Raw genomic sequence first — 144,179 nt, 5'->3', positions numbered from 1 at the left:
TAACTTATCTCTACTCCTACAAGACATGAAATGAAATCTTTTTGCTTGATTTTTGTCTTTTTCTACTTCTACTTGCAAAACTGAAATAAATTGAACTGCAACTAACTATCTCGCTAAAAGGAACATGCGGAATTGAAATGAAAGCAGGAAAAGACTAATCTATTTTGCTCAAATGAAATTGCAGGAATGAAATGCTAGTCTACGCTTGCGGAATTGAAATTGTGGAATTGAAATGCTAATCTAGGAAAGCGGGAAATGCTAATCTATGAAAGAAGGAAATGCTAATCTATGAAAGCAGGAAATGCTAATCTATGAAAGCAGGAAATGTCTATGCTACTTTTACAGAATGGAAATGAAATAAACTACTTAGCAGAAGGTTGTAGTAGAAAATAGAAGAATAACAACAATCACCAATACTCTACCGCTTCCCCGGCAACGGCGCCAAAAAGATGGTGGGCTCCAGTATTGTAGCAATAATGCTACAACTCCTGGAGCTTCCTATCTCTAATTTTATCAACCCGGTAGTTCGTACAAACTTGGAAGCGACGATGCTGTATGCACAAGTACTAGCTCTTGTCGCAGCTGTCACTTGGTCAGCTGGCACAAGTCCGCTAGGGCTCAAGCCAACTTCTATAGGCTCACAGAAGAAGCTTTATGAATGATGGACGAAAGCTAACTCAAAGGAGACTAGTCTATTTGCAAAAAGAAACTGAAAGCCAACAAAGCATGAAAACCCTAGTAAACCCTAATTTGACTAGCTAGACCCTAACTATGCAAAACTGTGAATGAAACTACTACCACTAATGCCATTACTTGCAGTGAACTGAAATACATGTACCTAGGCTACTTGTATCTGAAAAGACATGTTTTTGTATTTTTTCATTAAGTGGTTGGTTTTATTGTGATGATGCTTTTGATTAGGGTTTGGTTGTGCAGGAGCAGTTTGAATGGAAGGAAAGAATGGGCAAGGTCAGGATGGCTAACGGATGTCCCAGAGGGTCTCCAGCATCAGTCCACAGAAGCCTACCACGTTCGGATGCTCAGCAACCAAGTTTGCAGGTTTCTACAGGAAGTCTGCAGGGGATCCTACAGGAAACTCAGGGATTTCTACAGGATGTTCTGAAAAGAGGATTTTGGACCATGGATGGAGGGACAAAGATGGTGGAATGAGTATGGGGGTGAAATAGGGGTGTGAAGAGGTCTAGAACTTGGAGGATGGAGTTGAGGAGAAGGTGTGGATGGCTGGACTTATTCCGAGAAGACTGGAGTAATGTTGCACAAAAAGATGAGACAAATCATCCAAGTCCTGCAAGTAAAAGTTATTAACTTATGCCAACTGCTTATTAAACCAATGAACAACAATAAATTCGTGAAGGGAACTGATATATGGTACTGAAGCAATGAAGCATTCCAAGAAATTGACACTCATGGACACTTCTATCCATCACCAAGGCTGCGTTCAAGAGAGCATTAACATGTAAGCAAACGTTTTTGAATGAGCATCACAGTCTGCGATCCCTGCCTCTAGAAAGAGGTGGATCATGAGCATACAGTCAGCCTGTTCTTTTTTAACTATTATTCACTCTAATCTACTCAGCCTACTTCCAAACAACTACAGCAATTCTAACTGATAAAACCAATCTGTTTAACTTCTACAGGAAATCCAAATCAGCAACTGTTTAACCACTATAGGAAATCTAAATCAACAGCTATACTCGAATGCATGTAAAGGAAAATGTAAATGAAATGCTAAAGGAACAATATGGATCCAAAGGAAGGAGGCTTGAGCTCTCAGGTTGGGCCCAACCCCGAGAGCTTTAGGCTCCTTTAAAAACTCAGAATTTGATCCAAAACTGCTTGCTTTTATTCATAATCAAAAGTCTAATGTCATGCCAAAACTGGCTTACAAAGAGCAAAAACCAAATTGACTAACTAACTGCTACGAAATGACTAACTACTAGCTACAAAAATGACTACCAACTAGCTAATCCCAAAAATGACTAACTACTAGCTACAAAAATGACTACCAACTAGCTCCCCAAAATGACTAACTGAAATGAGGTCTTAAGCCCTCTTATTTATACAATTTGAGGACCCAACAGTCCTAAAATTTAGGGACTTGGCTGCCCAAGACTTGGAGTTAACAGCAGTCCTACTTGACTTGCTTGGCTGCCCTTGTGCTGATTGATTCGGTGGCCCTTGAACTCCGAGCTGATGGTGGAGAATTCGAGGTAAGGGCCCATAAATGAAGGGGACACCTTCCTACAAATCCTCTAACTTGTTCTCCCACGAATTTGGCTGCCAAGTGCTCATTAAGACCTTCAATTTTGTCCCCAAGTTGACCAAAAAGGATACACAAAGCACCCATTAGACTTGTTGGCATAATGACTAACCAAATTCACTCTATTAACATAAAAATAATAAAAAACATGCAATAAACAAATGAGAATCATGGACTAAGCCACATTAGGAGGTTGAATGAGCCCAAATAATTATCCATTTTTGGGGTTCATCATCTTGGTCATCTGGGTGTACTAGAATCTGATTGAATCCTGAAAAACCATCTAACAATGAGATCCTAGAGGCTCCCACTACCCTTTGCAGGATATGATCCTTTTTTGGTAAGGGGTAATGGTCTTTGAGAGAGACTTTGTTTAAATTTCTTAGGTCAACACACAGTCTGATTTCTCCTGTCTTTTTCCTAGTAGGTGCTAGGTTTGAAATCCATTCTGAGAATCTGATTGGAGCAATAATTCTTGCTTGATACATACGTTTCACCTCCTTTTCAATGAGAGGAAGGAGCACAGGGTTCACTCTTCTGAGTTTTTGTTTAAAAGGCTTTTGATTTTCTTTCAAAGGTATAGTGTGCTAGATGACTGATGTATCATAAGACTTGAGGATGTTAGGCCCCTATACTACTAGTGTAACCCCTTATTGTTATTAGTATAACCCACTTATTATATTGATGTACCCATGTAGTGCCCATATTGTTACTATTATGCCACATAGAAGCCCACCATTGTTACTGTTGTGCCCTACAATATTATTGTTATGTAGGCTTTGATTGTATTGGGACCACTTAGACTCCTATATATAGAAAGGAGGTATTTTCATTTGTATCATCCAAGAATTGTTCATTTATGTAATGTAAAGGAGGTTGCCCCCTCGAAGAGGCTGAATTGTAAGGCGTGGATCTCTCTTTTCTATCTTTTTGTGAGCTGGTTTCATAACATCCTCATAGCTCCAGGCAAAGACATCTTGGAACTCTTTAAATAACTCAATGTATTTCAGTTTCTGCTCAGGTGGTAATGCTTTCGATAACTTTACCATTTTGGGATATTCTAGAGTCCCAATGTTACAATCTTCTATTTCAGCATTCAATGGTTGCATTTTTGGTTTTCTTGAGGTATCATTTGAATCAAACAGATCCTCCAAAAGGGTTAAACCTGTGGGCAAAAAATTATCTTTCAACTCAATTACCTCTGTTTCTGTTTCAGCCAGTTCATCTTCATCTATCTGACCCAACTTTTGTATACTTTCATTATTGAAGGTGGTAGGGTGCAAAACCAGATTAACTGTTTCAGCTGATATTTTCTATGTATTGATGTGTGCTTGTGGTTGATCATCTCCATTGATTGAGTCAATGTTAATGCCAGAGAATTCCTCTTTTAGAGTGAGGAAATTATTTATCTGAGTATCACTCTCAAAGACTTGCGAGTTTTTGATGTTGTCTGGAACTGCTGGTCTGTGTTTGATTTCAGCACTGAAAGTATGATTGGGTTTAAAAGGCAGCTTACAAGTGCTGGCGAAGGTTTCCAAGCTATGAGCGTGTAGATTGAGTTCTCTGGAAATTTTAGTGAGCTGTGATTGTGAAAAGGTGTCAAGTACCTGAATAGCTACTGCCTTATATGCTCTCAACCTTAAAACATTTGTAGTAAAGTTTCCTTTAATTTGTTGTATGATTAGATCTGAATCTCCTAAGATTGAAACTTTGGTTGCACCCAAATTTTTTATGAGTTTGAGACCTTGCAGAAGGGCCTCATACTCAGCCATGTTGTTTGTACATCGGAAGTTTAACCTGTATGCATGACCCTCAGCCTGGTCTTGTGCATATTATGGATCCAGATTCTTGCCCCAGCTCCTAACTTGTTTATAGAGCCATCAAATTCTAAGTACCATAAGGTTTCGTGTTCAAGACTTGGATTTAGATTTTTAGAGAGTTGAATCATAGGCAGATTTATTTCCTACAGATTGGTTGATACATTGTGTTCTGTTGTTGCCTCAGCTATTCCTACAGTCCTTTGGTCTTGTGGAGCATATTGTTCATTTGATTTCTCTGCCTCTGCTGCTATTAATAGTTTAGAATAAGCCCTGCTACAGATGTCAGCATTGTAGAGAATAAATGAATCCATGTCAGAGTGTATAGAATAGATTGGGAAGTTTTGGGGTTTGTTTTGACTGCTTACCACATATTTCATCAAATTTTCACGGTATAATCTCTTTGGCTGCCTAAAGACTGAGATGGTTGCATAGGACATATCTAATTGCAAAGATCCTTGGAGTTTGGCCCCCCAGGATCTGGACAAGAGCATACCATACTTAGGGGGTATGTCAGCTACCACCACATCCATCAAGATTGTTTTGGTTGGGTATTGGACCAGGGAGACACATAAATCTTTAATCAATCCTAAGCACCTGACCTGGCTTGAATCAAATGAGAATAGATCTTTATAAGGTCTTGTGATGTCTAGGTCGAGTTTTTCCATTACAGATTTTGGCATTAAGTTGTGTGAGGCCCCGGAATCAAACATTGCATTATGCAGAACCTTATCATGGATGTTTAAAATGACATAAAAGGGTGGAACCCCTCCATTTTCTGTTTTTCCATTAACCTCGGGTCCGAACAGCAACTTTGGTTGGTCATCTAAGACATTCACAGCATCTTTATTGTCTGATACTTGGAGTGACTTGTTAATCTGCTGTCTGTATATTTCATGTTTGGCTAATTCCAAAAGAGGAATTGATATCTTGAGCTTACTTATTTCTGTCTCCAAGTTAAAGGGCTTTTCAATTTGCATCTTGGCATTAAGTGCAGCAGGTTTTTCTTTTTCAGCTGGGTTATCACTGATCTTTTGTTCATGGTTGGTATGATCCTGAGTAAAATTGGTAGCATGTTTATTTCTAGGGGTGTTATCTAACTTTATTTTTGTGGGGGGAGTGGGACTGGCTGTTTTTCAGATGCCTGTTGTTCTAAAATATCCTCCACAGTGACTTCTAAGGAATGTGGGTTCGAATTGCCAGTTGATTGTGGGAAAGTACTCTTATCATTGATCTTTTTTGGCTGCTTATTGTCCTTTGGTTTAAGAGGCTCAGGTACATCTATTGTTCTAGTCCTTAGTTTATATTTTTTGTGTACCTCATACATATTTGCATCATAACCTTCTTTGAAATCAAATGATTCTCCTGACTTAGTGTGGTATTGATGGTCATTGTAAACCTCTTAATCTTCTTGTGTTAAGAATACTTGATGTTCATTGTCCAAACCCATTAGGTTGATGTGAGGGTCCTCATTTGGTTCACTAGATGTTGAAGCCTCAGCATAATTTTCTTGGAAAGGAGGTCTGACATGCTGGTCAGGATCAGTCCTTCCAACATTGGGATTTTGATTCTTTCTAAAGTTTGGGTTTCTAATATTGCTTGTTTGCCCTTCCCATGATGACTTTCTTTCTATGGTTTCCACTCTATCCCCAAGTCTATCCATACCTTTGATGATTGCATCTAGCTTTTGCTCAAATGATGAGGGTTCTTCCTTAAAAGTAGTTCTTCTTTCAGTTCTTGCCCGGTTTCTCTTAGCAATCAGATTTGCCTCTACACTTACAGCTATGTTTTGCATGTCTGCCAGGGTTGCAGGGGCTCTTTCTCTTAGTTGATATGCCATATCAGCATCAAACCCATCAGGGAACTTAATCAATGCCAAATCAGGTGGAGGCCTAAGATTTTGAGGAATGGCATTGTAGATAGTATTAAATCTAGTGCAATAGTCCAAGACAGTTTCTTGAGGGCCTCTCCTTATGGTGTCATATTCAGATAGAATGTGTAGAGGATCCTTTTTCTTTTCCCATCTGTTTAGAAAGGACTGGTAAAGAGCACCTGAATCAGGTATTGAATTTGCAGCAAGTGCTCTAAGCCAAGTTCTTATTTCACCTGTCAGACTTTGTACAAAAATTTTCATTCTCACATCATCATCATCTATCTCATAGTTTTCAAAGTAATCTTGCATTTTCTTGGTATGCTATAAGGCAGTGTATGTACTGGTTCCATCAAAATTAGTAATCTTGCTTTGGTAGTCCTGAGGCATAGCCCCTGGATTACCAGGTAACTGAAGGGGAGCATAACGATTATCCATATTTGGAGGAATAAGTGGGACAACAGGTACAAGGGGAACAACTGGAACAAGAGGGACAGCAATGGCAGTTTGTGTATTGGGTGTAGATAATATGTTTTGTGAAGTGGATGAGGAAGATGGGGAAGAGTGGGTTATATGAAGGTGAACTGATGGTTTAGCAGGGGTTGGAATAAAACTTTGCTGAACTACCTCAGGGCTGGATTCAGGAGATTGTTCTGGTTCCTTTTGGTTCCTGAGAGTCTTAGGGATCAAATTAGGATTATCAAAAACAGGTGGAGGATTTGGGTCAGGATTTGACCTTGTATGCCTAGTTCTCTTTTTAGGAGCCAACTTCTGAACTTGTTTTTGGTAATTTTTGAGAATATTTTCAGAATGGTCAAGGGAATGCTTAAATTTTGGAACCACTATCTAGAGCAGACAGCAATTGACACATTAGTATGTCCCCAATGGAGTCACCAGTTATGTTATCACTCAGGTTGTTCCCTTTGACTCCTAAGGGAATACGGCCGAGGTAACCACAGACCAATCTTTGGATCACAGGTCCTAACCTACCTGTAATCAGAGAGGGCTCTCTCTTTAGGATTTAGCTTTGTTTTTTTAATGTTTTAAGCTCGTTATGATATACTGAATTTTGTTTTAAAGTTTTGGTTGAATGATGTCTTCTATCAGCTGAGATGAGATCTTCAGAAGCTTCAGTCCATTGGGCAATGGAGTCTGTGATTATGTGTTGTTTGAGGTATTGAGTAAGAGTGATGAAACTGCAGGGCCATATAGATATATCATGAAACAAACTTCAAATTGTAAATATGGAATATGTCCAGCCAGTGAAAGGCAACTAAGAATCTTTCACTAAGTTGGTGATGGGGGAAAAGGAAATATCACTCAGGAGCAGATTAGAATTCCTGAATAGTATTTACTATGAAAGATTTAGTATGAAGGTGAGCAACTAAGAATTACACATTCATAACTAATTCTGAAGAAAACATTCATAACAGCATAGATTGAGTTTAGGGTGTTCAATGAACAAATCCTGAACTATTCTTTTTCTATGCTATTAAACTTGTGAAATATAGAACATGAGTGGATTATGAAAGAATGAAATACATAACAAAATGGTTCAGAAAACTTATTGTGACATGAAATAGAATAGGAATCCTGTAGCAGCAAGCAATCACACCACAACACATCAAAACGACTCAAAACTTCAGAAATTCCATTAGCTTCCTGTATTAAAAGTCTGAAATTACAACATAGCTTCTCAAGAAGAAAAATCAACAACCCCAGCAAGTTCACGCATGGGGATATATATACAATCATTTTACAAAATATCTTAACGCTAAGTCATTTGTGCAATAACCGCGTTTACCAACTTTCAAAAAATATCAGAGACAATAGTTATTGCTACTTTAACTGGGAAATGAATGCCTTTTCAGCTCTGTCAGAAATTCTTTGACTTTTGGAGGCAACTGGATCGGTTGGGTACTTTGTATTGATTCTGAGTGATACGCTCTTTATTGATCTGTCGAGGTGCAGCTATCTCAGCCCCGTCATCTGCATCTGTAGTCATCTGCTTTTGCTGGTCAAGCTGGATTTCTGAGTTGGCCTTTTTAATTGCTTTCCCCAGTCATAGCAAACACATATTAACTTTCTGAAACCGCTGACTTTGTGATAAAAATACAAAAATATGGTGAACAACCTGTTTTTTACAGCAGTGTTTGTATCATGCCTGTCCACCATTCCTGAGTAGGCAATTGGTGCCTTAAGATTATGCCTAGAGTTTCATCTGCCTCAGTATATTTTTAGTAGTTTGGAGGCACTTCAAAAGGATGTCTGATCTCATTCATATTAAAAAACAAATTCTCTAGTTTGTCATAGAGATCCTGCCCAGATGGGGGCCCTGTTCCCTCTGAGGTACTTGCTGCTGCAGTGATTTGATTTGTGGCATATGTGTCTACCCTCTTGGCATAGTTTTCATGAGATAGTAACTTTCCTGCACTGGTTACTAAGTTGGGAAGGCCTCTGTTATGCAATGTTGTAACCTTCTCAATGAATCTGTTCACTTTTGTCTTCATCTCCTGACACTTTCTGTCCAATGTTTGCACATGATTTCTCAGAGTGCGCACTCTCTTCACTAGTAAAATGGTATCAGTTCTGTTAGTGATACCCATTGCTGCCAACTGAGGGCCAATGCGGTTTTTCAGGACATTGATCATCCTATTGGCTATTTCAGGCATATTTCCAAGAGATGCTCTTGCTCTCTGACTTTCTTTTTGGGTCCTACCTATTAGATCCATATGCTCATGGATAGTTTCTATTTATTGCCACTGGTCTGTAATAGATTGACCAATGTTGGTCCACATGATCTTCTTAATTTCAACCACAATTTTATCAAGAGAGAGTTCCTTTTCTAATTCCTTTATTCTCTTCTCAAGCGCTCTTACCTCTCTTGTTTTTTCAGCTACACTTTGCTTGGACTTATCATATTTCTCCTCAATGGCAGCCAACTTATCCTTGGTTCCTTGCAGCTCAGTCATTTGCGCTTCTAAAGCTTCCAGCTCCTTCATCATGTTCTGCATACTCAGGCTGGGCCCCTGATCTAGTGTTGATGTTGAAGGACCAACCTCTGATGTATGTCCTATGGGAGGAGCTGCTGTAGTAGTAGAAAGTGTCACACCTTCAGTGGATACAGATATCTGTGTTGGCTGCATTGGTGCCTCACCTTGTCTTGATTTTAGTGCCACCTCTAGTGCACTCTTTGTTTCCATTAACCTCTTGTATAAACTCAGGAGTAGGGCCACTACATCCTGATCCTTCTTCTGCTTTGCCACTTCTCCATTTTGAGGGTGAAGACCAGCTGGTAGCTTGATATGCTTTCTCATAGGTGCTATGTCTTCATCCCTTTTCTTCAATAATGCTTGCACACCCTTAGGGTCTTTTGGATCATGACCCAACTCTATGACGATTTCTTCCAAGGACTTGATTCTGTTGTCCTTGGTCTGAGATGATGCCTTCTCCAATTCCAGTTGATCTGCAATGTTGTGTAGAGAATTTTGTAGTTGGTGTGCCAACAAGGTCTTATCAGCTAATGTAGAATATATCATTTCCCCTGTTTTTCTGTGTAGCTCAATTTGATCCAAGGGGTGGATATCTCTGGCAAAAATTTCCAGATTAGTTCTAATGTAATCTACAACTGTTTGAGGTTGCTGCATGGTAGGCCTGAAATTACTAAGAGTCATTTTTTGTTCTTGAATGTCATAGGCAGACATTAATCTCTGCTGATTTGTTGGCGCCATTTTCAGGAGATGGTTGTAGATTTGGTGCTTGAGGGGCTCATTCCTTTTCTTTATGTCAATAAACTGCTGCTTGATGCTGGAGTCTGCCTTTGATTTCTGCCTAGAAGAGATGACCTATGTCCCATGTGGAATGTCCTGCCCTTGCTGTAAAGAACTGGTTGATGTTTCGATACTAGGAGGGGGCATGTTGTCAATTGGCCTCTCTGGCAATTCCTCCTCAGAAAAAGGGTTTAACCTTTGTCTCTTTTCTCCTTGCTGGTCCATAGAGGTAGTGAGGGGAGTGTCCTCTTGCCTATCCCTCTTCCTTGTCCTGTCCTCATTAACAGGTGTTTGTAGTACAGAGGAGTCAACTGTTACCTCCTGCCTTGGAGGAATTTGTTCATGTGTTTGTTGTTCTGTGTGGGCAGGTTGTTTGGCTCTGCTTTCCTGCTGCTCTGCATTTGGAGGTGTTTCTTCTTGCTGCACTATTTTACCTTTAGTCATGTCTGCTGCTGGATTAGCTGTTTTGGTAGGTTGCTGAGGAACGGTGGACGAAGAGGCAGCTTCTCCATGATGTTGAGTGCTTGAAGACCAAACCTGTCCAAAATACTCCAAGTCAACTGCCTTTTCTAAAGTTTTAATAGCTCTCTCTGCTATTTCTTCTTCAGTATAGTCTTCCACTAATGTGCCTTTTTTCCAATCTATTTGATTAACATATTTTTCAACATTTGGAATGCTAATGTGATCATATGTGGCAAGCCTATGCTTGATTCTTCTGAGGCTTATGAAGTGGTTAGGATCATAAGGTGCCCAGTAGAAGCTTGTCTTGAGTTGGAGGACTTTTAGCATTTGGTCTGCCTCATCCCAAGCTTCTTCTCTCTTATTAAAGATGAATGGACCCAATTGATGCTTAATTTTCAGTTGTGCCTTCTTGCTTTTGCTATGGAAGTGAATCATATCTACATTGCCAAACTGCCTAAAGTATTCTAGAGAAAAGAGTCTCATTGGGACATATTTTGGTAGCCTGTATGGCGCTAACTCACAGCCATATATCCTGATCACTATATGGTCTTGGTAAAAGTACCAATCCCCTATGTTATAGTTCTTGGACAGCTGAAGGATTTTCTGCATATCATCAGTGAGTCTAGGGGGAGGGGAACTCTGTAGCAGTGACAAAGCTGGATGGATGAATAGGTCAATAAATTCACAGTAGTTGTATGGTGAATAATGAATGTGATGACATACTGATGTCCAAAATATTATAGATCTTTTGTCTCCCTTTGCATCCAATTTCTTGAGGGAAACAGGGAAGCTGTCAGGTTGATTATGTAAAAGCAGATGATATATGTAAGAGGTGTACTTGAATACCCTCTCCCTCTCCAAATTCATGAACTGTTCATGAATTTTGTTGGCTATAAATGAGGCATAGTCATACTGGACAGCAGGGGGCTGTCCTGGAGTAAAAATAGATAGAACCACCAGTGTTGTCTCATCTACAAACTCACTGGTCTTGAAGCCTAGGATGGAAGATATAATGTCCACCAGCAGTCTCCCTATGTCATTAAACCAGTCATGCAGATAAGGGGGAGGCTGTAGAGGCTGGTACTCTGGGCGCATGAATAATTGACCAATTCTTGTGATTTGTGAGTTGGAGAGCTTGGCACCCTGCTCTAACAAAAACTGCATGGAAAGAGGAACGAGTGGTCTTGTAGGTTTGAACTGCAGCATTTGGTTTATGGCTTCAGGAGTAATATGGAACAAAACAGAGCTTGAAGGACTCAAAACAGCTCTTTGATTAGGGTCATAGTTTGTGCAACATTGGTGAATCAAGTCAGGGAATTCATTGACCTGAGGGAGATAGTAAATTGGCAAGCTGGATTTCCATATTCCCAGGAGGTTTGTAAATCTCTATGCTTCTTTCTCAACTCACAAACTATTTCTATGTGATATGTGTTGGTCCTCTCTACAGTTTCTCTCATCTGAAAGTCTCTATCAGCAAGGGCTAACCACTCCAAGTTCTTGTGTGGGGCATTTAATGGGGCAATGTTCAATGCCACTGGAGTCTCCATGGTCAACTGAATTTGGAATTATATTTGAAGTTTTTCTTGGGCACAACAATGCAGAGCAGTGGATTTTGAATGAGCAGGGTAATGTGTAGAGGAGAAGAGGCAAATTGGGGTGGAAGATGAGTCAAAATTCTCCTGAGGGAAACTCAATAGGCGAATGCTGGGACCGGAGAATGCTTGTATAGAGAGCTCGCTTGGCAATGGTTCAGATTTGCGAATGCACAAATAGACTGTGAATTTATGGTAATTTGGCACAAAGGGGACTTCTGTGAGTGAACTTGGGCTTACAATGTGGAAAAGGACCACTGGTTTGTGAGGATTTATGGAAATTACTGTTTTTTCCTCTTTTCTTAGTTTGTTTGGTGAATTATGCAAAAACCAGGCGCGGAGGGGGAAAACTGATAAATACCTGGTATAATCGGACAATGGTGGAAAAGCAGGTGAATTCAGGGTGCCAGCAGCAAGGGAGCAGTCTTCAAAGCTGGTAGGTAAACGACGTAGCAGCTCATGCAGAGGTACAGTGAGAAATATTGCAAATAACGCGAAAAACGAGTTTTTTGGGTAAAATAGGGAAAATTTAGCTTTTGGCGCCTTTTTGTCAGATGACATCAACATGATGTCATGGGTGGGGTCAGGTACAGAACAATGACATGGCGGCCGGTGAGCGACCCCACGTGGGTAGGTGACATGACGGACAGCTCGGAGCAAGGGCAGATTGGGCGGCAACGTAATGCTGAGGCGGCAGTGACGTAAGGGTGACATGGAGGTGACGTATGGCAGAGATAGAAAGGCGGTAAGCGGTAATTTCGGACCGCTTATAGTACAGGAGTGGTTTTGGCAGGAGGCCGCCCGATACAACCTGGGAAAGACGCGCGTCTGAGCCCTGACGTCATGCTCTGACATATTTCGGGCGCTATCGTTCGATATCGGAGGTGGTCCGATATTTCCGTGGGCCGTCGGATGGGAGGGCCCAGATCCGACAGTCGTCGGGACGCAGATCTGATCGTACTATAAGGCGGGGCTTGAGGCATATAAAAATCAATATTTCTGGGAATGCGCGCCAAGGTGGAACTTTGGGAATAGGCGGATTTTGGGTTTTTTGTATTGTTTTGCAGACACAACAGGTTTTCTATTTCTTGGAATAAATGCACTATTAGGGTTGTTAAACCAAGCAAATCTTGATTTAATCCCGAGATGTGCTTAGCGCTTATCTACCTCAATGCGCTCTATTTTCTTTGCGCACGACCTTTTGAAGCTATAAGGCTATATTGCCTAGGGAATGGGGAATATATATTTTGGGGTTTTTTATATACAATGGTGATATAATAATAGGGAAAGGGGGAACATAGGGAATTAAGTAATAATATGGTCAGTAGTTAATATGGGAAGGAGATATAGACGAGAGGTAGTAGACACTAAGTTTTTAGGGGACAAACTTAGTTTTTTAAGAGTAGATCAAAATGAAAAAGATTTTTGCCAAAAATGTGGTTCTACTCTATAACAAAAGTGATATTGGGATGTTAGTAAGGAGTTTAATAGGGAATGTTTGGGAAGTTAGACATGCTTCACTTTGATACCACCAAAATGCTGAATAAGAGAATCTGCTTTGACCACCATGGGTTTCCTTTGCTAGGCCAGCGATATGAGAGAAGACATGCTTCTGCAACCCCACTACCTACCCATCTTAGAACCTAGAATTTTTTGTTTCTTCAGGGAGGGTGCACTTAGACTTGCAAAACCTCATATGCTCTTTTCTTTTTGCTGTCCTCCTATCTAAATCTACCCTTATATCTTCCAAGGGCCCAGATTAAGCTAGTGGGCTCCTTTCTTTCTCTATCCAGCTAGTCATCTGTCAAGCTTAAACTGTTTGAACAGGTACTCATTACCTACTCTAAAACAAGCAATTTTAAACATGGCATGGCCCAGATTGAATTGTTGAGCCATACATCAAGATAGCAGTGGCATTTTGATTGGCCACTTTCCTGGTCTTTCTTTGGGGTTCATTTCAATTCTTTTTTCTTTTGACCAATTCATTTTCTTGCCCCTTGATTATTCTTTTAAGGGATACCCTCTTTACATTTTTTAACCTTTTTCTTTGTTCACAAAAATGGAACCTTTGTTTCATCAAAGATGATAATTTTTAGCATTTCCACTGTCAATCATGAAATATGAAACCCTATTGGTATAGGAGGCTAACATCGGGGTTGCGACAGTGGAATTCCATTGTAATCTACCAGCTCATATACTCGTTTAACAATGTAGGGGCCCATCAATAAGGGTTTGAACTTACCTACTCCTAATTTGTTGGAGTCCTGATCATAAAGCAAGACTAGGTCACCTTCTAAGAAGACTCGAGGCTTGACATTCTTATCAAACTGCACTTTGAAACGTTTCTTATGTGCTTCATTAGCCAGTGCGACATCACAACGGGTTTCATCCAAGTGGATTAGTTCGAAGAAACAAGCCTCTTCTTCCGAAGTTTCAGGAAGTAGATCGATTGCGAGCTTGAGAGATGAAATTTCACACTAAATCGATAAGACATCTTCCAGGCCATACACCAACTGAAAGGGTGTGAATATTGTCGCATTTCTTATCGATGTCCTATATGCCCATAGAGCTGAGTACAGGATTACATGCCAATTCTGTTTTTGGACTCCAATCATTGACTTCAGCATGCACCTTAGGACTTTGTTGATGGCCTCAACTTGTCTGTTAACTTGTGAATAATATGGAGTAGAACTATCATGGGACAGTCCTAATTTGGCAGCTAATTCAACCATCATGTGATTGTGAAAATGCGATCCATGATTTGTAACTATAGCTTGTGGAACACCAAATCTAGAGACTACATGATTGAAAAAGAAAAGAGCAGTCGTTTCGCCATTGTTGTTTAATGTAGGCATCGCCTCAGCCCATTTTGTAAAATAGTTGACAGCGACTATGATATACCCATGCCCCCTGGCCAAGGTGGGGTTACATGTCATGAAATCTATGCCCCATTTGGTGAATGGCCCAATAGCTACTACTGGATGCAGTAGTGCAGGTGGTAATATGGTTTTGTGATAAAAAATCTGACAAGCATGGCAACTTCTGACTGCAATTATGCAATATTTGAAGATAGTAGGCTAGAAGTAACCAACTCGTAAGATCTTTTGTGCAGTAGCGTAACCAGATAGATGCCCCCAACATGCGCCTGAATGACAATCATTCAGGACTTTTTTGCCCTCCTCATGCATGAGGCACCTTCGTAGAATTGTATCAACACCACGATGGTAAAGTGTATCACTGATGATCATGTAGTCTTTTGCTTGGTATCGAGTACGTCGTTGTTCTGAGTGAGAGGTGTTAGGCCTAAATGTTTGGGTTTGGAGATAGATCAGTATATCTCCATACCATGGGTCGCTTGATGATATCAGAAATAGAGTTTCATCCACGATTGATGCTTTAGATGTTAAATCGTTGGACGGTGATGGGAGATCACAAAGTAACTCCGTGAAGACTAGAGATTTCTTGATTTGGATTTGGTGAATTCCAGATCAAACTCTTGCAAAATGGCTATCCATTTTGAATATTTTCCCCCTGGCAATTGATGCGACAAAATGTAGGTCATAGGGTTGCAATCTGAAAAAATGGTAGTTTTCCGAAAAAGTATATAGTGTCAAAATCTCTGTATTGCTTGAATAGCTGCTAAAGCCAACTTTTCAACATAGGAGTACTTGCTTTATGTATCATTTAAGTTGCGGCTTAAATAATACATAGGATGTTCTATTCCATTGTCTTCTTGTACTAAAACCATCTCGATGGTTGTATCTATAGCAGTGAGATACAGGTTAAAGTCTTTTTTATAGTCAGGAGCATACATTAATGATGCTTTTACTAAAGAACCTTTTAAAGCATCAAAGGAAGCTTGCGCATCCTGATCCCAGTTGAAGGGTACTTCTTTTTTCAAAAGACATGTATAACCTTTAGCAAGTTCAACGTTATTTGGAATGAACCTCCTTAGAAAGTTTGCTTTCCCTTAGAGTTTTTGAATCTAAAGCAAATTTGAAGGTGGAGGCATGTCAAGGATTGCCTGAACCTTACTTGGGTCGAGTCAAATTCCATCTTTAGAAACTACAAAACCAAGTAATCGACCAAAACCAACACAAAACACACACTTGTGTGGATTGAGTCGTATCTTGTAGTGTCGTCAACGTAGAAATATGGCCCTCAATGTTGCGGATGATCAGTTTGCTTTCGTGAATGAGCTGGTAGATCATCGAGATACGGTTGAATGATGTGCTTGATGTCATGGAAGGTGTAGTTCATTGCCCTCTGAAATGTTGCCCCTACATTTTTCAAACCGAAAGGTAGTTTGCGGTACACGAATGTGCCCCATGAACATATAAATGCAGTCTTTGACTAGTCCTATGGGCGAATATTGATTTGATTGTATCTGGAAAATCCATCTATAAATGAAAAGAGTTCGCTTCCGGCACACTCATCAATTATCTGGTCAATGAAGGGTGTAGGGTAGTGGTCCTGTGGACAAGCTTGATTTACATCCCTATAATCGATGCACACTCTAATCGTTCCTTTCTTTTTCATCACAGGAATAATATTCGATACCCAATCAGTGAGAGGAACAAGGTAAATGAAACCAGCATGTAAAAGTTTCTCAACTTATGCCTTAGTGGCAACGGCTTTCTTTGGGTGAACCGGTCGAAGCCGTTGTCGTACTGGTTTGACATATGGATACATCTTGATTTCATGTTCAATGATGCTCGAGTCAATTCCTATCATTTCTTCATATGACCATGCAAAGACATCTCTAAATTCGCGAAAGAGAGTGCAGTATATTTCCAGTTCTAAAGGAGAAAAATATTTGCCAACATGAATATTCTCTACAACATTAGGTTTGGTCGAGATATTAATGGCTATAGTTTCTTCAATATTGGATAGATTTCACTCGGAATCCACCGTATTTACAGTGTTTGATAGAAAATCAAAAATTGAAGGATGATTAAGGTCGCTGGAATAATCTTTGTTGTTATATTGAAGATGGGAATAATGGTGGTAATCTTCCCATGGTGCCTCATTTATCATCATTGACTGAATGATTCTTCGTCCGTAGAATGTATACGAGACCAAGGATCGGAAGAGGTGCCATACTCTAGAGACCTGTCTATCCAAACACTCGCTGAGTATTGATTTGGGTTTGCCACCCATGCCTAGAATATTGATTTCTACAATAATTCTATAGGGCTTGGGGGAAACACTTGGCGATGATCCATACTAATAAAATGTTTGGAATTCTTCTTAATATTTGATGATGTAGAAGATATCATATGACAGGTTTCCACTGTGGCCACTTCCGCTAGATTTCTTGGAGGTGGGAGGGAAAAAGTACCCATTAAGGCAGGGTCTTTCAGGAGACCTACTCCAACATTTTGAAGCGATTGAGAGATTTCATGGATCAACAGAATGCTTCCAGTAGATTGTGAACTGTTGGGGAAAAAGGTTAGTTGGTCAACGATTGTAATTCCTCCTTGGAAAGGAAATGCAATTTTTCTAAAATACGTTGACACAATGGTGGCCATAGCATAAATCCAAGGCATACCCAGTAGGATATTGTAGTCAAGGTTTCCATCAATGATTTCAACTTCAATTTCTACTGTCTTGCCCCCCAGTTCAACTTGCAAGTTACTTAATATCCCATATGGCATGTATGTCCTTCCATCCAATGCTTTTAATGTCGTTGATGACCGTGACAAGGATGGTGAGCCTAAAGTTTTCGAGCAACTAATTGACATAATGCAGGTAGATGCCCCCTCATCAAAGATTGTTAGATGAACAATTTTTTTGAGGGCTTTTACCTGTATAAGGAAAATGAGCTGGGTTGGTAACTAAGGTTCATATCCTTTATGATTAAAAGCCACCAGATTGGAATCCATTGGATCAACCCCACCTATCGTTGTTAACAAAGCCTATTTTTGGGAGGGACAATTCTACAGTACTTCAAGTGTCGACATAGCGGATGGCGATTGGGCCAGATCCTCTACTATATTATAATTTTTTGCTGCTCAGGCATGAGGATTAAATTTCGATTTATGTACTACTCCCTTTGGTGGTTTTATAGTTAATTCAAGAAAGATGGGTGGAACAACTTCTGGCGAAGTTGTTGTCGAACTATTGGGTTGATCTGTAGCTTTGTTGTTCAACGACTGTGGATTCCCATAATATTTATTCCTTGTCGATATCAAAGCATCACTTTGCTATTTTGAGATGGATAACATAAGCACTTGGGATGGGGAAGCATGATTGATAGCAACTAGATTAGTTTCTGGGTTTGGAAACGGATCAGTCAATACTGCTGAGGTACTTGAAGTTTTTAAGAATTTCGTGACCTTAGCTCGATGTGGACATTTTTTCATATAATGTTCCTCATTACATATGAAACATGGATGATTAGGTTTCTTTCACCCAGTAGGGTTTCCAGAAGATTTTTCAGGAGTCGAATCTTCTTGTTTCTTCTTTTTGTTTTTCTCTTTCTTCTTGCCCCCTAGTTGCTTTGGTTCTTTTCCCTTGTCAAATGACACAACATTGACCTCTGAGGCAAGAAGTTCTTCATTTGCTTTTTGACTAGAGACTGCAAGGGCTTTTTTGGATGGAGCCTTTGCGGTTTTCATGCTTGTGGTACCGATCACGCCATCGCCAACATGAGAGTCCCTGTTTGATTTAGGAGGGGGAGGAACAGAAAATTCTGGCCTAGGAGCGTCATGAATTTTGTCGTAAAGCGTGCCAGACTGAGTATAGATCAAGTCCAAATATTGTGCACGAGAAATGACTTGCTCTTCAGTGAAAACTCCTTCCTTAGCCACATCCTCTGTAATATAGGGCAATAATGACTTTATAAACCATTCAGCTAAAAGCTGATCAGGAACATATGTCTTTACCATTCGATGACAATGCCGCCACTCATGAATATGATCAGATATGTGAGTGGTTGTTGTCTGTTTAAAATTAGTAAGGAGTTTTGTCCCTGTCTCGTACCTTATGGGTAACTGAAAATGGGTTAAAAAGGTAGTGGCAAGGGTGCTGAAGTTATCAAACAAGGCTCTAGGTAATTCAATATACCATTTTGCTGCCAGACTAGTTAGCATTTGTTGAAAAATTCGAAGCCTAATCGAATCATCATTGAGGGTGTTTGATGAGAACCACAAATGAAAGGTCATTACGTGATTTGATGGATCTTCACCTGGATTTCCATTGAATTTAGGAATATCAAAGGGAAGTTTATGAGGAATCACTGGCCACCAAGGGGCGTAAGCAATTGGATCATTTGTCAGTTGGTTCAGATCTGGTAATTCTAGAGTCACCACAAAAGGAAACTATTGATTCAGATTTGGCGAAGCATACCCAGGATAAGATGAGATTTCCTAAGCAGTAGGTCTTTGCATACCAGCATAATGTATCTTATGCTGATAACTTTGATAAGGTTGATGGGCATAACCATTATAGTATGGTTGTTGATAACCATTTCAAAAATGCGGTTGTCCACTACCTACAAAGCCTTGTTGCTCAGGTCCTTGGTAAGCTTGCTGGAATTGCGGTTGTTGATATTGTACTAGCCATGGTTGTTGGACCATTTGTTGTTGCTCAATACTGGATGATTGACCAAGATGCGGGGTGATAGTACCCATTTGAGCCTGAGTCGTTCCAGGTAAGGAGACACTAACGTGAGATTGTGATTGAGCCGTAGAGACAAGAGGCTGTTGTATTGCAACCTAAGAGACTTGAGGTTAGCATACAATAAGCAGTGCTTGTACTTGCGACACAGTCACAATAGCGGGTGTGGTGGGAATATTCGACACAGGTTGATTTGTTTGCATTGAATATACAACTCTTGGTTGTTGAGGTAGTATCGGTATCCAACCACTGGATATAATTCCAGTTTGACCTGAATTTTGTTGTCAACTCTCATATGGTTTTTCTCAAGGTGGCAACAATGAAAAAGCATACATCCCCTCATATGGCGGCAATCCAGTGCTCAAAGGATAGATCGTCCATTGAAGACTGGATTGCCCAAACTAAAACTGGCATGCCGGATCAATTTGCTGAGTTTGAACATAAGAAATGCCAGACAAGATTCTGGATGAACAAGTAGGAACAGACCATGTCGTCGAAACAGTCCCTGGGTGGACTCAATATTGTAATTGATGATTAGTTGGGACAGATGGTATACCAGCAAACATCGTCGGAATGGCAGCAGGAAGTTCTGTTGTGGCTGTATCAGATGACACAGTCCTAGAAGTTGATGGTTGTAGATACATATTTAGCCTATCCAAAATATTTCCTAGCGATTCGACAGGAACTTGCGACGAAGGATGATTAAAAGAAATAACTTTAGTAGTAGAAGGATATAAGTGGATCCCAGTTCCAAAATGCAATGGGGAACTGGATGGAAGATCCTATACAATCTCTTCTATGGCAATCAGTCCAGGTGGAAGAGGTAGACCGTCAGGTCTGTAAAATATTTCTGGAGCAGAAGAAGGTATAGCTTTTGTAGTAACGATACTAGAGGGGTGGCACCTTATAAATTCTGGAATTCAACTTCCAGATGTTCAGGTAAGTGAACTTTAGTCCCTGGTTCAACTTTAGATTGAGTTGTCTCAGGTATAAAAGTACCTACCATTACACTAGGATTAGCCCTAATGTCCTCTTGTAACTGTGGAGCTTCTTCTGTAAAGGCAGATGTACCAGAAATGATCAGAGTAACTATAGTCTCTAACGATGTTGAAACACAAGTTTCAAATAAATCAAGTGAATTGGACTCTGTTAAACGAGACCATTTTGCTCGGAATGGTTTCGTCTCCGGAGTCAAAGACGGTTGACTCGCTAGTCTCCGTGAATGACGGGATTTTGATTGACTTTCTTCCACGATTGCAGATTACTTAATCAACTCAAAATTAAGGGAAAAATATGTTCCATATTTAAATAAATTTTAATGATGCTTTGACACAACTTTGCTTTTTCAATTTTTAAGAGTCAAGAAAAAGCTAAAGGTGACTCTAGTCACCTTCGATTTTTAATGAGTCTAAAGTGACAAGTGCTCAGATGGACCTTTTCTTTTAAGGAGTCAAAAATGAACGAAATTGACTACTATGGAAATCTAGACAGAGGGATTACCAAACCAATCGCAAAACTACAATATACACCTTGGTGGTAAATTAAAGAGAGATTACCAAGGAATTTATGTATGGTAGTAAATCTTCCCGAATGTTGTGTTCAATGCATTACGATCGATAGGGTGACAGACACGAATTCCTAAGGATAAAGGATATCAGCCCATTGTGGTCTCCCAATATATACTCGACAGTACAGGGAGCACAAGTCTGTACTAGCACTTGTCATATCAAAGAGGAGGAATCACCCAACCTTCGATGAAAATGATAGTTACCAGGTTTTACGACGCTGGAACACGTCTCTAGCCTAGACTTCTAGATGTGTTGCGTTAGGTTCCAAAGCGTTTTTATGTTCATTCAGATTTATTTTAGATTTGATCTTGATTAGAAGTTTGTCTTTCAAGGTTCACCACGTGATGTAGATGTAAAATTCCTAAATATGCAATCTAAAATGATAAACAGTCATTTATTTTCTTTTAGCAATGAAAATCCTAGATACTAAGGAAAGAAGAGTACGATTATTTCAATAGAGAGTAAAGAGTACACACTAAATGCACGTTTCCTAAATCATCTTTCGCACACAATCTAAATGCAAATGCAAATGCATGTATTTGTTTTTCGTTTCCTTAATGTGAGAATGCCAAAAAGGAAAACTAAGTATAGATCTGAACTATTTTCTTCAAAGTGACATTTCAACAATTTCTTTTCAAAATGAAAGGAAGACTAAAACGACACTTCCAATTTCAAATGGAAAAATACTTTTGACATTTCAAATATTAACAATTCAAATAAAATACAATGACAAAAGTACAATCGACTATCTAGAGGAGGAAGACTTTCTGACACTCTTCTTTTTTGACTCAAAATGATAGTTACGACACTTTTTGCATCAAAATGACAATTCGATTAAGCTACTTTCGACAAAGGACAGTAAATGATAGACAAATACATAAAAACATTTACAAATCCTAATCAATGGAGGTTGAATAATGTAAAGGAAGGAGGCTTTAGTAATGAGATACTGATCATAAGCAGGAAAACTACTGAATAGAGCTGAAAACAAGGAGAAAAAACCAAATCCCAAAGAGAGAAACAATATCACTTAATCATCGCACTTGTACTTCAGGGAAATAGGGATGCATCTCACCTACTACACACGTGAGGTGCGATGAATACTAGTTTCCACTCACAAAAAGTGCGATGGGTCAGGGAGCGAAACTAAGGTGGTTTTTTTCTCAAAATTTGTAGCTAAGTTCAGTGGTGTAGGTTGAGCTATGATGGACAGTAAAACAAAGTATAGGGGTATGATCTCAAGAGGTTATTGAGCTACCACAAGGGCGCTTAGAATGCTTTTAAGTCAGATGTTCAGTTCATAAACCAACCTGGAGATTGACTGAAGCAGCATTCATTTACTTCACAATTGCATAGCAAAGGCAGTTCGAAGGCTATCTGGATAACTTCAGGCTCCATCTGTAGTTTATAAAGCAAACAGCAATGACAAAAAATCCAAACTATTCGATCCCCAACGGAGTTGCCATTTTGTTTCCTGGAAAACTAGTGTCTTTTCGATCTGCTAGTCCCACTAAGATGGGTAGCTATCTTAGAAACAAACAATTAAAGCAATTTGCGATTTCCTTTATATATGATAGATAAGAGAGAAGCAAAGGGGACCAACCTAGATCTTTCGCTTAGCTCCTTGCTTAATTTCTTTCTCCCTTGATAGAGCTTGCCACTCCTCTCCTACTTTTCTTGCTTCAAAGAATACCTGTAGAGTCAAAGTAACAAAGCACCATCAAAGCATCTTGATCTATAATATAATAAACAATGCAGAATCAGAAATACATTGACCATACAATTTCATTCACAAATAACAATATTCACAAATACACGATTATATGGAGGAAAACTCAAAGAAATTTATTAATAGTAGAAGAGAGGATTACAACCCAGTTGTTTGATCCAGCATCATCCTCCCAGTATCAAAGCCCTCTTCACCTCATGAAAAGTAAGATCTCCCAACAATACAATGTTCCTTCTCAAAGAGAAACTAACAACACTTCCTTACAAATTACAAAATTCCAGCCTCCAGATCTCTTAGATGAGGGATCCATTTATATATGTCTTGCAAGGGTGTGAGTCAGCTCTGGGTTTCTGATTAGTGTCATTCCACTGATAGCTTTTGGTTCCACTTTGAGATTTCATTGATCTCTTACTCATCCCTGGGCGAATTCAGTGAGGCAAGTGTCATATGAGAAGTTTCTGGAAGATTCCATGTCATCCACTTAGCAAACTGTCTCTGCCATTTGTCTATTCTCGCTCATCACACCCCACAGAAAGCTCTTTCAATATGCAGTGCACCTGAACAATGTAAACTTTGAAAAGGGAATTGATACTGTTACCCATTTCGTAGAGATAGCAAAAAAGTGACTTGATTTTGAAAAGGGGTGATGCAGAACACACATGTTTTCTTTAGAGCATATTTTTTGGCACTTTAATTTTTTTTATGTACATTATGTTTTAGAATGGTAGTGATTTTCATACTGATTTTAAAAAGTGAGTATTCTGCATCAGACCTTTTTTTTAAAAGACCTATTTTTTTACTTTAAATTTTCCAATGTATGAAATGTAAATAATTATTTTGTAAATTTAATAATTTTTGAAGTGGTCATTTTCTTCATATTTTCTTGTTTTTTATTTTAATTTTATTTTTTTTGCAGTGAGGTTTTTATTGTTTTGCATTTTTAAATTAGAAGGTCGATATTTTGAATTTTTGATATTCTACATATTTATACATCCTTAATTAATTTTTCAATCCACATGAAATAATTGTTTCTAAAAAACAATATTTTTTAACAATGGACATAAAAATAACCATTTTTAACATAAATATAACTAAAAAAACTACACGTTTTGATAATTTTTTGCTATAATTGACATGTCAAAATCACAATTTTTATACGAAAATTTTAACTAAAAATGGTTAAATAATTATTATTTTTTATGAATTTCATGTCAAAAAATAATAATAATCACTTTTTTTTCAAAAAGTATTGATTAACTTAAAAATTAATGCGAAATCACATATTACAAATATTGAACTCATAAAAACCTTAATTCAGTGTTTATTCTTCTCATAAAATGTCAAAGTCAAAACATTGAAAAGCTTGATTTCCAAGCATAACTTAAATTTAGTCAACAATGTCACGTAATTCGAACTCTTCGTCCTCTAGAGTTTCATCATTGTCTTCTTCCACAAAATTTTCTACTTCCTTTTGCTCATTTTCCTTTTCTAATGGATCTTTGATGTCTGCGAATCTCCTAATGTATGTCTTTGCAATCATTCCATGTAATGGTGGTTGGGGTTCCTTTGCCTTTTTTGCCACATGTGATTCACTAAAGTCCCCTTTCTTCAACCCAATTTCTTGCATTGCATCTGGAAGAAATTGAAGAGCATTAATTCTTTGCTGAATGAAATTGCACTGTATTGGATCTTTTTCAATTGCAATGCAATTTCTTCCTTTTTGAAGGCAACATGCTAGTGTTGTACCTAATTATCAAGCACAAAAGAAATAACGAATTAAATTAGTACAATGACATATAAATTAATAAATAACATATTGAAATTCAATTCCATATAATAAAACTTACCTGAGCTGGAAAATAAATCCAAAACCCAATCTCCTTCATTTGACTTCCACAAAGACATGGCTAAATTGAGCTCCTAAATAACATTGGGTTACATTGTTTAAGTGCTCAAACGGCTCGATTGAGTGCTTAAAAAGGGCTCAATTGAGTAATCATTTTTTCCACCCAAATGTGCCATCTCTCGCCAAAAAGTGTAACCTAGCTCCATCCTTTCACCCTTATAGATTATGAATTTCTAACAATCTATATCTTAATTATTATTATTATTCAATTTTAAGGTCATAGCCAAGCCAGACACCAAATTGGTGTATGAAACCCCCTTGTTTGTGGGACAAGAGACCCACCTCCACGCAACAATTTGATTATTATCTACGAAGGCATACCTACTCTAACCCCTTCTGGTTTTTGAACCTATGACCTCTTAGGAGGAAACACATGCTTTTAACCATTAGGCACTTGACCTGAGATGCCTCATGTTTAACTCTAATGTTATAGGAGCATTTTCTCAAGTACTCTATCCAATAATTGGACCTCACACACTCTATTGACCTCTAATTTCAGTTCTATGGCATTTCAAAGTTTACCCTCCAAAACTCATTTAAGGCCATAAATCACACTTAATATTGGTTTACTAAATTTGTGAAATTTATAATTCTTTATAACTAATCATTTAGTTTAGGTTGTTGTTTCTAAAAGGGTATGGCCCAAAGCTTAATTATGTCCAATGTCACTTCATAATCTAGTGATGTGTAAAAAAGATCTCTTCCACTTGAATTAATAAAACACTAGAAACCTCACATACTCAAAACAAACCTATTGAAAACCAATTTGATTCAATAGACCTAATTAAAACAAACATACAAGAGAATGTAAAATGAACATTTTATCATGAAAGGCTGAAATGTTTAGAAATTTTCTTGAATAAATATTTCAAATACCATTTAAGAAAAGATGGTAATGCAAGCACATAGAACCAATAAATAAGATTTCAAAGATGCAAGAGAATGTTATTTCCTAGGGGACAAATCTCTAGTCTCTCTACAAACAAGCTACACCAAAACCATAAAAAAAAACTAAGAAAGTTATTAAACCTTCCTAATTTTAGTTTATTAAGCATAGGTCACTATGTGTTAAATATCATAGTTTAAAAATAAAATAAGTAACTTGCACCTCAAACTTACATTGAAAAGAAACATTAATACAAATGATCCAATTTCAATTGAGAACAATAGTTTATTATAAGGAAAACAAAAATAACAAACCCTTCTAATTCTAATTGAAACAAAGAGAAAGTTTCAATCTAAAAAACTCAACACCCATATCTCGATACATTATCACTGAATCTCTTTGACTACATATCAAGCACTAGAGAAAATTTTTAATGTAAAAACCTGAGCACCCATATATAGATACATCAACACCCCATATTTTTGAGTAAAAATCAAGCACTCCTCTTTGTACACTAAAATGGAGGGATGAATCAATCTATCTTGGTTTATGAGAAGCAATGAAAGGAATTTTTTTTATAATCTTCTAGTTTAGATCGACTAAATAAAAAGGTCTAATAATTAATCATTTAGTTTGGGTTGTTGTTTCTAAAAGGGTATGGCCCAAAGCTTAATTATGTCCAATGTCACTTCATAATCTAATGATATGTAAGAAAGATCTCTTCCACTTGAATTAATAAGACACTAGAAACCTCACATACTCAAAACAAACCTATTGAAAACCAATTTGATTCAATAGACCTACTCAAAAAAAAAATACAAGAGAATGTAAAAATGAACATTTTATCATGAAAGGCTAAAATGTTTATAAATTTTCTTGAATAACTATTTCAAATACCATTTTAAGAAAAGATTTTCATTGATGCTGCTTTGTGCAAACGATTGACGGAATATTAAACTATTTTTTGTCGTTTCTACTGTAGCAATAGCTTTAATGTCTTTGGGCGAAGAGGTAGGAGGTCAAGGCTCGTACTAAATCAAATGGGGAAAATTGAGAATAGCAGAGTTCCCTTTCAGAGAAAAATCTACATGTAATCAACAATTCAGTATTATATAACGGGGAGATATGTTGTTTTGCTTCATATTTTCAACATTTGTCTCGCAATGTGATGTGAACTGTGTTTAGTGGGTTCACTTAAAGAAGCCGTACACAATATCATTACATTTTCATGGTGACACTTTATGTTGATCATTTAATCAATATTGGGAGTAGTGTTGAACTTTCTGTCTTACATTTCTTTTGAGTAGTGTTAACCTTTCTCTATTACATTTCATAGATGGATGCAAAATCTTTCTCCCTCGAATTAAATATGATTTGTCCCACATCATATTCATTAACAGTGAAGTTGACTTAAAAATTAGATGTTTTAGAAGTTAGAGTTATTTTCAAAATTCCATAGAAGGTCATTCAGGAGTGAAAGGATTAAAATTTAATGTTATTTCCTAAAGGAAATTCATGTGCAGTCTCATTTATTTGATTCGTAATCAAATTAAAAAAATCTTTATTATAGGATTTGAAAGAAATCCATTTAAAAACTGTATAGATAATGGTGCATTCTTTAGAAGACTCCTTCCCTATCAACCACTTAAGATGAATATATAGCACGTAGTTCCACAATAAGTTGGAATTGCACTCGACTGGAGTTCATTTAAGCTTGACATCAATAATAGGGTATGCATGGAATCGCAGAGGGAGAGTTATACTCCAAATATCAGGCAGCAGAGGGAGAGTTAAGTGGGGTGCTGAATCAACTGCAACTATGAAATATTGCAATAAAAAGAGCGTCAATTGGATTTCCAATTCCAGTAAGCAAGCAAAAGTCGGATGGGTGGTAACTTGTAGAGAATTTTTGTTTTCCCTAAATCTGAAGCCTCATGATGGACAACTGCAATCTGCGGCTGATGACATCCCCAGCATTTCTTCGCTCATTATTCCAATGAATAAACAAATGATGAGGATGTTGTCATGCCAGAGATATGCAAGTTGAAAAGTATGTATGACAACTCTTCGCAAACAAGAACTGTGGCTAAATTGCAAACAGTTGTTACCATGCACGGGTGACAACTCTTTGCTTTGGGTAAGTATGAGAGGAATAAAAGTTCTGGATCTTAGAATTGTTAATAAGCAAAGATAAAATTGGGGAAAGAGGAAAACCACTTTCCTAATTTTTCAACCAAGTATTTTATTATGTTTTATTATAAGAAGATAGCCAAATTTATAATTAATAAAAAAAACTTAAATTTAAATATTTCTATCAAGTATTTTAACCAAAAACCTCTCTAGTGGATTCTAATCATAGATAATTTGATGGTGAATTCCAACAATCCGTTATGCACAAGTGTAGTTATACTCACAACAACGTGTTTGTTTTTAGTTGCATAAGGAGTGGTCTGCCCAGGAGACTAATTTTCCCAAGAATTGTTTTCCAATGACAATGAAACAAAAAAGATTTCCACAGGCTACGACGCCATCGATCAACGATTCCAGTTACTATGTTCTCTGTTGACGATGACATTATTTCATCGTTTCCACTTTGCCGTTAGTGTTGCGTTTACCCTTTAGGTGGAGATTCAAATTCCAATACCGATGTGCCCATTTTAAATTATTCAAAAACTTCCATTACTGCGCATTTGATTTTGATTTTGAATCTCTATTCTGTTTGTGCCCAAAATATACATGAACCAGAAAGATGCAGCGATGGGAATGTCATGAGCCAGAGTTTGCAACAGTCAGGAAAGAATCATTTCGAAATGGCAGATTAATTGTACTGCTGCTACTGTGTTCATTGGGACCAATAGTGTTCCTTCACGACAACAGTGCGCACACCCATAATGTAGAGAAGAAACCTCTAGAAGGATTGAGAAAGAGAGCGTCATGTGGCCCTAGAGATGAGGTGGGGATCAAGGTCAAAACTGGTGCAGAGGAGGTGAAGTACCACCATGTGAGACGCAAGAATGGGAGGCTGCGCGCCGTTGTGCAAAGAGCATTGTCAATTCTGAGAATCGCCCCACCACTCGGCGATTCTTAGAATCACCCCATTTGCTACAAATCACCCCAAACAATGCTTACTAAGCATCCAATATGATATTAAGCGAAGAAATCCTAGAACAGGAGTTCCTCTTCCTCCTCAGAGACTAATACCGGTATATCGAACTGTGTATATAGATCAAATTCTATATTCATAAGCAAACTGGTAATTAAAATTTTGCATGCTCATGCAACATGCAATTATTTTCACGAGTCAACCATCGTGTTTTGAAAATTTCAGTGCATTATTGATTTTCAGTGGACATGTTATAGACATATTTGGGCACTATAACCCCAATCACATATGTCCATATACCAAGGGCTTCTAAACCCCTAAAAGTGTTGTTTCATACCCTAAAGGAACAAGGTCAGCTGATTACATCATCTCCCAAAAGTTCTCCATTAAAAACTACTTAGAACTGGTCAAAATTGGACCATACAGACTGCTCCATGCATAGGCTGCGATGCATCTCACCTATTGCACACGGGGGGTTCGATGCATACTGGAAAGCCCTTCTGTAGGGTGTGATGAGCGAGAGCATACAAATGGAAAAAGTAGTGTGCTAGGTGGAAACCCAGAGAATCTTCTAGAAATTGTTCATATGATACTTGCCTCTCTAAGTTCGCCCAGGGATGAGTAAGGTATCTAAAATCTTCAAGTGGAACCAAGAACTATCAGTGAAATGACACTAATCAAAATCCCAGAAGCTGACTCACTCTCATGAAAACATCTATATATGGATCCCTCATCCAAGAGATCCAGAGGCTGGAATTTTGTAATTTGCAAGGAAGTGTTGTTGGTTTCTCTTTGAAAACATTGTTGGATGATCTTGCTTTGTATGAGGTGAAGAGGGCTTTCATGCTGGGAGGATGATACTGGATCAGACAGCCTGGTTGTAACCCTCTCTTCTACTACTTCTATCAATAAATTTATTTGAGTTTTCCTCCATATGCTTCTATATCTCTTAATCTTGTTTGTATATGCATCTATATGGTTAATGTACATCTGATCCTACATTATTTATGGTTATAGATCTCTATGCTTTGATGGTATTTTGTTGCCTTGACTCTACAAGTGTTCTTTGAAGTGAGACAAGTGAGAAAGGAGTGGCGAAAAATTCATCAAAGGAGAGAGGAAACAAGCAAGGAAACTAGCAAAAGACTGAGGTTGGTACTCTCTGCTTCTCTCTCATATATCTCTCATAAAGGAAAACACAAGTAACTTTAATCTATTTGTTTCTAAGATAGCTACCCATCTTAGTGGGACTAGCATCTCTAAATGGACACTAGTTTTCCCGATAACAAAATGGTGACTCCTCTGGGGATCGAATAGTTTGCTTGTTTTGTTACTGTTATTTGCTTTATAAACCATAGACAGAGCCTGAAGTCAAGTCAGCTAGCCTTCGAACTGCTTTTGCTATGAAACTGCAAAGTAGATCAACGCTGCTTCAATCAATCTTCGAGTTGGTTTATGAACTAAACATCTAGCTTGCAAACATCCTAAGTGCCCTGGTGGTAGCTCAAATAACCTCATTAGATCAGCCCCTATACTTTGTGTTTACTGCCTATCACTAGCTCAACCTAAACCCCTAAACTTAGCTGCAAACTGTGATAAAAAAGAAAGCTCAATCGCGTCCCTGGACCATCGCACTATATCTTCTTGGCAGTCTGGATGAATCGCACCTCTCGTGTGATGTAGGTGAGATGCATCCTTGTTTCCCTGTCTAATAGGTACGATGATCAGGTAAGACTATTTCTGCCTCCAGATTTTGGTTTTTTTCCTCATTGTCTTCAGCTTTATTCATTAGTTTTGCTGTCTGTGATCAGTATATCTCTATTGAAACCATCTTCCTTTGCATTATTCAGCCTCCATCGATAAAGAATTATGAATGTATTTTATGTATTTTTCGTCATTTACAGTTCTCTTGTGCAAACAGTAGCTTAATCGAACTTTCGTCTTTTGATTTGAAAGTGTTGCAAGTGTCGTTTTCAGTCAAGAAAAAGAGTATTACAAAGAATTCCTCTTTTAGATAATCAATTACACTTTTGACATTGTATTTGATTTGAATCATTAGTATTTCAAGTGTCGAAAGTAGTTTAAATTCAAAATCGCAAAGTGTCGTCTTGACCCTACTTTCATTTTTTGAAAAGAAAATTGTTAGTACTGTCGCTTTGAAAGAAAATATTTCAGATCTATACTTTTTTTTTTGTTATTCTCACATTAAGGAAACTGAAAAAAAATACATGCATGTGCATTTGCATTAAGACTGCATGCTGAAATTGATTTAGGAAAAGTGCATCTAGTGTGTGCTCTCTACTCTATGTTGAAAGAATTTCATCTCTCTTTCCTTAGTAGCTAGGATTTTCATTGCAAAAAGAAAGTAAACGATTGTTTATCATCTTAGATTGCATATTTAGGAATTGTATATCTACATCATGCAGTGAACCTTAAAGGGAAACCTTTTAAGAAAGATCAACTATAAAATAAACTTCAATGAACATAAAAATGCTTTGGAGCCTAACGCACAACATTTAAAAGTCTAGGCTAGAGATGTATTCTGGCATCATAAAACCTGGTAACTATCACTTTCATCGTAGGTTGGGTGATTCCTCCTCTTTGAGATGACAAGTTCCAGTACGGACTTGTACTCCCATGTACCATCGAGTATATATTGGGAAACCACAATAGGCTACATCTTGTATCCTTAAGAAGCCATGTCTGTCGCCCTATCGATCGCAATGCACTGAACACAACATTCGAGAAGATTGGCTATCGTACCGTAAAAAGTATTCTGTAGTTTTGTGATTGGTTTGGTAATCCCTCTGTCTATATGTCTAGAACAGTCACTTTCGTTCCTTTTCAAACTCCTTAAAATAAAAGGTTCATCTGAGCACTTGTCACTTCAAGCTCATTAAAAATCAAAGGTGACTAGAGTCATCTTTAGCTTTTTCTCGACTCTTAAAAATTGAAAAAGCAAGTTGTGTCAAAGCGTCATAAAATTTATTTTAATCGGAATAACGTCACTGTTCCCTCGTTGGTCTTTAGGTTGAGAAATGGAGTCTACCAATCAAGGATTTCCCCTTGAGGGAAATCCTAGTCCCTTCTCCTCTTGGGGGGATGTTGGTGCTCCACACATGGCCATATTGTCCCTTCCAAGACTCATAATTGGCATGGCAGTATGGCTTTTCTCAACCTCTATCATTCAAAACACTGCAATTCCTCAGCAACCAGATGAAGTTGCTCCCCAACCTTCTACTTCATTTGTTTCTCCCTCTCCTTCTTCGTCTTTTCTTGGTGAAGCTAGCAATGCTAAAATCCAAGTAAATGAGAAGAAGAAGAAGAAGAACCCAACAGAAAAAGAGGGCAACCGTACATCATCTGGCGAAAATCCACACACTGAACCTTCCAAACCTAAATCTCCATGTGTCATTTGCAAGGGAGACCACTATCATCAAGATTTTCCGTGCATCCCACAGATCTTAAGGGACTGGTCTGCCCGCTTGCACAATCCGGTGTCTTCAACCTCTGACGATCATGTTGAAAGCACACCATCAACTAGTGAAAATGAAGCCAATGGACAAAAAAGGAAGATCCAAATTTCCTTGTAGACTGTGTGAAGGAAATCATGCCTCCACCATTGTCCCTTCTTAGACGAAGCTAAAAGAGTCTTAGATAACCGTCCTACATCACCGCAGTGACTTCTTCCTGGATACAAGAAACTCTTGCTTAGTCCATCGCTAGTTGAAAATCTAACTGACACGCCATTGTTGTCGGTCAAAGAACCTATCATTGAAGATAGAGCCTCTGAATCCACACTGGACCAAAGTCAACAGGTCGAGACGGCATTCGACCCAATCTTGTCTTCAGAGGGCCCACCTTCAGATGATACTGTCACCAAAGAGAATGAGAATGACACTATTCAAATTCTCTTTGTAAACACAGAATCCGATGAACATGGGGGAAATCTACCCATTCCTTTACCACAAGAAGGAAGTTCATCAAAGCGTCAAAGCGTCATAAAATTTATTTTAATCGGAATAACGTCACTATTCCCTCATTTGTCTTTAGGTTGAGAAATGGAGTCTACCAATCAAGGATTTCCCCTTGAGGGAAATCCTAGTCCCTTCTCCTCTTGGGGGGATGTTGGTGCTCCACGCATTGCCACATTGTCCCTTCCAGGACTCACAATTGGCCTGCCAGTATGGATTTTCTCAACCTCTATTGTTCAAAACACTGCAATTCCTCAGAAATCCAATCAGTAACCAGATGAAGTTGCTCCCCAACCTTCTACTTCATTTGTTTCTCCCTCTCCTTCTTCCTCTTTGCTTAGTGAAGCTAGCAACGCTAAAAACCAAGTAAATGAGAAGAAGAAGAACAACAACAACCCAACAACAAAAGGGGGCAACTGTACATCATCTGGCAAAAATCCACACACTGCACCTTCAAAACCTAAATCTCCATGTGTCATTTGCAAGGGAGACCACTATCATCGAGATTGTCCCTGCATCCCATAGATCTTAAGGGACTGGTCTCCCCGCTTGCACAATCCAATGTCTTCAACTTCTGATGATCATGTTGAAAGCACACCATCAACTAGTGAAAATGAAGTCAATGGACAAAAAAGGAAGATCCAAATTTCCTTGTAGACTGTGTGAAGGCAATCATGCCTCCACCATTGTCCCTTCTTAGACGAAGCTAAAAGAGTCTTGGATAACCGTCCTACATCACTGCAGCGACTTCCTCCTGGATAAACTCTTGCCGAGTCCATCGCTAGTTGAAAATCTGACTAACACGCCATTGTTGTTAGTCAAAGAACCTATCGTTGAAGATAGACCCTCTGAATCCACACTGGACCAAAGTCGAGACGACATTCGACCCAATCTTGTCTTCTGAGGGCCCACCTTCAGATGATACTATCACCAAAGAGAATGAGAATGACACCGTTCAAATTCTCTTTGTAAACACAGAATTCGATGAACATGGGGGAAATCTACCCATTCCTTTACCGCAAGAAGGAAGTTCGTCAGAGATTTATCCGGCCGTTTATTCAGTCCCACCTCCAAGCAACCTTGTCGTTTCCTTCGATTGGAATCTACTAGGCAGACCCCGCCTACCATCTAATGTACCATTCTGAATCATAGTACACGCTTACAGAATGATTATGGTTGGTACTATTATAGATGAAGGGGCTTCTATGAGCATCCTTTCCTCAACTTCTTGGAAAGCACTTGGTTCGCCATCACTTCTACCTGAGATTCGAAATCTGATAGGCTTCAATAAAGGAACCCGTTGACCATTAGGGATCCTTCCAAATTTGCCTATAACTTTGAGAAGGAAAACCATTTATCTGAATGCGATGATAGTCCAAGGGCCATTAGATTACAATCTACTCCTTGGATGTGACTACATTTATAGCATGGGAGCTATTGTTTCCTCACTCTTTTGAGTGATGTGTTTTCCACATGAAGGCAGAGTGGTCCAGCTCGTTGACCAGCTTTCATTCCTAGGTTCAAACACATCTATTAGTCAAATGCCATCACTAAATTGTATTTTCACACAAGGAATGCCTAATCAATCTCCATTCCGTCCACCTGATGATCACGAGTGATTTGGTAATTGTGACTGAAACCCAGGAGGCATGCGCCCTGGTCTGCTTCGGCAGGAAAACCCTGGATATAAAGAAAGTTTCCGCATAGGAATATGACTAGTCTGATACCCCTCTCTGTTTAGGAAAATGGATTTGGACTGGAAAAGGATTCCCCCGTCAAGGTCATGTGATTGGCACTGACAATAGTCACCTTTGCCCATTTTGATGGACATTTCCAAGGAAATGTTTTGTCTGTGACGCGGATAGAACAATCTTGCTAATGCAAGAACTTCCATATGGTGACCTAGAAACTCTACTTTATGCCTGGGGGCATGCAAACCTTTTGTACGCAAGCCAAAAGTGACCAGCGTAAACTTAACCCCGTAGTTTTTACTAACTCCAACTGCTTAAGTTAGGTGATTGGTCTGATCAACCATTCACCTTTACCGGGACCAACGGAAACGACAAAGTAAAGGAGACGTTTCCCACCGAGAAGTTATCCTACCTAACCTTAGTAGTTCTTTAACCCCTATGATAGTAGTTGGTTATTCATAGCTTACATACAAAAGGCTCCGAAGCAAAGTTTCGAATGGTGCAAGCTCCCTAAACAATGAACCTATCGATGAGACATCCTTATTATATGACTAGCATGAGCAGTTTTACGCAAAGTTCAAGCTCGTTAAAAAATAAACCTCGCCATGAGCAGTTTTACGTGAAGTTCAAGCTCGTCAAAAAATAAACCTAGCAATGAGAAAATGTTTCCATAGAGTTCAAGCTCATTAAAAAATGAACCCCACCTCTGGTAAATAACCATTTTGATCGCATGACTATCAGCTTTTGAACCTTGGTTGTGTTCTTACCATCACCTCCACTCTTTTTTAGCCAATCATACGCCTCCATTTGATTGTTTACCCTTTTGAGGAACAGCTGTGACGAGTGATTTTATTAGCCACCCTTTTTCCACTGTTGTGATTAAAAAGTTCCAAACCTTACCTGGAACCAGTTGCTATCCAAAAACATCACTCGTTCCTCAAAAAACGAGTCTCCTTTAAGCTCTTTTCATCTGACTCGTAAAATATGAAAAGATTGTCGAGAAATTGGCCTCTCCAACTCATTAAAGCGACCGAAAGTATTATCCCTCCTCTAGATTTTAATCTTTTGGACCTGAGGGATTATTACACAAAAAGATCGAGCACTTGTCTTGTTCGACTCATTAAAACTATCGAAAAGTCATCCCTTTTGTATTATTTTACACTTTTTCGAACTTAAGGGATTACATTAAGAAAAAGGACCACTGGAGTTGCCTTTCCATCCCTTTTAGACTCTCTAAAATTGAAAAGGACCGAGTTATCTTTGTTGTTAAACTCGTTAAAACAATAGCGACAAACTTGTCCATGCAGACAAGAGTGAGTTTCACTGTCACTAAGCTTGGTAAAATATAGCGACGGGTTTGCCTGAAGGGAAAATTATAGAACAAGCATATGTTATCCTCCTCAAGCTTGAAAAAAATAAAGAGGTACTGGTCAGCAATGACTGGGGAAAAAGGGAAGAAAACTTGAATAGCTTCATTAGTAGCAGGTCGCTCTTGAACATGACACTTTCAGTCCGTCACCATGATTGAGTCAGGTTGGGTTATTCCGTTCACTGGTCACATCACCATTGGTCCACCATACCATCCACCTTGGGGTTAATGCTACCAATCCATTTCAGTGTCACCGATACGTTTAAGATAAGTCACTCAGAGAATTCACCAACCTAGCTAACGTCTCATCCACTGCAATACCTTCACTCTCCATTTTTCATGACCGCCACCATGAACCTTGTATTATCAGATCATTTTCACTTCCACAAAATCATTAGCTCCGTTCCATGTCATAGATGTTGGATTCATTAAGGCCCTCCTACGATGGGTCACTTCTTGTCAACATCATCTCATTATCCTAGAAGTTGAATTAGGGACAACCCTTTCAGTACTTTGATGCTTGCATGCCTCAATGGAAAGTTTCTCACTTCCGGCAACAGGTTTACATCAATGGCCTTTGACCGAAAGATTTTATGTGGTGTTTGACTTCAGCTCATGTATTCATACCACGTGGATTGTACTGCAATACCTTGAGGGTCATCATCATTATCAATGATTCCTCTCGCACCTATTAATAGTTTACATCATTGGCTGGTAATCAGGCGATGTCTTTCCATGTTCGACATCATACCATCTTTTCACATTGATTGACTTGTACTTCGGGCCAAGATTGAACAAGTTTGAAGACCCCAGATCTATTTTCATCCATCCAAGTTGCGATATATTTAGGAAAAGAAAGACGTCAAATGTACATCATAGCTGCACAGATAATCATCCAAACTAAAGAATGATGGCTCTACCAGAATCATCAGTCTGCCACACAGATGATTGTTTGTCTTATGTACATGAGTATGAATTTATAAAGCTGAGCATGGGAATGCCACCTCAGCTAGATCATGAAAATATTATGAAGATAATGTATTGTGTTGTATTACATGTCACCTTCCAATTCGAAAAACCTCAGATCCTCATTATAAAGCATTTCACCCAACATCAAAAGGATTTACGACCTCATACTTTAGGGGGCAACTGTTATAGAAATATTTGGGCACTGCAACCCCAATCACATATGTCCATAAACCAAGGGCTTCTAACCCCTAAAATTGTTGTTTCGTACCCTAAAGGAACAAGGTCAAATGATTACATCATCTCCCAGAAGTTCTCCATGAAAAACTACTCAGAACTGGTCAAAACTAGACCATACAGACTACTCCATACATAGGGTGCGATGCATCTCACCTATTGCACACAAGGGGGGTGTGATGCATACTCGAAAGCGCTTCTATAGGGTGCGATAAGTGAGAGCAGATAAATGGCAGAAGCAGTGTGCTAGGTGGAATTCCAGAGAATCTTCTAGAAACTGCTCATATGACACTTGCCTCTCTAAGTTCGCCCAGGGATGAGTAAGGGATCTAAAATCTCCAAGTGGAACTAAGAACTCTCAGTGAAATGACACTAATAAAAATCCCAGAAGCTAACTCACTCTCCTAAAAACATCTATATATGGATCCCTCATCAAAGAGATCCAGAGGCTGGAATTTTGTAATTTGCAAGGAAGTGTTGTTGGTTTCTCTTTGAAAACATTATTGGGTGATCTTGCTTTGTATGAGGTGAAGAGGGCTTTCATGCTAGGAGGATGATGCTGGATCAGACAGCTTGGTTGTAATCCTCTCTTCTACTACTTCTATCAATAAAACTATTTCAGTTTTCCTCCATATGCTTGTATATCTCTACATATTGTTTGTATATGCATCTATATGGTTAATTTACATCTGATCCTACATTATTTATGGTTATAGATCTCTATGCTTTGATGGTATTTTGCTGCCTTGACTCTACAGGTGTTCTTTGGAGTGGGACAAGCGAGAAAGGAGCGGCGAAAACTTCATCAAAGGAGAGAGGAAACAAGCAAGGAGACTAGCGAAACACTAAGGTTGGTACTCTCTACTTCTCTCTCATCTATCTCTCATAAAGGAAAACACAAGTAACTTTAATCTGTTTGTTTCTAAGATAGCTACCCGTCTTAGTGGGGCTAGTAGCTCTGAATGGACACCAGTTTTCCCGATAACAGGATATCCCTTCAAAAGATCTGTTGTTAACGAGGACCGAGGCTCCATGATTATGGTTATATATTATGGTATGCTCTTCTTTGGCGATGTGCCCAGCACCTTTGCTTTGCCTGTGGGTAGACTGTTTTGAGATTCGAATGTGTGATGTATTCGTCTTGTTGTAGTAGCCGTTGAGGGGTTCCAGGCCAGGGTCGAGGTGCGTTCATACTATCTGCCAGCTTGGCTGGCGAGGATGCCGCGATACACTTTGTCATGGCAGTGAGGTGGCATTATTCCTAGTTTGGCTTCCTTCGTAATTACGGGGATAAATTCTCTTTGTTGGAGCTATTAGTCGGTCTACTTGTCACCTGATGTAGGGTTTTAACTTTCCTCATTGTTGTAGTGGTTTCCGATATTAGCTAGATAGTCCAAGGCGAGGAAGCCTCAGTCCTATATTTATCTTTGGGATTTTGGCCCTTTTCTTGTAGGTCGGGGTCTCTAGTTGTTGTAATGCCGACATCTCTGTGGCTTCAGTTTATTTATATTAAGTCTATATATATTTGACCGACCTCATGATATAATTCTTGGGTCTGTTATGCTGAGTTTACGGTTCAGCTATTCGCCGGAGTCTGTACCGGATTTTGGAAAAAAAGGAGGGCCACGGTATCATGCACTACAACATTTGATTATCATTCGAATCCTCTACCCTAAAAGAAATTCCGAGATGGCGTCCCTTTCTTCCCAATAAAATGGCACCGTTTGCCCCCAAGTTACAGTAAAGCATACGAAGCTCTTCATCAATGGAGAGTTTGTAGATTCAGTTTCAGGTATTTAATTTCTTGATCCATTGCACAGTATTTTAAAGTCAAATCAAGATTTGTGTTTAGATCGTTACGGCTGATTTATTTGTATTGTTGTAGGAAAAATGTTCAAGACTTTGGATCATCAAACAGGGGGAGTGATAGCATTTTTTGGGGCAATTCGTACTATATGGGTTGATTTTGAGAATCACCGGGTGGTGGCGCGATTCTGAGATTCACCCCACCACCCGATGATTCTCAGAATCGTTGGGTGGTGGGGAAATTCTTAGAATCGCCCCACCACCAGAGGATTCTCATAATCGCCCCATTTTCTACGAATCACCCCAAACAATGCTTACTGGGCATCCAATACGACATTAAGCAGAGAAATCCCAGAACAGGAGTTCCTCTTCCTCCTCAGAGACTAATACTTGTATATCGAACTGTGCATATAGATCAAAATCTATATTCATAAGCAAACTGGTAATTAAAATTTTGCATGCTCATGCAACATGCAATTCTTTTCATGAGTCAACCATTGTGTTTTGAAAATTTTAGTGCATTATTGATTTTGAGCGGATAGCCCTGTGAAAGATCTACGATTAACGAGGACCGAGGCTCCATGATTATGGTTATATATTATGGTAAGGAGGGCCACGGTATCACGCACTGCAACATTTGATTATCATTCGGAGCCTCTGCCCCAAAAGAAATTCTGAGATGGCATCCCTTTCTTCCCAATCGAATGGCACCGTTTGCCCCCAAGTTATAGTAAAGCATACAAAGCTCTTCATCAATGGAGAGTTTGTAGATTCAGTTTCAGGTATTTAATTTCTTGATCCATTGCACAGTATTTTAAAGTCAAATCAAGATTTGTGTTTATATCTTTACGGCTGATTTATTTGTATTGTTGCAGGAAAAACATTCGAGACTTTGGATCCTCGAACAGGGGAAGTGATAGGGAGTGTATCAGAGGTCAGGCAAGAAGATGTGGATTTGGCTGTAAAATCCGTTCACACAACATTTGATCACAGGCCATGGCCTCGCATGTCTCGCTGTCAGATACCTATACCAATAGGTTTCATATTTCATGAATGGCAATGAAAGTTCCAAATATGCTCTGCTTTGGTGATGCAAAGATCCCATATTTCCAAGAGAAGGCAATATGTGTACATAGCTTCATGTTGACTGAATTTTGGATGGATGGTCCAACAGCCTAATCTGGATCATGCCATGTTTCAATTTTTGTTGTAGAATAGAGAAAGAAGTCTGTCCAAACTGTTTAAACCTGGCAGACCAATAGTTAGGTAGAGAATTAAGGTTCCCAACTGCTTAATCTGGGGCCTTGGAAGCAATAAGGGTAGTTCTAGATAGAAAATCAAAAGAAAAAGCCAAAGGAAAAGAAAAGGCACATGAGGATCTGCAAGTCTAAGTGCACCCTCCATGAAGAAACAAAAAATGCTAGGCAAGTAGATGGGTTAGGTAGATGGGGTTGCAGAAATGTCATTCCTTTCAATTGAATTTTGCTGGTCTAACATAAAGGAAACATCAATGGATAGAGAAGGTCCTCTCCTCTATCATTTTGCAGCAACTCAATGGAGCATGTCTAATTTCCTAATTTCCCCCCTTCACATTCATTGCTAACATCCCTACACCAGTTGTGTTCATGAAAGAAGTCAAGGTCTTGTGTTGGTTCTTGTTTCTTTAAGAGCCACATTTCTTGTCTAAAATTCTTTTCATTTTGATCTACTTCCTAAACTAGGTTGATATCATATAAACTTAGTGTTATCCCTTCTCATCCCCATCTTCCACTCATATTAACCCCTAAGTTCTTACTATTTAACTCCCTATACCCCTTGTTCCCCCTATTACTATGTAAATTATACAAAAAACCCAAAAAATTATATATCCCCTTCCCCGAGCATTATAGCTCTATGATTGGTTTCAAATGTTTTGAGCGCTAAAACATTAGAGCGCGACCCACAAAGCGCTATAAATTAATCCCAGGATTAATCCAAGATCAGGTTGGATTAATAACCTTAATCCCGGTTTTGTAAATAAGCCCGCGCATAATCCACTTTGCCCGTAACGCAGTCAAAAAACCCACTTTTCTAATGTTTCCGTCGGGCGAGTATTTCGAAAATAATGTTATTTTATTCCCCGCCCGCTGCCGTATCGTCCTAACAACTTGATGACCCATCAACCGTCGGATCTGGGCTTTCCCATCCGACGGCCCTTACCCATATGGGGTCGGCCCTGATGACCGTAAGTTACCTCCCGAGAAACTGTCAGAGGGTGACGTCAGGGCTTTGCCACACGTCGCCCCCAAATTTTCTCGGGTCGCCCTCTGACAATACTGCTTCCGTATCCAGAGCAGTCCGAGAAAAGCCACTTACCGCTTCTGGTTTACCGTTGGTCCCGTCATGTCTTCGTCACTGCCACGACGTGCCCACGTCACGCCACCTCACTGCCTCATCATCGCCCGGCCCGCCACCGCTCCCACCTGTCCGCCACCTCACCAGTCCCCATGGACCACTCACAAGCCGCCACGTCACCCATCCGTACCTGACCCCACCTAATGACGTCATGCTGACGTCATCCAAAAAAAGCGCCAATGACCCAAAAGTCCACATTTTTGCCGAAAATCGTGGTTTTTCCTTACTTTTTGCAAAACAAAAACTGTTCTGCTCTGCATGCATACTACGACCGTTAGCCGCCAACCTGCAGAAACCAATACAAAGATCGTGGGCGCGTCCATTACACCTACATTTGTAACCATTGACGGCAATTTATAAAGTATTTATCCAAATCGTGCCCTCCGTGCCTGGTTTTGTCCATAATTATCCAAAGATAGCTTAAAAAGAGCGAAGAATACTGTAACTACCAGCAAACCTCCAGTAACCAGTTTCTATTTTCAAATTGTTGGGTCGTAATTCCTTTGCAGAACCCACATTTAGCCAAATTTTCCTAAATTCACGGACAGTCCGCGCATTCGTGAACTTAAGACCCGAGCTCCACTAATTCACCGTGAATACAGTTTCACTTGGCCTGGCATTTGCTTTATCAGTCCTCTGTGTAGTATTTCAATTGCTGACACTACCAGTTACCCTCAGTTCCTCTGCAATTCACCTCTCTGTTCCAGAGATATCCCTATGTATTGTTCTGCCCACTGAAACCAGTTCTAGTACAAGTCTTAGTACTACTTAACCATGGAAACACCAGTAGCCCTGAATATTCAACCTCTGAATGCCCCACGAAGAGAGTTAGAATGGAAGGCCCTAGGAGATATAGATTATCAGATGATAGACTTGTTCTCAATGAATTCTAAATTTAATATTCATATGCTAAATGAATTAAAAGCTCAACACCTCAGTGGAGCTAACATTTTAGGGATTTGGGACTCCAACTTGCCCATTTACAACATCCCTCAAGTCAATGTCCTTCCAGACCTGATCCATAGATGCCGTGAGAACTATGATCCCTGTCAAAGAGCTGTCCTCAGTACATTAGGTGCAGTCTTGTTCCATATCACCCCTGAGGCCATAAATCAAATGCTCAACTTTCATTCTGCAAGACCATTGACTCCTCTCTCCATGATAGACTTATTAAAGAAGGGGGGCAGGCTGTCCAATGCCCAGGTCATCAAGATTAATCAGTTATTTATTCAGCCAAGCTCTGAAGCTCTGAGAACACCTCCTATTGGGCATCCATATCTCAATGACTTGGGGAGGATGTTGGTGGATTTGATCAGCTATGTCCTGGGGTACAAGGGAGTTGAGGATGTTGATGACACCATAATGGCCATGTTGTCCATATTTTCTCCTGGAAAGCCTCCTGTTGTGCACTATGACTATGCTGAGTATATTGCAAACAAGATTCATGACCAACTGATGAATCTAGAAAGGGAAAAGGTGTTCAGATACACCTCATACATCTACCATCTGTTCCTATTTTATCAACCAGACAGTTTCCCTATTCCTCTCAAGAAACTTGATGCCCAGGGAAATCCAAGGTCTGTAGTATTTTGGACCTCAGTTTTTCATTGCACCTCCCGTTCACCATACACATACTGTGAATTCATAGACCTGTTCATTCATCCAGCTATGACTTTGCTATTTGGTGTCCCTCCTCCAAGATTGACTGATGAGATGCAAAGAATACTCCATCTCTCAAAAGCCTACAGCATTGGTGATTGGTACTTTTACCAACACCATACAGTAATCAGAATATATGGTTGTGAGTTGAATCCTTATAGGCTACCAAGATATGTCCCGATGAGACTATTTGCCTTGGAGTATTTCAGATAGTTTCAAAATGCAGACCAGGTCCATTTCCACAGCAAAAACAAGAAGGTGCAACTAAAGGTCAGGAACCAGCTAGGCCCATTTCTTTACAACCAAAGGGAGGAGGGATGGAAGGAAGCAGATAGGATCCTAGAGGGCCTCCATTTAGAAAGTAGTTTCCGCTGGATACCTTATGACCCTAATCATTTCATTTCTCTAAGGAGGGTAAAATATAAATTGGGTGGCTATGCTCACATCAGATTGCCTCACATTGAGAAATATGCCAATTTATTAAGTTGGGAAGAGGGCACTCTAGAAGAGCCAATGACTACAGAGAAAATGCTACAAAGAGAGGCAAAGAATGTTGAGAAAGAGGCTGACTTGGAAACTTGTGGGCAGGTTTCATCTTCATATCAAAGGCAACTTGGAGCAGCTGCATCATCTTCAACAGCACATCAGCAAGCAACCAAGGCTACTTATCAGGCTCCCAGCAAAGGCAAAGAGAAGCAGATGGAGCAGGAACAACCACCTCCTGTAGCAGAACAGCTAGCAGAAAAGCAAGCAGAACAGCAAGAAGGAGGGAAAAAAGAGGGGCAGCCAATACAACAGCAAGAACAAACAGCTGAATCCCCAATATCCACTGAGCAACAGGCTCAAGAGAATGTGACCCCTAGGCAAGAAAAGACAGTGGAGGCCTCGGTGCTACAAACTCCACAGAAAGAAGAAAAGGGAAAGAAGAGGGATAGAGAGCAGGAGACTCCCCTCACCACATCCACAAATCAAGGGGAGAAAAGGCATAGAATGAATCCCCTCTCTGAGGAAGAAATGCCTATTGGACAATCTTTGGGCATGGGCCCACCAAGTATGGAGGCATCTGCAAGTTCCTTTCAGCAGGAACAAGAAAGAACAGTTGGAGGAGAAGTCATCTCCTCAAGCCAGCAACGGAGAGCTGAAACAAGCATCAAACAACAATTTATTGATATCAAAAAGAAGAATGAGCCACTTAGGATACAACTGTACAATCACCTATTAAAAATGGCTCCTACAAACCAGCAGAGGTTGATGTCTGCATATGATGTAGAAGAGGGCAAAATGATATTGAGTCATTTCATGCCAACCATGCTGCAGCCACAGTCAGCTGCAGACTATATAAGGACCAACCTGGAGGTCCTTGCTAAAGACATCCACCCTATGGATCAGATTGAATTGCACAAGCAAACGGGTGAGATGGTATATGCCACTCTTGCAGACAAAACTTTGGTTAATTATAGGTTGGAAAATAGCCTAAATAATACAGCTGCCCAACTTGAGTTGGAGAAAGCATCCTCTCAGGCAAAGGACAACCGAATCAAAGCATTAGAGGATATCATCATAGAACTTGGGCATGATCCCAAGGACACCAAGGCTATACAAGCACTGCTGAAACTAAGAGATGCAGATATGGCAGCACTAAGGAATATGGTTAAGATCCCAGCAACTCTTCACCCACAGACAGAAGAGGTTGCCCAGCTGAGGCATGACCAAGATGCAGCTAGCATGCTGATATCATTATACAAACAGCTGATCCAGACAGAAGAAAAATTGGGAGAATCAGAGGCTGCACTACAGGCAGCCCTACAACAAAAGGAGGTAGGCCAAACATCTCAGCCTCCTCCACAAATAATCAACCTTGAGGAACCCCCTCAAACTAGTGCTCCTCCTACAGAACAGACAGCTCAGACAACCATCTACATCAGCACCAGCACCAACAACAGAGCAGGCTCCAAGCCTTGACATGCAGAAGCTGAAGAATGAAATCTAGGCCTTAGAAGCCCAAATGGCAGAGCTAAATGAAGCCAGAGAAAATTTAGTTAAGCTGAATGAAAAATATGACAAATCCAAGCAAAGTGTAGCAGAAAAAGGAAGGGAAGTAGAGGCCCTTAAGGATAAAATAAAGGAGTTGGAGAAAGAGCTCACCCTTGACAAAGTGGTGGCTGAGCTCAAGACAGTTTTATGGGCCAACATTAGCCAATCAATCACAAATCAATGGCAGTATATTGAGACTATTCATGAGCAAATGGAGCTCATAGGCAAAGCACGCAGAGAAGTCCAGAGAGCAAGGGCATCTCTAGGCAACATTCCTGAGGTAGCCAATAGAATGATTAACGTGCTCAATAACCGTACAGGTCCTCAGCTGGCAGCAATGGGAATTCCCAACAGAACTGAAACCATCTTGCTGATAAAGAGGGTCCTTACATTGAGAAGCCTGGTACAAACACTGGAAAGAAGAAGCCAGGACATGTAGACAGAAGTAAACAAGTTTATGGACAAGTTTGCAGCATTACAAGGCAGAGGTCTTCCTGGCTTACTGAACAGTGTAGGGAGGCTACTTTCACATGAGAACTATGCAAAAAGGGTCAATACATTTGCTACCAATCAGATCACTATAAGACCTAGTACCTCAGAAGAAACAGGGCTAGCATCTGGGCAAAGTCTCTATGATAGAGTAGAGAACTTATTTTTTATTATGAATGAGATCAAACATTTGTTTGAAGTGCCTCCAAACTTCTACAAATATACAGAGGCAGATGAGACCCTAGATGCAATTTTAAGACATCAATTGCCCACACAGGAATGGTGGACCAAAATGATACAGTTGATACTGTAATCAAGAGCCTTTCATCAAGTTTTTTCATCAAAAAACATAAATCATCATGTTCAGAAAATGTGATACATTCAGTATGACTGGAGAAAAATGGAATGAGCCAACTCAGCAGAAAGATTCGGCCACTAAAGTAGCACTGACAGTTACAGATGACAGGGTCGAGAAAGCTACAGCATGACAAAGCCATAAAGACACATCATTCAGCATTAACACAGAACGCTCAACCGAATCAGTGGACTCCAAAGGTCAAAAAGGCTTCTGACAGAATTAAAGAGCATTCATTTTGTATTTAGATCAGTAATAACTTCCTTATCTACTATTCTGTAAAGTTGGTGAGCGTATTTATGTCCCAAGTGACTCAACGGTTGAGATATTTTGTATCACCGATTGTATATATTCCCCCTCGCCGAAATAGCAGGGGTGGTTGTTGATTTTCCTTTCTAAGAGATCTTATGCTGTAAATGTTCAGAGTATTAATACAAAGGCTGATGGAATTTCCAAAGTTCTGTGTTGTCTGAGGCGTTGTGTGTGTTTACTGAATGCTAAAGGATTCCCGCGTATTTCATGGCACAATAAGTTTCCTTTAAACTCTTCGTTATGTGTTTTAATTATTTCTTCATAATCCATTCATGTTCTATGTTTCATAGTTAATGGCAAAGAAAAAGAATAGTTTCAGGACTTATTCACAGAATACCCTGACCTCAATCTATGATGTTGTAATTTTTCTTCAGTTATAGTTATAAGGTGTAATTCTTAATTGCTGCGCTTTCAGACTATATCTTTCACAGTGGTTATTGTTCAGGAATTCGAACCTGCTCCTGTGCAATATATCTCTTTCTTACACCCCAGCTTAGTGGAAAATTATTAATTGCCTTCCACTGGTTAAACATACTTCACCATCACAATTTCAAGTTTGTTTCATGAAATATTTGAATGGCCCTCCAGTTTCAACAATCTCACTCAACATTTCAGACAACCTGTAGCCACAGACTCCATTGCCCAATGGACTAAAAACTGTCTAAAAATTTCCACCTTAGGTACTGAAAGACATCAGTCAACCAAAACATTAAACAAAACTGAACTCATAACTAACCTAAAATCTTCACAAAACAGAGATAAATCTTAAAGAGAGAGCCCTCTCTGATTGTAGTTTGGCTAGAAACTGTAATCCAAAGCTTGGTTAGTGGTTACCCCGGCCGTATTCCCTTGGGAGTCAAAGGGAACAACCTGGGTGTTAACATAATTGGCGACTCCACTTGGGACTGAGCATATTTTTCAACTGTTGTCTGTCTTTAGACAGTGGTTCTAAAAAACAGCTTGAGCAGTCCCTTGAAATAGTTCTAAAAAATATCCTAAAATACCAAAAAGAAGTTCAGAAGTTGGCTCCTAAAAGGAAGACTAGGCACACCAGGTTAAATCCTAACCCAAATCCTCCTCCTGTTTTCGAAAACCCCAATTTGATCCATAAAACTCATAAGAGCCAAAAGGAACCAGAGCAATCCCCTAAATCTAGCCCTGAGGCAGTTCAACACACCTTTATTCCCACCCCTTCCAAACCAAATTTTCACCTCCATATAACTCATTCCTCCCCCTCTTCATCATCCACTTCACAAAACACATTGTCAACACCTAACACACAAACTGCTATTGTTGTCCCTGTTGTTCCAGTTCTCCCACATATCCCACCAAATATGGCTAATCGTTATGCACCCCTCCAGCTGCCCAACAATCGTGGGGCCAAGCCTCAGGATTACCAAGGCAAAATCACTTATTTTGATGGAACCAGTACATACACTGCCTTACAGCATACCAAGAAAATGCAAGATTACTTCGAAAAATACGAGATAGATGATGATGATGTGAGAATGAAAACTTTTGTTCAAAGTCTGACAGGTGAAGTAAGAACTTGGTTCAAGGCACTAGCTGCAAACTCTATAGCTAATTCGGCTGCTCTTTACCAGTCCTTTCTAAACATATGGGAAAAAAAAAGACCCTCTACATATTTTATCTGAATATGACACCATAAAGAGAGGTCCACAAGAAACTGTCTCGGACTATTGCACTAGATTCAATTCTATCTATAGTTCCATTCCTCAAAACCTTAGGCCTCCACCTGATTTAGCATTAATAAAGTTCCCTGATGGGTTTGATGCTGATATGGCATATCAATTAAGAGAAAGAGCCCCTGCAACTTTGGCAGACATGCAAGACATAGCAGTAAGTGTAGAGGCAAATCTGATTGCCAAGAGAAATAGGGCCAGAACTGAAAGAAGAACTACCTTTAAGGAAGAACCTTCAGCATTTGAGCATAATTTAGATGCAATCATCAAAGGTATGGATAGACTTGGGGACAGAGTGGAAACCATAGAAAGAAAGGCATCATGGGAAGGGCAAACAAGCAATGTAAGAAACCAAAACTTTAGAAAGAATAAAAATCCCAATGTGGGAAGAACTGATCTTGACCAACATGTCAGACCCCCTTTCCAAGAGAATTATGCCGAGGCTTCCACATCCAGTGAGCCCAATGAAGATCCTCACATCAACCTAATGGGTCTGGACAGTGGGAATCAAGTCTTTTTAACACAAGAAGATCATAAGGATGATGATATCAAGCAGTTCCAAACCAAATCAGGTGAGTCATTTGATTTCAAACAAGGCTATGATACAGTTGTTTTTGAAGTTCATAAGCAATATAAATTGAGAAGTAGAACAATAAATGTGACACAGCCTGACAAAACAAAAGAAACCCCACAACCTAAGAAGGCTATTGTCACAGAACCAATTGAAAAAACTGATCCAATCACAAAAGAAGTAACAGTGGAAGAAATAACTGAAGCATCTACCTCAAATCAACAACCAGTGGCTACATCATCCTTGCAGCATAATCCCAGCAATATTTCTCAAAATTTGAGTAAAAATGAAAAACCCCAAGATCAAAATGAGAATCAAGAACAAAACTCTAAGGAGTCCATTGAAAGGGAAAAGGTTGTTAACCAGGACACTAAAACCCAATCTGAAAAACCTTTTGACTTGGAAGCTGAAATTGGAAAATTGAAAATAGCCATTCCTCTCTCAGAGTTGGCCAAACATAACATCTATAAACAACAAATCAAGAGATCCCTTCAGCTTACTCATAACAAATATGATGTTAATGTGTTGGATGACACTCCAGAACTACTTTTCGGCCCAGAGGTTGATGGAAAGACAGTAGTTACAGGAATCTTACCTTTTTATGTCAGCCTGCATGTTCATGATAATATATTACACAATGCAATGTTTGACTCAGGTGCTTCCCACAACCTGATGCCCAAATCAGTCATGGAAAGATTAAATCTAGATATTACAAGACCATATAGGACCTATTTTCATTTTACTCCAGCCAAGTTAAGTGTTTAGGTCTCATAAAGGATCTCTGTGTGTCACTTGTCCAATACCCCAATAAGACAATCTTGATGGATGTTGTAGTTGCTGATATCCCACCTAAGTATGGAATGTTGTTATCAAGATCATGGGGGGATAAACTGCAAGGTTCCCTGCAGTTAGACATGTCTTATGCCACCATATCTGTCTTTGGGCAACCAAAGAGACTATACAGAGAAACACTGATGAAATACATGGTAAGCAGTGAAGAAAAACCTCAAAACTTTCCCATATATGTTGTCCATTCTGACATAGACTCATATATTCTCTTCAATGATAATACAGGTTCTAAAAATGATGATGAAACTAAGACATTTAAACAAGATCAGGATATAAATGAACAAACTACTGCTCTAGAAATAATGATCGAGCAATCAATAAACAAAATTGTTCAAGAAGAAAAACCAAGTGTAAGCCAAGCCCCATAGTGGTTGACAATTCCTCCCTTGACCAAGAAATCCTATGGTTCCTTGAATTTGATGGGTCAGTCAACAAATTAGGGGCAGGAGCAGGGGTTTGGATACATAACAAACAAAACAGTCATGTAGAAGGCCGAGCCTATAGACTAAATTTCAGATGCACCAACAATATGGCAGAATATGAAGCTCTTTTACTAGGCCTCAAACTGGTACAATCATTGAAGGCCACAAAACTTTCGATTATGGGAGATTCAGACCTAATCATCCAACAGGTGAAGGGGAATTTTGTCACTAATGACAAAAGACTGAGATCTTATAGGTCTGCTGCTGTTGAAATACTAAATTCTTTCACTGAATTTCAAATTACCAAAATTTCTAGAACCCATAATCTCCATGCTCATAGTTTGGACACATTTGCAAGCACATGTAAACTACCTTTTGAACCCGAGCATTGCTTTACAGCTGAGATTAAACACAGGCCTTCTGTCCCAAACAATGTCAAGGACTGGCAAGTGTTTGATGATGATACACAAATAAATAATTTCTTGACTTTGCAGCAAGAATTTTCAAGACTAAACATTGATACAGAGGCTGTAAGTGAGTCACAAACAATATGTGAACAGGACCAAACAGCAATATCACCCAAAACAGATAACCAAATGCTACATCCAACAATTTTTAACAAAGACAACATACAATAAATTCAACAAATCAGTTGTGAAGGAGTAGCTGATGCTGAAGCTGAAGTCATACAATTGAAAGACAATTTTCTTCCAACAGGCCTAACTCCATTGGAGGATATTTTTGACTCAAATGATGTCACTAGAAAACCAAAAATGCAGCCCCTTAATATTGCCATTGAAGAATGCAACATTGGAACTGTTGAAAAGCCCAAGATAATAAAATTGTATGCATCCTTACCTCCTGATCAGAAGCCTAAATACATTGACCTCTTCAAAGAGTTTCAAGATGTCTTTGCATGGAGTTATGAGGATTTAAAATCCTATGACACCTCTGTTATCCAACACACCATCCCTCTCAAGCCTAATCAGAAGCCATTCAAGCAAAAATTGAGAAGGATCAATCCTATGCTTCTCCCTTCAATTGAGAAAGAGGTGCAAAAAAATGTTTAGAGCTGGTATCATAGCACCTATCAGGTTTTCAGACTGGATTTCAAATTTGGTGCCCACAAGAAAGAAAACTAGTGAGATAAGACTTTGTGTTGATCTAAGGAATTTAAACCAAGTATCCCTCAAGGATAATTATCCCTTACCTAAGATGGATCACATTCTCCAAAGAGTGGTAGGGGCCTCAAGGATCTCATTACTTGATGGATTCGCAGGTTTTAATCAGATCCTAGTACACCCTGATGATCAAGACAAAACCGCATTCACAACCCCATGGGGAACCTTCAAATATGTAAAAATGCCTTTTGGATTGAAAAATGCAGGGGCTACATTTCAAAGAGCAATGGATATTGCTTTTGCCAAAGATATTCATGACTTCCTTGTTATTTATTTAGATGACCTCACACCTTTCTCAAAATCTGACCAAGAACACTTGAAGCACTTGAGACAGATATTCTTGACATGTAGGAAATAGAGAATTTCCTTGAATCCCAAGAAGTCTCTATTTGGTTTGGAAGAAGGTAAGCTGTTAGGTCATATCATTTCAAAGGATGGCATTAGAATTGACCCAGACAGGATACAAGCTATCTTACAAATGCCCCACCCAAGAAACATCAAAGAATTACAAGCTTTCTTGGGAAAGATTAACTTCTTAAGGAGGTTTATCCCAAACTTAGCAGAGTTGATCAGATTACTAAATAACATGCTAAAGAAGGATTCAAAAGTGAAATGGACAGTAGAAGCAAATCAAGCTTTTGAAGGCATAAAATTGGCCCTTACCCAAACACCAGTCCTAACAAATCCTCAATTTGATAGAGAATTTATCATTTTCTCCTTTGCCTCCCAACATACCATTGTTGTTTTCTTATTACAGAAAGATGACCAGGGGAATGAAAAACCCATTGCTTTCTTTAGTAGAGCTCTTAGAGATGCACCCCTGAAATATCAGATCATGGAAAAGCAAGCTTATGCTTTGGTCAAGGCCATTAAAGACTTTAGGATCTACATCCTATACTCCCATGTTATAGCTTATGTGCCAAGTCCCATTGTGAAAGACATACTCACTCAAGAAAACTTAGAGGGCAGAAGAGGCAAATGGATTGCCAACATATTGGAATTTGATATTGAAATAAAACCTACAAAACTTATAAAAGGGCAAGGTTTGGCCAAACTAATGACAGAAGCAAACTTTCAAGCCTTAGACATTAACCAACTGGACAATGAACCGGAGCTGGCGACTCCAAAGATCAATGTAGCCTTTGAACAATCCTCCTGGTATTCTGACATATGTTATGTGTTACAAAACCTGTGTGCTCCCCCAGGATTGTCCAGAAATAAATGTAGGTTCCTAAAGATGAAAGCTTCAAGATTTTGTGTTATGGATGGCAATTTGCTTTGGAAAAACCATGATGGTATATTGTTAAACTGCTTGATTGAGAATGAGACTAACAATGTCATGAAAGAATTTCATGCAGGTGACTGTGCTGGACACTTGTATTGGAAGTCCACTGTGGATAAGATATTGAGGGCAGGTTATTATTGGCCCACTGTTTTCTCTGATGTCAAAAAATTTAGCACTTCATATCATAAATGCCAAGTGTTTGAGGGAAAGAGAAAGTTACTACCACTTCCTTTGAGGCCTATTGCAACAGAGAGACCTTTTCAACAATGGGGTTTGGATTTCATTGGGGAAATTCACCCCTCATCTTCAGGCCAACATAGATGGATTCTAACAGCTACAAACTACTTTATTAAATGGATTGAAGTTTTCCCATGTAGACAAGCCAATGATTCCACTATCATTCAGTTCCTTGAGACCAATATTCTTTCTAGGTTTGGTTGTCCTGACAAGATCATAACAGACAATGCTGCTGCTTTTAGATCCAAGAAGATCGTGAATTTTTGTCACAAATTCCACATTACTTTGGGCCATTCTACTGCATACTACCCTCAAGGAAATGGCCTAGCTGAATCATCAAATAAAAGCCTTGTAAACATCATAAAGAAGATGTTGGAAGAAAATAAGAAGAATTGGCATAAGAAGCTTGTCAATGCCTTATGGGAAGACAGACTAACAACCAAGAGATCTATTGGGGTCAGCCCATATGAGTTAGTCTATGGATTAGAAGCCAAATTTCCTTCATCACTAGGGATTCCGGCTATGAAACTACTTCAAGAAAGTCAAGCTGAGCCCAATGACATACAAAGAAGGATCAATCAAATAATATGCTTGCAGCAAACTAGAGACCAAGTCTATAACAGAGTTCAAGTTTTACAAGAAAAGTTAAAGAAAGCTTTTGACAGAAGGACTAAGGCTGAAGACTTTAACATTGGTGACAAAGTCCTCAAGTGGGATTCAAGAAGGGAAGATAAAGGAAAACATGGAAAGTTTGATTCCCTTTGGAGAGGACCATTTGTTATTCAAGCAGTGCAAGGAAACAATACTTACTTTCTTAAAATTCTTGATGAAACTGATTTGGATAAAGGTCCTGTGAATGGCAGGATGTTGAAGCACTATTTTGACTACTCTCCATGTATATAGCATGGTTGTTCCCCTGTACATAATTTGCTGTATATAATGTTTTCTTTCAGCATGTGAATAGCTCAGTTTGAAAGGTCTTGCAGAATCAGGAAAAGGCTTTAGTTCAGCAAGTTCCACAAGTATGACAGATTCCAATTTTGAGATTTCAAGGAAGAAAAACTCCAAGTTTTGGTAAAAATAAGTCAAAGGGCCAGGGCATTCTGACCTGCTGTTCTTGGTCTTTCAGAAAGAAAAACCATCCCCATGTGGAGCCAATGTCAGATACCTATACCAATAGGTTTCATATTTCATGAATGGCAATGAAAGTTCCAAATAAGCTCTGCTTTGGTGATGCAAAGATCCCATATTTCCAAGAGAAGGCAATATGTGTACATAGCTTCATGTTGACTGAATTTTGGATGGATGGTCCAACAGCCTAATCTGGATCATGCCATATTTCAATTTTTTTTGTAGAATAGAGAAAGAAGTTTGTCCAAACTATTTAAACCTGGCAGACCAATAGTTAGGTAGAGAATTAAGGTTCCCAACTGCTTAATCTGGGGCCTTGGAGGCAATAAGGGTAGTTCTAGATAGAAAATCAAAAGAAAATGCCAAAGGAAAAGAAAAGGCACATGAGGATCTGCAAGTCTAATTGCACCCTCCATGAAGAAACAAAAAATTCTAGGCAAGTAGATGGGTAGGTAGATGGGGTTGCAGAAATGTCATTCCTTTCAATTGAATTTTGCTGGTCTAACATAAAGGAAACATCAATGGATAGAGAAGGTCCTCTCCTCTATCATTTTGCAGCAACTCAATGGAGCATGTCTAACTTCTTAATTTCCCCCCTTCACATTCATTGCTAACATCCCTACACCAGTTGTGTTCGTGAAAGAAGTCAAGGTCTTGTGTTGGTTCTTGTTTCTTTAAGAGCCACATTTCTTGTCTAAAATTCTTTTCATTTTGATCTACTTCCTAAACTAGGTTGATATCATATAAACTTAGTGTTATCCCTTCTCATCCCCATCTTCCACTCATATTAACCCCTAAGTTCGTACTATTTAACTCCCTATACCCCTTGTTCCCCCTATTACTATGTAAATTATACAAAAAACCCAAAAAATTATGTATCCCCTTCCCCGAGCATTATAGCTCTATGATTGGTTTCAAATGTTTTGAGCGCTAAAACATTAGAGCGCAACCCATAGAGCGCTATAAATTAATCCCGGGATTAATCCAAGATCAGGTTGGATTAATAACCTTAATCCCAATTTTTTAAATAAGCCCGCGCATAATCCACTTTGCCCGTAACGCAGTCAAAAAACCCACTTTTCTAATGTTTCTGCCGGGCGCGTATTTCGAAAATAATGTTATTTTATTCCCCGCCCACTACCGTATCGTCCTAATAACTTGATGACCCGTCAACCGTCGGATCTGGGCTTTCCCATCCGACGACCCTTATCCATATCGGGTCGGCCTCGATGACCGTAAGTTACCTCCCGAGAAACTGTTAGAGGGTGACGTCAGGGCTTTGCCACACGTCGCCCCCAAATTTTCTCGGGTCACCCTCTGACAATACTGCTTCCATATCCAGAGCGGTCCGAGAAAAGCCACTTACTGCTTCTGGTTTACCACTGGTCCCGTCATGTCTTCGTCACCGCCACGACGTTCCCACGTCACGCCACCTCACCGCCTCATCATCGCCCGGCCTGCCACCGCTCTGACCTGTCCACCACCTCACCAGTCCCCGTGGACCACTCACAGGCCACCACGTCACCCATCCGTACCCGACCCCACCTATTGACGTCATGCTGACGTCATCCAAAAAAAGCGCCAATGACCCAAAAGTCCATATTTTTGCCGAAAATCGTTGTTTTTCCTTACTTTTTGCAAAACAAAAACTGTTCTGCTCTGCATGCATACTACGACCATTAGCCGCCAACCTGCAGAAACCAATACAAAGACCGTGGGCGCGCCCATTACACCTGCATTTGTAACCATTGACGGCAATTCATAAGGTATTTATCCAAATCGTTCCCTCCGCGCCTGGTTTTGTCCATAATTCTCCAAAGATAGCTTAAAAAGAGCGAAGAACACTGTAACTACCAGCAAACCTCCAGTAACCAGTGTCTATTTTCAATTGTTGGGTCGGAATTCCTTTGCAGAACCCACATTTAGCCAAATTTTCCTAAATTCACCGACAGTTCCTGCATTCGTGAACTTAAGACCCGAGCTCCGCTAATTCACCGTGAATACAGTTTCACTAGGCCTGGCATTTGCTCTATCAGTCCTCTGTGCAGTATTTCAATTGTTGACACTACCAGTTACCCTCAGTTCCTCTGCAATTCACCTCTCTGTTCCAGAGATATCCCTCTGTATTGTTCTGCCCACTGAAACCAGTTCTAGTACAAGTCCTAGTACTACTTAACCATGGAAACACCAGTAGCCCTGAATATTCAACCTCTGAATGCCCCACAAAGAGAGTTAGAATGGAAGGCCCTAGGAGATATAGATTATCAGATGATAGACTTGTTCTCAATGAATTCTAAATTTAATATTCATATGCTAAATGAATTAAAAGCTCAACACCTCAGTGGAGCTGACATTTTAGGAATTTGGGACTCCAACTTGCCCATTTACAACCTCCCTCAAGTCAATGTCCTTCTAGACCTGATCCATAGATGTCGTGAGAACTATGATCCCTGTCAAAGAGTTGTCCTCAGTACATCAGGTCCAGTCTTGTTCCATATCACCCCTGAGGCCATAAATCAAATGCTCAACTTTCATTCTGCAAGACCATTGACTCCTCTCTCCATGATGGACTTATTAAAGAAGGGGGGCAGGCTGTCCAATGCCCAGGTCATCAAGATTAATCAGTTATTTATTCAGCCAAGCTCTGAAGCTCTGAGAACACCTCCTATTGGGCATCCATATCTCAATGACCTGGGGAGGATGCTGGTGGATTTAATTAGCTATGTCCTGGGGTACAAGGGAGTTGAGGATGTTGATGACACCATAATGGCCATGTTGTCCATATTTTCTCCTGGAAAGCCTCCTGTTGTGCACTATGACTATGTTGAGTATATTGCAAACACGATTCATGACCAACTGATGAATCTAGAAAGGGAAAAGGTGTTCAGATACACCTCATACATCTACCATCTGTTCCTATTTTATCAACCAGACAGTTTCCCTATTCCTCTCAAGAAACTTGATGCCCAGGGAAATCCAAGGTCTGTAGTATTTTGGACCTCAGTTTTTCATTGCACCTCTCGTTCGCCATACACATACTATGAATTCATAGACCTGTTCATTCATCCAGCTATGACTTTGCTATTTGGTGTCCCTCCTCCAAGATTGACTGATGAGATGCAAAGAATACTCCATCTCTCAAAAGCCTACAGCATTGGTGATTGGTACTTTTACCAACACCATACAGTAATCAGAATATATGGCTGTGAGTTGAATCCTTATAGGCTACCAAGATATGTCCCGATGAGACTATTTGCCTTGGAGTATTTCAGGTAGTTTGGAAATGCAGACCAAGTCCATTTCCACAGCAAAAACAAGAAGGTGCAACTAAAGGTCAGGAACCAGCTAGGCCCATTTCTTTACAACCAAAGGGAGGAGCGATGGAAGGAAGAAGATAGGATCCTAGAGGACCTCCATTTAGAAACTAGTTTCCGCTGGATACCTTATGAACCTAATCATTTCATTTCTCTAAGGAGGGTAAAATATAAATTGGGTGGCTATGCTCACATCAGATTGCCTCACATTGAGAAATATGCCAATTTATTAAGTTGGGAAGAGGGCACTCTAGAAGAGCCAATGACTACAGAGAAAATGCTACAAAGAGAGGCAAAGAATGTTGAGAAAGAGGCTGACTTGGAAACTTGTGGGCAGGTTTCCTCTTCATATCAAAGGCAACTTGGAGCAGCTGCATCATCTTCAACAGCACATCAGCAAGCAGCCAAGGCTACTTATCAGGCTCCCAGCAAAGGAAAAGAGAAGCAGATGGAGCAGGAACAACCACCTCCTGTAGCAGAACAGCTAGCAGAAAAGCAAGCAGAACAGCAAGAAGGAGGGCAAAAAGAGGGGCAGCCAATACAACAGCAAGAACAAACAACTGAAGCCCTAATATCCACTGAGCAACAGGCTCAAGAGAATGTGCCCCCTAGGCAAGAAAAGACAGTGGAGGCCTCGGTGCTACACACTCCATAGAAAGAAGAAAAGGGAAAGAAGAGGGATAGAGAGCAGGAGACTCCCCTCACCACATCCACAAATCAAGGGGAGAAAAGGCACAGAATGAATCCCCTCTCTGAGGAAGAAATGCATGTTGGACAATCTTTGGGCATGGGCCCACCAAGTATGGAGGCATCTGCAAGTTCCTTTCAGAAGGAACAAGAAAGAATGGTTGGAGGAGAAGTCAGCTCCTCAAGCCAGCAACGGAGAGCTGAAACAGGCATCAAACAACAATTTATTGATATCAAAAAGAAGAATGAGCCACTTAGGATACAGTTGTACAATCACCTATTAAAAATGGCTCCTACAAACCCGCAGAGGTTGATGTCTACATATGATGTAGAAGAGGGCAAAATGATAATGAGTCATTTCATGCCAACCATGCTGCAGCCACAGTCAGCTGCAGACTATATAAGGACCAACCTGGAGGTCCTTGCAAAAGACATCCACCCTATGGATCAGATTGAATTGCACAAGCAAACGGGTGAGATGGTATATGCCATTCTTGCAGACAAAACTTTGGTTAATTATAGGTTGGAAAATAGCCTAAATAATACAGCTGCCCAACTTGAGTTGGAGAAAGCATCCTCTCAGGCAAAGGACAACCGAATCAAAGCATTAGAGGATATCATCATAGAACTTGGGCATGATCCCAAGGACACCAAGGCTATACAAGCGCTGCTGAAACTAAGAGATGCAGATATGGCAGCACTAAGGAAGATGGTTAAGATCCCAGCAACTCTTCACCCACAGACAGAAGAGGTTGCCCAGCTGAGGCATGACCAAGATGCAGCAAGCATGCTGATATCATTATACAAACAGCTGATCCAGACAGAAGAAAAATTGGGAGAATCAGAGGCTGCACTGCAGGCAGCCCTACAACAAAAGGAGGTAGGCCAAACATCTCAGCCTCCTCCACAAATAATCAACCTTGAGGAACCCCCTCAAACTAGTGCTCCTCCTACAGAACAGACAGCTCAGACAACCATCTACATCAGCACCAGCACCAACAACAGAGCAGGCTCCAAGCCTTGACATGCAGAAGCTGAAGAATGAAATCCAAGCCTTGGAAGCCCAAATGGCAGAGCTAAATGAAGCCAGAGAAAATTTAGCTAAGCTGAATGAAAAATATGACAAATCCAAGCAAAGTGTAGCAGAAAAAGGAAGGGAAGTAAAGGCCCTTAAGGAGAAAATAAAGGAGTTGGAGAAAGAGCTCACCCTTGACAAAGTGGTGGCTGAGCTCAAGACAGTTTTATGGGCCAACATTGGCCAATCAATCACAGATCAATGGCAGTATATTGAGACTATTCATGAGAAAATGGAGCTCATAGGCAAAGCACACAGAGAATTCCAGAGAGCAAGGGAATCTCTAGGCAACATGCCTGAGGTAGCCAATAGAATGATTAACGTGCTCAATAATCGTACAGGTCCTCAGCTGACAGCAATGGGAATTCCCAACAGAACTGAAACCATCTTGCTGATAAAGAGGGTCCTTACATTGAGAAGCCTGGTACAAACACTGGAAAGAAGAAGCCAGGACATGCAGATAGAAGTAAACAAGTTTATGGACAAGTTTGCAGCATTACAAGGCAGAGGTCTTCCTGGCTTACTGAACAGCGCAGGGAGGCTACTTTCACATGAGAACTATGCAAAAAGGGTCAATACATTTGTTACCAATCAGATCACTGTAAGACCAAGTACCTCAGAAGAAACAGGGCTAGCATCTGGGCAAAGTCTCTATGACAGAGTAGAGAACTTATTTTTTATTATGAATGAGATCAAACATTTGTTTGAAGTGCCTCCAAACTTCTACAAATATACAGAGGCAGATGAGACCCTAGATGCAATTTTAAGACATCAATTGCCCACACAGGAATGGTGGACCAAAATGATACTGTTGATACTGTAATCAAGAGCCTTTCATCAAGTTTTTTCATCAAAAAACATAAATCATCATGTTCAAAAAATGTGATACATTCAGTATGACTGGAGAAAAATGGACTGAGCCAACTCAGTAGAAAGATTCGGCCACTAAAGCAGCACTGACAGTTACAGATGACAGGGCTGAGAAAGCTACAGCATGACAAAGCCATAAAGACACATCATTCAGCATTAACAAAGAACGCTCAACCGACTCCGTGGACTCCAAAGGTCAAAAAGGATTTTGACAGAATTAAAGAGCATTCATTTTGTATTTAGAGCAGTAATAACTTCCTTATCTGCTATTCTGTAAAGTTGGTGAGCGTATTTATGTCTCAAGTGACTCAGCGGTCCAGATATTTTGTATCTTCGATTGTATATATTCCCCCTCGCCGAAATAGCAGGGGTGGTTGTTGATTTTCCTTTCTAAGAGATCTTATGTTGTAAATGTTCAGAGTATTAATACAAAGGCTGATGGAATTTCCAAAGTTCTGTGTTGTCTGAGGCGTTGTGTGTGTTTGCTGAATGCTAAAGGATTCCTGCGTATTTCATGGCACAATAAGTTTCCTTTAAACTCTTCGTTATGTGTTTTAATTATTTCTTCATAATCCATTCATGTTTTATGTTTCACAGTTAATGGCAAAGAAAAAGAATAGTTTCAGGACTTATTCACAGAATACCCTAACCTCAATCTATGATGTTGTAAATGTTTTCTTCAGTTATAGTTATAAGGTGTAATTCTTAATTGTTGTGCTTTCAGACTATATCTTTCACAGTGGTTATTGTTCAGGAATTCGAATCTGCTCCTGTGCAATATATCTCTTTCTTACACCCCAGCTTAGTGGAAAATTCTTAATTGCCTTCCATTGGTTAAACATACTTCACCATCACAATTTCAAGTTTGTTTCATGAAATATTTGAACGGCCCTGCAGTTTCAACAATCTCACTCAACATTTCAGACAACCTGTAGCCACAGACTCCATTTCCCAATGGACTAAAAACTGTCTGAAAATTTCCACCTTAGGTACTGAAAGACATCACTCAACCAAAACATTAGAACTCATAACTAGCCTAAAATCTTCACAAAACAGAGATAAATCTTAAAGAGAGAGCCCTCTCTGATTGCAGTTTGGCTAGAAACTGTAATCCAAAGCTTGGTTAGTGGTTACCCCGGCCGTATTCCCTTGGGAGTCAAAGGGAACAACCTGGGTGTTAACACTGGCTATGTAATAATTGTTATTAAGATTGTTCATCTTTTGCTGCATTATGTTGTTTTCTTGTTTTTTCTCTTTTCCCTTTCCTTATCAATATTGTTCATATTTTTCTATATTATGTTGTTTTCTGGTTTCTTTTCTGTGTTTTTTCTCCTTTCCCCTTTGTTTTCTTTTCTTAATGGATTAGCTTGCTGCCAGTTCAGCAAAGAGGGTGCATTCTTCAAAAGTTTGCGGATCTGGTGTTGCAACACAGTGAGCAGATCGCAATTCTTGAAACTTTTGACAATGGGAAGCCACTGGATATGGCTCGGATGATGGATTTACCTTCCTGTATCCAGATTCTATGATATAATGCTGGTGAAATATCCTGAATTAAAACCTATGAACTTTTATGTGTGTTTGTTTTTTTCTAAGTTGGGGAGCCCTGAGCTTAACTGAATTGTGGCAATATTTTAGAATCATTTAACTGGATTATTGATTTTGGGAATATTTTAGAATATTTAATACATTTTTTGGAATATTTTGGTATAGTAAATCAATTTTAAATTTTTTAGAATATTTTGGGATTAGATATAATAAGCCAATTTTTTTAACACACTTTACCCATTAGAATTCCAAAATATCCCTAAAATCCATATTGAAAATAAGAATTACCAAATTTATAAACTTCTTAAATCACCTTACCTTTTCTCAGTATTTTGAAATTCACTGATCTAAATTTGAATAATGTAAAAATGTAATGGTACTAAATTTAAATAATCTCTTTTCAGTATTTTGAATTTCACTGATCTAAATTTGAATAATGTAATGGTACTAAATTTAAATAATGTAATGGTAATTGATATTCACACATCTAGGTTTGGATCACGTTGTGATGCATTTGGATTTTAAAGATCTTGATAATTCTAGATCTATGAATATGTGCAGGATCAGCTGACAAGATCCATGGACTAACATTGAAGATGAGTGGACCTTATCAGGCCCAGACTTTGCATGAGCCCATCGGATTTGTTGTTCAGATTATACCCTGGAACTTTCCATTGCTGATGTTTTTCGCTAAGGTCGCTCCTACATTGGCCTGCGGATGTACAGTGGTTATCAAATCTGCAGAGCAGACTCCCTTAAGTGCACTTTATAATTTAATAGTTGTTTGTCACTGAGAGTGTTTGTACTAGTTGGCAGATCAAAATCTATATCCATAAGTGGGCTGCCAGAGCCCACAATAAGCTGACCTTCCTTCTCGCTCATTTTCAGGGCAGCTGAGCCATGTCCGACAACTCTATAGCATATCCTAGATATTTTATATAAGTCATTAATCACCAATCCTAGAAAGGAATTGAATTAGTCATAAGCACAGATATTCTTTCTCCTTGAACAAGGAATTAATTAGCAGCTTGGTTTCATGGTTGAATTACTAATTACCTGGTCACTTCAATGGTGGGAACCATGCCTTCAATCGTGGGAACTACTTCTATATCTTGGACTTCTCTATCTCTTGAATCATAGAGGAGTAGCATTTATCAATTCATTGCAAAAAGTGTAGTCAGTCGTTCGAGGGCAGACCCCACTCACTGTGCTAGGAGGCCGAGTTCTATTCTTTCTACAACTAGGTAGGATTTGAAGGAGCAATTAGCTAGGTTCGTGGTAGGAGGAATTAGCCAGGTTTGAAACCATCACACGTTGGTGGAACCCATCCATCTTGGGCTGCCTCCTGACATATTGCTTCGGCGTTAGCTCATCGTATTCTCACTACATGTGGGGTATGATTTCACTGATGATGCATTATTAGGATTGTGATTGACACTAGAGTTATCTTCTAGGAACTTGCTTGTTTTTTCCAATTATTTCATTCTTGAGAGAAAATCCTCTGACATCTAGGTTTGGGATTTTTTGATGGAAAATGAAGTTATGCTACCTTGATTTCTCGGGAACACATTTATGAGGGAGTAACAAGGTTCTTGAGGTGTAACTATGTTGCTTTAGAACAAATGAAACTTGCTTCTGGGATTCCTTGTGAACTTTTTGTGAACATATTTTACGGAGAGGGTGATCAGTTTAGTGAGGGTCACTAGAGGAGATTCACTGTAATCTGACTCCAGTTCCTCCTTTTAGTGAAATCCTGGCCTCCTATGAATTTGTCATGCTCAAAATTAAAATAAGGATAATCAGGCAAATGTGCTTGATGTGATATGGTAAATTTGTCCATCTATGTTTAGGTGATATCAGTTCCTACTATCAATCATTATCTAGGTTCTAAGGAATATCTCATTCTCTTAACATGTTAATCCGGATTTAAACAGGAACACAAAAAATTATAGAGATAACCATAAACACAAAGATGTAGTGGAAATAATACTTCATTTCATTAATGTAAAATACTAAGATATGCTTACAAAAAGAAAATGGAAATAAACAGCTAGGGGCGATGGTAGCTTATCTCTGAGAAGAGATGTGGTGGCTACATGCCTCTGAACTATGTTACAATGAGGCTCAAAGGCCTATTTATTATTGAGAAATAATGGAAAACCCTTAACATCCCAAAACCTAACCCTAGAAGATGAAACGCCAAATTGTGGGCCCCGTTTGGGTAAATTGGTACATCAATTTCTCGGGGTCGTAAATTTGGCATACGATCTTCGTTTGACATGTACAATAGCTCGTTAGAAAGATCTGTCCGAGCAATACAACTTTGGGAAGAGAAAAATTGGTCCATGGACCCATGTTGCTGCCCGATTTCCCAAAAAACGTCGTTTAGGGCCTCAAAAAAGGCTTTGAAAGTTCAGGACCCGAAAAACTGCTAAAAATAGTAAACTATGCTACAATTTAGGAAACTGAAAAACTGAAAGAGACAGTTGTTAGGGTCCAAATGGGATAGGTGGGTGGCCACCAACATCCACCTGGATCATTCCTCCCCCTTAGGAATCAATGGTCCCCATTGCGTTGAGTTCCTCCATCTGCTAAACTTGGTCCCTAGTGAGTTGTTCTGCAATCTCAGATGTGTCCAGTAATGGTGGGAAGCATGGTCGAGGGTTGTACACATTGAACACTTGGTGCAGGCAAAAGAATGGAGGAATTTTGTGCTCTAAAGCATTATTTCCCACAGCCTTAGTAATGGTGTAAGGACCATGTCAGCGTGGTCGGAGCTTCTGATGGGCTCTTGTAAGGCGTTCTTTCTACAGATGCAACCAGACTTTGTTACCCACCTGAAACTTGTGTGGTACCCCTGTGGGTGAGGAGAAGTTGTTCCTGTGTTCTGTCATGACCGTATTCCTTTACTACTGCTACTGCGTGGAGGAACCCTTCACGAGGGTCATGGATGTGGTGACGATCTTCCCCTTACTTTGGGAACGAATCTAAGAGAAAATGAATTTCCTAGTCTGGGAGATGAGCTTGCTACCTTTCTTAGTAGAGATCAAAGAGGTGGTGGTAGGTGGGGCTACCTCTGGTATCCTGTATAATGAATTATCCAAAGAAATAATGACAGCGCGAGGCCTTGAATCATACACAACATGTCACCTCCACAAGTATGGCTGGCCTAATAGTATATCACAAACATCCAGACGTGTAACATCACACAATACCTTGTTTTTTAAGGGCTTGATGTTGTAGGGAAGGCGGCGCTACTGGTGGACTTTGAGATCTCGTCCTTCATGAAGCCACCCAATACTATACGGCTGCGAGTGTGGTGTAGTCAGTAGCCCCAACCGCTTCACGACCTCTACTAAATTGAGGTTCTTTCAGTTACAACTATCGACAATGAATTGTAGTGACGAACCCTTCACCCACATCTGTGAGTGGAAAAAACACTCCCCATCCTCTGGGTCTTCAGGCTCATTCTTCTGGATCTTGGCAGTGGCAACAGTGGCACTAGGATCCGCATTAATTATCTACTTCCCTTTGCCATTCTCCTTATTGGGTTCTAGCTCAGGGTCGAAACATGCATCTGATTTAGAAGCCTTCAACTCGGCCACCAACAACTGCTTGGTCTGACACTCACTTGTGTTGTGGGTGGGGCTCTTGTGAACTCACACCACTTTCCTATGTCCTTCTTCGACTTTGTGGTGATTTTATTTTCTTGCAGCTTCGACGGATTGTCTTGGGTCACCGTACCTTGGCTTTGTCCTTTGGTCTTCAAATTTGCAGATCCAAAGTCTCGCTTCTTCTGTTTGAACTTTTGCTCGATTTTGATAGTGTATCGGTACGCCGTGTCGAGCGAGGAGATGTTCAAGAACTCCATCTCTTCTTGGATGTATCTATGTAGGCAGCCACGGTGTTTGAGTACCAAATACAGCTCAGAGTCCTTGATATCCAACTATGTGCGAAGGGTATGAAAAATGTTTGTGAAATCTGGCACATCTTGGTCCCTTCCCTGCCGTAGTGTGGTCCATTTGATGTATTTGTCCTCATAGCTTTTGACAGGGTAGTACTGCTCCTTGATGGCATCCCGGAATGAATCCCAAGTGGGTGCGTCTGAAAATAGTGAGCCCGTACTTTCATTCTTCTACTCGTAGTAGGTTTCCCACCAGTCCTTGACATGGGGGGCTGCTTTGAGAAGAGTGAAAGCAATATTTTCCCGAATCAAAAATTCATGAACAGAAAAATACCCATCTAGTAGATTTAACCATTTATCTATGGAATTTGCATCTATTTGACCCTCGAAGATGGGGATTTCAAAATTAACTTGTACCTTAAATGGTGTGGCATTTCCAAAGTAGCTGTTGGATGCCGATGCGTCGCCTCTGGGTAGCCGTTGAAGGATCTGCGCAAAGCCATCAATCATCGTGTTCCTTTGCCGCTCTAGGGCTTCTTCAAGCAAGATTTTGATAGGTTCTCCTACCCCGTCTTATTTCTTTTCATCCACCATGGGAGGCCGTCAAGATTTTTGAGGTCGGTCTTGCAAAGGTTCGACTAGTTCAAGCCCTAACTCCTTATATCATGACCTCGTTGGGGACATGCAAAGAAAAAGCAGACCGCTCTGATACCACTGATATGGATTTAAATAGGAACGCAACAAATTACAAAGATAACCATAAACACAAAGATGCAGTGGAAATAATACTTCATTTCATTAATGTAAAATACTGAGATATGCTTACAAATAGAAAATGGAAATAAACAGTTACGATGATGGTAGCTTATCTCTGAGAAGAGATGTGGTGGCTACATGCCTCTTAACTGTGTTACAATGAGGCTTGAAGGCCTATTTATTGTTGAGAAACAATGGAAAACCCTTAACATCCCAAAACCTAACCCTAGAAGATGAAATGCCAAATTGTGGGCCCCGTTTGGGTAAATTGGTACATCAATTTCCCGGGGTCGTAACTTTGGCATACGATCTTCGTTTGACGCATACAATAGCTCATTAGAAATATCTGTCTATGAAAAACCAACTTTGGGAAGAACAACATCGGTCCATGGACCCTTGTTGCTCCTAGATTTCCCAAAAAACGTCGTTTAGGGCCTCAAAACGGCTCCGGAAGTTCAGGACCCGAAAAACTGCTAAAAATAGTAAACTGTGCTACAATTTAGGAAACTGAAAAATTGAAAGAGACAGTTGTGGGGGTCCAAATGGGATAGGCGGGTGGCCACCAACATCCACCTGGATCACATGTAAAGGAATTATTGGTCGTTACTGAATATTTAATGATTATTAATTAATATTTCATTGATTATATTTCTTTTACATTATCAAATAAAATTTGCGAAATGAGTTACATGTTTGATGTGTAAATTTGTTTTTTAATAGTTAGAATTTTTTCTCGATCTTGCATGTGAATTCACTATCTAATTTCCCTTATCTTTGATGGCCTGCTCAGTGCTGATAGGCATCAATAGCATAAGATTATTGTGTGGAATCTTTTTAGTTTTAATCCTCACAAGTTTCAAAACTTCGTTTTCATTCTTCCAAGTATCTTGGTGCTCTAATGTGGTGAGAAATTTTTCAATTGCTCATAATTTATCCTCCTTTCACCCTTTGGCTTCTCTGGTAATCTAGTCAATAGAAAGGTTAGTTTCCACCATGGAATCTCTTCTATGAATATAATTTTGTGTGTATAATTTTAATTTAGACTGATTAGGATAAACTATATTAAGGTTATATTTCCATCTCTACTAGTTCTTGATCATCTATTGAGATTAATGATTCTTGAATTCTCAAATAATGGTGTACTGTCTTCAATGCATCTATTTCTAAATAGCACTGGGTTTCTGATAATTTAATGTTGTACTATCTTCTATTAAGAGCTAGGTTTTAGTTTACGTATATGTTAACTAGACGTCATGCGGAAGTTTTGTTCCTTGTTCTGATTTTGTTAATAAATGTATCACTTTGCTCTTTGTGATTCTTAGGGATTTTATGTTTTCGATTCCATCTTGTGGCAGTTCATTTCTTTAAAAATGAATCATTTTTCTTCTTGCTTGTCTATACTTCTTTTTTAAGCTACAAAGATGAATTTATTTCATCCCATTTTCTTCCAAAGGGAATCTCTGTCTGACCTCTACTGTATTTTGGATTCATTTGTTCTACTAACTTACTTTATAAATGGTAACATTGGAGAGGCTTGAGAAATAAATTTGAACAAATTGTCCTGTTCGATGAAAATTTGCAGTGATGCATGAATATTCATCATTTCCATTATCTCCAGCACCTTCGTTGATTATGCCACGAGGGTTTCTACTCTGTGCAAACGATTGACGGAATATTAAACTAATTTTTAATAATTAAATATTTTATAAACCTAGTAACGATAATATGGAAATTGTAGTAACATTATAATGCTACGAGGTTAGTAGACTTACACCTAAAAAGCTATATCTTTATTTAGATTTGTACATAGCTATTGTTACCAAAACCTTCTTTTGGAATAGGTCTAATTGAATTCCAGTGCATTCATTTTGTATTAATCTTTATGTCCACAAATGAATTCTTGTGCATTTATTTGTTTAGAAATCCATGTCTGTGTAGGATATTCATAAAACAATTTATATAACCGATGTATGGATCGTATCTTGAAATAAAATTAATGATTTCCATATGGTGTTAAATGAGAAGTTATGAGGCATTTTTATGTTGTTGGATTATATGTCCTAATTATGATCATTTTTATTGTTTAAAATATCTACAATGCAATATTAAATTAGAGATATAATGTATGTTTTATTCAATAAAAAAATAATGACTTTTGAATTCATTTAGTGATGTAATTTGTTCATAATGTCATGGTTTTTTAATTTTATAGTTGAAAAAATTTCAATTTCTTTTGTATCTAGCATTTTATGGTTGAAAACATGTTGAATTTATACTTAGGAAAGAAAAATGATATTCTACCAAAAACGTTAATGTGTTTTTTTCCTCATAAACAACTTTGTTTGGCACATAAAAATTTGGTTTTACTATCATTTTTTAAAAGGTTTGAAAATTGACCTAAAAAGAAAAAATCATCGTTCCAGTATCATCACTTTTTCTTTTTGAAGCTATATTTTGCACGGAAATTTAGTAGTAAATTTCGTAGTCACTGCCATTTTTAAAACATGTTCAAAATTGACCCCTAAAAAATAAAATCATCATTCCAGTATACACACTTTTCGTTTTTAGCACTGTTTTTGATGTTTTTTCTAGGTTTTTTGTCTAGAGTTCCCGTTTTTGAGTTTATAGTTCCCGTTTCAAATTGCATCACCCCTTGACCATGGAGCAGTTAGTATCGTCCAGTTTTGGCCAGTTCTTAGTGGTTTTTCAGGTGGAACTTCTGGGAAATGATGTAATCAGTAGACCATGATCCTTTAGGGTATGAAACAACACTTTTAGGGGTTAAAGAGCCCTTGGTTTATGGACATATGAGTTTGGCGTTGTAGTGCCAAAATATTTCTATAGCAATAGGATGTGGCATACAAGTATCCCTCAACATAATACTAATCAGGGATCTCAACAACAAAACCATCAACTCAACCAATCACAAGAAAAACATGATCTAACTGTAGCATATACCTCCACTTTTGGGGATGGCCGAAAAATGAAAAGTCTATATGCTGAAACAAACACCGCCGCTGAATTTGTGGCACGAAATCATGTCGAACAACTATAAACTTTCCCCTTTCTCACAATGTTAAATTCTGGACCCTCGCACAACTTGAAGATTCCCCCAAATATTCCTTCCTAAATATGGCTGAAAAATCCACTGCTAGGATGAATATTCTAAGCACACCATTGTGCTCCCTATGAAATTCTGTGAAAAATGACTATAAAGTCGACATCATTCAGTCTCAGTCAAAAATCAACCTCCAGGAGAATCTTTTCGATTCCACAAGATTCTCCAAAGATTCTTTGTTGCTAGACACCTGAATTTCTTCTACTCATATGGAGATTCTAACTGCATGATTGGACTCCTAGCGAGAAAATGTGCAAAAATGACTATAAGCTTAACAAATTCTAACACTAACATCTCTAACCCTCTAAGGGAATATTTTTGGCATCTTGGCATATTCTCAGGCTCATGGTTCCACTAGCCACCATCCATTGACTGCTCAGGGTTTCGTGCTCAGAGTTCCCTCTCTCGCTCCTCCACAGGTCCACTCGCTAGTTCCATGGAAAATGAGGTGGGGTTTTTATATTGATCGTTGGCGAAGTATACAATAGACAAGTTATTGGCTCAACGATAATTCAACGCGTTTTGTGGGGAGTGGGTTGTTGTGGGGGAAAGTATCCAACTCGGAATGACCCTAACCCACTCTAAGGGTGACAGTTCCTTAGCAACAGCTGAAAGCAAAGCTATCTAAAGTTTCTTCTTTATGACATGCAAGAGATAAAAGGGATAGATCCACTTACCGATGTCTTGCACAAATGGTCGATCCTATCTCCTTTGTTTGCCGCTTGCTCCCAGCTCCAAGTCTTTTCACGGGCCCAGCTACACGAGATCCTGCAGATAAGACAAAGAAAATGAAACTACAAGAGGCATGCATGCATAAATGATTCAAGGATTAGCATAAATCAAAGACGCAAGTAAAACAATTCATCATTGAAACACATGCGAATAGAAGAACCTCAAATGCTTTATTAATATATGGAAGTAAGGTTCAGGTGGTGATACAACCATGCGAGGTCCAATCCAGCATCACCTTCCCGACGGAGAGAAATCTCTTCTTCACCTCCCTCAAGCAATCACCCAATACTTCACAACTGTAAACCAACAGCGATTCTTTGCACTGAATTCCGCCCCTTAGATCCCATGGGATGAGATCCTTATATAGAGTTTTGGAGTGAAGGCAAGTCATGTTGATGTGTGACTTGCTGTGCTCTTCAACTCCAGTTGTTCTTTAGTCCTTCACTTGGAGTTTCTACCTTCCACTTGGAGTTCTAGAAGCTCTTAACTCATTATTAGGTGAATCTTTTGATCACATGCCTTTCTGGAAGCTTCCTGGGCACTGGCACTTTGAGAAAAAGATTCCTCCACATGTCCAGTTACGCCCAACGCAGGTAGCCTTTGTTGCACCTGCTATGCAACGCAGGTACCCTTTGGAGCAGCTGCTTTGATCCAAAATTGACCTGTTTTGAGTGTTTTTTCAGTGGAAGACTGATTTGCAGAGCTGTGGTTTGCTGACCTTGTTCCTCTAAGGGTAAGAACAACATGTTTGGGGACTTTGGATCCCTCAGATTATTGACATTTCATGCTCCATGCTGTGAGGCACAAAAATTTCTATAACAGTTGCCCCCTAAAGTAGGAGGTCGTTTATCGGGTGAAATGCTTTATTAGGAGGATCCGAAGTTCATTCAATCGTCGGGAGGTGACCTTTAATAAAATACAATACAATACATCATTTTTCATACTTTCTTTTCATGATCTAGCTGAGGCGGGCATTTCCCATGCTCAGCTTTATAAATACATTTGTTGTACATAAACAGACGATCGTCTGATAGTAGACTGATAATTCTCTGCTTTTTTAATTATCATCCTTTTAGTAGGATGATCATCTACTGCACATGTCTATGTTTTTATCTCCTGAATATATATCGCAGCCCGGATGGATGAAACTAGATCCGGGGTCTTCAAACTTCCGATCTTCACACTAAGTACAAGTTGATCCATGTGAGAATTTCTTGAAGTCGAACATGGAAAGACATCGCTTGATTACCAGTCAATAATGTAAACTGTTAACAAGCGCGAGAGGAATCACCGATAATGATGATGACCCTCAAGGTACTGCAGCACAATTCACGTGGCATGAATATAGGATCTGACGTTGAACACCAAGCAAAGTCCCCCGGTCGAAGGTCATTAATGTATACCTATCGCCGGAAGTGAGAAACTTGCCATTGAGGCATGCAAGCTTCAAAGTACTGAGGGGGTGTTCCTAGATCAACTTCTTGGATAGTGAGCTGATGTCGACAAGAAGCGATTCGTCAAAGGAGGGCCTTAATGAATCCCACATCAGTGACACGGAACGGAGCTAGTGATGATGGTGAAAACGATCTGTGAAATATGATTCAAGGTGGCGGTCATGGAAGGATGAAGGATGATGTATGGTAGTGGATAGGACCCGGTTGACACTTTCTGAATGACATCTCTTGAAAATATAACGACACTGATGTGATGGATCGGTAGCATTACCCCATGTATGGATGGTATGGCGAGACCATGGTGAAGGGACCGGTGAATGATAATAACCCAACCCGCTATTTACGGAGGCAAAAGTGTCATGTTCAAGAGCGACTTGCTACCTTTAAGCTTTGAGGTTCTTCCCAATTTTTCCCCAGTCATTTCTGACCAGTACCTCTTTATTTTTGTCAAGCTTGAGGAGGATAACATATGCTTGATCTATAACCTGCCCTTCGGGCAAGCCCATCGCTATGTTTTTAATGAGCCTAGTGATAGGGAAACTCGTTCTCGTCTACAGACAAGTTTGTCGCTTTTCACCCCTTTTAACGAGCCCAGCGACAAAGACAGCTCGGTCCTTTTCATTTTTAAAGAGTCGGAAAAGGGTACATAAAGTGGACTCCAGGGGTCCTTTTTCGTCATCTAATCCCTTAAGTTCGAAAAAGTATAAAACAATACAGAAGGGATGAATGTTCGATATCTTTATCGAGCCGAACTAGACAAGCGCTCGATCTTTTTTGTGCAATAATCCCTCAGGTCCAAAAAAGATTAAAATCTAGAGGAGGGATAGCTCTTCCGGTATTTTTAACGAGCTGGAAGGCCAAAACTCGGCAATCTTTTTATATTTTACGAGTCAGTTGAAAAGAGCTTAAAGAAGACTCGTCTTTTGAGGAACGAGTGATAAACAGGGATAGCTACAGATTCCAGGTACGGGTTGGAATTTTCCAATCACGGCAGTGTCACAAGGATGGCTTGGTGAAATCACTCTTCGCAGCTGTTCCTCAAAATGGGTAAACAATCATATGGAGGTGAACGATCGGCCAAATGAAAGTGGAGGTGGCGGGTGCAAAACACGACCAAGGCTTTTATGGTTGATCAGGTTACATACTTAAGGGTTATTTACCGAGATGGGTTCATTTTTTAACGAGCTTGAATGCGCCAAAACACTGCTCAATCTTATGTTTATTTTTTAGCGAGCATGAACTATGTGCTAAAACTGCTCGGATCTTGCGTTTATTTTTTAACGAGCATGAACTTTATGCTAAAACTGCTCGATTTTACCAGTCACAAAGTAGGAAGGTCTCGTGTGAGATAGCTATTTTTTATGGAGCTTTATCTCACGAAGCTATGCTCCATATCCTCTCTTTATGCAAGCTGGGTATCGGCTAATCCTACGAGTTTAACGGGTTAGACCTACAGGTTTAAAGGGAGGACCTAAAAAACTAAAAAACTAAATAGCCGCTCGTGCTTGCATTCCAAGAGGTTTGCATGCCCCCAGGTGTAAGTCTAATTTCAAGGTTACCCCTCAATTTGCAGGTAAAACATTTGTTTTACCGGGAGAGGCCTACCTCTTCCTGGTTATCCAAGGATTGTTCCGTTAGAGATTAAACAGGACTTTCCTTGGCGGCGTCTACCGAAGTAGACAAAGGTGAGTGACCATTTGTATCAAACACATAACTTTGACAAAAGAATCTTATTCTAGAACAACCCCACTCCCAATTACCCCTTCTGAGAGCCCATCTCTCTCTTTGTCTTCTTGTCCTTCTTCTCTACGAAGATTGCTCAGAGGAAGATTCTCAAAGATGAAGTAGGGGATGGGGTACGGACTAGTCATATTCTCCCGCGGAAATTCCACTTTACACCCAAGGTTTCTTCTGCCTCCAGAGCAGACCAGGATGCATGCCCCCTGGGTTCCGGCCTTCCTTTCCCGAATCACTCGCCTTCATCAGGAAGAAGAACTGGAGGTAGAGACCCTTCTTGATTGAAAAGACGATCGAAAAGACCATTGAGGATAGGTATGTGACTATTCGCGATGCGTGATCCCGGAAGTGAAAGTTGGTCTACGAGCTTGACCATCCTTCCTTCGTATGGAAAACACACTATTCGAAAGAGTGAGGAGACTATTGCTTCCATGCAATATATGTAGTCTCGTCCAAGGAGTAGGTTATAATCCAAGGGTCCTTGGATGACCATCAAATCTATATTGACAGCCTTCTCTTTCAGTGTAATAGGCACATTAGGTAGAATCCCTAATGGTCGACTGGTTCCTTTGTCAAAACCCGAGAGATTCCTTCTCTCAGGCAAAAGCGCTAGGCAACCCAGTGCTTTCCAAGCAATAGAGGACAGGATACTCACAGACGCCCCTTCATCAATGATAGTTCCAGCCATGACCATTTTGTATATTTGGACAATAATTCTAAATGGTATACTGGCTGGTAACCGGGGTCTGCCTAGTTGGTTCCAATCAAAGGACACAACCAGGTTGCTTGGTGGTGGGACCGAATATACGGCCGGATACGATCCTGACGATGCTCCTTCCTGCGATAAAGGAGTGGGCACATTGCCCTGATGTTTATCAGAATCGGTGTTGACGAAAAGAATATGGACGGTGTCATCCTTACTCTCTTCCGTAGGGGTGTCAGCTGAAGATGAATCCTCAGTGACTGTGGTATGTGAAGATGAAACTTCTGAAGGGAGAACCGGGTCAACTGCCGTTTCGACCTTTGGACTTTCGTCCGGTCCGGATTCAGTAGGTTCACTTTCAGCGACTGACACTTCAGCTGGCCCTATGAGCGGGGCAGCTGTATTTTCGACCAACGAAGGACTTGGTGCGAGTTTTTGATATCCAGGAGGAAGTAGCACCGGTGCCACCGGTTGATCTTCCAAAACTCTCTTGGCTTCATCTAAAAAGGGACAACGGCGAAGGGTGTGATTGCCTTCACATAGTTCGCAGGGGGATCTCATTCCCCTCCATCGTCTAGAACCTTCACTTTCGCTGGTTGACGGTAAGCATTCAACCTGGTTGTCAGAGGTTGACGCTTCCGAACTGTGCAAACGAGGGGACCAGTCCCTTAGTATCCGGGGAATACTGGGACAATCACTGTGGAAGTGGTTCCCTCTACATATGACACATGGCGATTTGGGCCCGGTCCATGCTGTGTGTGGGTTTTCGTTAGATACCTTCTGCTTGCCCCCAGGCGCCTTTGGCTCCTTCTGCTTCTTTTCTTTCTTCTTCTTTTCCTTCTTCTTTTCTATGGGAGCTCCGCTTCTGGCGGCTTGACCTTTCGAAGAAGAAGGATCAGAGGAAGGTGTATAAGAAGTGGAAGGTTGGAGGGTAGCTCTAGACGGGTCTAACTGTTGACTCGACTGTTCAGGAACCGTGGTGGTCTGAACTGCAGCGGTTGAGAATAGCCAAACTGGCAGGCCAATTGTCAGTCCTGGAAGCGACAATGTGGCCATGTGGGGCGCACCAACTTCTCCCCAAGAGGAGAAAGGGCTAGGGGTCCCATCATGTGGAATCCCTTTGTTGGTGTGTTCCATGTTCTCAACTTTAAGATCAACGTAGGAATAAGGGGTGATTATGTTCCGTTTAGAATGAATTTTATATGACGACGCTTTTTTTTTTTAAGACACAACTTGCTTTTTCACTTTTTAAGAGTCGAGAAAAAGCTAAAGATGACTCTAGTCTCCTTCGATGTATTAACGAGCCCGAAGTGACAAATGCTCGGATGGACTTTTTCAGTTATAGAGTTTGAAAAAGGCCAAAAGAAACTACTCTGGAGTTCTACGCAAGGGTGTGCCAAACCTTTCGCGAAACCACAGAATACGTTTTACGGTACGAGTGGTCAATCTTCGTGAATGCTGTGTTCACTGCATCGCGATTAGTAGGGCGGCCGACACGGCTTCCTATGGATAAAGGCTTTGTTCCTATAGGGGTCCCCCAATATACGCGACGGTACGCGGGGGCACAAGTCCGTATTAGTGCTATCGTCCCTCAGGAGGAATCACCCACCTTCGTAGAGATCGACAGTCACTATGTTTAACGACGCCGGTTCACGTCTCTACCTAGACCTCTATTATGTTTCTTTATGTTTCAAAGCGTTGTTAGATAAATTCAGTTCTTTTTAGGTTGATCTTGTTTAGCAGTTTGCCTTTATGGATCACCATGTGATGTATATACAACTCCTAAATGCAGTCTAAGAATGATAAGCAAGCTTTTTTTTCAATTCTTTCAACTTATGAAAACCTTAACTACTGAAGGAAAAGAAAGACATCATCTTTTCAAACAGATCATGGAGCACACACTAATGCACTTTCCCTAAATCGACATGCAAACTGTCAAAATGCACATGCACAATGCAAGTATTTCTTTTCTTCTCTCTTAATGTTTGTGTATGACAAAAAGAAAGCTGTTGTACGATTTCGAATTCAATTTCAAGCGAAAGAAAACAAGTATTGTCCAAAAATCAAAAGAACACCTTAAGATTTACTCATTTCTACACAAGAAATACTGAAATTCGAACCAGATAACGAAAGCAAATGCTCAAGCAGCTATGAACAGCAATAAACTAGCTCTTAGGATCACAACGACACTTTCTCAAAGGTCTAGATCTAAGAGGTCACAGCAAGACTGGCTCGCTTTCGCTACGAGAAACTGTGAATGAAAGCAAGAAATACAATAAGAACAATCACAGTTTCAACATACAACTGAGGCGGAATGAGGGCAAAGAAAAGTGGTCTCAGCTGGGTATACAGGTTGACAGTAGGCTGCAAAAACAATAGTGAAAACTGGGCAACAGACAGTGGGGAACCCCAGTTGCACAAGGAAAAACTGGATCAGCACAGGTACTGCACTGTCAAACAGGGATGCAGCGCAGGTAGCCCCTTCGGGACCTGCGTTGCAGTGCAGGTAGCCTTTGTTGCAGCTGCACTGAACGAGACAACTCTCGTCCTTCCCAGATTCCGGGTCACAGTTTGCTCAAAAATCAACTGTTTTTGGCCAAATCAGAGGCTATCAGTCAAGTATACTCTAGAGGATGATTAAGGAAGATGAACACTATCACAAAGAGAAAAAAAGAGTCCTTTTGGATCAGCTCTTCAAATCATGAACATGCCCAGCACTGGGCTAGAGTAGCTGCCCTCTACTTTGCATTCGAAGGACTCGCATGCAGTTCGATTCGGTACTCCCTTTGTTCAAGAGATGAATAGCAAGAATACACAAACTACCAACAAGACACGCTCCCCAGTGGAGTCGCCAGTCTGTTGTGGGGGAAAGTATCCAACTTGGAATGACCCTAACCCACTCTAAGGGTGACAGTTCCTTAGCAACAGCTGAAAGCAAAGCTATCTAAAGTTTCTTATTTATGACATGCAAGAGATAAAAGGGATAGATCCACTTATCGATGTCTTGCGCAAATGGTCGATCCTATCTCCTTTGTTTGCCGCTTGCTCCCAGCTCCAAGCCTTTTCATGGGCCCAGCTACACGAGATCCTGCAGATAAGACAAAGAAAAGGAAACTACAAGATGCATGCATGCATAAATGATTCAAGGATTAGCATAAATCAAAGACGCAAGTAAAACAATTCATCATTGAAACACATGCGAATAGAAGAACCTCAAATGCTTTATTAATATATGGAAGTAAGGTTCAGGCGGTGATACAACCATGCGAGGTCCAATCCAGCATCACCTTCCCGACGGAGAGAAATCTCTTCTTCACCTCCCTCAAGCAATCACCCAATACTTCACAACTGTAAACCAACAGTGATTCTTTGCACTGAATTCCGCCCCTTAGATCCCATGGGATGAGATCCTTATATAGAGTTTTGGAGTGAAGGCAAGTCATGTTGATGTGTGACTTGCTGTGCTCTTCAACTCCAGTTGTTCTTCAGTCCTTCACTTGGAGTTTCTACCTTCCACTTGGAGTTCTAGAAGCTCTTAACTCATTATTAGGCGAATCTTTTGATCACATGCCTTTCTGGAAGCTTCCTGGGCACTGGCACTTTGAGAAAAAGATTCCTCCACATGTCCAGTTACGCCCAACGCAGGTAGCCTTTGTCCTACCTGCTTTGCAACGCAGGTAGCCTTTGTTGCACCTGCTATGCAACGTAGGTACCCTTTGGAGCAGCTGCTTTGATCCAAAATTGACCTGTTTTGAGTGTTTTTTCAGTGGAAGACTGATTTGCAGAGCTGTGGTTTGCTGACCTTGTTCCTCTAAGGGTAAGAACAACATGTTTGGGGACTTTGGATCCCTCAGATTATTGACATTTCATGCTCCATGCTGTGAGGCACAAAAAAGTCTATAACATGGGTCAGGTTCAAAAACCACCCACCCTCGTATTAGCATATGTTATGTATTTTACTAGTGTGGTGGTTGTATGTGAGCATGGCACATTTAGCACGTATTTAAAATGTCGTAACCACGTAACAAACCGTGGAAGTCTAATATACTGTGTATGTTGTGGTTACAATGACCGTTGGGGGGAGGTGGCGTGGTTTGACCTCTTGCCACCCCGATTTTAATTTGTTTTTAATATATTAAAATATAACAAGACTGGTGGGGTGGAACGGTTTGGCAGGCCTTCCCTACTCCTTTTTTTAATATTTGTCCATTTTTATAACAATGTGGTTATTTTTCATTTTGTCAAAAATAAGGGTCATTGGGAAAACTAATGGTTCAACAAATTCGCCTGTTCCGATGGTCAAATTATGTGCACTGGGTTTTGGCCAAATTGTTGCCTCTTTAAGAGTTCCACTTGGCTAAGTTTGACCCAAAATTTGACCAACTATAACTTTAGCGTATAGACTTGGATTTGAGTGTCATTCACACTGTTGGAATCAAGGTGACAATCACTATGATCTGGTCTTGGTTGCACTTCAATCTGACAACTTTGATTTTTGAGCTATTTATGGATTCTAAGTGTGTCTGGAGCCACCTGGATCATTCCTCCCCATTGAGGAGATTTTGTTCTTCCAAAATAATGAACATAATTTGTAACTATCATGTTACATTTTCTGTACCACAAGTGTGGATAGGTCACCCTTCCTTCTCCTTCACCTTTATCCTTCGAAGCCATAAGTGATGAGCCGACACCTCTATCCTTGGAAAACTTGTAGTACATATTGGAAAATTACATGCTCAATTACATGACCAATAATTACCCAAGCATCCCCATACTTGACAAGATTTTATAACACATAATCTGTGGTCAAGTATACATCATAATGGAAACCAATTCCTCAACTATCAATAAAAGGCCAAAACATCATCATTTCTTTAATAAGTGATGGGAAACACATCACCACTTTTACATTTATATCGAAACACATGATTTATAAAATACGACCATGACAATCTACTATAATTATTAAAACCATCTCTTACTCATTGTTACACAGTAATTTCTCACTGTCTCCCTGTCAGTCACCCTACTGTGTCAGGAGTTCACAATAATCAAGTTCATGCCCTCTGAACTGGCCAAAAACCCACTTTTCCAAAGTTTTCATCATCAGCGCGACTGTTATTAAAATAACCGCGCTGACTGGCGCTTCATAACAGACCGCATGCGCTGCCAGCGTGGAAGCACACGAGTTTTCCGCGCTGGTCGAATTTCATGACCAGCGCAGCCTCTGTTTGTATTAAGTCGCGCTGACATGGGCCTGTCCATTATTGCTTTGCGATGTCAGCACACCAGTCTAGTTATGCACCTGCGCTGATCCAGTTTGGGCGAATTTGTTCCAACAGCCAGCCTTCCAGATAACTCCAAACTTGGTTGTTGGCCTTGTGAGTATCACCTCCCTTCTATGGCATGTCTGTTCGTCATTTGAAACCACCTCCCTTGAAGATAAGCTCATCCTTCCACCATTCAAGGAGACTCCTTCTCCTATTTATACCTCTACCATTGCCATGAGCAGCTAGTTTTTGGAGTTTGTAGTTTGGATTGTGTAGAGTTTATAGTGCTCAGATTGCTGCTACTGTAGGTAGCTGGTGTGATAAGTGTGGAATTGCTAGATAGTTTAAGGGAGGTTGTGGAGTGTTGCTTGTGTGAGAGAGAGAGCTCTTGTCTTGGGAGATCTACCTCTAAGGGTGAATGCTTAAGAGACTTGCTGGTTGGACCCTCTTGAGAAGGATATCGATGTCAGAACATTTGGTTGTACTCTTCTCTATTATTGATTAATAATAGATGACTACTATTATGGTTCCATTCTCATTTGTCTCTGCAATGGTTAATGTGAATTACATCCTTTCTGACTGATGTATAATTGCTTTTATTAGATTTCACGCTTGTGTTTGTCTTTCTCTTCGTGTGTGCAGGTATCTATTCGCGGAGATCGCGGAGGATCGTGACCGGCCAGAGCGAAGGAGCGAGAGCGGCATCTCTTCATCAAACAATAGCGTTGGAATCCAAGTAGGTGTCCATTGCCTATCTTTAATTGCAATTAGGAACTTGCATAGTAGCATTGATCGATTGTTGCTAGACCCGTTCTGGGCTAGTAGGGATCGCCTCTACCCGTAGAGGGGATTTACCTCTCCAACAATTTGGCGACTCCACTGGGGAGCTGGCCTCTGTCCCTTTTCATTCATTCTTGTTTTGATCTTGCTGGGATGCTCTCTCTTTGAAGGTTAGGGGTTAGTATTTTACTTTTGGATTTCCTGGGTCAATCTGGGAAGTGCTTTAATTGCTTGAAGAACCCTTTCCTTGGTTTGGGAGCTTTTTATTTGATTCTACTTGTTTTTTTGCCTCAGCGCGGTTTTAATTGAAACAGTCGCGCTGACATCGCTTGCCTGTTTCTTGAGTCTCGCGGTCATCGCATTTTCTCATCGAACAGTCGCGACGGTTCTGAAATCGAACCAGTGCGGATAACCCATGTCCTTCCGCGCTGACAGCTCATTGTTGCTACGCGTGACCTCTGGTCAGCGCATTGTTGCTGAGTTCTACCCGTGCTGATCCTGTAGAATTCATTTTGATTCAAATTTGCCTCCTGAGCCTGTTGGTTTGACTGTCCCTTACTCTTTCCACTTGGTTTGTGGCTTGTTTTTCATTGTTTGAACTGTGACACACTTGCTTGCGAAGTCTTGTCGGCGGATTTTGTTTTGTATCCAGTGACCTAGTCTCGTCATCCCGTTTTCGCTGGATTGGTTTTGTTTTATCTCTTGTTCACGAAGATCCATTACTACTTGCCTTTGCTTTTGCGAAAACCTTCCTTTTTTTCTTTCTTTTCTTGGTTGTTTAGGTGATTGTTCTCGAACCAGTCCTTCGGTTGTTTCGATTACTTCTCGCCACCCAAACATAGATTACAATTGCTTGGGTTCAACCAGCTCTTTTCACGCTTGTTGTGTTTTTTATTGAGTGATTTTGTTTCCTTTACTCAGTGTTGCTGTCTCTCAAAATTCATTGCAAGTGCATTGTGCCATTGAAGAAGAAATCGAACTAATATCTTTTGCATTCAATTGTTAATCAAAGGAAGAGCGTTTTGTTGATTTGCATTCTCAAAAGAAAAGTCTCATTTCCTTGCCATTAGCTGCATTAGGTTGCTCGATTGTTTGAGTTCGTTTTGTTTGATTGAAAACTCTTAACCCTCTCATAGTTAGAATTCATCGAACGAAATGGTGTTCTTTGGCATATAGCTTGCATCTAGGTAATTGTGAGAGATCACACGATAAGGCCTAAAATCGAAACTTAAATTCAAGATCAACCATAAAATACACTGAATAAACCTAAAAATGCATTGGAACTTAACGCAAACATCTATAGGTCTAGGTTAGAGACGTGTTCCGACGTCTTTAAACATAGTCACTATTGTTTCACATTACGGTTGGGTGATTCCTCCTTCTGTGACTTGATAGTGGTCTAACACGGACTGTGCTCCCACGTACCATCGCGTATATAGGGAGACCCCACTAGGCTTTTATCCTTGATCCATAGGAAGCCGAGTCTGCCGCCTTGTGAACCATAACGCACCGAACATAGCATTCAGGAAGATTGACTGCAGTACGGAAAGTCCTTGGTTCTCATACGATTTCCAATGTGTATAAGCAGTTTTACGGATTGCTTGGTAAACCCTTTACCTAGAATCTCCAGAGTAGTCACTTTTGATCCTTTTCGGACTCCCTAAAATAAAAGGTGCCAGTGAGCGTCTTGTCACTTCGTGCTCATTAAACATTCGAAGGAGACTGGAGTCATCTTTTCGTCCTTTTCTCGACTCTTGAAACATGAAAAGGTCAAGTTTGATTCCTGTGTCTTAAAAAATTATTCGGCCACGATAACATTACCTGGTTAGATCTTGTGTGCGTTAGCTTGAGTAGGGTCTTTATCGTTAGTTTCCTTTAGGTTTTCTGTGGGGTCTTGTCATCATGGCTGACCCGTCAACTCCCGGTCCAAGTGATCAAGGTTCTCCATCTTCTGTTGCTCCTGAGGTACCAGTTGTAAGTGATACTCTTCCTGTTATCCCGAGTATCCAGTCTATCAACGTACGTGCCCCGGGCGACGAGGATTACGAAGAAGATTGGAATCCTATCTGGGAGCCTGACGAAGACGATATCCCTCTTACTCCTCCCAGTATGTCGTCTCCGATGTCCACTTCCCACATGGATGAGACATCTCCCAGCACAGGTGAGACACCCGTGGTGTCGAATATTGAAACTCCCATTCCGGCTACTTCTCCACTCCCTCCACGATATCAGTCGATGAGGGATAGAATAGCTGCCAGAAGTCCGTCTACGACTATATGGGATCCTAGTCTTATTGCCACCACGGGACCCTTTGTTTCACAACCCCTTAATACGCCTGTTACCTCAGTTCCCACCAATCCAACCATTTGTGTAGCGCACTCGACTCCGGTCGTTAGTGCCGTGACAGCGTCTTCATCTACGAACAATGGTGCTGGTCCTTCTCACAGTCAGGGCCAGCCGGAACTTTCATCTGGAGTCGTTGATCCTGCACAGAGTGCTCAACCCTCTTTTGGTGTTGTTCCAGGAGGGGGGCCCTATGATAGCCAGGGGCAGCCCATTGTGGACCCGAATTACCAAGGTCCCCTCTTTTATTATGACTCTACTGGTCAGTACCTTCAGTTCGCTCAATCCGCGCCTCTTCAATATTTCGTTGAAGTCTCGGTACTGTTGTCCATCTCTTACGACGCCAGTACTCATACTTTTCGTGGGCACCAGGCAATCCCTGGGCAGCCTCAAGGACTGCCAAATCAAGGCCAGCCACCTTATGTGCAAACCCCTCAGGGGCAGCCACTTTATGGCCCGCCTTACCCAGGACAATCTGGGGGCCCGCAAGGACAACCCTACCTGGGACAACCTTCGGCCATTGGTGGTCCGTCGTTTTCCTATCAGAGTCAACCTTCTGGTTACCCAGGGCAACCTGGTACCCAGCAAGGTTACCCGGCTGGACAACCAGGGCAGCCTTACATCCAACAAGGCCAACCTGGTCTCCAGCAGGGTTACCCATCTGGACAATCTGGGCAAGCTTATACTCCTCAAGGTCAACCAACAGTCCAGCAGGGGTATCCTTTTGGGCAAGGGGGGCAACCCTACGTACATCAGGGCCAACCCACTGCTCAATCCATGCATCCTCCTGGGCAAGGGGGGCAGCCTTCTATACAGCAAGGCCAACCCACTGCTCAGCCTGTGCACCCCTCAGGGCAGACGGGCCAACCTTCTATACAGCAAGGTCAACCCGTTGTCCGCCCTAATCATCCATCTGGACAGGCTGGCCAACCTCAGGGTCAACCAGCCGTCTAGCCGGCTCAACCATCTCTTCCGCAAGGACAACCCTTGGTGGCTCACGGAAAACCTGGCACCCAACAAATTCATCCTTCTGGGCAGGCAGGTCCATCCCAAGCCCACCCAGGTCAACCTTCCAGACAGATGATCCAAACCCAACCAGTTCAAGGACATTATTCTGGGCCCCAAACTCAAATGGGTTATCAAATGCAAGGTGGGCCACAGCCTCAACCTTCTTACCAAACGCAGCCTCCTTATCAGGCTCAGTATGGAGCCCAACAAATGTATGGCTACCAGCAACCCCAGGGGCAAACTCAATTTACTCCTTATCAAAATTATCAATCGATGCAGGTCACTCCCTACCAAAATTATCAGTATGCTACACCTGCAGGGCAAGTTGCTAATACATGGGGTGCTGGGGGGCAGACACAGGGACAACTGTCCGCATATGGCCAGAATCCGTATGGACAGAACTCCTACGGGCAAGGTCCCTATGCACCAGGCCCTTTTGGGCTGGGTCCATCTGGACAAAGCCCGTGGGGGCAACCACCATCTGGTTGGAACCCTAGTACTGCCTCGAATCCGCAGCCACAAATGTCCTTTAACCCTCAGTTGTCGTTCTTAGCGACGTTGGAACTCCCTGATGTGTCCAAGTTGACGAATGATCCTATTTTGCATAATCCGTATTGGCCACCAGTTCCAACTAAAATACCAGGTGATTGTCCAAAATTTGATGGCAAAGCTAGTGAAGATCCTCAGGCCCATGTCATGACCTATCACCTTTGGTGTTCATCGAACTCATGGCTTGATGACTCTATCCGGCTCCGCCTCTTTCAGAGAACTCTCACTGGTTCAGCCGCTAAGTGGTATATTGAGCTGAATCGCGGCATGTTTCAAGACTTCAACTCGTTGCCTATGGCGTTCTTGACTCATTTTCAGTTACCCATTCGGTACGAGACAGGGACACATCTCCTCACGTCTCTCAAATAGGATACAGCTATGCACATATCTGATCATATACATGAATGGAGAAGGCGTCGTCGCTTGATCAAATTTTGGATTCCTGATCAACTCCTGACTGATTGGTTCACGACTTCCTTTGTCCCAAAAATTGCAAAAGACATCGCAATGGGATCTTATGTAACTGAAGAGCAAGCAATCGCGCCGGCTCAATACCTCGACTTAGTGTACTCTTAGTCGGGTACTTTATATGATTATTTGCTAGATGCCCCGAGGCTTGGACAGTCCAAGGCTCTGCCGAAACCATCTGTTGATGGAGTCATTGGCTCTGTAAACTCGTCATCAAAGAAATCGGTCGCGAACCCTGGGAAGCAGAAACAGAGCGCTTCTAATGAAAATGCCTCTTAGGGCTAATCAAATTCTGGGAGTACCTCCGAGGTAAACGCCGTTCAGTCCACCGCGGCGGATAAATCCTCAAAAGGGAAAAATAAAGGGAAAGCTAAAGATAAATCTGGATAGCCCAAGCAGGATTCCCCTAAGCCTCCCTCCGAGGAAGGAGCTAAACGAAAACCTAAGTATCCTTGTCTCATCTGTGATGAGGATCACTACACTAAGGACTGCCCACGGCGGTCCGAAGTTAGTCGACTTTTGAAAGGTGCTCCTGGGCCTCCTGTCGTGCTTAAAGAGCCTTTCCCTTCCCAGCAGACTCAAATGGTGGCAGATCCGTCTCAATCCTCTTCCTCGTTCGGTTCTCAAGTGTTCATGGCTGGAACGATTCCCATCCATGTTTCAACTCGAGCAAAAGATTATCCATCTCATGTCAGGAAAGATCCGGAGGTTCCCTCCAGCGCTCCTCCGTCCAGTTCTGGTCCCCTTCACATCGACCGGCCCAGCACTGAGACAATTCCCCGACCCCCTCCCAAAGGTGTACTCAGGAAGTCATCTTATAACCCCAATGCTCCTGCTGCCCAGCATTATAGCATTGTCGAGGACTTAGCTCAGGCTCCGTCTGCTATGTCCGCGTTAGACGTCCTCCAGAGCTGCCCCTACCAGAGGAAGTCCTTGCTATCAGCTATTGGTGGCATCGACCCGGCAGATTCAGATTTGATTTCTTTTGATCTCGAGGGTTTTACACAGAGGCTACCTCACCAAGTGGCTTTCCTTATACAGGTCATCATCAATAGCAAAACGATTCATCGTACAGTTATTGATGAGGGTGCCTCAACCTGCATCATGTCTGTTGCTTGCTGGAAGGCCATTGGTTCTCCTACTTTGAGCCAGTCTCCTACGACCGTAGAAGCCTTCGATGGAAGAGAATCTCGTCCCTATGGTATCCTCCAACGCTTTCCCATTTCTTTAGAAGGGAAGACCGTAGAGGTGGAGGTCGAAGTTGTTGATGCCAATCTCACTTACAATCTCCTCCTTGGACGGAGCTGGACATATGCCATGCAAGCCGTGGCTTCCTCCCTATTCCATGTCGTTCGTTTCCCTCACCAAGGGAAGATTGTCACGGTGGACCAGCTCTCCTTTTTCGCCTCTTCTTCTGAAGGTAATGTGTCGTTCGTGGAGCATACCTCCAAGTCATTAGTGAGTGTGGGTGCTGGACTTTTCAAAGATCCCGCTTTAATGGGAGTCTTTCCCCTCCCACCTCCGAATCTCGCCCCTTTCAACATGATCTCAGTACGTTCTGATCCATGGATTCTTCCTCCCGTGAATCAGGAAGACTCTTGGGGTGATATGATGCCGTTGAGTCCTGCCAAGCTCAACTACATCGAGATTGTCGCTGCATCGGCTCCCCCTCCTGAACCTGCTTTCCCAAGCAGTGTTCCCAATTCATATGATCATTTCCCTTGGCTGGGTGATGAGGCTACTTCGGATCCACTGAAGGAAACATTTCCCTTCGATGAAGCCATCATAGAGACCATGTCTCTCGAAGAGCTCCCTTGGTCAGATCACCACCATCACTCTTCGTTTCTCCATCCAAATTCGGAAATGGTCGCATGTCTCGAGAGGTTTGCTTCATGTGTCCCATCCCCGCCCCTCCAAACACCTGTTTAGCTGTATCAAGTGTCTTCTGAGGGAAATATGGGCAACATCACGCAAACCCAACCCATCGACATCTCTGTCAAACCAGGGGTTGTCGAGAACATTTACATTGGAGTCACGTGCACTCCTGAGGAAGTTCAACTTTATACTGCCTTATTTCGCGAATTCCGTGATGTCTTCGCATGGTCCTACGAGGAAATTCCCGGCATCGACCCAAGTATCGTAGTGCACGAAATACCGACGTACCCAGCGGCCAAGCCTGTCCGTTAGCGCCTACGCCCAGTGCACCCTCGAAAGGCTGCAGCCATCAAGGCCGAAGTCGAAAAGCTTCTTAGAGCTGGTTCCATCTACGCCATTCCCCTTACGGATTGGGTGTCTAACATAGTCCCTGTGAATAAAAAGCAGGGCACTATCCGGGTCTGTGTTGACTACCGCGATATCAATCGTGCCTGTCCAAAAGATAACTTCCCTATGCCCTTCATCGATCAGCTTATTGATGACTGCGTAGGAAGTGAGATTTATTCATTTATGGACGGCTTCACTGGCTATAACCAGATCAACATAGCTCCTGCAGACCAGCATAAGACAGCTTTTATTTGTCCTTGGGGCACCTTTGCCTATAAGAAGCTCCCTTTCGGTCTCAAAAATTCCGGTGCCACCTTCCAGCGTGCGATGTCATATGCTTTTCATGATATTTGACACATCGTACAACCTTACCTGGATGACCTCCCAGCTCATTCAGCTAAGCGTCAGGACCACCCATCTCATCTACGCGAAATTTTTCTCCGCTGTCGACACTACCGTATTCGACTCAATCCGCACAAGTGTGTCTTCTGTGTAGAATCTGGCCGACTGCTCGGGTTCATCGTCTCCCGAGAAGGCATCCGTCTGGATCCCCTCAAAGTCGAGGCCATCTTGAATCTTCCTCCCCCTGCCTCTTTGCAGCAATTACAAAGCTTGCAGGGCAAAGCTAATTTTCTTAGACGATTCATTCCGAATTATGCCGAGGTGGCTAAGGGCTTTACACGGTTATTAAAGCGAGACACTCCCTTTCGTTGGGATGCTATCGCCCAGGAATATTTCGAGCGACTCAAAGACCTCCTTGTCTCAGCTCCACTCTTAAGACCTCCGAACTACCACCGTGATTACACCCTCTATCTAGCTGCTGCTGACACCACCATGGGCATGGTTCTAGTGCAGGATGATGATGAAGGCACCGAGCACGTTATCTATTACCTTAGTCGCAACCTTCTGGATACGGAAACTCGCTACGCATATGTCGAGAAGTTAGCACTGGCGGCTGTTTGCGCCGTTCAACGTTTCCGACACTATATCCTGTTGCGCACAACGACCGTGATTTCTGACTGCAACCCAATGACCTACATTTTGTCGTGTCAACTGCTGGGGGGCAAATACTCAAAGTGGATTGTAATCCCCTAAGAGTTCGACTTGGAATTTACTGCGGCCAAGTCTAAGAAATCTCTGGTCTTTGCTGAACTGCTCTGTTCCTTGCCCTCTCATTCTACACCATCGCGTTCAGAGGAGCATCTCCCGGATGAAACATTGTTTCTCATCAGCACCCTCGACCCGTGGTATGGGGACATTATAGTATATTTGCAGACGTCTTCCTTCCGTCCCAATGTGTCGAAAGACGCTCGACGGCGGATTTGTCACCAATCTCAACCCTATCGCATTCTTGGTGATACCCTGTACTGCCTCGGCGTTGATTCTATTCTCCGCCGATGTTTGACTCTCGAGGAGGCTGAGCGGGTGTTGAATGACTGCCACTCCAGTGCTTGTGGTGGCCACATGTCTGGATATGCTACCGCCCAGAAAATTCTCCGTGTTGGTTACTTCTGGCCTTCTATCTTCAAAGATTTCATTCTTGTCGTCCGTGCATGCCATGAATGCCAGGTTTACCACTGGAAAATGTGCACAACTCCTGCACCACTGCACCCTATTGTTACCGTAGGTCCATTTTCCAAATGGGGCATCGATTATACATCCTGTAACCCTCGTTCGGCCGAAGGGCATGGGTATATCATCGTTGCCGTGGATTATTTCACCAAGTGGGCCGAAGCGATGCCTACACTAAACGAACACGGTTACACAGCGGCGCAGTTTTTGTTTAATCATGTCATTACTCGTTTCAGAGTCCCTCAGGCGATTGTCATGGATCACGGAAAACATTTCCGTAATCACATGATGACGGAGCTAACGACCCAACTAGGCTTGTGTCAAGATAGTTCGACACCGTACTATCCCCAATCCAACGGTCAAGTCGAGGCTGTGAACAAAATTTTGATCACCATGCTTCAACGCACCGTCAATACACACAAGTCTAATTGGCATCTGATGTTGTTCCCTGCCTTGTGGGCCTACCGGACCTCTGTGAAGGACGCCACCGGTTTCACTCCTTTTCAGTTGGTTTATGGACTGGAGGCCACCCTTCTTGTTGAGTGTGAGATTCCTTCGTTAAAATTAGCTGTCGAGTTGCTTCCCAACACCACTCTGGTGGAGGAACGGCTTCTTTACCTAGAACGGTTAGACGAGACCCGTCGTTTAGCTTCTTTGTCTATCGAAGCGCAAAACAAGAGAGTTAAGGCTCACTTCGACCAAAATATTCAACCTCGTTCCTTCGTTGAGGGAGACCTAGTACTGCTCTATGATCAAGCTAAGGATAAGCTGGGGGCAGGAAAACTCGAATCCATGTGGCTAGGTCCCTATATTGTGAAGAAAGTTTTACAGAAAGGGGCGTATGAGCTGATTGATTACGAAGGAAATCCTCTTGACAAGCCCCGCAACGGGCTTTATTTGAAGAAATATTATGCATGATTTCGTGCACCTAGCTTGTACATACGCGTGTTTTAGTGTGTTATGTGTGCATGATTTCATGTTTTGCTTTGGTGTGAAGGCGTGTTTGCCTCTTATTATTATTTCTGCTTCTTGTGCAGATGTCTAGTGCACCTTATGTTGGTTTCGCTGATGGCGCCTGCCGTAGTACTTGCAATTTGTCTTCTGCGGCATGGGCAATCTATGATCCTCACGGAGAGTTGCTAGACCTTCAAGGAGTCTGCCTGGGTCGTACCACTAACAATGTTGCCGAATACAGTGTCGTAATTGAGTTACTAGCCGAAGTAGTTGATCTCGGCATTCGTGCAATGGTAGTAAACCTGGACTCTCAGCTCGTCGTCCATCAACTCAACGGGCGATATTCCGTCAGGGACCAACGCATTCTAAGGTTGTATCTACGTGTCAGATTGTTAGAAAGAAATTTTGATTATATCACATATCAACATATTCCGAGACGATTAAACACGTTGACTGATGCATTGGCAAATCGTGTGTTAGATAGGCATTTGCGAAATAGATAAACATCATACAAGAAGACATAGAAAGCATAATAAGACCATAGAGTAAAGCATATGTAAATAAAATATTTTTCCAAGCATAGTTTGCATGCGTGTTGTGTGTGCTTTTAAGCTTGCATTCAAAAAATTAAAATATGTGGGTCGTGTGTTATGCAACTGATACATGAGATTACATTTGTATTGAACATTTGCATAGCATATAAAAACATCATCATATGTAACAAGATCCATCCAAAATCGGTATGTATATATATATATATATATATATATATATATATATATATATACATACCGATTTTGGATGGATCTTGTTACATATGATGATGTTTTTATATGCTATTATATATATATATATATATATATATATATATATATATCGTGTGGCGCACTAAGGCACTCAAAAATAAGGCCGATGTCCTCAGTACATCTGAGACACGTGTCTCTCAAAAACAGCAGTGGAAATAAAACCTAGGTGACTACTGTGGTAGGTTATGCTCTCTATAGCATACTACCGCCCGTGCCACCCGCCTCAAAAGGCGGTGCATCCTGGGCTCTACTCCCACTGTGTGAATTTGGGATGCTATGGGGACCTCCTCGATCCCCTGGTAATCTGGGACTCCCTCCAGTAAGCCCTCGAGGTTCTGCAATATGATCTCGGGCGTGTTGACTCCTGGAGGAGCCAGGGCCAAGACTCCGTCACCCTGCGCCTCTCTCCTCGCATCTGGAGCCAAACCAAGGGGTCTCACAGGTCCTACATCTGCATATCATAGCATTAATCGTCAAGGCATGTACATGAAAAATCAAAAAACATTACAAAACATAAAAATTAAAAAGAGATCGAGTGGCTTACCACCATCGTCCCACTGTTCCCCCGCAGGCAGTGGCATGTCTGGGTCACCTCTGAAATCAATCCCGGCATATGGCCAGTCCTCTACAAAGATCACCTGGCGATCCAGCCACTCTCGGAAATAATGCCCCCATGCCACTGGGCAGCCGCCACCTCCTCGCGGCATGATGTGGCCCCACCGACTGGCCCTCGTCTCTCGGGGACCCCTGGGTGGATCAAGGGCCATGTCCTGCAGCTGTAACGCTGGCACCCGCTCCATCATGAGTGGGACTAGAATGGACCCGTAACCAAACTGCTTCGACTCCCCGCATCAGTAGTTGCTCAACTGTCTCTTCATGCTAGTAGTTACCGCTGCCACCCAGTTGAATATGGTGGGTTGCAGACACTCGAGAGCCAGAAGTAGGTGGGTCTTTGAGGCCTCATAATTGGCCAAAGAGCCCCCTGCCCGGGTCACCATAAACAGTATGCTCCGAAGGACAATGTCGTCCACTGACGGAATGGACACCTTTCCACTCCGTGTCTTGCGTGCCCGTGGGCACACCCGAGCCATCAATAGATCCAAGGTCTCACCGCTGGGTCGCTGCCCCTCCAGGATGGGCATCTCACCCCGGCGGGATAATCCATTCAAGAAATAAATATCCGTGGCATCGAACTCGATGTCACGGCCTCGGATTGTGAACTTGCCATCGATTGGGTTCCATGCCCTGATCAGGTACTCCAGAAGGTCAGGTTGCGCTCGTAGGCGCAGAGTGAGGAAGAATTTGAGAAATCCGCATGCCCGCATGGCATTGCGGCTCCCAGCATCGGCATACATAGAAATATCCTCGTTAACATGGGCTCTCTCTTGCCACATAAATGCCATTTTGCCCTGCATGGCCATTAAAAAACATTAGAAGCTTGGCTACAAGAATTCATACGTTCAAATTTGCAAAAATGAAAGTTTACGGCGTTAGCGCGGCTGTTTTTAAAACAGTCGCGCTGACCATGGCTTCCCTTTGTTTTTTCCGCTGGTTCAGCGTGGAAGCACACGGGTTTTCCACGCTGACCCAAAGGTGGTATGTGTAAATTTTTATCGATCAACGTGGACCCGATAGGGATTTCCGCGCTGACCGAGAGCGCACCAACGCTCTAAAAATTAATCCAAATGGCCCAATTCCACCATTAAATTGCTAAAAAAAGGGACTCAAAATGAAGCATAGGGAGAGGAGAACCTACCTGGAACAAGTTGCAGGATGAACGGTGCTCGAACGGGATGGAATTCGCTCCGTCAACTTTGCAGCTTCTCAGCGTTCTCCGCAGCTCAAATGGTAACAATGGTAAAAATAGTTCATTTACCCCCCTATTTATGGTAGAAAATCTATATTTGACCATGGTAGCTCATAAATATGGGTTTTTGTTCAATTTTCGCCATATATTTCATTTTTATGTCGCTGTACTATGATTTTCTACATGTTTTACTATATTTTTAACATGTCGAACAGGTTTTACGTGGGTAGTGTTCTTGTGCAGATTTCCATCTCCGTGGAGTTATAGTAGCCCTAATCACACTTGGTCTCACAATGTCGTCTTCATGCTCTTTTCCGACATAAATCAAGAAAAGATTGTCGGGTTCCTTCTCGACTTGTTAAAAGGAACGAGGGGCGGTCGCTTTTAAAGCTCTTTTTTCGACCGTTTAACTTAAAAAGATTGTCGGGTGTTTGTCGTTTCGCACTCGCTATCGGTCCCAAAACGACGTGCTTCCGATCGCATTTTTACTTTTTCGGGTCGAAGTCACTACTTACGAAAAGTACTCCTCGATCATACTGGTCGGGCGGTTCTTTCGAGCATTGTTTTATACTTTTTCGGGCTCGAGAGACACAACTTTACGAAAAAGGACCCCCCTGGAGTTTTATTTTCCGCTGTCTTTTCAAACTCTCTAAACAAGAAAAGACGCCGAGTTTTTCCTTTTTCAGACTCGTTAAAACTTGATGACATCGGGCGTTGTCAAAATGACACTCTCCAAGCATATGCTATCCTCGTCAAGCTTGTCATCCAAAAATAATCGGGGTACCTGCCAGAAATGGTGGGGAAAATGGAACTGTAATAATTGTCGTGTCGGCAGTATGTCGCTCTTGAACATGGCACTGGTCTGCATTCGTGTCGGGTGGGGATTTCTCATCTTGTTTCACACTGGCCTCCGTGGGTGTAGGTTATCCTATTTGACCTCTTATTTTCTCATTGCCTTGTCATCATACCCTTTGCTCATTTGATGTCAGATACTGCCAAATCCACTGTCGTGTCGCCGATATGTTCAAGAGAAGTTGACCTCTGCAACAGTGCAACCTCATCTGCTCTCTCACACAAATCATTTTACCTCTGTCTCATGTCGATGATGTGGGAAACATTATGGCCCACCTTCGATCAAGGTCACTTCCTGTCAACTTCAGCTCATTATCCAGGAAGGTGACTTAGAGACTCCCTTCAGGTGCCTTGGAGCCTGCATGCCTCAATGGCAGGTTCTTCGTGTTCAACGCGAGGTTTTCATCATTGACCTCCGATCGAATAATTCTGCGGGTGTTCGACACCAGCTCATTGATTCACATGCCGTGGATTATACCTATAGTACCTTGAGGACCATTGTCATTACTGGTGGTACCTCTCGCGTCTGTTAACAGTTTTCATCATTGACTGGTAATCAGACGATGTTCACGCATGTTCGACTTCGGCTCATATATTCACATGCTTGGACTTGTACTTGGTTCGGGTCGAGACGGAGCACAAGACCCTGGATCTCTGTCTATTAAGGTCCAAGCTGCGATTTTGTGGATGATCATTACATGACTCATTGATGGATGGTTGCACCCATACCTGAGTCCTCATGGATGGCTGCGACCATACCTTATCATTACTATGGTCTCTTTAGCTGGGTGGCTGCGTCCATTCCACAGACCTTTTTCGCATGTCTTTTGGATGGCTGCGCCCATGCATAGACTGCATGTACTTGATTATTAGAGATATTCGGTCCTTCCTGGTGGTGATCCAGTTCGGCGAGTTTTGTAAAGCATTTCACCCCTCCCACTCTCTCGGTCTTCATGCTTTAGGGGGCATCTGTTACACAGTAATTTCTCACTGTCTCCCTGTCAGTCACCCTACTGTGTCAGGAGTTCACAATAATCAAGTTCATGCCCTCTGAACTGGCCAAAAACCCACTTTTCCAAATTTTTCATCATCAGCGTGACTGTTATTAAAATAACCGCGCTGACTGGTGCTTCATAACAGACCGCATGTGCTGCCAGCGCGGAAGCACGCGAGTTTTCCGCGCTGGTCAAGTTTCATGACTAGCACAGCCTCTGTTTGTATTAAGTCGCACTGACATGGGCCTGTCCATTATTGCTTTGCGATGTCAGCGCACCAGTCCAGTTATGCACCCGCGCTGATCCAGTTTGGGCGAATTTGTTCCAACAGCCAGCCTTCCAGATAACTCCAGACTTGGTTGTTGGCCTTGTGAGTATCGCCTCCCTTCTATGGTATGTATGTTCGTCATTTGAAACCACCTCCCTTGAAGATAAGCTCATCCTTCCACCATTCAAGGAGACTCCTTCTCCTATTTATACCTCTACCATTGCCATGAGCAGCTAGTTTTTGGAGTTTGTAGTTTGGATTGTGTAGAGTTTATAGTTCTCAGATTGCTGCTACTGTAGGTAGTTGGTGTGATAAGTGTGGAATTGCTAGATAGCTTAAGGGAGGTTGTGGAGTGTTGCTTGTGTGAGAGAGAGAGCTCTTGTCTTGGGAGATCTACCTCTAAGGGTGAATGCTTAAGAGACTTGTTGGCTGGACCCTCTTGAGAAGGATATCGACGTCAGAACATTTGGTTGTACTCTTCTCTGTTATTGATTAATAATAGATGACTACTATTATGGTTCCATTCTCATTTGTCTCTGCAATGGTTAATGTGAATTACATCCTTTCTGACTGATGTATAATTGCTTTTATTAGATTTCACACTTGTGTTTGTCTTTCTATTCGTGTGTGCAGGTATCTATTCGCGGAGATTGCGGAGGATCGTGACCGGCCAGAGCGAAGGAGCGAGAGTGGCATCTCTTCATCAAACAATAGCGTTGGAATCCAAGTAGGTTTCCATTGCCTATCCTTAATTGCAATTAGGAACTTGCATAGTAGCATTGATCGATTGTTGCTAGACCCGTTCTGGGCTAGTAGGGATCGCCTCTACCCGTAGAGGGGATTTACCTCTCCAACACTCATCAAAGTGAACGATGAGGAATGTGGCAGATTTCCTCGTTGAACCTCTTCAACAACTTTTATGCACGGGCCTTTGTCTTTGTGACGTTGTTCTAGATGGAGCCTCCAACATGTGGCTCTTTGATTACCACCTTTTTTGCAATGACTGCAAAAATTACTCTTCTTCCAGACCTATTAACCTGCTTCCTTCCTTGATGTGGAGAAGGCCTTTCATGCCTTATCCTCTGACTTGTTTCCATTCTATTATAGCACTCAACAACTACATGGTTATGTGAACCACAAAAACCACATGTTTTTCTACGTCATGATTTATGCTCATCATTAGCATTCTTGTAATCAAAATGAACTTTAGAATACTAAGACTTTCTATACCTCTCGCGATTGTCTCTGGTGCATTTCTAGTTATGAGAGCTTACCTTGGCTCTCGCTTTGCAATGTGCACTGTCATGGGAGGATTGTGATGTGTTCCCATCATTCTCTTTCTTCGATGGATTCAACAATGTCTTGGAATCTTCTGATACCTTTGAGCACTCTCCTTTAGCATATCCAAAACTTGCAAATCGAGGTATTTATACAACCTCCAATGGCTGAGTCATTTCTTGGCCATCAACACCAAGTCCTCCTCCTTTATACCCCATCTTGGTAAGGAGTCTCATGCCAGTTCCTAAAATGGGTACCTCCATGTTTCTAATAGAAATATTGTCATGTGAAAATGAAACTAAAGAATGATCAACACTCTTTACCTCAGTTGGCGACTCTGGAGTAGGTGATGATGCCTTTGATAAGCCTTATTTGTGCTTCAATTTTTCCAAGGCCTCTTTCGTGGCTCGTAACTGAAGTTGCAGTCTCTACTTCTCCTCTTTTTCTTCTTGTAGAAGTCTCCACAATTAAGCATTCTCTTCTTGAAGTCTCTGGTTGATCTCCTCATCTTAATGATGAGAATACGATGATGAAGATGAATGTCCACTCGAGGGGGTAGATGGAGCATCGTCCACTTCTCTTTCTTTCTCCTGATCCTCTCTTTCAATTTTGTCCTCATAAGTTGCATACATTATGTCTACCATTTTTGAAATCCTGTATAAGGCCTCGTACATATCTCTCTCATCCTCCATTTTATTTCTAGTTGCACATTCAATCCTTCACACTCGCAAGTCACATTAGCGAGAGTACCGCTTTGATACCAAACTTGATCTAGATCTCTTCAGCTACCAAAATTAACCAAGATCTTTTACTTATGTGATGTTACCAGAATTGCATATGAAAGAGTATGAAAAGCTACACGTGCATACTGTAAAGAAGATGAAGCATAACGACAACCATCAAATCGCTGGACACAAACAAATTGATAATGGAGTTCACCCAATTTGGGTTACATATTCGAGCTCCTGGTGTCAAGAGTGGGGAGGCCACTTCATTAAATGTTGCAAATGATGATGATGATGTACATGGCATAGTCTCTTTCATTATATGGATGAATACCCTCAACGAGAGTGGCATGTCTCTCCATGAAACATCCTCAGTAACTCTCACTCATATGGTAAAATTCTCTCAACAAGAGTGGCATGTATCTCCATGAGACGTTCTCCCTATAGGAATTCTCACTAAAATGGGTCTTCCTTCAGCATGACAAGCTAATAAAATCCCAGAGGATCTGGCATACAAGTGTCCCTCAACATAATAGTGATCAGGGATATCAACAAAAAAAACATCATCTCAGCAAATAAGAAGAAAAGCATGACCTGACAGCATCATATACCTCCACTTTTGGGGATGGCTGAAAAATGCAAAGCTCAACTGCTGAAACGGACACTACCGTTGATTTCGTGGAGTAAAATCATGTCAAACAACTATAAACTTTACTCCTTTCTGACGCTATCAAATTTTGGACCCTCGAGAATCTTGAAGATTGCCCCAAATATTCCTTTCTAAAGGCGGATGAAAAAATTCACTACTCGGATGATGATTCTAAGCACACCACTACACTCCCTGTGAAATTCTATGAAAAATGACTATAAAGTCGGCATCATTCTATCTTGGTAAAAAATCAGCCTCCAAAGGAATCTTTTAGATTCCACAAGATTCTCCAAAGATTTCTTGTTGCTGGACACCTGAATTTTTTCTTCTCAAATAGAGATTCTAACTACAAGGTTGGACTCCTAGCGAGAAAATGTGCAAAAATTACTATAAGCTTGAAAAATTCTAACACTGGCATCTTTGGCGCTCTAAGGGAATATTTTTGTCATTTCAACATATTCTTTGGCTCATGGTTCCACAGGTCTATCCTTCACCAGTCACTTAGGGTTCCGCGCTTAGAGTTCCCTCTCCCTCTCCTCCACTGGTTGGTGGAGTATACAATATATGAGCCATTGGCCCAACAGTAATTCAGTGTGTTTCGTGGGAAGTGGGACTAGTTCAAAACCCGCCCACCCCCGTATTAGCATATGTTATGTATTTTATTAGTGTGGCAGATGTATGTGAGTGGCGGCACATTTAGCGCATATTTAAAATGGCGTAACCATGTAATAAACCATGACATTTGAATATATTGCATATGTTGTGGTTATAGTGATTGTTGGGGGGGCGGCTGGGGGGGCTGGGTGGTGGGGTTTGAGCGCTTTCCACCCTGATTTTTGTTTGTTTGTTTTCAATATATTAAAATATAACATGACCGATGGGGTGGGTGGGTCTGACCTGTCCCATTTTTTTTAAATATTTTCCCATTTTTATATCCATATGGATATTTTTCATTTTTCCAAAAATAAGGGTCATTGGGAAAATTAACGGTTCTATAAATTCGCCCGTTCTGCTGGCTGGATTCCATGCGCCAGGTTTCGGCCAAATTGTCGCCTCATTAAGACTTCCACTTGGCCAAGTTTGACCCATACTTTGACTAGCTATAACTTGAGCATACAAACTTGTATTTGAGTGTCGTTTAAATCATTGGAATTAAGATGACAAGCACTACAATCTGGTCCTAGTTTCATTTCAATTCGAATTGTTTTACTTTTAAGTTATTTCTTGATTCTGAGCATGTCTAGATTCACCTGGATCAATGTTAGTCATATGTTCCAAACTCCATTGAAACAAATAAGCATATTTATTTTCAACATAAATTACTACATTCACTTGCACAAATCAATTCACAAAATATTTCATTCTCCTCTTAACTATCATTTGATTTCATCTATTATGCCAAATACCAATGTCAGTAATTCCATTCAACCTCTGTCCCGAGACCAAAAAACAAGTTTAATCTCAGCCTCAATTATTATCAATCTCTTCATTGACATTTTTATTATTGTCTACTAACAATCAACCTTTATTGGTTTCATTTAGTTTCTTTACCATACTGCTATAGGGATTAATGCACGGGTGTTTGGTGATGTAAAAACTTTCAAGGATCATCCCGAGATTCTTGGAAAACTGTAATATTAGCTGCAGATGTCACAAAGATGCATGCATATTTATGCTTAACAAATGAATATCAAAGTGAGAAGGAACTATTACCTCAAGTATTAGTTTGGTGTTGTTGGAGAGTGCAATGTATCTAGGCGGAACACCCTTGAGCCAGCTCCAGATCAAAACCTGCACATAGAAAAGACAAGTGTAATATCACAGCATAAAACCTTGATAAACAATGCATGAACATATAAAGATATCTAGTTGCATATATCTAAGCCACTCATGCTAACGATATTGCATAAACATATAAACAAGTTATACTACCAACATCACAGAGTGGAAAACACAATTGCAGTTCTATATTGATTTAGAAAGAGTGACTACAACCATCGGTTGTATCACCATTCCCTTACCCCTCCAGCTCCTCTCTCTCTCTCTCCCTTCTTAACCTCTTCTAATGCCTTAGTCTAAGACTATGCTTGACAGTCAAATAGGCAATCCTTTCAAATGGTTCGACCACTTTCACAATGGCCCTAGCCTTGCATATATAGCATGTGTGGATAGGGTTGTTAAGTCCTTCATGAGTTCCATTAGGAAAAAGTAGTGATTTTTCCATGCCTTTGTGCTCTTTCCCATTTGTATACTCCATTAGGAATTAGTAATTCCTCCAAATAGGTCGATTTTTTATGTTTCCCTACTTTTGTGAGCTAACATAGGAGAGAATCTTGGAATATTTCTCAATCAACTTTTTCCCTTGACCCATAGGAACTCATTAAGTTTCACTAATGCTCTTCCCAAGGTAATAGATATAGTTACCCTAGGCACTAATGCACCCTTAGCCTTGCTAGGAAGCTTTGTAAAGAAGGCTGCTAGTGGCTAGACAACATTATCTTGACAATTGGGCCTGTGAACTTGGTCAGTCCTTCAATCATCATGTCTTTCTCCTCTGAGCTGGTGAGGAGGTCATTTTCCTGTATAATAGATGCCCCCCAAAGTGTGAGATCAGCAGTTGTGATAATCATCGAAATACTTTACATTTAACTATCCTTTTCTTTGGAAAAAAGAGAGAGAGGATCAGAGCTTCAGGTGGTATGAGAAACCTGATACAACACATATATAAAACAACTAAAATCATGTCCTAAGTTGTGCATTCCCACCCTATGTCAGAGTGATTTTCTCAATAAAGAGATATGACAATGTTGGTCGCTGATAAGCACAATGCGGAACCTGTGTCATAATAGGATCATTTTGATGAGCTATCTCCAAAAAACAATAAACGCAACTTGGGAGAGGAAACAAGGCTGAGTGATGCAAGCCTCTACCCAAGGTCTTGATTTCCGCTTCACCGCAACAACATAGATCGATAGATGTGAATATAGGCATTGAGGTCAAACATGCATGAAATTGTCTGATTACCACTCAATAATGGAGACCATTAACAAACGCGAGGATGGCCAACGATATTGGTGATGGTCTCTGAGATGCACAGTACAATCTAGAAAGTGTGAATAATGTTTTTGTCATCGAACACTCATAGAATAGTTTAAATAGGAGCCAATAATGAAAGCCCCTGACCAAACACAAGGTGACCTGCCACTGATGTCTGCAAGTACCAAGGCACAGAAGTGTTTCTGGGTCTTCTTCCTAGATAGAGTGTTGAAGTCGATAGGAAGAGACCTGTCGAAAGGTAGACAATAAGGTGTCCTACATCAGTCTACATAAAACGGGAAAAGAATGATTGCTTTTTGAGGAATATTTTGGGAATTAGGTCAAAGTGACAGAGGGAATGATGATAGGATATGATTGATGGTTTGATGGAGGAAACAGAAGATAAGGTTTTCCTTTAAACAATAGATGGCATGAAAATGGTTTTAACCATGCAACACTAGTCTCATGAACACCAAAGAGTGTTATGATACGGAGATGCAAGAACATTACGGTATATAGGCTAAACTAATAGGATGGTAAGATTCATATTGAGAGGTCATCCCAAGGAAGATTTATCTTAGGGAGTGCCATGTTCAAGGGAGCAATTGCTGCCAAAAAACTCCTTTCACAACACTGAACACAAAGCAATTGTATTGTCCACTTTCCCCATCTAATTAGTTTAGTGAGTCCAGATGGGTAAACTCATCTGTCTTTTCATGTTTTAAGAGTCTGGAAAGGATCATAAAAAGAGCGAATCTATGCCCTCTATGATTAGTTTAATGAGTCCAGACAGGCAAACTCAATGGTCTTTTCATGTTTCAAGAGTCTGAAAAGATCGTAAAGAGCAACTCCATTCCTCATCTGTGTAATTTAATGAGTCCAGAACGGACAACTCGGTGGCATTTTCATATTTTGAGAGCCTGAAAATATCGTAAATAATGATTCCAGGGTGGTCCCTTTGTCATAGTTGTTAACTGGGTGCGACAAAGGTTTAATAGTATACCCTAAAAGGTTCATTTTCCATGAGTTAATCTACTGAATCCAGATAAAGAGAAACCTATGCTCAATATATGTTTACCTCATTTTGTTATGAGTAAGAGGAGATAGAGTAAACTCGATATTCATCATGAAATTTTAATGAGTCGCGCGATGACAAACTCAATAGATCTTCATCGAATTTTCACGAGTCAAATGAAGAAAATTCGAGGTATCTTTTTCAGTTTAATGAGCAAGGAAAAAGAGGTAAAATAACTTCTAATTCCTTCTTCGTAGATTTAATGAGCCCAAAGAAAGGAAAAACTCAGGGACTTTTCCATTTAAGAGCAAGAAATAGTCCCGAAAAAGAAAGCGCTCATATCGTCGTCATAGGTTTTTAATGAGCTCAATGACAAAAACTCGGGGTTTTTTCGATTTAACAAGTGAGAAAAGTTCCTAAAAAGAATGCTCAGAGCTTCTTCATAAGTTTTTAATGAGCCTCAAGAAGGAAATCGGGGTTTTTTCAATTTTATCAGTGAGAAAAAAGTCCCAAAAAAGAATGTTGAGTCGATCTCTTTCAGTTTAGTGAGCTAGAAAAAGAGAGAAAAAGAGTTGCTCAGATCATCGTCGTAAGTGTTTAACGAGCCCAATGATGAAAAAATTAGGGATTTTTCAATTTTAAAGCAATAAAACATCCCATAAAAGAAAGCACTCATTGAGAATCGAACATGGTCATTTCTCTTGTTCAACCCTGAAATTTCTTTCATCAAAACATGAGCAATTTATGCCAATATGGGGTCATGGCGCATGAAAAATATCATAGAAAATGGAATACTTCTACTTTAATTACTTAAATTAAGCTAATTCATGTCTCCAAAGTGACTATAAGGGAGTTCTTGAGCATCCACTTTCACCATTTGCATCATTTAAGAGCTGTGAGAGTGTTTTGGAGCTAAAGAGGAGAAGATTTTCCATGGATGATTGCGGGTGATCTGGGCGACCATTTGACGTGCCATCAATCCTAGGAAGATGAAAAAACCCTAATATTGCATTATTAGACCTTTTTTAGTTTCTTTTGGGGTGGATTTTGAGATATTTGGGGAGCCCTAGATCATTTATTGCGCCTAACGCCCCCTTCCAGGCCTATAGGGGGCGTTAAACACACTTTACGACCTAGGGGAGGGCATTAATCCTCCCTGTTTTCCACTAGAGGGGGTGTCAGTGCAAGAGGGCACACCCCAAAACCCTAGGTAGTGATTTCTTAAGCTTATTTTTCCTATTTGCACTGATTTTTGGGTTGATTTGTGCAGGTTTTGAGCCATTATGACTAGCCTATAGAGAGAATGGGCCCATGATCGATAAGAATCGTTGATGTGAAACGATCCAGCTTGCATACTTGCATTGTGCTGATGTGGTTTGATGAAGTATGCATAGTTGGACTTGATGAAAGGTCAGGAGGACCTTTTGAGTGGGATTATTCAGTGCTGGGATGAACACGAATGGGTGTTCTGGATCGGGGACCATGAGCTGGCTATTAACTGAGATGATATGTATTTCTTGATAGGTTTGTCATGCAAAGGAGCACGGGAAAACTTGACTGGTGGTAGACCTAATCCCCAATCCACCTTAGAGCTGGTCTAAGCTTACTGTATCCCTGAGAGCGGACTCCTTAGTAACAGAGTCCCTATAGAGAGGATTAGATCTATATCTATGAGGGCCATTTTATGGATGATTGTGCGCTTGAAGGGATCTAAAAATCCCCATGTTGTGACAAAGGCCCAACTGTTGCTTGCAGTTGACTATGTCCAGCCACAGATATTCAACTAGTGCGAGGTAGTGCTTCGTCAGTTGAAGGTAGAGTTGACTGCATGTAATACCATGACCCAACAAAGCTTTGGGTATGGCGCTCTCATTGTCTCCTTCATACTTGAGAGGGTGCCAATTATATGCCTGCAGAAGAGCTTAGGTCCCCTCGATCTGAGGGAGCATAGACAAAGGCGATGGGCATCGCTTGATCCTCGCATAGGAGGAGGACACATCCAACGTTTTTTCAAAGAAGATTTCTTCGAATGGCTCAGTGGCCATATTGTGATGATAGATAACTATGCCTACGAGGGCATGGACTTCAGAGGTGACCCTGACTTGATTTTGCTGCTTGGCACAAACTGGGGGCCTTAAGGTAAGAAGGTTTATTTGAGAGTACTTAAAGTATTTTTAAGCTTTTGAATGTTTATGTTATGTTTTGTTGATTTTATGGGTGAACAAATATTGACATGAATCTTTTTTCTTGACACAGATGTGGCACTGGTGCGACCTGCAGGCGAGGAGGCCAACTACCCGAAGGTAGGGGTGATGCTGAGAGTCTTCATGGGGTTTTGAGTAACCTGGAGGGCTTGAGCATGGTTGTGCCCCCCCTTCCTATGAGGGAGATCCCCACTCATATGCAACGACACACAGTTGGTGTGCCTGAGCGGTTTCTGGTTCCTCTTCGGGGAATAGCTAGAGTAGTATTTCCTTTTCATGAGTAGTAGACTCTATTAGCTGACACGTGGTATAGCTAGCGGGTGTTTATAGCTAGGCTTAGTATCCATTTTGTACTTAAAACGTGTTCCACCTCCTCATGAGTGAGGCAACGTTGAAGAACTGTATCAGTACCATGGCGATATAACGTATCGTTAAGCACTAATAGTGTCTCACTTTATGGCGGATACGATGACGGTTAGCTGATGATAGTTTAGGGTGGAAACATTGTGCTTGGAGGTAGACAAGAATGCCACCATACCAAGGGTCAGTAGAGTCAATAAGATAGACAGCTTCATCTGAGAGAGGATCGCGGGCTATCTCATTAGGATCAAAAATGAGAAGATTCGACAAAAGTTCGGCGAAGAGTAAGGAATTTTTTGCCTTGGCAGTGGTGAAAACCAAATCAAATTGTTAGAGGATCACTATCCATTTGGAATATTTCCCTCCAATGACTTGATGAGACAAAATGTGTCTCACGGTATTCTCTAAGGTGATGACAGTAGCAAATTGCAGAAGTATGTAATGTCGGAAGTGGTTGACAGGAAAGACAACTACCAAGGACAGCTTTTCCACATGTGAATATATGAGTTTGGGCCCAGCCAGGCCTTTTGACAGATAATATATCACATGCTCACTTAGGTCATCGTGAGTTTGAACCAAGACCATTCCTAGAGAGGATGGCGAGGCTGCCAAGTACAAAAGAAATTCGCACCCATAGTTGGGAGCACTAAGGAGTGGGGCTGATATAAGCACCTTTTTTCAAGGAATCAAATGATCATTGAGCTTGATCATCCCACAGGTATGGTACTCCCTTCTTAAGTAGGCACATAAAGCCTTTCGTCAACTCAACATAATCTACGATGAACCATCGAAAGAAGTTTTCTTTCCCTTGAAAATGTTGGAGATGAAAAATGGATTTTGGTTCGGGTAATTGAGTAATTTCCTTTACCTTATTGGGATCAACCCTAATCCCGTACATGGAGACAATGAAAAGAAGTAAGTGTCCAGACTCGAAAAAGAAAACACATTTATGCGGATTCAAACGTATTTTATAGAACCGACACCTAAGAAAGATAACTCTTAAATGATATAGGTGTTGTGATCACTTTTTGGAATGGGCTGGAAGGTCATCCAAGTAAGCTTGAATTGTTGGAAATAATACTGAGAGGGGGGGGTGAATCAGTATTATCAAATTATTTTCAATATACCTTCCAGATTTATACTTTAATTTATTCTTCAGATATTGACCATCAACTTGTATGTCAGAACCATATAATAAGAACAAGAAAAATAGATAGGCACACCAAAGAACACCAGATATAAGGTGGAAACCCAATGCGGGTGAAAACCACCTGCTGCAATACGTCTCTATCTTCTTTCAAGTAGAAACTTCTTTTACAAGGATTTTGTACTGGTGCAGTCCTTTACCAATACGTAGGCTGAACCTGCAAAGAGCTACAACTCTCTCTCATTTTCCAGTCTCTCCTGGAAGGGAGCTACAACCCCCCTTTTCTCTTTCACTTCTTTAAGGACCACGTTTCATTAATTTTCAGACTGGATCCAAGAAGATCAAATGATCATCAAGTATATGTGAATCAACTAATTTCCTTACCCAAGCACCAGATCAATATATATGGATATTATGATAGTTCTCCACCAGATCTAGATCACATAAAATTAAGAACATAATCATGCCGTTATCAACACTCAATACCAATAATTGGACATCAATTGTGCACTCATAACCTAGCACAGTCTTCTGCTCTACGGGTGTACTCACCGTATCACTCCTGTGAATAGATGATTTTCCAGCTTCAAGCATACCCAGACTGCGCCGGTGAGATCTCAACCATCACTCCCCAACCAATCGCAAGTGTCTCAGATCTGTTCTTTCTTAAGATCTTCAACGTTCACAGATTTGCTGCCAAAATATCTCCTTTCCCCTTTTATAGTCAAGCTCTTGTTAAAACAAAGAATCGGAACCGTAGATTACCAATACAAGGGATCCGAAAACCTGGGGTTCAATAGCTTGGACCGATCACTTAATTAATGACTTAAGTGATAAAACAGAGAAAATGATGAAAAACAGTCCAAAACACTAAGAGGCGGACTTCAATTTTAATTCACCCGCAACTATTCCTATATTGGGTCCGCCTTGTAATCGCAATCAGCAGTCGCCAATGGCCGATGGCCACTCCGATGGATCGGATGCGATATGGTATTTAACCATGCTTTATATTCCTGTCGGGTCCGCATGCTTATCGCAATCAGCGATCGGGAGAGTGTCATGCCTTTGCATATTGTTGCGATGGGCAGATGCGATATAGCATTCAATCATAACATAATTCTGTAGCGGGTCCGCACACATATCGCAATTGGAGGTTTGGGGTTGACAACCCTTTATACATCGCAATTACTGCGGATGCGATATAGCATTAAATCAAATTGTGATATGCCATCGGGTCCACGTTAGTGGTGGCACATAGCTGAACCACCGATTAGCGATGTCGCCGATATGCTGAAACTTTTCCGCCGATAGAGTGTTTGCCATGTATATATGTTTTGGCCTCCGATTGTGTATTCCTTTGGCATTGTTGCTCCGATAGTTGTGAATGCATATATATATGGGTTTTAATCGCCCGATAGCTCCTGATAGTGTTAAAGCATGCATTCATGGGTTTTATAAGCCCGATAATTCCCGATAGTGTTAAAGCATGCATTCATGGGTTTTATAAGCCCGATAACTCCCGATAGTGTTAAAGCATGCATTCATGGGTTTTATAAGCCTGATAACCCCCGATAACTCTGTCTGCGCTCCCGATAACTCTGTCTGTTGCTCCCGATAGCTCCCGATGGCTCCTGATAAGCTCCTGATAGGCTCTTCTGGCTTGGTAGTGTCTTCCAAAGACCTCCTTGCATATGAGAATGCCTCCCTTACTCAAATAGGCTCCCGATAGCTATGTATGCTCCTCTTCTTTGGCATATATATGTGACATATACATATATATGGCTCCTCTTGTCTCCTCTTGGCTCCATCTCGCTTCGTTTTCTCTGTTTATCTCTTCTGTAGATTCATCTGATTGTATATAAGTGAGATGTTCTTCGATGAGTGGGTTTCCATCAAGTACAACACATGCATCATAATGCCAACATGAATGATATGTCTAATATTGTGAAATGCATAGTCCATGGACTTTTGAAATGTTGTTCCAGCATTCTTTAAACCAAATGGGAGTTTTCGATAGGAAAATAGTCTCCAAGGGCAAATGAAGGCAGTTTTGTGCTGGTCTATTGGTTTTATGGCAATCTGGTTGTATCCTAAGAAACCATCCATGAATGAGAATGATTCACAATCGACACAATATTCGATGATTTGGTTGATGAATGGTGTCGGATAATTATCCTTCGGACACACAACATTCAAGTCTTAATATTCGACAGATACGTAGATGGTACCTTATTTTTTATTGACAGGAACCAGATTGGAAGCCCATTCTTTTAAGAGAACGGGGTAAACGAAACCAGCACGTAACAACTTTTCCACCTTAGTCTTGATGGCTGCTGTTTTGTGGGGGTTGACTGGTCGAAGCCTTTGGTGGACAAGCTTGGCATTGCGTATATCCTTATCTCATGCTCGACAATAGACAGATATATGGCGGGCATTTCCTCGTAAGAACAAGTGAATACATAGAAAAATTCCTTAGAAAGGCAGGTGAAGCTTGCAATTTCCTCAGGAGTGCAATCGACTCCAACTTGGATGTTTTCCATGATGCTTGTCTTGACAGAAATAGTGATGAGAAATGTCTTTGAAATATTGCCCATGTTTCCCTCTGAGTCTAAAGTTTGGATAGTCATATAAGGTGAGGAAACAATTTCAGGTGCATTAAATGACAGGATTTGAAGAGGCATTCTGTTTGAATCAGATATCGAAACATGATGGTGAGAGTCCTCCCAAGGTCACTCTTATAAACACATGATCTCTCTAATAGCTTCGTCCGAAGGTAGGACTAGATTGAGGAGATCGAAAGAAGGAGCAGTTATGGGAGGGGAGGTGGTACCTTTTGCCGTGACCAAAGTGATCGGAGATTCAGATGTAGATTGAATGGCTTGGTAGGCCAATTTAGCTGGTGACAGCGGCATTTGTTCTCTGTAAGTGGAAATGTTTGAAGGGGACGGGAAAATCGAAGGATAGTTCAGTTTGTGAGTAATGGATGAAACCATAAAGACCGTATGTGGAACCGCGTGTGGAAGAAGAGGGAAATAACCCATCAGGGAAGATCCCTTCAATAAACCAGTACCGATATTGATGTAAGAGTCAAGTACACCACCCACTAAGGGTACAGAGCCGTTGGGTAACGGGGAATAATCATGGGTGCAAAATTACAATTGGTCCATTGTGACTATCTTTCCATCCAATGGAAATAGGATGATGCAAAAGACAGTAAACACAATGGCAGTCCTGGCGTAATTCCAAATGCGACCCAACAATATATTATAGTCGAATTTTCTCTCTATGACTTTGATGTCCACCATTACCATTTTCACATTCAAAGTAATGGGGTAGCTAGCTATGTAATCTTTTGGGATGAAAGTGTGGCCATCAAAAGATTTAAGGGAATTCGACGGTGGGGATAGGGTTTGAGAACCCAAAGCAAGCCAACATGAAGCTGACATGATGCATGTTGAAGCACCTTCGTCAATGACAGTTCTATGTATTCCTCACCCTTTCGAAAATATTTGCACCTGAAATGCAAGCTGGTGTGAAAGGGGAGGTTTACATTTGTCCATGTCGAAAATTGCAAGGATGAAATCCTAAGGGTCAATACCACCAATTGCCGAAAGCAAAGCTTTCCTTTATGTTGGGCAGGTTTGTAATACTTTGAGCGCCGACATAGCTAACGGTTCTTGCACTAAATCTTCTACATTACTGTAGTTCTGGGCAACACGTACAGATGTATTATGTGTTGTGTGACGAACTGCCCCTTTTGGGGGGCGAGTCACAAGATCGGCAGCCTGCCTTTTGATATGAAGATCATTAGGTGGCGGTGGGTTTTGACTCGAGGAGGCTTCCTCAGCATTAGCAACTAGAAATCCATAATATTTGGCTCTGGTTTGTAGATCTACCATTTCAAAGGTGTAAATGGTAGATGGTCCTTCACTAGCTGAAGGATGATGTGAATTGTTGTTGCCCCCTTTCGGGGGTTAGGGTTGGTTTGCAATGAGTTGTTGATGCTACTGAGCAAGGAAAGGATAATTTAGGACGATAGGGGTCTTGTCGATATCTTTTTTAGCAATGAAATATATGTATTCCTGAAGACGCAGACAACAATATTTCATGTGGTCATCCACACATATTTTGCAAGGGAATCGGGCGGGTTTTTTCTTTCCATCATCAAAAGGCACAACTTATGCTTTGGGTTGTACTGCTTTGTTGACTAATCTTCAGAAGGGGCGGTCTTTTTCTTATTCTTTTTGTTCTTACCAATGGGTTTTTGTGTAGACTACACAGATTTTATTGCGGTGGTAGGAAGAGTAGTCAATTTGGTAGAGGGGTCAAATGAAAACTGGGCAATGTGACCACTGAGTTGTTTTAAAATAGCCCCTGAGGTAGTGCCAATAATACCATCGGCGTGCGCTATAGGTTGTTGAGTAGCAAGAGCATTGGAGTTACGAGGGGCATTGGGAATGATGTCATATAAACTGCTAGACTGTGAATATATCAAATCTAAGTGTTGGGCTTGATGAATGGAATTGTCTTCCATGACCGCACCACCTAAGGAAACATACTTAGCAATTTGGGGAAGTAGAGACTTGTAGAACCAATCCGCTAATAGATAGTCTGGGAGGGGAGCTTTGACTAGCCTCCACCTACATCTCCATTCATGGCTATGATCAGAGGTGTGGGTGGTAGTTTCTTGACATAATGAAGTGAGGAGTTCCATCCCAGTTTCATAGTGGATAGGTAGATGGAAGTGCTTTAAGAATTCCATCGCTAAAGCACCAAAGGTATTGACTGATGCATGTGGTATCTCAATGTACCACTTGGCTGAATTGTCAGTAAGGGTGTGGGAAAAGAGTTGTAGCCGGATACTATCATCCACCATGGAGTTATAAACACACCATAAATGATAGGTGGTGATGTGTGTACCCCGATCCTCCCCTTGTTTCCCTTTGAACTTCAGGATTTCTATTGGGATTTTATGCGGGATTGGCGGCCAAAGTAAGTTGTGATAGATGGGGTCATTTGTGAGTTTGTACAAGTTGGGGATATCAAACGTTTCCAAGAAAGGCAAGGTGTTTGATGCCCCTAAATCAGACCAAGGTGATGACATATGACTTGATGATCCTTGCGGTCCTCCCATCGTGTTGTTTCCAATATTATACAGAGGCTGCATGGAATTGTAATTTCCTTGGGGTGTAGTCATGTACTATGGGTTTCCATAGGGGTTGTTAGACTGGGGATTGGAAGTGCCTCCATGATAAGGAATTCCCCCTTGACTCATTTGAGGTTGAGAGTACGGTGCCCATATAGATTTATTGGGACCTTTTTGAGGTTTTTCACTCGCCACATAATTAACTATAGGTCCTTTACTAACATAAGGAGGGTTCATGTCAATAAATTATTGTCCCTGCAATCCTATAAATGGAGGGGGAGATATCACATTCCCGAATAGTATATGCATATTGGGAACTATGCCCCCAGGCATCTGAACCTAGGGGTTAGAACTAAACAATGGATGCCAACCATAGGGGCGTGCAAGGGACCCTTGCTAACCATGTTATATTGAGCGTTATAAGGAGCGCTATATGTAGCACTTATCGAAGGTCCGGGGTCTAACACAAAAGAGGCTAAACTTGGAATGTACTGGGTTCCACTTGTGGTGGGTGTCATGATAGGGTTTGAACCTAGGACAGGCAGGATAGCAAGGTTTTCCATCAGAGGTGTGGTACTAAATGTTGATTGGGGAGGTGGTGGTGGACCAAAAGTTTCCACAAAAGCCTATGACCCGTTATTTGTCGATGGGACGGGTGTTGCAGGTCCAACAGAAGACATAGGAGGTAAAAATGCAATGGGAATCAAGAGTGGTCCCAAAGGATTCGTGATCAAAGGATTGTATGGAGGAATGAAACCTTCAGTAAAGAAATCTTCTAGTCTTCCAATAAGCTTGAACCATGGGATGTCCAAACTGATTCTCTATTATATCTCAGAGACTGGTTGCTTGAAGACGGGGAATCTGGTTCACTGGGGCTCAGTGGATCCTCCACAATGAGTGGGGGAAGACCTAACAAATATCTAGATTGATGATGAGGGTTGAATGTAGCCACGACGACCAATAAATTTTATCAATTGATTTTACAGTGATATTTGTTAAAGACTTGATGATAACAATCTAGCACTTAAAAATTAAAATACACTAAGGAAATCAATCAACAAGCAGAGGGAAATGACCTTGCCAAATAAGCACCAATCACTGGAGATGAAACCCAATATCAAAATGAATAACGGAGAGAGTTGGCCAAATGTATTCTTACGATTACTCTTGAGCTTTGCCTGAACCTTAGATTAAGGGGCCAAGTACTCTTATGAAGATGAGCACCCTCCCAAAAATCGAAGACATAATAGGTTCATCTATGTTAGGTACCAAGGCAGCCCGCCCCAGTCACCTGTGTTCGTCCCTAAAAGTATGTCCACTAAGGATACCTCAAATCGCAGACAATACGATGTGTGGGTAGGATACTTGAGTCCCCAACTCAGCTCCGATATCCCCGAAGGGATCCCCGATACATAGAATACCCAAAGGGGATGTAAGCAAAGGTTGGCTACCTTTACTTATGGTCCAATGTTGTCTCGTATTTAGCTCTACTTTTACTAGAGTTGTCCCAGATAGTATGAGTGTAGAAGTATTTCTCTCTTTAATGACACTATTTTTGGTGTATGATCTTACGCAGTTAACTCACACTGCATATCCCAAGGTCTTAGCCTAAACTAATGTGTGTTTACTCTAAAAAGAGTTGTTGATTTATTTTACTAGGTAGATTTTAAATTTACTTCGTTAGAGTTTTCGGTAGGGGTGTTGACGCATGAAGTTATATGGGACTCTGACTCAAATCATGCAAAAGCAATGCTTGTAAATTTTCACTTTCGATGAATAAGCTGCTTTTACAAAAGGAGTGTCATTCATACATTAATATATACACCATGCATCCTATTCAGTAAAACACTAGCATAATCGACAGAACTTCAATGCTCACTAACAACTTTTGAAACCAAATAATGCAGATCTAACCAACTAAGAAGAAAACAGTAAAAATTTTGTATTTTTTCCTTTTATGAAAACAAAAACTTTAAGAAGTAAAGCTATTTTCTAAAAAACGAATTGTTCAGAACATAGATGAGTTAAACAAGAATAGTTGTAGATCCCCGATCAGTCTACAACCAGATTTTCCAACCCATGAGGTCACCAAGTAGTCTGTTTATCAAGATATGGCTAGCTAACACTCTGTACTAGAGGCTAGAGAGAGTTACTTGCAGCACTAATGCATTGTTTGTGAGGCCATAGTGCTTTATAAAGCACTATTTACACTAGAAGACATCGTTAGTGAGGAAAAGGGCTTAGAAAATAGGCTGTGAGGATCAGATCTAGGGATGAACATTGAGAGAAGGGTGTTGTATAGTCCTGAGTGGTAAAAAAGGGAATGAATAAGTACAGGGAGGACTAGAAGAAAGAGAGATCTAGGAACTTCCTGGGAAAAACCAGGAACAAAGTGTAGTCCACAGTGGAGTCGTCAATTTTGCTGTAGGGATTAATGTACGGGTGTTTGGTGATGTAGAAACCCTCAAGGATCTTCCTGTGATCCATGGCAAACTATAAGATTAGTTGTAGTTGTCACAAATATGCATGCATATCTATGCTTAATAAATGAATATCAAAGCGAGAAGGAATTATTAGCTCGAGTCTTAGTGTGGTGTTGTTGGAGAGCACAATGTAGCTAAGCAGAAGGCCCCTAAGCTAGCTCCAGATCAAAACCTACACATAGAAAAGACAAGTGTAGTATCACAACATAAAACCTTGATAAATAATGCATGAACATATAAATATATCTAGTTGCATATATATAAGCCACTCATGCTAACGATATTGAATAAACATATAAACAAGTTATACTACCAACATCACAGAGTGGAAAACACAATTGTAGTTCTATATTGATGTAGAAAGATTGATTACAGCCATCAGTTGTATCAGCCTTCCCTTACCCCTCTAGCTCCTCTCTCTCTCTCCCTTCGTAACCTCTTTTGATGCCTTAGTCTGAGACTATGCTTGACAGTAAAATAGGCAATCATTTCAAATGGTTCGACCACTTTCACAATGGCCCTATCCTTGCATGTGAGGGTTTCAAATTCCTTCATGAGTTCCATTAGGAAAAAGCAGTGATGTTTCCATGCCTTTGTGCTCTTTCCCATTTTTATATTCCACTAGGAATTAGTACTTCCTCCAAATAGTTTGAGTTCTGATGTTTCCTTGCTTTTGTGAGCTGACATAGGAGAGAATATTGGGATATTTCTTAGTCAACTTGTTCCCTTGACCCATAGAAACTCACTAAGGTTCACTAACACTCTTCTCAAGGTAACACACAGAGTTACCCTAGGCACTAACGCACCCTTATCCTTGCTAGGAAGCTTTATAAAGTAGGTTGCTAGTGTCTAGACAATGTTAGCTTGACAACTGGGCTTGTGAACTTGGCCAGTCCTTCAATCATCATGTCTTTCTCCTCTAAGCTGGTGAGGAGGTCATTTTCCTGTACAACACATACCCATACCTAATCAATGAATTAGCCTCTCCATAAGCATTATAATAGCATGTATCTCATAAAGTAATTGTCATAAGAAGAAATATACTTGACATATTTAACCATTTCCTTATCTTTTGAGTTGCATAGCTTACTGAGGGAATGTTCATCATGTGAAATGTTCTCATCATACTTATATTATACACTTAATAAAAAATTCAAATGATGCTTTAGGGAAAACTTCTCATCAACATATTATTCTCCACAACCTTGGTTCCTCAAGGTTACATACAATAATATAATTTGTTGCCCAATAATGTTGTCAACCTACGCATGGTTACCTGCTAATCATCAACCAATCTTAGTCACTTGAACAGGGTATGACAAAAAAATGAGAGTCTTTATACCAATGCATCCATTACTATATGTACTTAACATACCTTCATGCATCTAGCATATCATTATCTAATATCTATTTCATGGATATGCATATCTAAAATAATTCATATCTATCATTTTACTATGCATATGTTATTATTCATTATCTGATGACCATTGCTCAAAACATCAAATAAAATTATAAACAAGCAGGAGTTAAGTTGAACATCATTCAGTCATGAAATTTTTCAATCCTTGTTGGGATGCTCTAGGGAATCGATTCAACATTTTGCATGTCTATCTTATTACATCAACTCAATTCAATATATATGTAAAATCAATCTATTCATATATGAAACAAAATAATTTCACATAACCACATATGAAAGTAGTAAATAATCACTAGCGAAATTCAGCAAACAATAACCATTGCACCCAACAAGCAACCATTCTCAAAATAACATATAGATACAAATTTTTAGTCTCCAAAGGTCTAGTGTAGAACCTATTCTCTTCATTTCTTTTGTGATATAGCCCATCTAGTCCAAGTGTTGAACCTGGGTGCTCTGATACCACCTATAGCACCCCACCATAACCCCAGTGGAAGTAATCACTTAATAATCCATCGAATTAAATCCAACGGTCACAATTTAGTTTGGGGATCAATGGTCAACATGTGGATTGTGTCATGTCGAGGTGCTTGACCATTAATGAGTAGGCACCCTGTCGCAATCATGGCTCCAACCAAGGGTTCTGAGGTGTCCATCATGCAGTTCACAGTGCCTTCACCCATCCAATTGAGGTGGCACCCCAATCCTTTAACTCTCGTGCAACCATTAACCCACTCAAGACATGTCACTCTGACTCAACTACCACCACAACCCGTTGCCTTGTCATCCCGCTTACCTATTTGCATGCACTCTTGAAATTGTCCAGAGAAATATGTCAGGTTCGACTGTCATGTGGGTCCACCTTCTAACAAATAGTGGGACCATCAAGCTCATGTGTCTTCCAACATGGCTCAGACCTATGTCATCACCTGCATCCCTAACGTGCCTTGCTTTATTCCTTCTAGAAATAACTTTCTGGCTTATGTGTTTACGTGGGCCACTCCTTTGTGTGGCTTCACTTGCAGTTGATCCACCATCTTAATTTTCCATGACAACTAATCCAAAATGGATCCAAAACACCCTCTAAGTCTTCAAAATAAAAAACTATCGCATAGGGGAAAACCTTAAAAAAGGCAAATTACACTATCGGGGAGGAAAAAGAGGAATAAATGGCCAAAAACAAAGTTATCAGAAGTCAAAGGAGAAATGCACAGGAGCTGTCGGAACTGGCCGATCAATGGTCCAGATCCGATCGGCATATCTCAATCAGCGTTGATAGGCGGAGTCCAAATCTACTCGCGCCATCACATCGCCAAAACACACACAAAAGGACTACCAGGGCCTGAGGACTATGTGATATGCGATTGCGATATAATCGCATCACAATATCGCATCGGAGTAATACAAAGGAGCACGGATGATAATAATTGTAACTGTGATAGCTGGACCCAATAATATTATGAATGATATTTGATAATATTTCAAGTCCGGAAATGTTGGGTTATGTTATATTCTTTCCACGACTAGCCCACGTAGTTAAACAGGGGGTTAGAGGGGGGTCATAGCCCCCCCTTGGTTGCATTGATTACATAACGGGGGGGTCATAGGGGGTTTGAGGGCTGTAGGTAACCCCACTCTATGGGGCTCGGGACAATGCCCTGGAAAATTTTGGTTTTGGAACCTATGTTAGGTTGGGCGAACCCACTATGGTTTTGTGCATGATTTTCGCACATTTTTTTGGATGCGATGGTTTTTGGTCCATGGTTTTGGACCTGATGGTTTTCGGTCCATGGTATTGGATGCTTTGGCATGTATAAATATGTATTATAACATTGAAAGGAATATAATGAAAAATCAAGCTAGTAGTCCCAATTTTGGGATCCAGGGGAAACCTCTGTGTATATGTGTTTTATGTGTTATGCTCTCGCATTGTTTATTTTATGTGTTTTAGAATTCGTATGCAGGTAATTTTTGTACAGGGTTAAAACCTACATTTGGTATCAGAGTTGTTTTGGCTTCAAGGGGACGCCTTTGTTGCTGAGGGGTTTCGCTCAAGCCTATGGTAAACCCTATTCAGTGGGAGGTCTGCGAGATCAATTTTGGTGGTGAAAGAAGATGGTGAGCAGTGGAAAGATAGAGATCAAGAAATTTAATGGTCAGAGTTTTAAGTTGTGGAAACTCAAGATGGAGGATCTGTTGGTGGATAAAGATTAGTGGATTGCGGTAGATCCGGGTACTAAACCAATGGGAGTGTCCGATGAAGAATGGAAGAATTTGGATCGAAAGGTAAAGAGAACAATACGATTGTGTGTCTCAGATTCATTATTGTTGATTGTATTAGTGGAAGCTATAGCAAAGGCTTTGTGGGACAAGTTAGGTACTTTGTACCAATCTAAGTCTCTAGTGAATAAATTGTTCCTATGGAAAATGTTGTATAACCTGAGGATGAAAGATTTAGACTCGGTGACAGAGCATCTGGACACATTTAATACTGTGGTAAGTCAATTAGCATATGTTGATATTAAAATTCAGATGAAGATAACTGCATCAGTTTGTTGTGTTCTCTACCAGATTCATGGGATAGTCTGGTTATTGCAATAGGTAGCAATGCAACTGCCTTGCAATTTGATGAAATAGTCTCATCCTTGCTAACGAAGGAGATGAGATGGAAAAATATGGAGAGCCAGAATGGTGATGCCTTGTTTGTATGAGGATGATCCCAGAATAGAAACAAAAATAAGTCATCGAGTGGGAGATCTAAATCTAGAGGGAAATCTAAATCTCTAGGAAAACCTGTAAAGGTGGTGTGCTGGAAATGTGGAAAGGAAGCACACTACAAAAGGGACTGTAAATCTAAATCTCCTGATAAAGGAAAGGGATCTGATGATGCTCCTTCTACAGAGGCGAAAACCACCTTAGATGAAGGTGGGGATGTGTACTTGGCTTCTTCGAGTACACATGTAGATCATGAGGCATGGTTGATTGACTCAGGTGCATCCTTTCACTTCACTCCCCATAGAGAGTGGTTCTGTGAGTATGAGAAATACGATGGTGGTTGTTTGGTCAATTTAGTGTTGTCTAAATTTCTACTTTTAATTGTCAAGCCGGGGATCGTAAGCTGATGAAGTGAGGTGTACTATATGTACTTAGATAACCTTTTCTATGTCTTTTGTCGTTTCTATCTTTTTAGTTTGTTTTTTATTGTATCTTTCCTAATGTGATGTGATGGAGATGTAATAAAGTGAGTGAATGTGGGTGATTGTGATGATTTCTAAGTGATTTCTTGAAACTTAAAGAGTATTCTAAAAGAAAACTCTAACAATAACTGAAATAAAATCAAAGCTTAAAATCAAATAAAGGACTAATGGCATCGGCCCAGTATCTCTGCTGCTGATGAAAATGAAAATGAAATCTGTATTAACTCAATTAAAAGCAAGAACAACTACTTTACACTACTTTACACTATTTTAACTCTTCATTGAAATCTAATCAATGTGAAATTTAAGTGAGACAAATCACATTATTTTAACCTTTTCTTAATCATGTGAGAACAATTATGAACAAGTCAGTAATGTGAGTCTTAAAGCAAAATAAACCAAGCTGCACTAAGTGATATTTTGGCTCCAATAAAGTTAGTTGATTATAGAAAAAGAACCATCAATAAATGAACAACTTGATAACTACTGAGCAGAAAGTAAAGTGCAAGTTAAAGAAATGATACTAATGAAAATCAAACTGCAGAAAAATAAAGGTCAACAGCCTAGACAAGATGATCACACATGCCACTAGTTGTAAAAAGAAAAGAAAGAAAATTGTCCCGGGCTCGCCTAAGAAACCTGCATAACACACTGATCAGTCATGAACAAAAGTGCAAAAATGTAAATCAGCAGAATTCAAAGTTTATGTACAACTAATATACATGTTGAAAAGAAATAAAAATGCAGTAATTAAAAAACATCTGTACAGCTATTATACATGAAACAAGAAAGAGAAATGCAGGAAATTAAAAGTAAAACTACTGTACAGTGGTTGCAGTAAACAGGGGCCCTCTGCCTACTTCAGCCAATCCAAAGAGCAGTTACACGCTTAGAAACAGAACAGTCTTCTCATAGATTAACAGCAAATGTAAAATATAGTGGGGAGCTTATAAAACGCTTGCAAAAGAGGTTTCAACAGTGTTTACAAAATGAATTAACGACTAACTATCCAGCGTTCAAAGACGCTTTATTTATAACAGAGGAAAGCAAACTAACTTAACGAAAACTAAGCTATTCAAGCAGCTGTGTAAAAACACGTAATCTTGTTGCGTCCTTGGATTTAGGCAACGGTCGTTGTGGGCATTCAATCTGCTGTTGGATTAATGTTTCCCATTGTCTTCGTGGCTGAGGAAGATGCCACCTATTCTTCACGTGCTCCAAAATAGAACACGCAGAGTCGTGCCACCACCAATGACTTCTGTTGACCATATTTTCCTCCTCGTTGACCACGGGTTTTTATGACCGGTTTGGGTGAGCTGGGAGGACACACACCATGTCCTTGGTTCCACGAACTTGCCCATGTGGCTCTTCTTCCCGGAGGACACCTGGAACATATCATTTAATAAAACAACTGCGAAATCCGGGGTTGGCTGCGGAAACCGGGATCAGCTGCGGAAACCCTGTGTGAGCTGCGGAAACGCAGCACTTTGAACCAAAATTCTAAACCAACAACAGTCATTAGCATAATTAGAAAACCATGTAAAGAGTCCTAAAATACAATGATTTGAGCAATTTGATGGAGGGAATGAGTGGCAAAAGAAGGAAATGAATAGGAAAAGGAGGCTGAGAGGATGTGTAAAGAAGTGCAGGTTTGAGGCTCAACAGTGGTGATGTCTTCTTAGGGGATGATAGGAATGCCAGAATCATTGGTCGTGGAAAAGTAAACTTGAAGTTGCAAGGTGGAAAGGTTAGAACACTTCCGAGTGTTCTACATATTCCTGCATTGGCTAGAAATCTAATTTCTATAAGCAAGTTGGATGATGTAGGTGTAAAAATAGTGTTAGAGAAGGATACCTGCAAGATGGTCCGGGGAGAACTGGTATTGATGCGGGGAGTTCGGATTGGAACTCTCTACAAGCTGAAACGTAGCATGGTTGTTGATGGGTGCAACAATTCTGTGGTTCCTAAAAGTGGAGCAAAAAATCTAGTGGTCTCTGGAGAGAAGACCATGTTGTGGCATCAAAGGCTTGGACATATTGGAGAGAAGGGCCTTTGAATACTTCATGGTAAAGGTATGGTAGAAGGTATGAGTAATAGCTCTCTGGATTTTGATTTTTGTGAAAATTGTGTATATGGGAAGCAGAATCGAGTGAGTTTCCCCTCTCGTGGTAAGAGGGTGAAACATATATTAGAGCTTGTGCATAGTGATGTTTTGGACCTGTGAAGGTTCCATCACTGTGTAAGTTTGTGTACTATGTATCATTTATAGATGACTTCTCAAGGAAAACATGGATATATTTCCTTAAGAAGAAATTTGAAGTCTTTAACAGGTTTAAAGAATTCAAGGCTCTGGTGGAAAACCAAACAGAGTAGAAGATAAAGGTGTTGAAGATAGTTAACGATGGAGAGTTTTGCATTAAGGAATTTGAAGAATTCGGTAAGAAGTGTGGTATAGCATGGAATAAGACTACTCCATATACACCTCAGTGAAATGGAGTTGCTGAAAAAATGAACAAGACGTTGATGGAAAGGGCAAGAAGCATGCTTAGTGGTGCTGGGTTAGGACCGGAATTCTGGACAGAGGTGGTGGAGACAGCATGTTACCTGGTCAACAGATCACCTTCTTCAGCGTTGGAAGATAAAACTCCACAAGAGGTATGGACTAGTAAAAAAACCCTCTCTTTCACATCTGAGGGTATCTAGATGTGATGCATATGTACATGTTCCAAAGGAGAAACGAACCAAGTTGGATAGTAAATCTGAAAAGTGCATCTTTATTGGGTATAAGGATGGTTTAAAGGGTTATAAGCTTTGGAAACTAGTAACGAGGAAGGTTGTGTACAGCTGAGATGTGGTGTTTAGAGAGGTGAAAGATGTTATTAAACATGAAGTCCAACCAAAGGAACCTGAGAAGATAAAGTTTTAGCTAAAGGAGGAAGAATCAGACTCTACAGCAGAGGAGGAATCAGAAGATGAAGAGCCACAAACTCTGAGTGTGAGAAGGTTAGTTCGAGAAAGAAGGCAGCCAGAAATGTATAGCCCATTTGCTTTATGTTCAAATTTTGCTTTATCTATTAATAATGATGATCCCAGAATTGTGAAGGAAGCAGTAGATTTAGAGGATGGAAAACTCTGGAAAGAGGCCATGGTTGATGAAATGGCATCTTTGCACAAAAATGAGGCGTGGAATCTGGTGGAGTTATCGGCTGGAAGGAAACCCATTGGCAGCAAATGGGTGTTCAAGAAGAAGAAAAATGCAGAAGGAAAGGTGGAGAAATACAAAGCTCTGTTGGTAGCAAAAGGTTATTCCCAGGTGTCAGGTATTGATTTTCGTGATATTTTTTCTCTTGTTTCCAAGGTAACTTCTATTATATTACTTTTATCTGTTGTTGTTGCTTTTGATTTTGAGGTAGAACAGATGGATGTGAAGACAACATTTCTTCACGGGGATCTGGAAGAGGAAACCAACATGAAGCAACCTGAAGGCTTTGTGGTGAAGGGTAAGAAAAAACTGGTATGCAAGTTAAATAAGTCTTTGTATGGGTTAAAACAGTCACCAAGGATGTGGTATTAAAAAATTGATACATTTATACGGGGACTTGGCTTCACCAAAAGCAAAGCAGATCATTGTTTGTATTTTAAATTAATTTGTGACAGTGTTATTTATTTGGTCTTGTATGTGGATGATATGTTCCTGGTTGGAAATGACAAAGAAATTATCCAGGATTTGAAGACCCAATTGTCCTCCAAATTCGACATGAAAGATCTTGGTGCTACACACTATATTTTGGGCATGGAAATTAAAATAGATCGGGCAAAGAGGAAGCTTTGGTTAAACCAAAGGAAGTATGTCGAGACAATATTGCAGAGATTTAATATGCAGGATAGTAAACCAGTGAAGGTTCCTATTCCTGTAGGTGTAAAGTTATCTGCTGAACAGTGTCCAAAGACACAAGAAGAGGAAGAGGACATGTCTCATGTTCCATATGCAAGTGCAGTTGGTAGCCTGATGTATGCAACGGTCTGTACTAGACCAGACATTGCACATGTAGTGGGAGTATTGAGCAGGTTTATGTCAAAACTAGGAAAGGAGCATTGGACAGCAGTGAAGTGGGTTTTTAGATATTTACGTGGAACCATTGATTATGGTTTGTGCTACCAAGGAAGACCATGATAGGACAGAGTGTTGGATATTCATGGCTTTTTTGTTGCAGATTGGGTTGGAGATATGGATCAGAGAAGATCTACAAGTGGGTATGTGTTTAAGCTATTTGAAGTTGCAGTCAGTTGGGTGAGTAAGAAACAATCTGTAGTGGAACTATCAACTACAGAGGCAGAATACATGGAAGCCACTCATGCAAGCAAGGAAGCAGTTTGGTTGCAGAGATTTTCTTCAAGTATGGGGTTAGTACAGGGAGCTATAAGGATAGACTGTGACAACCAAAGTGCAATTTTCTTGGCAAAGAACCTTGCATATCATTCAAAGACAAAGCACATTGATGTTCACTATCACTTTGTGAGGGATATGATAGAAGACAAAAAGGTATTGCTGGTAAAGGTGGACACTTTGAATAATACTACAGATGCATTGACAAAATTTGTGAGCTCTGAGAAGTTCTCTTGGTGTAGAGAAACAATGGGCATTGCAGGGTTGGATAAATGACTAAGCTCTCTTGTGGCCCCCTGTGGAAAGAAAACAACAAGTGGGAGAATTTTTTGTTGTGTTATATTCTTTCCACGACTAGGTTAGAGGGGGGGTGGAGCCCCCACTTCGTTTCACCGATTGCATAGCGAGGGGGTCACAGGGGGTTTGAGGGGTGCAGGTAACCCCACTCTATTGGGTCTGGGGTGGCGCCCCAGAAAATTTTGGTTTTGGAACCTATGTTAGGTTGGGCGGACCCACCTATGGCTTCATGCATGATTTTCGCACATGTTTTTTGGATGCGATGGTTTTCCATCCATGGTTTTGGACGCGATGGTTTTTGGTCCATGGTATTGGATGCTTCCGCATGTATAAATATGTATTATAACATTGAAAGGAATATAATGAAAAATCACGCTAGTAGTCCTAGTTTTAGGATCCAGGGGAAAATATTTGTGTATATGTGTTTTATGTGTTATGCTCTTGTATTGTTTATTTTATGTGTTTTAGAATTCGTATGCAGGTAACTTCTGTACGGGGTTAAAACCTACAGCAAAAAGGGCTTTTTTCAGTGTCTTTCAATGAAAAACAAAGGAAATGTGAATAAAGCGATGAATCCGGACCCGAAAGGGTTTATACATGCATATATATATATATATATATATATATATATATATATATATATATATATATATATATATATATATATATATATATATATATATATATATATATATATATATATATATATATATATATATATCTTGAGTTCCGTAATGAGCGGATTTCAGGTCGGCCTTAGGCGGTAAGTGGTATTGGACGCGCTCCGCTCAATCCCATCCACTGGCCGACACGTGGCGAGAGAAAACCGCCTTTTTGGGTGGGTAATCTCCATACACCTTCGCCGCCCGACATGAATCTCATCCATTGGATTAGGATCACACAGATTAGTGGTGCGTATGAGATCGCGATATAAAGGCAGACCCGATGGAGTTATAAGGTAGAATTGATAATCTTACAGGTCTGGAAAAAGGCGTTTATGCGGTTTTTATAGTGTTTTATGTGTATTTCGTTGTGTAAGTAGAGAACAACTATTCTGCGGATTTCAAAGGCATCGATGGTCCATTCCATTACAGAACAAGTGGTCACCATACCTGAAGGTGTTTAGCAATGATTGCTAACACTCAGAGGGGGATTTGAGCGGATAGGGGCCAAGAGCTAGAGAGCCTAGAAGAGGAAATGAAAAAACAGCGCCAATTGGCTTAAAATCCATAGAAAACAAAAGACAGAGACAAGCAGTACTGAGACAGAGAGAAGACAGAGACAGAGTGAGAGAAGAGTCTGTGTACTCAAAGAGGCTTGAGGGATTCAAGCAAAACTCTTGTTCTTTCGTATCTATTGTGTTGAGACTCAATTTGAGCTCACACTTTGAAAAACTCTACTCTTGAAGACATAATAGAGAGGTCACTACTAAAGGCTGGACCAGGAGACGTAGACCAAGAGTTTTGGGTGACCTCCATGGCTCTCTGATATGACGTTCATATCTCCGCAATGATGGTTAGGTCGGTGGAACCCCCTCGCCCCTTGTGACTTCATTAGGTGGAGATATGACGTTAGAAATTATGTTTAATTTAGGGTTTTTTTCCCCTAAAAGGAAACCCCTCTCTATATATGAGGGAATTGTATTGCATCTATGTAGATTTGTATTTTGAGTGAGAAAGAGAGAGGAGATTGTGTGAGATCGAAGAGGGAATTACAATGGATTTGTTGTAGGTTGTATCTCTTTAGTTTGATGGATAATATAAAAGGAAGAACTAGTTGTTTCTCCGTGGACGTAGCCCAAATTGGGTGAACCATGTATATCTGTGTCTCTCTTGTTTTATGTGTTTTATGTGTTTTCTGTGTTTGTATTTTTGCAATATATTTTATGTGTTCCATTGCTCTGTAATATATAATTTTCTAACATGATTTTTTACAGAGGCAGAATGATGTTGACTTTATGGTCATTTTTCACAAAATTTCACAGGGAGAATAGTGGTGTGCTCATAATCTTCATCCAAGAAGTGGATTTTTTGGCCATATTTAGGATGAATATTTATAGAATCTTCAAGATTCCCGAAGGTCTAGAATTTGACAATGTCTAAAAGGGGAAAGTTTATAGTCGTTTGACATGATTTCACTCCACAAATTCAACAGTGGTAGTGGTTTCAGCAGTTGAGCTTTGCATTTTTCATCCATCGCCGAGAGTGGAGGTATATGGTACAATTATGTCATGTTTTCTTTTGATTTACTGAGATGATGATTTTTTTGTTGAGATCCTTGTTTACCATTATGTTGAGGGATACTTATATGCCACATATTGTGAGAATTTGTTAGCTTGTCATGCTGAAGGAAGGTCCCTTTTGAGTGAGAGTTCCTATAGGGAGAATGTCTCATGGAAATACATGCCACTCTTGTTGAGGGAATTTGCCGATATGAGTGAGCGTTCTTGAGAATGTCTCATGGAGAGACATGCCACTCTTGTTGAGGGAATTTTCCCATATGAGTGAGTTCTTGAGAACGTCTCGTGAAGATAATTGTATATTCTCTTGAATGTAGGAGAACATTGGTGATTAACGATGATGAGAGAGTTAGAAATCAATTGTAAGTCTTGGACTAGAAAGTGGTTTCATGATTTGAGGAGCTAGAGAGGATTCTTAGGGATAAGTAGGAGTCAAAAGTGGACTCAAAGGATATTTAGGATTTAGTTTAGTAGATTAAGGATCTAAACCAGAATTAGTTAAACAGAACCTTTTGTATAAATGTAAGTCTAAAAGGCATAAAGAGTCAGTAGTTAGAGAGTAGTTAGTGAGTCAAAGAGTCAGTTAAGCCTACGGGCAGAGAAGAAAAAGGCCACTGATATAGAAGATTAGGCCAAGGAAGAAATTCCTGTGTAAATGTTTGTTTGTTAATACAGATTACTCGATTCAGAGTTTGTATAATGTGTATTGTGTAACTGAATTATAATCTGTGTGTGACTAGAGTAATTCTGCGTAACTTATGTTGCAGGTGTACAGAATCAGAGAAGGGGTAATAGAGAAGAGTGTATTGGGTTTACACACAGTCAGTATTGGAGAGATCCTTCAATATTCTAGCGAAGGTGCGAAGGAGTGAAATAACAGAGTTGAAGATCGGAATCAGAACAAGTGAAAACCATAAGGCGGAAGCGAATACACAGGGAGAAGGCCGAATGGGCTGTTACACGGTAAGAAACAAATGAACGTAGCAGGGGAGCACATGAGTCGTTGGATCAATCAGATCAACGAATGAAAGCGAAAGAGATAGACGGTGAGGATTAAGTCATGCCACATAGGTAAAAGAAATTAATGACGGTGATTAGTAACCGCAGTGGGGGTAGAGATTACGGGATGCCTTGATCATGGTTGAAGGCCTGCAATCGATCTTAATCGTCGATTGCAAATTCATGTGCTTACGTCATAGTCAAGTATGGGGGTTGAGAGATTGATAATCCCCATGCTAGTTGAAGGGTCGCAGACCATAGGATTTGATGGATTCTATTATCCAATGGATATCAGGTTTTAATTTGATCGAACTTTAACTTCAAGGGTGGACCCAAACATTTATAGATTAAGGTTGTATAATCCTTATCGGCTCTGTAAGGTGGTTAAACATCATGCAAGTGGTCTGTGTGATATCATTGTGGACCATCGAATCAAATGGGTTTTGATCTATGACGCAGGATCACCGAGCAAGTCTGTTGCTCGAGGGAAGACATCAACCATTAGATTGAAGGTAAGATCGAAAGTGGAGATTGAGCGATAAGGCTTGGTAGAATGGACCTGAAAAGGTTATAGGTGTGGTTTCATTATATTTGAATTCCGGTTGTGTTATCGCATATCGCATGCGAGAGGCAATGAAGTCACATGTTGGTGTTGCGAGATTGCGACAGCCATTTATCTGGTGGAAAAAAACAATGGTGGAAAGGGTAATCACATATCGCAAGATGGGAGTTCTGAATGCACATTCTATGGAGTCCTTTGAACTCCGTGAATGCGATAAAGGGCGAGCTGGCATGTAGAGCTAGGTTTAGTTAACATGTGCAGTTATAGAATTAACCAGAGATGTTATGAGGCTGAAGGGTTGAGATATAAGTTTCCGAACCAAAGGATTAATGAAGGATCAGACTAGGGTTGGTTATTAGCTCATTCTGCATGGGACCAATTAAGGGGCCTTAAACCTTAATTTATGAAGGTTTAACCAGGCAGGTCAATGAAATTCCTGGGATATATGAGATTATGCATTTTATATGCATATTGTGGGTATCACAGGTTTTTCCTGCGTCATGTAGCTAGTCGAGTGAGAGGGGAGGCATGACCAAAAAAGTCTTGACTTGAGTTGCCAAGGTGGGTCATTTTTTATACTCTTCATACCCATACTTGTAATGAAAATCCTTGTGTGGCATGTAGAACCCTAGCGGGATAGCCATTGGTGGCTAGTCATTTATTATTAGATGACTAACAAGATTGTGTTGATCATGCTAATTCATGATAGTTGTACTATCAACCATGGGAAGCCTCTACAAATATATTAAAATTTTGTTTCCCACATATAACCAAACTTGGTAATGAATGCTAGGTAGTGCCATTGGGTGGTGTGTTGTGGCAACCATTGACATTTCATGAAAGACTTCAATTTTCTCTAGGGGAGTGTTTTTCCACATCCTGCCTACCCTTGGGTAGGTGGGGTAGTGGAAAAATGCTCCCTACCCCTCCTAACATACCTAGGCTCAAGAGGACTAACACGATTCAGGGGATAGCTTGCCTGGGGGGCCACATTGCATTGTTGGCTCAACTTAATGCAAGATGTGTTGTTTTATGTGATTGAGAAAAAGTATGAATTCCAAAAAAATCATTGTCAAGCAAACGAGCACTAACCTTGGTAAGAGAAGGAGAAACAACATGGTTGTTCCTACCTTTCCCTCGTGGACATGGGGTTGATAATGAAGCTAAGCCGATGAAAAATCCATGAAACACGACATTGAATAAGGCACCTACGATGAGCTATAGCTGGTCAAGGAAGAGAGGAGGCCTGACTAAAGAACTCTCAAGATGAATTTCCAAGGTGACCCATTGTTGATACTATTCATAACCAATATGCCTATAATTGATCGGGAGATCAAAATTAGGCTAAAAACTGAAAGTGCCTGAAATATCTTGAAACTAGAATCAACTCATAGTGTTCGTCGTCATGATTCAAACAATGCTTAAATTACATCAATCTGACATTGTATGAAGAAGTTATGACGTTTTGAAGTTTTTAACCAAAAAAAATAAATTGCAGTTGGGCTGCTGACTGGGCAGTCCGTTCTACTGAAATAATGTTGATGTCAACACACCAAATGGGCATACAAAGGGCCAAGATCCCGCCATGTGTAATAATGTAAAGGGATGAGTTGGCACTATTTTATTGGGTCGTGTAGTTGAGGTGGTCCAATAGAAGTTCACCACGTGGCACCTTCACATTGGTAAAAATTTTGTTTAAAAGCCTGAAGACCTCAGTGGGTTCGAGCCCAAGGCCTCGCGCACACAAGCTTCTTCCTCCACCATCACACCAAAACATTAGTTCTTAATGAACTATGGTCTCGGCATATATTTAATGTGACATCGTTTTCGCATTGGGGGAGAGGGGTCGGGCATTAGCCCTGGCCCGTGGTCACAACACTGTCCATGAGACCCTAGATGGGAGGAGCAATGGAGTGGGGCAAGGAACATCCCTAGCTGTTATAGCTCCAAATCTCACTCCTATGGTTTGTGATGTTGTACTCATGGCCTGGCGCAATCCCTCCTTCCAGACATGGTCCTAAAATTTAAAAAACAGTGTTTTATCCCTTATACACGACATTGCCCTGAGTTAAACGCGTGTATATGCGGGTCTATGTATACCCAACCCGCGTGTATGTATTAAAACACTTAAAAAAATATAAAATTCCTCATTTTTTGGGCGGAGATCGCGGGTTTTACCTACTGATCACCTATTAGTGCCCATGGCCCAACTGTTCCCAACCAACTCCCAACTAAAAAACTTCTTTGGGAGAGGTATAAAAAGACCTCAAAGGGAAGGCCAAAGGGAGGAGAGAAGAGAGATAAAGGTTATTATGCTGAAATTTTTCCCTTGACCAGGTCTGAAGTCCCTTGTGCCTTCTGCACTTCCCCCATTTTGTACTGGAAACCTTTGTCTCCTTGTGTGTTGATGTTCATCCACCATTTATGACATCATGGAGAGAGTCATGGAAGGAGTTTGTTAGAGGCTTGAGCCTGGAACGGATCCAGAAGGAAGCTTTGCTTGGAGCCTGCTGAAGGTGACTCAAGTGAAAATATTCCTTTTTTATGTACTTTATTTGTCTATAATAAAAGAAACACATGTCTTGGTTCCCGAAATGAATCTTCTTTATGTTAATGATATTCATGTTTAGAATTCATACGTAAATGGTTGTTTGGATTTCATAACTAACTACCTTTCTTTATAACATGAAGATGGTTTCTTTATAAGTTTTTGTCCATATACTGTTGTGTTCTTTGAATTGGTTGTTTTGCAGGACAAAAGAGAAGAAAGGAACTCCAAGAAGGGTTTGGACCCTAAGGGCCTTCTCAAACGTAGGACCAAAGGTACGTACCCTTATCATAGAATTTGCTTATAATAGCATAATGGTTGTATGAATGCATGTTTCTTTGAATAGACAACTTTCAGTCTGCTATGGTTTCAACCCAAAAAACCCTAGGGGAGCAATTCCCTCCAACAGAATTGGCGACTCTACTGGGGAGAATTCGGAACAAGATGCTCGCTGTAAAAACAAAGAATGATACTGGAAAGTGATTGTTTCAGACTGACTCAAACTACCAGACAAACCTTCAAAGACACAAAGATTTACAAATCTTGAAAATTGAAAGATATACGCGACTGTACATATGTACAGAATGCGTGTATACGCTACTGTAAATAAGGAAATCTGCGTATATGCTAGTTCACTTAAATAATCGTGCGTACATACTCTTCTGTAACTAAGAAAAACAATGTATATGAAAAGCTTCAAGAAAAATAAAAAACAAACTGAAGAAATTGGCAAAGCTTAAAGTTCAAGAACAGACCAGACAGTAACAGCAAGCAGACAAGGCAGCTGAGCCCTGATTCGCTTGAAAAATACCCAAACTAGGAACAACAAGAGTGTTGTCCCCAGTGGAGTCGCCAAGGTCCTCCTAGGCTTCCGTTTCTAGAAACATTGAACTTGCCAGATGTCACTAAGTTAACAAAGGACCCAATCAAGTACAATCTGGCCTGGCCTCCGGTCCCAACCAAACTCCCTCCGGACATTCCAAAATTTGAATGGAAGAGCGGTGAAGACCCAGGCGACCATGTAACCACATTCCATTTGTGGTGCTCATCTAACTCCCTTATCGAAGACTCGATTAGGTTGAGACTATTTTAGCACACCTTGACTGGAAATGCGGCCGAATGGTATATGGAGTTGCCAGGGGGCAGCTTTACATCTTTCGCTGACTTAGCCAATATTTTCTTAAATCATTTCCAGTTGCATGTCCGCTATGATGCCAGAACTGAACTTCTGGCCACTTTTCGTCAGGATAAGGCAACCCACATTTCTGACCATATTCAGGAATGGAGATGGAGAAAGAGGCTCATTAAAGCCAAAATCCCTCCGGAGTACCGTCTCGAGTGGTTTTTGAAATCTTTACAACCCGAGATCTCCAAGGATGTCTCCATGTTTGGGGTCTATTCTAAGGAGGAAGCCATTTTTAGGGCCCAACAATTAGAATTGATCTACTCTCAGTCTGGGATCCTATAAAAATACTTGCCAGATGCTCCTAGGTCTAAGGTTGATGTTGCTAAGTCGAACCCAGGTCCCCATGCGAATGGTATCGTTGGGTCGGTAGACACAACTACCGTGAACTTGTTGAATCAATTGCAGCAGTTGTCCTTACAAACTGCTTCTAACAGCCAAGTCACATCGTCTAATCCCCCGGCTTCCCAAACTTCTTCAATTAATGTCGTCCAATCTGATAACCCTAAAGGAAATCAAAATTCCAATGGGAAAAAGAAAGGACGAGGTAAGAAAAAGAACCAAGATGGGAAGCTTGATGTAAATAAATCCAGCAACAATGCTGGTCATGGTAGAAATGAGCCGAGAAAGAAAGTCAAGTTTCCATGCAAGTTGTGCAGTGGAGACCACTTAACTCATCTCTGCCCTAAGATTGAAGTCGCTCAGCGCTTGTTAGGACAGCAAGGGAATTCTAGTTCTCAAGCTGTGTTAACTAACCCGTTTCCCCAAGGGTAGCAACTTCTTGCTCGCGCGAGTTCAAACCTGGAACCTCCGCAGGGGGCAACCAGAAAGGGGAAAAATCATCGAATGTTTTCATGATGGATTCTAACATCCATGTGGCTACTAGGTCACGTGATTATGGTGAAGCCGAAACTTCCAAGGACAAGACTGTTCCCGGAAGCACTGACCTTCATATTGAGCGACCCCCTATCGAGACTATACCATGGATACCGAAAGGTTCCGCTAAACGCGTGACGATTAATCCTAATGCTAGGGCCGCCCAGAATTACTCCATTGTGGAGGATCTAGCTCAGAGTCCGTGCATCATGTCTGCTTTAGAGGTTCTCCAGTCGTGTCCGGCTCAGAGAAGTGCTTTACTTTCTGTGATTGGAGAAATCGATCCAACTAATTCTTTAGTGCTCACTTTTGACATGTTAAATGTCAAAAAGCGACTCCCTCATCATATGGCTTTCCAAATAAAGTCTACATATCGGAAAATCAATATTTTTCGCACCGTTATAGATGAAGGAGCTTCCACATGCGTCATGTCGATGTCATGCTGGAAGGCCATTGGATCGCCTTCGGTTGTTCCTTCACCCACCGTCTTGACTGCATTTGATGGTCATTCTCATAAGTCACATGGGATTATCCTGGCCTTTCCTCTATGTGTTGGAGGGAAGGTCGTCAATATCGAAGTAGAGGTCATAGATGCTAACCTAGACTATAATATCCTATTAGGAAGGAATTGGGTATACGAAATGGACGTCGTTGTTTTGACTCTATTTCATGTCATTTGCTTTCCTCATGAGGGGAAAATTTTTAAGGTTGATCAATTGGACTATTGTCCAGTCAATCCTCAAGCAAGCTCTGACTCTACTGTTCCTTTAGTGGATAACCCTCGCCCGCCTACTGAGAATTTAGGAGTGGGAATGTATTCCGCATTGATGGGTACCTTTGATATTCCCTCTCCTTTCGCTAAAATCAGTGCCATTTCATCATCTAAGGAGTCCCCTCGAGAAGAGTTCTTTCAAACTCGTTATTTTTCAGACCCTTGGACCTTGCCTTCACCTATGACCACATTAGTTGAAGGGCAAGTAAATGGAATGGCATTCTCTATATCTGCATCTGAGCTTAGATATTAGTTTATCATAGACTCTGCAGATAACCACTCTGCTCCTTTTTCCGAAGAGGAGTTAGATGGTGATGTGACCCCGGCTTGGAGCCTTGGTTCTACCTCTGCCTTGGACTGCTTAGATACATTTTTACCTTCTGAAGAAGCAATCCTCGAAGCAATGATGGGTATAAATCAACCTTGGGAAGACTTACACCATCGTTCATACTTTCTTCCTCCATTGCAAGAAGTAGAAACTAGATTCTCCGAGCTCTTTACTAGTGATGTTTGTACAGTGTCAAACCCTTTGGCTCCAGCACACATTCGTGCCGAAGGAAATATGTCAGTGATTTCAAAAATGATACCCATAAACATCTCTAGGGACCCTAACGTCGTCGAGAATCTCTTCATCGGAATTGAGTGTTCCCCTGAAGAAATTCAAATTTACACCGACCTATTTAAGGAATTTCGAGATGTATTTGCTTGGTCTTATGAGGAAATTCCTGGCATTGATCCTTCTATAGTTCAGCATGAGATCAAGACGTATGAAAATGCCAAACCGATTCGTCAAAGGCTTCGGCCGGTTAACCCTAGGAAAGCAGCAGCTATTAAAGCTGAAGTTGAGAAGCTGCTAAAGGCGGGTTTTATATACCCTGTTCCTCTTACTGATTGGGTTTCTAATCCAGTCCCTGTGGACAAAAAGCAAGGAACAATCCGAGTATGCATCGATTTTAGGGACCTAAACAAGGCTTGTCCGAAAGATAATTACCCCACGCCATTCATTGATCAGATTATCGACGAGTGTGCAGGTAATGAGATTTTTTGCTTCATGGATGGTTTTTCGGGTTATAATCAAATTTCTATCCATCCTGAAGATCAACATAAGACAACCTTTATATGTCCCTGGGGTACCTTTGCATATAGAAAGATGCCTTTTGGTCTTAAAAATGCTAGAGCCACTTTTCAGCGGGCCATGTGTTATGCTTTCCACGACATCAAACATGTCATCGAAGCATACTTGGATGATCTCGCTGCTCGTTCTCGAAAGAGAACTAATCACCCTAGTCATCTTCGATTAGCTTTCGAGCGATGTCGTTTTTATAAAATCTGGTTGAATCCCAACAAGTGCGTTTTTGCAGTTACGTCTGGTTAGTTGTTAGGGTTCATCATGTCCAATGAAGGGATTCGGGTTGATCCCTTATAGGTTGAGGCAATAGTTCAATTGCCTCCCCCGTCCTCGATTCGTCAACTTCAAAGTCTTCAAGGGAAGGCTAATTTCTTAAGACGATTTATAGAAAACTATGCCGAGATCACTAAAGGGTTCATGCGTTTGCTACGGAAAGGAGTTCCATTTGTGTGGGATGACTTTGCGCAGCAGTCATTTGATGCTTTGAAAAAGGCATTAGTCTCTACCCCGCATTTGAGTCCACCAGATTATGGTAGAGACTTCCTTTTATATCTCGTGGCAGCAGAATCAACCATTGGTATGGTTCTCATTCAGGAGGACGATGTTCTCACCGAGCATGTGATTTATTATTTGAGCAGAGGCTTAATAGGTCCTGAACTTCGCTATTCTCCGGTTGAGAAGTTGGCCTTGGTAGCTGTCCATGCTGTCCAGCGGCTCCATCATTATCTTCTGCTACGCAAAACTTTTGTCTTAGCAGCAGTCAATCCATTTCAATTTGTCCTCAATAGGCGAGTGATTGGGGGCAAATATAATCGATGGATAGTCCTTTTGCAAGAATTCGATCTCAAGTTCTTGTCTGCCAAGTCTAAGAAATCCATGGTTTTTGCGGAGCTAATTTCTGAGCTACCTTGTGGAGAGGATACTGTTTATGAGGAAAGTTTTCCTGACAAACATTTATTCCTCATCTCTTCACTCGACCCTTGGTATGGAGATATCATTGTCTATCTCCAGACTTCGAATTTTCCCTCTACTTTCTCCAAGGATGAACGTTGAAAATTATGTCACCTGGCTAAAAACTATGTTATCATTGGTGACACATTATACCATCGAGGGGTTGATTCAATCCTTCGACGGTGTTTAACCTTAGAGGAAGCAGAGTCAGTGCTCAATGACTGCCACAGTGTAGCTTGTGGTGGTCATCTATCAGGGCTTGCTACAGCCCAGCACATCTTACGTGCCAGCAGTTTTTGGCCTTCACTCTTTAAAGACTATGTGGAAGCGGTTAAATGATGTCACTCGTGTCAAATTTTTACTCACAAGATGCGCGCGCATCCAGCTCCTCTTTTTCTCGTTGTCACCGTCGGTCCCTTTACTAAGTGGGGTATTGATTTTGCAACTTGTAATCTGCCTTCAGTGGCGAATCACAAGTACATTATCGTGGTCGTAGACTACTTTACGAAGTGGACTGAGGCCATGCCTACTTATAAGAACGATAGTGATACAACAACATTGTTTCTTTTCAATCAGGTCATCTCAAGATTCGGTATCCCAAGAGAGATTGTCATTGACCATGGCAGTCATTTTCAAAATCAACTGATGCCCGAATTGGCTCTCAAATTGGGTTTCCGCCAAGAGCACTCATCTCCTTATTATCCTCAGGCCAATGGACAGGTCGAGGTAGTCAATAAAACTCTTAAGACGATACTCCAATGAACAATCGATAAAAATCGGTCCAATTGGCACATTATGTTGTATTCGGCTCTTTGGGCATACCGAACCTCCGTCAAAACGGCTACTGGTTTTACACCATTTCAGTTGGTTTATGGGATGGAATCTATCTTTCCAGTTGAATGTGAAATTCCATCTCTTAAGTTAGCTGTTGAGCTCCTCCCTGAGACTTCGAGTCTCGAAGAGCGCCTAGTTCACTTGGAACATCTCGATGAGCAGCGTCGAGATGCCGCCACGATGAATGAGGCTCATAAGAAAAGGGTTAAAACGCAGTATGATAATTCTGTCTGTCCTCGAGTCTTTTCTGAAGGTGACCTTGTCTTGGTCTATGAACAAGATAAAGACACCTTGGGGGCAGGCAAATTTAAGCCTATGTGGTACGGTCCTTTCATTATTAAACGAGTTTTAGAAAAAGGGTCGTATGAGTTAATCGACTTTGAAGGAAACAAGCTGGCGGAGCCCCGAAACAGGCTCTACTTAAAGAAGTACTTTGCTTAGTTTTGGCCAGGCAACGACTTCTTTGTACTTTATGTATATTTGTACATATATCGTCGAGAATTTTCTGATATCAGCACTTTTTGGTCTGTTGTGGCAGATGTTGATGGATGACTTGTTCTATTTTAGGTTCGCCGATGGTGCTAGTCGGCACACTCGGAATCTCGCTTCCGCAGCTTGGGTACTCTATTATCCAACTGGTCAATTGATGGCATCAAGAGGCGTGTGTATCGGTCATGCTTCAAATAATATGGCCAAGTATACTGCCGTTATTAATTTGTTATCCGAGGCAATCTCTTATGGGATTGACTCGTTGGTAGTGTATCTTGATTCTCAATTGATAGCGTCCCAATTAAATAACATTTATCGGGTACGAGATCCATCTTTATATCGCCAGTATTTAAGGGTGAGGTTGTTGCAAAGATCATTTACTTATATTAATTATTTTCACATTCCAAGATCTCATAATTGGTTAGCTGATTCTATCGCTAATCAGGCATTAGACTGACACATCAATCATTCATCATAATAAAATCAAGCATCAAAAAGTCAAACTATATATATATATGTATATCATAAAGCGTCTTGAGTGTACATATGTGTGTCCAAAAATATACAAAATTGGGACTCAAATGCCCATAATCATGTTCGGCATATCTAAGGCCTCAGCTCAGGATGAGCGTCTAAGTATGCAACTATCGCAGTGGCCAGATGCTAAAAAGTGCGAACCCAGTCACGTGGCATGCCAACCACATGACGCTGCATATCCTCAGGAAGGTCCTCTATGACGGCCATCAGTACTCGGTAGCTCAGTCTAGCCAAATGTCGCTGGACGTTGTTTAGAGTCTGTTCTGTATTAGTAGCCGCCTCTTCGGCTCCTCGGCCGCGTCGTCCATGCCGCGGGAACCCATCTGGTCGTACTGGCCCAACATCTGGAACATGATCATCATATCAGTCATTTGAATCTCATCAAAAAATATTTTTCAAAATTCATCATTATATTTGAAAAATCCAAAAAAAATCATAAAATCAAAAATCTTACCAATCTCGCCCCATGCTGCATTCGGTGGTAATGCTAGATCAGGATCTCCTCGAAAATCCAGCCCAGCATAGGGGTAGTCATCCATGGCGATGATCTGCTGATGCCACCAGGTGAAGAAGTCATTGTCGAAGGCAGTCCTTGGGACCTCCCCACCCCCCAGACGTTTCATCAGATCAGCCCACCGGCCCATGCGTGGATCGCGTGGGGTGCTGATGGAAACTGCTACCCTGGGGCGGAGTGCAGGAACCTTCTCGAAAAAGAAAGTACACAAGATAGTCCCATATCCAAAGTTCTTGGTTTGTCCCCTCTAGATAGAAGTGAGCTGGCTCTTCATGTTGGCCAGAAGAGGAGTACACAGTTGAACACAATAGTGAGACAGTCAACTGCCACGCTCATGTTTAGCCGTGATGCCTGATGCAGCGAGGATGATCCGTTCACTCGAGCCATGGTGAACAGGATAATCCTAAGTGATAAACTCGCCACATGTGTGATGGAAATCTAGCTCCCAACCTTCTTGGGATGTCTCGGGCAGTAGATCTGTACATAGTCCTCTATCGTGAGGTTACTCTGTGTCCTGCCCCGGGAATGTACTACCTCTCCCCTTCGGGAAAGGCCCGTGATAAAATAGATATCCTCCACTTCTACCCTGAGCAGAATCTGATCGATCATAAAGGATTCCTCCTTGACGTCCCAATAATCGATGAGCATCTCAAGTAGATGTGTGTTCGCTTTCATATTTGGCAATTTGAAAAATTTAAGCAAACCGCATCCCCGTAGTGCGTCTAAAGCTTCTAGACTGTTCATAACTTCATTGTCAACTTCTGCGTGCTCTCTTTCGCGCCACGTGACAGGCATCCTGAGGAAAAATTGATTTAAAACCGTTAGTTTTTGTTTAAATGGTTCGCGGCGTATACGCAGGTCCCTGTGCACACAGTCGGGTATAGGGCCCGCGTGTACGCGGGTTCAATATTACCAACCCGCGTATATGCCGTGAGGAAATTTTTGACAAAAGTTCAACGGTGAAACATCAATCAAAAATCTTAAAACCTGTCACAATCAATTGCAAGCTAAGTATAAGAGTTACCTGGAGGATTTTGACGAATTTGAACGGTTGAATCTGGTTGTGGGAAGTTTGCTCCTTTTGCTCCAAAACCTTTGCTCTCAAACTCAAATGGTAAAAATGGTGAGTCCAAAATGCTTTTTATAAGTTTTGAAAATGTAAAATTTTTTCAAAATTTTATTTTGTTTGGCCTCATGTGACTTTTAACTTGGGAGCTTGGAATGTCGAGAATGGTTTGTTTTTCAGGACATTTTGGATGTTTTTCAGTTTCGAGACGGTTCCATGACTGCTGACCCATCATGGCAGGTATCGTTTTCTCACTGCCATATAGGTTAGGGACACCATTTTTTCCATTGCATTATGCATACTAGCCTCCATTTGTCGATACATCTGCCATAGGGTCGATCCCATCGTGTTATGGTTCGTAAGCCATTTTCACTCGCCGATTCTTTAAATCATGACACGATGGTAGAGCCATCCTTTACATGGGCATCGTAGTTATCAACTCATTGACATTTGTTGCCCATGCTGCTCCATTGAGTAGGCTCGGGAGTCCTCTGTAGTCCCGCCATGACTTATGCGTTGAAGACTCATTCCTCTTAGCTTCTCCGCTTTGTTCTGGCCTTATACCCTAGAGGCTCCTTTGTGTTGAGTTTTACTACTGCATTGCATGTTGACCACTTGCACCTTTTGGCCTAGAGCCGGCTTCATTTGGACTTGTGTTTAAGCCAACTTTTGACCATGACGACTGCAAGATCAACCTTGCATACCTTTGACTTCTGTAGCTTGACACACCTTGACCCATGGAAGGAACACACCTTTGAGTGTCACTAACCAGTTTTCACCTCCCTGCATTGAGCATAGGAATTTTCCATTCCCAGGAACTAGATCATCTGTTTCACCGACACTCGTTTTTTCCACTGTACCATAGCATTCTTTTATTCTTTTTTTGGCTTAACAGAAAAAGACAAAAAAAATAAATATTCCAAAAAGAGCGGGAACAGGACAATATTTCCATTTATTGTTGGCAGCTAGAGTCGGTCGTGTCGCCCTTGAACAAAGCACTCAAAACAAAGTCTCCTCCATATGGGTGGGATTTTGTTTGACTTAGGTATGCCATAACCTTGTTATTGAGTCAGTTCTCCCCCGATTGGTTATCTCTTCTAATCATATGGAGGGTTCGTTCGTTCATCCTACATGGCGAACTTATACAGAGTCATCATATGCTGCCACACAGTCACATTGAGTCGTGCTTTTGTTCAACGGAAGTTAGCCTGAGTCGGCCTTTCTGCGATGTCTCTTGACTCATTTTTCAGTCAGCCATACCTGGTTTTCAGTGTCATGTCTATCATCACATCAGTTATATTGGTCCTTTACTCGTGCCGGTTTGAGAAGGTCCACATTGACTTCTTGCTAGCGGGTCTTGACCTTATCGACGACGACACCTTGCTCTGAGGACAGGCCTAGAGCTGCACCCTGGCCCTATTTTCATTATTGATAGGTCACCTTGTGCTCAGCATCGATCAGTATCATGGGTCTTTGACTGAGTGGTTTCCCTTGTGTTCGACATCAGCTTACATTATCACACATTGGGATTCATGCAGTACCTTGGTTTCCATTTGACCCTATTGGTGGATACCTCACCTCTATGCCAGCTTTCATTATTGGTTGGTTTAGAGGGTTTCTGTCGTGCGCTAGCCACATCTTGTGTACGCCGGAAACGTACTTCGGTTCGGTTACTACATCTTTTTCGTCCGATTCCTTCCACATTATTGGCCTAAGGGTTACACTCGCGCTAGATTGATGAAGGATGCCTTAATTCCTTCCTTCTAGCGGATCTTTCCCTATCAACTCCGACTCATTGCTCTAGGGCAAAGATCTAGAGTCCATTTGGCAGTACCTTGGGGTTTGCAGTCATTAGTGGATAATCCTTCGCTATCGATAGTGGGAAACCACCATTGTCTCCTGATTGATAGATTCTTACAGGTGTTCGACTCCAGCTCATCTATTCACACTTGTTAGATTGTATTGGGTACCTTGACGCTCATTATCATTATCGGTGAGTAATATCGCGTTTGCTAACATTATACATCAATGACCGGTAATCAAACGATTTCTCACATGGTCTACTTCAGATCATTTATTCCCATGGTGTAGAAATGTACCACGACGGTCGGTGAAAACCTCAGGTTGTATCAGCATTCATTGGTTCACTTGACAGTTGCTCATATTGCTGCTAGTTGATACCACTCCACTTTATATGTTGCTGTCAGTCATGGCGACATTCTATATGCTGACACCTGAGTTTGCAGTGTAGTACCATACTATTCCATCATGTTCAGTTGGTACCTTTTGGGATCAGTCTTTGATATCAGTGATCCGTTGCATCTTTCAGCATCATTAACAGTCTTATATGTGATATTCAGACATGTACTTGCTCATCATGATCAGATGATCCATTATGTATTTTTCAGTCATTTATACTTGTATACTTAGTGGATCCGCTTGTACTTGATATGCGGACATACTTTACTTTTTCTGAGCATGGGTATGCCTGCCTCAGATGGTGTTTCTTTCTGATCTCCTTTGGTGGCTTGGCAGGCTGAATTCTGGTGAAGTCTTCCTCGGTTTTTGACAGACTTCCTTTCCATGTACTTGCATAATATATTTCGACCATCATGTACCCCTTCTGACCTCATATATTAGGGGGCATCTGTTATAGCTCCAAATCTCACTCCTATGGTTTGTGATGCTGTACTCATGGCCTAGGACAACCCCTCCTTCCAGACCTGGTCCTAAAATTTAAAAAACAGTGTTTTATCCCTTATACGCAACATTTCCCTAAGTTAAACGCGTGTATATGCGGGTCTGTGTATACCCAACCCATGTGTATGTATTAAAACACTTAAAAAAATATGAAATTCCTCATTTTCGGGTGGAGATCGTGGGTTTTACCTGCTGATCACCTATTAGTGCCCGTGGCCCAACTGTTCCCAACCAACTCCCAACTAAAAAACTACTTTGGGAGAGGTATAAAAAGACCTCAAAGGGAAGGCCAAAGGGAGGAGAGAAGAGAGAGAAAGTTTATTATACTGAGATTTTTCCCTTGACCAGGTCTGAAGTCCCTTGTGCCTTCTGCACTTCCCCCATTTTGTACTGGAAACCTTTGTTTCCTTGTGTGTTGATGTTCATCCACCATTTATGACATCATGGAGAGTCATGGAAGGAGTTTGTTAGAGGCTTGAGCCTGGAACGGATCCGGAAGGAAGCTTTGCTTGGAGCCTGCTGAAGGTGACTCAGGTGAAAATATTCCTTTTTTATGTACTTTATTTTTCTATAATAAAAGAAACACATGTCTTGGTTCCCGAAATAAATCTTCTTTATGTTAATGATATTCATGTTTAGAATTCATATGTAAATGGTTGTTTGGATTTCATAACTAACTACCTTTCTTTATAACATGAAGATGGTTTCTTTATAATTTTTTGTCCATATATTGTTGTGTTCTTTGAATTGGTTGTTTTGCAGGACAAAAAAGAGGAAGGGAACTCCAAGAAGGGTTTGGACCCTAAGGGCCTTCTCAAATATAGGACCAAAGGTAGGTACCCTTATCATAGAATTTGCTTATAATAGCATAATGGCTGTATGAATTCATGTTTCTTTGAATGGAAAACTTTTAGTCTGCTAGGGTTTCAACCCAAAAAGCCCTAGGGGAGCAATTCCCTCCAACACTATCCCCAAGTCAAAACGCAGGCACACAACCATGACGAGACGAGAGGTGCTACCAAAGTGGGGCAGGGATTCAACCCCATCACCTAGCATTGTGGGTGCCATGTGACTTAGTGTGGAGCCTAATTCGATGAGGGTGGTAGTTAAGGCCGACCCCCAGTCATATGGAACTCAGTGCAATCAAGAATAGAAAAGAAGGGAGCTATCTTGAAGGGCGCGGCCAATTGGCCCAAGCCCTCGGCCATGTCGTCTCCATGTGACCTTTCCCGATGAGGAAGGAGCCAACACTGACGGGGGCATACCATTTGCCCTAGCCCCTAGCCTCATGCGCTCCATGTGGCCCTATTTTTGGGCATAGGGATTATTGGGAATTTTAATGAGGCAGAAAAATGCACCTTTTGTGGGTGAAATTATCGCATAGTTAGTAGGTTTGGCCAAATTGGAGGACATATAATAGAGCTTGGCTTGGAGAAGCATAACTTGCTCAATTTTGAACCTCTTTTAGCTCAAGAAGATCCTAGATTGGGGTTTTTGAACATCCTAAACTCATTGGTATCCTCAGTTTTTTTATTTGAGTACTTTAAGAAGAAATTTTTGCAGGATTGAGTCTTTTAGTGCCAGAGACAATCAGAGTTTTTGGAAGTTGTTTGAAGGCATTTTGAGCATGGAGAGAACCTTATAGGGGTTTTCCAACCTTCTTATTTCATTTGCAACAATTTTTATTTTGTAGTGCAACTCTTTTTAGTCTTTTCTCATTATGTGTTCACGAGAGAAGCTCTTTTCAATACTTCAATGTGGAGTTTTCGTATAGTTTTATGCTTGGTTTTCAGGTGGAGTACAAAGACCTGACGTGTGAGTCCTTTTTATGTTGACTTTTCATGACTTGTTGTAGGGAGTCATATTTTGGGAGTGAAAATTCTTTGTAGGATAATATTTCCTTGTAGGGGAAACAAGCCAGTCAATTATCAACAATTGGTACTCATTTTTTACTAAAATCAATGGAGTGGTCTATTTTTTGGAGTAGTTCAAGAGACGTAGACCAGGAGGGGTGAAATTTGTTATCAAATTCTGGTTTTCTCTCTTCATGTTTATCATTTTGAGTTGCATGTGAATGTGTTACTTTTTAAAAGTTCATGTGAAAACTAACTCCCAAACTTGAAGAGATTATGAAACTTATTTACCTTTAAAGACCCATTTTGTTTTCTTACAAAGTGTCAAAGAATGATAAGTTTTTGAGAGGACAAGTGTTCCTCCATTTTTAGATCATGTGGTATCAGAGGGGGTTCTTCACAAGTTGCAGGTATGGGCAAGAAGATAAAGCATGAAAGACTCTAAGCGTTAGAGGAGATTAATTTGTCTCTTGGAATGGAGAATGTTGAGCTGAGGAGATTGCTTGAAGTTTCCCGGGAGGAGGAGAGGAAAATGTGCCTTCAGTTGCAGCTTGTGCTAGAGGAACAAATTGGTGAGAGTTCCATTCCAGAAGAAACAAAGAATCCCTCCAAAATGAAGCCAATTTGTGGGCATGGTCCAAACACAGGATATGGACCCTATGTTGAGAATGATGCTTGTGATTTTTGTCAGCATCTAAAAGATTCTCCTTATGTACATGTTGGTAAAAGTGGGTGGCTTGAGTCATCATCTACTTCATCATTAGCATCTGAAACAGAAAATATGGGTGACAAATCAAAGGAGGTAATTAGCATCTCTAGTTCTACTCCTTCAGCTTATGTTGATAACACATCTTTTGCAACCTTTGAAAAGCATACTAAAGGTATTGGTATGAAGTTGTTAACTCGGATAGGTTATGAAGGAAGAGGTCTTGGAATCAATGATCAATGTATCACTAATCCTATTGAGGTGAAGGAACGACCATGATATGAAGGATTGTGTTATGGTCATGGAGAAATTGGAGAGTGCTCTAAAGCTGTTGAGGCAAAGAAATCAACGAGTGATGATATGTCACACCATGATGGTAGTGATAATGACAAACTGTCTCTAAAGAGAGATGAATGTTCCAATAGACATGCAAAGTCCAATCCTCATTGTCAAAGTCACAACCCAAAGGATAGGTATAAGTGTCATGAGGATTTTAAAAATGTTGATGATTTTGATTATTTATGGGACATGTTTCCTTGCACATTTTGTGATGCAGCTGACCATTGTGTGGCTATTTTTTAGCAACGTAAGGTGATGGTCAAAAGTATCGATCAAATTATTGGAAAAAAGCATGAGGAACCTCTCTCAAGTTTGAAGACTTCCTTGTCAATGGGCAAGCAAAAGAATTTTTGTACCCATTGTAGCATGAATATATGGGCAACGGGTTGAAAGATGTTGGAAACTTCATCCAAAACTTCATCCCAAGAAGGACAAAGATGACAGGTGATCCTTTGTTAGGAAAGTGACAGGTGGAAAAGAGGAAACTGATGTAGTTCCTAAAGTATCCTTCAAAGTAGAGCGAGTGCAGAAAGAGAACCCATAAGCCCGGGATAGGCAAGGGATGGGTAGACTATTTTGTATAGTTTGTTTTCTTTGTAAAATTGTAAATTTCCATTTGGGTACTTTGTAAAGTGAATTTATGTACAATCACTTATCTGCAATAAGTGTGTTTTCTTTAACATTTTATGTTATCTTGTCTTGAAGACGATTCCATTTGTTTGAGGACTTTTTGGGATGAACATTTGTATTTTTCTCAGTATGTCTAAAGTTGCATCAAGCACTTACTAATACAAGTGTGTTATGAAACCAGCTCAAGAAAATGATAGAAAAGATAGATCAACGCCTTAAAATTCAGCCTCTTTGAGGGGGCAACCTCCTTTACATTACATAAATGAACAATTCTTGGATGATTCAAATGACAAAACCTCCTTTCTATATATAGGAGTCTAAGGAGTAACAATATAACCCAGCCGACCTAACAATAATAATATAAAGCCACAAAAATAACAATAGAGGGATTCTATGGGGCACAGTAATAACAATATGGGGACAATAGGGGCACAACAATATTAATAAGGGATACAACTACAATAGTAATGGGGTAATCACTAGTATTATAGGGACTCAACATGCCCCTCTCCTTCAAAAAAGTGTTGTCCTCAACGCTTGAGTAGTTCTGGATGCTTCTGTATAAAATTCTCATCCTCCCATGTGGAATCTTCAACAGATAAGTTCTTCCACTTGATAAGATACTTTGAAATTGATCGATTTCGCAGTTGTCGAGTTCTTGTTTCTGTGACTGCTTCTGGTTCCAATATAATTTTTCCTTCCTCGTCAAGTTCTGGCAATATTTTTTGAACCGGGAGCTTATCGCCTATAACCTTCTTTAAACATGAAACATGGAAAACTAGGGGCAATCGAGAAGATGCAGGAAGCTCTAATTTGTATGCCATAGTACCAATCTTTTGCAACACCTTGTACGGACCATAATACTTTGGTGATAATTTATTATCCTTCTTAGCTTGCTTGACGGACATTTGCTTATATGGTTGTAGCCGTAGGAATACCCAATCACCTACATCAAAACTTCTTTTGCTGTGATGTTGATATGCCTATTGTTTCATTCTATTCTGTGCCAACATGAGGTTATCCTTTAAGAGTTGGAGGACTTGTTGTTGATGTTCGATGTGATGTTCCACTGCTTGAACCTTAGAATTTTCTTTTAAATATGATGTGATTGATGGTGGCTGATACCCATAAAGTGCCATAAATGGGGTCATTTTTGTTGTTGTATGGAAGGAAGTGTTATACCACCATTCAGCTAGAGGCAACCATTTGACCCATTGTGTCTGCTTATCAGATACAAAGCAACGAAGATATCCTTCCAAACATTTGTTTACTATCTCAGTTTGCCCATCAGATTGAGGATGATAAGATGAGCTATGAGCTAATTGAGTACCAAGACAAGAAAATAATTCTGTCCAAAAATTTCCAGTGAAAATGGGATCTCTGTCACTTACAATAATCTTTGGGTTTCCATGTAGCTTTTCAATTGTTTCCATAAATGCAGTAGAAACTGTACTGGCTTTAAATGGATGTGATAATGCACAAAAGTGTGCATACATAGTAAGTCTGTCAACTACCACCACGATGACACTCTTTCCCTCAGACTTGGGTAAACCTGTGATAAAATCCATTGAATCCTCCTCCCAACGTTGGCTTGGAATGGATAAAGGTTGTAATAGACCCGGTGTCTTAATTGTTTCAACTTTATTTTGTTGGCAAACCAAACATTCCGCCACAAACTTTTGAATATCTGATTTAAGGCCATCCCAAAAAAATTCCTTCTTAACCCTGTGGTAAATTTTTGAAAATCCTGAGTGCCCTCCTAAGGGAGAAGTGTGCAATTCCATAAGAATATTTTGTTTTAGCTGAGAATTCTTACAGAGGTATAAGCGATCTTTGTACCATAACGAATCATTTTTCCAGCTAAATGTATCCGATGTACTTGAATCTTGCTGTAATGTTTGAATAAGTGCCCGCACTTCTTCATCATTCTTCCATTCCTCCCTTGCTTCGTTTATCCAATCTGTTTGGATAATAGAAATGGCGCACAACAATGCTTCCACATCCTCATCCTTTCTTGAGAGTGCATCTGCCACCACATTTTGCTTCCCTTTTTTGTAGATGATTTCAAAGTCATAACTCAACATCTTTGTGACCCACTTTTGTTGCTCTTCAGAGGATAATATTTGTTCTAAAAAGTATTTAAGGCTATCATGATCCCTTTTTACCTTGAAGTGTCTTGCCATTAGGTAGGGTCGCCATTTCTTAAGTGCATGGAGTATTGCCAACATTTCCTTCTCATAAATAGCTTTGTGTAAAAACTTTCCCTTGATTGGATGACTTTCAAAATCAATGGGTCTTTCATCTTGCATTAAAACAGCACCAATTCCATTTCCTGAAGCATCACATTCCACAATAAAGGTTTTTGTGAAGTCCGGTGTAGCTAAGACAGGTGCTTGGCACATTGCCTCTTTAAGATGTTCGAAGGCCTTTGTTGCTCATGGAGTCCATGAAAATGCATATTTCTTCAATAGTGTTGTTAGAGGTGTTGTTATTCTCCCATAATCCTTAACAAACTTGCGATAATACCATGTCAACCTGAGAAATCCTCGCAGATGCTTTATGGATGTGGGGATTTTCCATTCCTTAATGGATTTAATTTTTCTAGGGTCTGTTGTGGAGGTAAATCCCCTTTGCGGACAGAGGCGATCCCTACTAGTCGAAATAGGATCTAGCAACAATCAAACAACGCTAACACGCAGGTTCCTAATTTCAAATTAAAGATCGATGATGAAAGCCTACCTGGATTCCAATGCTAGTACTTGAAGAAGAGTCGACGCTCCCGTTCCTTTGCTCTGGCTGGTCACAGT

Source organism: Pinus tabuliformis, chromosome 9, assembly GCF_031772625.1.
Source record: "Pinus tabuliformis cultivar Carrire ecotype Pingquan chromosome 9, CPIR1, whole genome shotgun sequence".
Classification (NCBI taxonomy): Eukaryota; Viridiplantae; Streptophyta; class Pinopsida; order Pinales; family Pinaceae; genus Pinus; species Pinus tabuliformis.
The sequence above is the reverse complement of the archived record's forward strand: the minus strand, read 5'-3'. Positions refer to the sequence as shown.